The following is a 121,896-nucleotide window of genomic DNA, read 5'->3' as shown; positions in this document are numbered from 1 at the left end:
TAGAGTTATTGAAAATTATATTGAGTTTAAAGCTGTGAGAAATAATTAGACTGGACACGTGTGATTTTAAGTGTAAAATAATCTTTATTATCTCACAAAGCAAAAACAAAAAAAGATTGCGTCGTTGTCTAACATACTTAGACATTTGTCTTCACTGGATCAGTAAATAGAGCTTTGGCTTTTCTTCTGTCAAGTTGGATTTTTACAGAACCAATCATGATGAAAACCAAGTAGAACTGAAGAAAAACAAAAGGCTCTAATTTTGCAAGAAATCTCATATTCTTTCTCTTACGATAGCTTAACTCGTAACTGGTTATTCTCTCATGCATTCGTAGGTCTTAACATACAGACATCATCCACTCGGCCAGTAAAGTTGACTTGTTTTTAAGACGGATCTGAGAAGTCACTAACTTATCACCCCACACAAAGTATATATTATTAGGTTGCCCATAAATAAATGTCGTTTTTGAACTGCTAAGTTTGCAAAAGTATAAAACAGTGTTGTAAGACATGCTTTTATCAAAGTCAGCCTTTGCTTCGACACACACACTTTCACCAATGTGTAACGATGCTGTTTACAGCCCTGTCCTAGAAAGCAGAGTTTCTATGGTCAGTGAGCTCCCTGAAAGCTTCTTCTGCAGCTGCCTGGTTTTGAAAGCATTTATTGTTCAAAAAGTTGTCAAAGTGCTCAGAAAATAAAAATCTCTAGGGGAAAGGTCTGGGGAATAAGGTGGATGAAGCAGAAAATCGATTCCCAATTCGTTTAATTTTTGGAGCGTCATCCTTGACAGGTCTTATAACGCTAATTTTGTTGATCTTCAGCCAGCTCATGCGGAACCCACTTATCCAACTTTTTCATCTTTCCAATCGCACATAGGTGGTTGGCAATGCTTACTATGTTTGTGCCTAGCTTTCTTGGAAGCTCATGTAATGTTGTGCAAGTGTCTGTTTTAACTATTTATCTTAATGTGTTTTCATCTAAAGATGGCTTCCAAAGGAAGTTCGTTTTGCTGTACCTAATCCAGCAGTGAAAGACTAGAGAGAAGGAAAATTGTCATAATCATCTACCGCCAACTCTTGAGTTAGACTTTACCAACTAATAGTGGGAGTTACCTCAACATAATAACGCCTTCATGGTTGTAAAAGGGGAACACATTTAGTGGGATACGGTGTTGAACTCATGACCCTCAGATTGCGAGTCAAGTTCCTTAACAACCTGGTCATGCCAGAAAAGATAGAAAAATATGTCTAGAGAAAACAACAACCATTGGTTTTACTAAGCCACTCATTTTTTACCAACAATGCGTAGAAATTAATTAAGCAAAAGAAATGTTAAATATTCCTACACTAATAGGATAATGTGGAAGACATGCCTGCATATCACATATCTAAGTTAACACTTTTGCAAGTCGATTTGATTTAGATTTTTGCCTATTTAACTAAATACTAATAATATTAAATAAATAACTAAACTTATATTTAAGAATATCGATAACTTCACTGAATAATAACTATTTCCTCCATTATACAAAAAATAGTTCGAGGTATTAATACTTCATTAGTGTTTCATTTTTTCTTCTACGACAACGAAAAGAATAGATCCTTAAAATTAGTTTGCGAAACACCATTGGAAAGGATTCTAAGAGACGTAAAATTCTGAAACATGTTTTTAATAACAGTGGTTCTTATAACTTGAAGTTTGTACACCGAACCAAAATGTAAGAGACTCTTGTAGAACATATTCATTCAATTAAATTCTAATGAACTGATTTCAATGCCAAGCGATAGTGGGTGTAGTTGGAGTGATAGGTTATCTATTTATTCAATCAAAGTAATAGTTTATTATACAGTAAATAAACATGTGACCCAGAACCCGATCCAACCAAAGTTATAGTAAACAAACGCTATCACCCCGAACCTGATCAAGCCACACTACGTGAAGAAATTTCGAAAAATACCGAGTTTTGTTTCGGAAACGAACTTAATTATAAATATTATTTAAACAAATAACACAATCTTACGATGTATTTTAAAAAAGTTCTTTTTCTATAGTTGTACAAGAAGAAAATTGTCAAATGGAGCAATATTGGATGTAAGCACGTGTGAGTACCTCCATGTCAATGCTGTAGCTACATTATAACTTTATGTAAACACCAGTAGCCTTAACAAAGAACTCATTTAAATATGTAATTGTGTCCATTCTACTCCTCGGTGAGTGATTTATTTTTTTACAATCGTAAACTTCTCTTTCAGTCCTTTTCCAAATGTTTAAGAAACTCTATCTTTCAGCTACTGATCCACTCTTTGAACAGAAAGCTCACAACACTGTTTATTTTTACACATAATTCTGTTGCTACGATACGATCTCGAATCCCACTTCTGTGGTATCGTATTTTGACAAGAGATCCGCATAGTCCAGTCTTTTCCTTATATAAAGTAGTGGGCCAACACGTCGTGACGCATACTGACGAAATAGTTTTTCTCTCTACCTTTGACTTTTACTGATTCATCTAGAGACGCCACCTAAACAATGACATCGTAAAAAAAAAGAAGAAAAAAAGATAGTATTACAATGTAAACTTATCTTTATTAAAACAACTATATGTTTTATACTAAGCACATTGATACTTTTAGTATTGGCCTGGCATGACCAGGTGGGTTAAGGTCGCGGGTTTGAATTCCCTTCGCACCAAACATGCTCACCCTTTCAGCCATGGGGACGTTATAACGTGTCGGTCAATTCCACTATTCGTTTATATAAGAGTAGTCCACTAGTTTGCAGTTAGTGGTGATGACTAGCTGCCTTCCCTTTAGTCTTACAGTGCTCAATTAGGGACGACTAGCACAGATAGCCCTCGTGTAGCTTTGTGCGAAATTAAAACAAAACGAACGAACTTTAAGTGTTAAATAACTCTGAAAATAATATTCTAGTGCCGAATAGAACGGAAGAGTGGAACCGACGCTATTTACGAGACGATGTCTGTTGTTTAACACTAGTTTATATCAACTTTAGGTTTACTCTAGTCTTTAGGGTTATTATTTTAGTACAAAACCTCCAAGAACATTGATTGTAGAAACTGAGAAAACACTTCCAGAACTGAATGAATGTCCCTCGAACGAATCTTTCTGTTGGTTATGGTGTAGCTTGGTGATTGGAGCACATTTCTCCTGGTTTCGAATCAAGGTCATCGAACATCCTCGCCTTGTAATGCGTGGATCCGTTATAAAGTATAGTCAATCACACTGTTCGTTGGTAAGGAATAATTCAAGAAATGGCTACTGGTGGTGTTTACCAGCTGGCTTCCTTCTTGTCTATCATTACTAAAAATAGACACAGCTAGCGCATGTAGTTTTACGCGAAAAACAAAACAAGTCAGCCTATGAATTGTATCTTACGACATTTCGTTTTTTGAGGGAATACTTCAACGAAACGAACCTTAAAATTCGGAAATTAATTAACAGTCGTGATTAATTTTAGCTTATAAATTGCAAATTACGTCTTTGGCTACCAGATATGTTGTGAAATAAGAAAAAAAACTTATTTGTTACATTTTTTCGATCACAGAGAGACGAAATCTGAAATCTTTAACCAAAGCTATATTTCTATTATCCAGTTTAAAAAATGCTGGTATTAACTGTTAATTTCATTTTCTTAGAATTATTTCCAGAGAAAGTTTCTAGATTTTTCAGTTTCTAATACATTTTCAGAAAATAACTTTATACATAGTGACACGTAGAGAAACGAAAAATAACTCGCGAAGTTTGAAACTGATAAAAGTAGTATTGAGTTCAGGTTGTTCTGTCTATGTTTGTTTTTTGAATTTCGCGCAAAGCTACACGAGGGCTATCTACACTAGCCGTCCCTAATTTAGCAGTGTAGGACTAGAGGGAAGGCAGCTGGTCATCACCACCCACCGCCAACTCTTTGACTACTCTTTTACCAACGAATAGTGGGAGTGACCGTCACGTTATACGCCCCACGGCTGAAAGGGCGAACATGTTTGGTGCGACAGGGATTCGAACCCGCGACCCTTGGATTACGAGTCGAATGCCTTACGCGCTTGGCCATGCAGGGCCGTTCTGTGTATGTGATGAATGTTTAAATAAAACTTGTTATAGCAAAAAGTCCCAATAACAAAGTCGTTTAATGGACAAGATGACGCACTATGTGACACAAACTTTGTTCCTGGATAGTATATGTTATTTCTTAATCACTTATGTTGTAAAGTTATAGAAAATGGCCAATATTCCCTTCAAACTTTACCTTTGTGATCTGGATAAAGAAATTTAGAAGTTAACCTATTTTCTATGTAAAAAACGGACAAATTTGCACATTTTCATTTACATAAGGTCTGAATAAAACAACATATGTATCAAGATTTACATGTATTTATACTAAAGTTATACAAAAATGTTTAGAAGTGAGTATTTTTTCAAGATTTGTGACTGTAATGTAAATCACTTTCACGTATCAGATCCAAAATATAGTCTCCCATCATGTTTTTGTTGTACACTCCCAGGTCACAAAAGCAAAATTTAAAGAAAAACAGGTCTTTTCTGTTCACTTTAGGCGTAAGCAGTTGGGAAATGACACTTTCTGTCCAGGAACAAGAAAAATTAAACATTGTGTTACGTATTGTAATCATGTGGAAGATTAATGGGGCTGATTGTGCTCGTGCTCTCTGTTGTTTGTATTTTTTGTTTGTTTGGCACAGAGGAATGTCTGCGGGCTTACATCGCTAAAAACGGGTTTTCGATGCACGTGGTTGGCAGAGCACAGCGATCTCATTGTGTAAGTTTGTGCTTAAAAACAAACAAGTTTGTATATTTAAAAGTAAACCCAACACTATTTAAGGGACAACCCATGCTAGGCCTAACAAGGGTGTCGAAACGTTTTCTTTTTAATGTTGTAGTTCTACAGGCTTACCGCTGAGCCGCTAGATGGCGTGCTCGTTCTGATTATCATTATTATATACTGTTGAGCTCAATACCGAAATTTGCACTGTAGCAATAATATACAAAACACAGCAAGGTCAAATTTTGACCAATCGTCTTGTCTACCGCTCCCCTGACTTTTCACTGTACATGAATGTTGACCAAATAGAGGCGTGAAATCACGTTACAGATTTTCAAAAGCAATTAAAACATGAACACCTTATCTGTACATAAACAAAGCCATTCTGTTGGTATACAAGAAACCGAACTTGTTAATATTTAAGCACATTAAAACATTAATACTAACACACATACACTGTCTGCAGAACTGCGATTTTATATATCTAACAAACGGCCCGGCATGGCCAAGCGTGTTAAGGCGTGCGACTCGTAATCTGAGGGTCGCGAGTTCGCATCCCGGTTGTGCCAAACATGCTCGCCCTTTCAGCCGTGGGGGCGTTATAATGTGACGGTCAATCCCACTATTCGTTGGTAAAAGAGTAGCCCAAAAGTTGGCGGTGGGTGGTGATGACTAGCTGTCTTCCCTCTAGTCTTACACTGCTAAATTAGGGACAGCTAGCACAGATAGCCTTCGAGTAGCTTTGTGCGAAATTCCAAAACAAACAAACAAACAAATATCTAACAGAAGATAAGTTCATAATATCTTCGGACAATGAAGACTACATCGCATGAACAACAATGCCACGAACAAAAGGGTTCCAAGATCCATTTTCGTAAGTTCACAAAGTTGGATGGAAGATCAGCGAATTGCCGATTTTATCGTTATACTGTTGTCAATGACCTGCAACTCACGGGATCGAATCCCTGTCTCACCAAACATGGGTATATCTCCGGATTTACAACGCTAAAATCAGGAATTAGATTCCCCTCGGTGGGCTGAGCAGATAGCCCTTTGTGGCTTTGCAAAACAAAAAACAACTCACCAAACATGCTGGCCCTTTCAGCTGTGGGGGCGTTACTATATTCCACTATTCGTTGGTAAAAGAGTAGCCCAACAGTTGGTTGTGGGTGGTGATGACTAGCTGCCTTTCTTCTAGTCTTACACTGCTAAATTAGGGACGGCTAGCACAGATAGCCCTCAAGTAGCTTCGTGCGAAATTTAAAAAACAAGAAATAAACGAACCCTAAAGAGCGCTTATGGGCCCACCCTAGTTTGTCCTCTGTGAAAACGTCCCAAACAATCAACTTCTGAGGAGAACCGTACCTCTATCTCAGATTGTCCCTTGTGAAAATGTCCCAAGCAACCATCTTTTAATATTATGTCTAATTATATACAAATTCATCGTCCATCGTCTCATAGCAACACACTGAATGCACTGAAACTCATGCGCTGTATTGCCTGTTCCTGTGTAATGCCATTCTATCTTGAGCTTTGACGAAGATTAGACAACCACGTTGATTTCAAGTTACAACAGATCATCAGGGATTTTACTTGATAAACAGATTTTTCATAAACAGATTATTTCTAATTTGTAATAATGAATTATTAATCAGAGTATGTGTTTCCAATGAAAACTGCATTGAAAACGCAGTTCAAAATAGCACACCTTTCTGAAATGTACCTTGGTATTTACATTATTATAATTTACCATCTATACTTCATATTGATGGCATTTTAAGAAGCCCCTCCACAGTTTACCTCAGCCCCCCACCCAACGAAAATATCCTGGCGCCGCCACTGTCGGCAAAGTTTTAAAACTGTTTAATTGTACGTCTGTTTTAAAAATTCCAAAGGGTAGACTCACTAAATGATTTGTCTATTCTGCAACCTTTAAATTACGTTAATTTACTTGGACAATATGTTTTTTGGCGTGAGTAACTGTTGGCTTATTCATTGGCTGTGTGATTCAAATACGATATTTTTGTCATTATAAAGAACCGGGTTAAGCCTATTGAGAGGGTGCTTAGAAGCTAATGTAACTTTGAGGTCCATCGATGAAACTGGATTTTACAAAATTTCTAGGTCAGTAGGATCGTCGTAGCCTTCGGGGCAGTAACCAACAGACCTTGTGTTGATCTGGTAGTGTATGTAGAGACCTAATCTAATCTGTTGATAATACTTCTGGAATAGGTTTATTCGAGTACGTACAGTCCTCGTATGAATTTTTAGCTGTACATATAAAGTTCCGTAATACTGTTAAGACTGAGAAACATTTTCCCCAAGTTCACGCAAATTTTGCATTAAAATGTTCTAAAAAAAAAAGGAAAAAGGAATAAATAATTGTTCCATTATTGTTATACACAGTTATATGTTGTGACCACCAGGGGCGTAGATTTTTTACACCCGATGGGGTGGATGATTTTTGCAACCACTTATATGGACTGTTCCATTTGCAAATTGGTAATATCTGAGCCTGAAAGCTGCAAACATGCAGTCACAGAGTAATCTTGTTGCCATGATACTTGCGTGTATACTTAGGCCTACTGACTGATACTTACGAACTATCGCTTAGATCGAAAAGCTTAGAAGCACGCCTATATTAAAGATGTACATTTTGACTACTGAAAAAGCCTACATCTAGGCCTAATTATGTAATTCAATTGATAAGAACACGAGAATCACAAGAACAAACACACAATTTGTAGGCCTGTGATGCAATAAAACAATTCAAGACACCAAACTGTTGGGGGGTTTGATTGTATGCACCATACCCCCCACCCAAAATGAAGGGGGCTGTATACCACCTCCCCCGGATCTACGCCACTGTTAGACACATAATACGAATAAAGTCGGCAAAAATGACGTACAATTACGTTTTACGCTTCGATCTCCGAGAAGTTTGTTTGTTTGTTTTTTAATTTCGCGCGTGCTGGGCCAAACGCTCTATGTATACATGAAATCATCTCCTATAATACTGGTGGCAAAATAACAAATAATATCTAATAAACGGTGTAAGTAAACAAAGAGCAATGTTTTTAAATAAAATTATTATTGTTTCCATTTAGACTCAACAACTAACTATTCTGAGTATTTTATATTAACGTTTTTTGGACAAGGGTCTAGGCTCGAAACATCAACAACATTTATTTATTTATTCCATGTTTTGTTTACCTTAAAATCTTTATTAGTATAAAATTAACTTATTTTTCGGTGTTCTAACCCACTGTTTTCAATTTCTTGTTTATTTTGTTTGTTTTGGAATTTCGCACAAAGCTACTCGAGGGCTATCTGTGCTAGCCGTCCCTAATTTAGCAGTGTAAGACTAGAGGGAAGGCAGCTAGTCATCACCACCCACCGCCAACTCTTGGACTACTCTTTTACCAACGAATAGTGGGATTGACCGTCACATTATAATGCCCCCACGGCTGAAAGGGCGAGCATGTTTGGCGCGACCGGGATGCGAACCAGCGACCCTCAGATTACGAGTCGCACGCCTTAACACGCTTGGCCATGCCGAGCCGTTTCAATTTCTGGTAATCAATAATGAGAGATAACCTCTGATGACATGTAGTTCGTGTCTAATCTCCAGAGGGACGACTTCCGAAGACTACAGAAGGTAGAAATTCCTGTGGTGTTTTGAAGAATAAATATCTACTTTATAAGCTCGCGATAACGAATCTACCTACGTCAGAGAGGATTTAATCTGAAAATTAAGCACATTTGCTTTAAATAAACTCCTATAGATGTAGCCTCTTACGTCATTAATTGTGTTTTTTTCTATGCTTTCGAATTTGAATCCGGTTACGTTTGAGTAAAGTTCACTGTTCAGCATCGCCGATTGGCGTTAAAAGTACTGAAGCTCTTTCAACTGGGTTATAAATCAAGGCATTATTATAAGTGAAAAGGCTTAGGTCATAATAATCTGCAAATTAACTCCGCGTAAATGAAGTGCTTGAAATATTGAGAAAACGTTTATTATTTATTACTTATTTATAACTTAGTGAAAATAATCACGTTCCCAGGTTTGAAATAATAAAATATAGTAATAATAACAATAACCATTGGGTCCATCCAAAAGACCGAATAATAATTGAGTAATAAAATCCATTACGTGGGAGTTCTAATTTATTTTGTCCGTTTCTTCGGTCAACTTCTCGGAAAGACTCGGGTCGGCAAGATGGTTAGGGCGCTCGACTCGTAATCCGAATTATAATGTGACGGTCAATCTCGCTATGTGTTGGTAAAAGAGTAGCCCAAGAGTTGGCGATGGGTGGTGATGACTAGCTGCCTTCTCTCTAGTCTTACACTGTTAAATTAGGGACGGCTAGCGCAATAGCCCTTGAGTAGCTTTGCGAGAAATTAAAAAAAAAACACCATAAACATGGAGCGTTGTGCAACTGTTCTGTAGTTTGATTGTTTTTTTCTCAGGAGAAGAAACAGTTCAGGCCTGAAACATCAACAACATTACCATTGTTTGTTGTGCCATGTATTTAATTTTCCCATCTTCTCTACATTTTGAAGAATATTTACGCGATCACTCATTTATCCATTGGTTGATGCTACGGTTCCACAATGAAGGCATTTTGTCTTTTCGCAAAAGGTTTTCAGTGTTTTTACACTTAGCCGTTTTCCAATATTTTTATTTAACAAATTTTATCTCTTTCAAATATTTCAATGGTTACGTTTTCTAAAGCAGTAAATTTCGAAAGAAAAATGATGAACATTTTTATTCATTACGGAAAACTTATTTTTGCACAAAAGTAATAATTACAGTATTTACTGAGATATTTTCTTAATTTTCCGTTTGATTTTTGTACTAGTATTTCACGTTTTAATATCAGTGAACCATGGGCTACGTTTTTCAATGAAAGTTAATACAAAACGGTGAGTATGCATTTTAAAACAATACAAACATTAACGTGTTTTCTAAAATTGAAAAATACAAACGGACTGGCGGCTCAGCGGAAGGCCTAAAAGCTTATAACGCCCACTGTGTAGCTTTGTGCAACAAACAAAACAAAATCGTTTATATTTCCTGCTTTAGTTTACAAGTTTGGAGTGTAAGACGAAGTGCACTCATATTTCTGAATTTGTCTGTATCAGAAATAATATGCACATTTTTTTTGTGTGCAAGAATGTTATAGATCCTGTACGTAACCCAGTGAAATAGCCTGCCACGTAGCGCTAATGAACAGTTAGACGTGGTCTGTTGGTTAATATGCCAGAACGATTAATAGGAGGATCTACTTGTTCACGTCTGGTTTCTACAGAAACATTTTGCACTTCAACTATCACATATTTAGGTAAAACAAGACTAGACCAAGAGTTGGAGGCAGACCCTTTTGACTAGCTGCCACCTCTGATTTTTCAATTGAAAATTAGGGCTTACTCAGAAATGTCTTAAGTAAACATAGAGTGAATTAAGATAATTAGCATCGTCAATTTAAGTTCGTAGTTTTAATACAAACCAAATAACTTTTGCATTAAAATCTAATTTTTGTGCCCTTATAAAACTACCATTCAAGGCTGTAAATGAGGTAATTTTGGTATAGCTATATAATGTTCTTGTTCGTAGTTTTATGTAACATGATTCACGGTTCAGTTCAGTGTCAGTTCATGAAGAAAAAACAAAAAACATCATTATAAACAAAATCAACCAATCACTAACGATAAAATTAGAGGCTATTTTGTTAGTTTTTCGGTGCGATAGAGTAAAACCAATACAGCTATTGCTTTACTGACTTTCAGTGTGCACACAGGCAAAGATAACACCGTTGCATTAAGAGCAGGAAAAACTGAGATGAAATTAGAACCGGCAGTTGACAACTGGATCATTTTGCCGTCAATCAGAGCACGCGTTCTCTCGCCACGTGAGTATATGGGGCAAATAAGCTTAGGTGAATTAGGTAATAATGTAAAGCGAAATTCTACCATGTTAACTTTTATTCCACAGTGCACATGTTTTCTTAGGGTATCCACACGTGCATGATTAACTACTCTATTTTTATCCCCTGTAGTGTCTCTTGTTGATTTCTTGTGGCTTTGGAAGCCCCATCAATCACAATTCTGCTAGGCCTGTTTCATGGAAACAGAAGTACGCTAGGTAAGGTTACACTTCGTTATCTGACTCTCAAACTAAGTTTCTTTTCAAAGTCTTATATTTACTTTCAACTAAAAGATAAAAAAACACCAAGCCGATAAGACAACATTCCTACTGAATGTTGAATACTTTTACAATCAACACAGTCATGCTTTCAAGTCATAAAGCATTGCTAATTCGCCAATTATTTTTAATGACACTAAAGTTATTTCAAATAAGAAAATAATAGTAAATAAATAAATAAAAAGTGTTAAAATAAACGAAAATATACAATGCTGTGTCGTAAATTTTTACGTAAAAACCTGATTTAAAAGTGAACTAAACAAATTCACTAATAATTATAATTCGCTTGCTCAATCTGATTCACACTCTAACAGTTGTTCATGAAAATGAATAACATATAAATATATATATGATGTTTTTATTAATGATTTCGCTGAGAAAAATATATTTCATTTCACTCGCGAGTTCTTAAATTATATCATTGTAAATTAAGATTTGCTCTAGATAGTTTCAGATACACTGAAAACCGAATGGCTATCTAGATAAAAGAAATAAAGAAGGTTTTTATTTCTCAAGCATCTGTTGGTGATAACTAATACTTATTTTAAATGAATTCATTGTATACAGCACTGTGAGAATAGGTGTTTAGAAAACAAAAAGGTTTTATTTTCAACAATAATATTATTAGTTTATTGAATGTTTTCTACAAAAGCGACGCTAGGCCTTACGAAATAAAAACAACTCTGGGGGACATAAAATATATGAGAGATAATAGAAAACCTAGAGTTTAATGGGTTGTACATATTTCCATATTTTGTTGTTGATTTATTACCATATAATAATTTGTTTTTCGCGTACACAATTAGTAATGCAAAGTGTCATGATTTACTTTGATGGTGATTTTGTTCAGTAATTTATTCGTGTCATACATTAATAAATTATTCATGGCTTTTATCTTATATTTATTACTCTCAGCAGAGAATGGGCCTGGGATCCTTTCGAAGTTGGAAAACACACGCAGTTCCCTGTGAGGATTGCTCATTCGTCTGAATGTTGCCCTTCGGTGTCGGAAATCATTCAGCCAATGGGAGGAGTTTCGAAATCTGGCCGAATTCTCGAGCTTTACCACGATAGAAATTCCACGCAAAAATTTTATCAAACTTCCTGTCTGGAAGGAGTGAGGGGGCGTCCTTGTCGCTTCCTTTCTCCTTCTCTGATACATCGTTCTCACTGTATTCAAAAGTATAGTTTTACATATGCATTGGTTAGAGAGTATGGTACAAACGTTACCTGGCGATTAGATTATATTAGAATTCGAAGCGGTTGTACGTGTGAAATCAATAACATTACAATGATAGTTTAGTTAGGCTAAAGCAAAAAAAAAAAAAAATTGTTACGATGTCACAATAAATGAAATTTCCTTAACTTGAAATAATAAAGTTTAAAAGATTATATTTCTTAGATGCTTGCTTTAATCCAAGAATTATTTTTCTTCAATTGATATATATATATAGAGAGAGATTGAAGGATGATAATATATGTGCTAGAGTAGAATAACTAAAAATAATGATAATCGGGTAGTGAAATGGTTTATAGTCCTCACTGCTAGAAATTAAGTGAACTAATTCAATTAAAGTAAGAGCTGTTCCGGTAATGAAAAACAAACACAATTTTACTGAAATACGGGAAATTTGTAACACATTTGTTTCTGCAATATTTACTTCAGTTCCCGATTGCCTTGTTTTGTGATGAATTAGAGTGAGATGAACATTGCTTATTCTGAATAAAATATATATTCTGTAAATTAACGAAAATAACAACTCGCAAATAAAGATATTTATTTCCGTGTGACTGTATTTGTGAATTTTATTTACAGCAAAATGAGGAATTTAAAATTTGGTATGGCGTTGTTTTACTTATAACATTGCCACGAAACAACCATACAATAAACCAAGAAATAATAACAGACGAAAAGCTTAAAACCTCGAAAATCTTAAAAATAATTTAAAAAATTAGAAGAGAGGAAAAACTTTAAACACCAAAAACCTTAAAATAAACTGAAAAATAAAAACAAAGAAAACAGTTTAGAAAAACAAAACCTGAAAATAAGTTAAAAAATAAAAATAGGAGAAACGATTAAAATTCTCAAAATGAACTAAGAAACAAGAACACAGGATAAGTTCAAAATATCAAATAGTTTAAAATAAACTAAAAAAATAGAAAAAAACTTAAATTACCAAAAAAAAACTTAAAATAAAAAAGAAGAAAAGGAGAAAAGTTTAAAACACCAAAAACCTTAAACTAGGAAATCAGAATATTATAATGGCTAAAAGAAACAAAACCTCAAACAAGTTTTCATAATGTGCAGTTAAGAATAACTTTTACACATGCAAAAATATTTATTCAATTGAAAATTCTGTTATATTAGTAGGTTCAAGTGGGTAAGTATATAAAAATCGTATTTAGAATTATAAAATTTCATTCGGGAGTTGATAAATCTATTTACTGCAGTATTTAACATTTTTTGTATCATTTGTTACTAGGCCTATGTTCATACGAAATGCGATAAAATGTTGTGCATTAAAAAAATGAGGCCCAGGCCTGGCCAGGTGGGTTAAGGCGTGCGACTCGTAATCTGAGGGTCGCGGGTTCGTGTCCCCGTCGCACCAAACATACTCGCCTTTGCAATAGTTTTAATTGTTATTATTGTGTATTAATTATTCAGACAAAAGAAAGATTGTCATATACAGTCCACTTAGTGATAACAAAAGCATTTTATTCCTAGAATTTCAAATTCTAGAACTCAAATAACTCCACAAACTAACAACAGAACAGAATTCACAAATTACACTAAGTAATCATTTGGTAGCCACTTAGCTAAAAAATAAATTACTTCTTACATCTCCGGCACTTCATTAAAACACAACCTCAATACTTACAAAACTGAATTAACAGACCTGCAGACTAACAAATTCACTAAAACAACATCTAATCCTTCAGCGTAAAAGACTCACTAATTATTCAACAATATTGTTTCATATCATTTTTCTAAACCTTCATGATAGGTCTTATATTCCAAACCAAATACATATAAACCAAACACACATTTGTTCATATATTCGAGATCTCCACTCAGCACACACGATCATGGAAGATGTAGTTTTTGAATTAGTAGAGATTTTGTATTGCCTATCCAGCTTTTTCACATATTTGCATGTGTGTGTGTGTATGTAGCAATTTATGTTTGCTTTGAGTTAATCATAAAGCTATACAATAGGATATCTGTGTTCTACCTACCACGGGTATTGAAACCTGGTTTCTAGTAGTATAGGTCTGCAGGCATACCACTGTGCTGCTGGAGACAATGTGTTTGAAGAATAGTGTGGTCCTGAACATTTAACTATATTTGTTCAAAATAAGGGAGATTTTATAGAAAAATTATCTTCTAAGATGGAAGTTAAATTTCTAAAATATATAAATTTGAGGTTTACTTTTGAAATTATGACATGATTTTTTTTTTTTTTCAAAATACCATATACCTATTTATGTAATTAAATGAACAATGTTTGTCGGTAAGATCGTGCGTATATACGTGCTGGGTCACAAGGAAACCCAATATTTCTATTGGACAATTGTACAGTAAAACTTCAAACAGTTTATTCGAACGAAAATGAACAACGTTTAACGCACGATATTTTATATGAGTGCAAATCTACAATGTTCATAAATTAATTTTAAAGACAATTACTTTGGTATGATATACGAACATGCAAGAAAACATATTTAGTTCATTCTTTGCCTTTTCGTGCCTGATAAATAACGCAACACCATTGCATCGCCATACGAATGCAAACAAATAAGGCCCTGCATGGACGGGTGGTTAAGGCACTCGACTTGTAACTTGAGGGTCGTGAGTTCGAATTCCCGTCACACCAAACATGCTCGTTCTTTCAGCCGTGGAGGCGTTATAATGTGATGGTCAATCCCAGTATTCGTTGGTAAAAGAGTAGCTCAAGAGTTGACGGTAAGTGGTGATGACTAGCTGCCTTCTCTCTAGTCTTACACTGCTAAATTAGGGACAGCTAGCGCAGATGGCTCTCGCGTAACTTTGCGCGAAATTCAAAACAAATCAAACTAAATCTGACAACTGCCTAAACCCCGACAATCAAGCCTTAAATTTAAATACAGTTCGCTCACAAAGCATACGTTTAATTACGGCAATTTAGTGATGCCACAATTTAATCAATTTTAGATGTTCTACAGCTAACGCATGAGCGATGGAAAATAATTACAATTGTCAGATGATATTCTAGTACAATTTAGACACAATAAGTTAACAAAAAACACTTGACAGTAGTTGGTTTTACATTTCTAATACCACAAAAATTTAATATTCTATAACTATATTATACATTCTCAATTATTTCAATACAGAAAACTAAAAATCCACAACTAGATCTAAAGTTGTGTGTGCATTTTCTTATAGCAAAGCCACAATTTATAACGCTAAAATAAAGGGGTTAGATTTCCAACCGTGGACTCAGCAGACAGCCCAATGTGGCTTTGCTCTCAGAAAAGACACCTACAAATACCGTGTTTCTCCGATAATAAGATCTACCCATAAAATAAAACCTAGTGTGAGTTTTGGGGATAGTTTTAATATAAGCCCTACCCTTAAAATAAGCCCTAGTTAAGAGTGGCAGGAAGAGGAAAGAAATAAAAAAAAATAATTTATTAATTAGTTTAATAGTTAGTTAATTAGTTTGTTTAAGTATTAATCAATTAGTTTAATAGTTTAATAATAGTTTATTTTAAATGGTTAGTTTAATAGTTTGCAACATTAAATAGAATATAATTTTTTTAGTCATTTTCACTCTAGCCCGGGTTACAAGAGATTGTAACTTGGGTGACAAACTCATGGAACAAAATTACAGACAACTGTATTGCCAACGCGTTACGAGCAGGCTACTTGGATAAGAAATTCTCATTCCATGAAACCTCTATTGCTCAACATGAGAGAGTAGGTGCGAAAATTCTACAAGAAATTGAGTTAAGTGAAAACTCAGCAGGAATTTTAAAAACAGATGATTTGCAAGACATTCCAGAAGATGATGATATGATTGTTTTTGAATAAATTCCTGTTAATGAGTTTCTTAATGTTTTTCGTAATTTCTATTTATTTAGAGGTCTTATAATTTTTACTTTGTAACTTCATTTTTTAATATATCAAAATAAGACATCCCCCGAAAATAAGCCCTAGTGTCATATTTTGGAGTGAAAATTAATATAAGCCCTGTCTTATTTTCGGAAAAACACGGTGTACTGTGTAAAATAATCAAATGTGTGTATGAAATAATTGTAAAAAAAAACAACTCTAGTATTCTAACATATTACCCCAATTATTTTTAGTAACTTTCTCTAGCAACGTAAATATTTTGTTTATCTTTTGGATATAACTGAAAGTGATTAACTTTAAATAAGAAAAAACAGTTCATTTGGAAATTTAAAATTTTGATAAAGAGAAATATATGTTTGCGTTAGAGGGCGAATTATCTTATTAATAGCATGGCAGGTGCGAATGGTGGAGTGAAGTTTTGAAAGGATATACATTCTGTAAAACTTGGTACAGTGTTAATGGTTTAATTAGGGTGGTTTTTATGAAAATAAAGAGAAATTATAGCTGAGAAAAGTAATTATTACGATTAAGGTAATCTAATTTACTAAGTATTTTTTGTTTACTTTCTGATTTTTGGTATCGATTTTAATTTCTACTATAAGCTAAGCCTAACATGCTTAAGCCTAATTCGGTTAAGGCTTTTAAAATTTGAATGAAAGGCTAACTTCATTGTTCTGCTGATCCACGTTTAAGTAATTTGTGTTGTTATTTGTATATTCTTTTAAATATTAAATAATAGTTTGGGTGGTACTGAAAAATAAGTCGAAGTTTAATTTCAATTTTAAGATGAAATTTACATGTTGGTCTACGTGGACTATCATTGTCACATTGACAAAACTAAATAATTCGTAAATTAAAATGCAAATCTTTTTCTTACTACATGTGTTTGTTAAACGTTACATTAATTAATGTTGCTGCTTTCACAACATTTGAAGGCAACTCTTTCTAGAGGCCAGCAATGTAATTAGTAAAATAAAATTATCTAAGATATGAATGACTGCTAGTCTTACTCTGCCAAAATTTATATTTGTGTAACCACAGTCCCATCATTCTGCACGTTAATTTATTAAGTACAAAAATAATGTAGCAACATTAGTAATTTCCTAAATCTTAAAGTAGACATTTCAGTTAAGTTTACTCTAATTTCTTTTGAGAGAAAATTCCAGAGTTCTTAATCTTAACTCATTATGATAATCTTTCCATTTCAACTCACATGCTAGTACTAGTAACACATCTCTTAACCTTTTTTAATAACTTAGCATACTTTCCAAGTGAAGAGCCTAAGACTGAACACAATATTCCATATGTAGCCTAACCAGTGACCTCTATAGTAAAATTATAACATTTTTAGACTTCTAAGTTGTATTCAGTATTTCTTTAGATTCAACCTTAAATCCTAATTGGCTTATTGTTAACAACAGCAAGATCCTTTTCTTCCATAACTGTTATTGTAAAGGTTATTCCCATCAAAACTGCCAAATTTCAGTAACTTATTGACCATTTCTTCCTTTATGTCTGATTGAAATAAAAAAAGAGCAAAGGTTTTAACACTGCAACATTAATATAGTTAGACTGAGCCCCTTTTATAACTAACCTCTACTTTTTTCCATCCAGCCAGTTTTCTATCTAATGAGTCAGTTTATCTTTTACACCTATAGAGGTTATTATTTTCATGTAAGAATAGTAGGCCTAAAATTACTGGTTTGTTCATCATCACATCTTCTCAGACTAGGAGTGGCATTTACCAATTTACAGTTCCATGGTATCTGCCTGCCATATAAGAACTTGGGAAAAATAGTAGGAAGTGGTTCACACATCAAGTTTATATCATTCTTTATAACCTTTGTGCTAGTATTGTAGTCCAGAAGCTTTATTGTTCTGTATACTTCACACTATGTTTTTAACAACTTCAAAATGAATTATTTTTTTCACACAAATGTTCAGGATGAGGTATATTGCTTAAATCCTCATGATTAAAAAAAAGTGGAATTTAATAAACAAGTCGTCCGTCGAAGAATGTATTCTAATTGTAATGTTTTGTTTACCTTTAATTTATTTAAATAAATCTGTATATTTTTTTTATATTTTCTGTATAATGTTTTCATGTGTCCGTTTTGATTTCTTAGTTTCTTATTTAATAAGTCCTCTCTTCATCTTTGAAGTCTCCTATTACAACAGTTAGTTTAACCTTAAATTTATAATACTTTATTTATTATACCTTTTTCAACAAAACTTGACTTTCTGCTTGCAGTCACACCCTTTTTCCTCACTTAAGGATCTTTCTTGAATATTTGAAATTTATTTGTAATATTTTTTTTTTCACATTTTATCAGTGTCTATAATTAAATCCATTGCTCATTTCACAACAGTTAATTATTGTCGTATTCTTCCAAAGTTTACGTTTTGAAAATTGTGACCAAAATCTCCATCTTCAGTAACACATGAAATGTAATCGAGCGATGGTCACTTAAACAAGATGTTCCCTGATATCACGTTTTAAAGTAATCAGTAAATATGAAATAGTTTTGTTCCTTTTGGATTCCCTGACATGGAGCTGGATTATTTATTATGCACAATAGGTACAGTGCCAAGGACCTTCAAAAACTACGTGTCCATAAGAATTTTCTTTAACATTTAATCTTAGATGGCCAAAAAATAATAAACATAAAAATATGAAACACATATTTTACTATAAGTTATATGATATGTTTTTGTATATATTTATTAGTTTGTGTAGTCACATTCACATAAATATATTTAACTAAGAAGGCATTTTTATTCCATAATTTATTTCATACTAAGTCATTTTTAATATAATTGAATATATTATAGGGTATTAGTATATTATTGATAAAGATGTTAATTTGTACAGCATTTGCAAAGCTACAGCAGTGTATACTTAAAAAATCTATAATTTATCTAACTTCTGGTTTAACTTTTTGACTGGTAGGGCCTACAAACAGAAGGTGCCTAGGCCTGGTAGTCATCTTGATCCAGCACTGTGCTGGCATATTAATGATGAAAATCATCCTGATCAGTTTCACCCCCCCACCCCAAAAAAAAAGTCTTACCCTTTGGTTAACTCTTGACATTTCACAATCTATATGTCTAAAATTAAAATTACCCATAATTATGACCTCATTAACAGCTGCATTCTCCTTATTAACATCTTAGATATCTTCAATTTTAACAGATTACCCCTCTCTCTTTAGCACTCTATCCTTATTAAATAATGTATAAACTGAAATTTCTATCATCACAATCACCTGTATTTAACCAGACTTTAGTTCCTTAAATCATTATCTTTGACTGGTTCTATAAGAAGGCATTTACTTTATTTTTCTAAGAGAAAAATAGTATTAGTTTGGCATATTAAAATTTCGAGAAAAAACAACAGTTGTACATTTCACAAATACATCATTTACTGTGACCAAGGTTTCATTAGTTATAGCATTATCGGTATTAGTATATGCTTAGAACTACTTCCGTGATCGGCCCGGTGTGGCCAAGTGTGTTAAGGCGTTCGACTCCCAGTTGCACCAAACATGCTCATCCTTTCAGCCGTGGGGGCATTATATTGTGACAGTCAATCCCACTATTCATTGGTAAAAGAGTAGCCCAAGAGGTGGCGGTGGGTGGTGATGACTAGCTGCCTTCCCTGTAGTCTTACACTGTTAAATTAGGAACGGCTAGTTCAGATAGCCCTCGAGTAGCTTTGTGTGAAATTCAAAACAGACTTCTGTGATTTATTACGTACAACTATTTTCTTTACATTTTGTTCCTTCTACATCAAGTTTACCCTGGTTCTCATCACTGTTTAGTTATAAAGCTGCCCTTTTACCTGAGTCAATAGCCTTAGCAAACAAGCTAACTCTTACCCCATTTAAATGTAAACCATTTATTCCACAAATATTCCTTTTTCCCTGTTGAACTGGTTTCACAAGTCTAGCAGAAGTACTTATCCTTATATGTCAACCATTCAGTCATGGTGATGTATGTATAATAATATTGCCACATCCTTGACACAATTTATGGTATTTTCCTTTAAATGCCTCTACCAATAAAGGTTTCTATTAATTAGCTTCTCTGACTCACCTTTCTATACACCATTAGCTCCTATGTCTATAATGAAGACTACAGTGTGGCCCGTAAGTCCCTACCCATCCATATATCTTGTGTATTTGTGTGCTGTCCCTCATTCTTGCTGCCTAATATTATGCGATGTCATGTTCTGCGAGACATTTTCCTCAACATCAGTTTACATTGGCCATATTTCTCTGAAAAAAAACAAAAAAAAACATGCGTAATTGAATATAACAATAACATGTGGATCGGCCACCGTGTATAGTATTGCTAGCACCCTTTAATACAATAACATATGGATCGGCCACCGTGTATAGTATTGCTAGCACCCTTTAATACAATAACATATGGATCGGCCACCGTATATAGTATTGCTAGCACCCTTTAATACAATAACATATGGGTCAGCCACCGTGTATAGTATTGCTAGCACCCTTTAATACAATAACATATGGATCGCCACCGTATATAGTATTGCTAGCACCCTTTAATACAATAACATATGGATCGACCACCGTGTATAGTATTGCTAGCACCCTTTAATACAATAACATATGGATCGACCACCGTATATGGTATTGCTAGCACCCTTTAATACAATAACATGTATCGCCACCGTGTATAGTATTGCTAGCACCCTTTAATACAATAACATATGTATCGACCACCGTGTATAGTATTGCTAGCACCCTTTAATACAATAACATATGGATCGACCACCGTATATAGTATTGCTAGCACCCTTTAATACAATAACATATGGATCGACCACCGTGTATAGTATTGCTAGCACCCTTTAATACAATAACATATGGATCGACCACCGTGTATAATATTGCTAGCACCCTTTAATACAATAACATATGGATCGACCACCATGTATAGTATTGCTAGCACCCTTTAATACAATAACATATGGATCGACCACCGTTATATAGTATTGCTAGCACCCTTTAATACAATAACATATGGATCGACCACCGTGTATAGTATTGCTAGCACCCTTTAATACAATAACATATGGATTCGGCCACCGTGTATAGTATTGCTAGCACCCTTTAATACAATAACATATGGATCGACCACCGTATGGTATTGCTAGCACCCTTTAATACAATAACATATGGATCGACCACCGTGTATAGTATTGCTAGCACCCTTTAATACAATAACATATGGATCGCCACCGTATATAGTATTGCTAGCACCCTTTAATACAATAACATATGGATCGCCACCGTGTATAGTATTGCTAGCACCCTTTAATACAATAACATATGGATCGACCACCGTGTATAGTATTGCTAGCACCCTTTAATACAATAACATATGGATCAGCCACCGTGTATAGTATTGCTAGCACCCTTTAATACAATAACATATGGATCGACCACCGTCTGTATAGTATTGCTAGCACCCTTTAATACAATAACATATGGATCGACCACCGTGTATAGTATTGCTAGCACCCTTTAATACAATAACATATGGATCGACCACCGTTATATAGTATTGCTAGCACCCTTTAATACAATAACATATGGATCGACCACCGTGTATAGTATTGCTAGCACCCTTTAATACAATAACATATGGATCGGCCACCGTGTATAGTATTGCTAGCACCCTTTAATACAATAACATATGGATCAGCCACCGTGTATAGTATTGCTAGCACCCTTTAATACAATAACATATGGATCGGCCACCGTGTATAGTATTGCTAGCACCCTTTAATACAATAACATATGGATCGGCCACTGTGTATAGTATTGCTAGCACCCTTTAATATGCTACTTGCTTTGCTAGTTATGTCCTCTACCCTGCCCATGGATAACACAGTCTGATCTTTTTCTTCAGACTGTCATACCTGCATTAACTTTTGATGTTAACCTAAATTTAAAAGTGACCAGGTTGTAAGATCAGATAATGTTTTAAAATTATAGCATTTATAAGTTGACAGAAGAACAGTAATCTGACAGTGTTTTGGTTATCAGTGTTAAAGTAATCATTTGGTGTTTCTGTCACTTCATATTAGAATGTGAGGTAAAAAACAACAACCTTAAAATGTTTGATTTGTGCCACAGGTTTTGGTCTGTGAAGCAAGTTTACTAATTATATCAAGTTGGTATAGAATCTTGAATAAACATGATTAACTTCAGTTTGAAATTTGAGTAAAGTTTTAAAAATGATAAGGCTCCAGGGCTAAGTAGTGATTTACTAAGGGTATGAAAGATTTAGGTTTACATAAGTAAACCTCTTAATAAATAGTTTAAGTGGTAGTAGTTAACAGTGTTCCTTCTAATTTTCTGAGTCCATGTGCAGAAAGAAATTTTTTTCATGTGTGTCAGTATCAAGACAATGTGTGCTACCAGTTTTCCTTTTAAGGGGAGGGGCTATTTTTAGACCATCAACATCATTGGATTATTGGGCAGTTTTGAAGTGTTACCAGTTTGTTATTTGGGCCTATCAATTGTCAGTATCATTAAGGTGTCAATGTTGTGACTTACTATCACTGATGATGTGTGCTGCTTAGAGGGAACAATCGTGGTAAGTGCCAGAAAAATGGAAGTTGGTAATGTACACTTATGTTTAAGGGAGGTGATAAACATAAGGGACTGTTTAAATAAGCTATATAAAGTCATCCATCAAAGTTCACATATTTTTAGATAGGTGGTAGGAGGACACCTTTTGTCACTCTAATGACTCCTACTCTTCCAGAATTTATATTTATGTCCTATAGACTTACCATTCACTGCATAAGGTACAAAAACAAAGTAGGAAAGCAAATATGAATTGAAATTGTATGTATAGAAACACAGTTTAAATAGGTTATAATACAGTTTTCTAGGTCACTGATTAGGCTTCCATTAGGATATTTATTTTAGTTTAGAGCTTCTTACCTTTGAAGAACTTTGCTGAAAAGTGTTTGGAGGAGTGGAACAGTACTGATCGTAAGTAGTGATCAGCGTGAGAAATAAACCCTGTAGCCTAAAACTTCTAATATATTCTTGTCTTCAAAATTGCAAACCCACACTCCCTGCAGGTTGGTGTTCTGTGTGGGTGCAACTTTCACATTACCCTTTGTTCAGCCCTGCATAGGAAGGTTACCAGGATGGTAATTGGGATGAAAAGGTTGTCGTATGAAGATGAATTAAAACTTCTGAAGTCACTTTCTGTTGAGGAAAAAATGAGTTAGGAAACATTTTCAGGCAGTTTTTTGTTAACAGGATGGTTGGCTTTTAGAAAAGATTCATCATTGTAATGAAAATCAATGGTGGTTAAATGGTATATACTAGGGTTGCATATGTCATCGTAGTAGTCAGTATGAGATGTGTCGATACTGATGTCTGGTTAAATGGTATATACTGGGGTTGCATATGTCATCATAGTAGTCTGTATGAGATGTGTAGGTATTGATGTCACAATATAATACAAAAGTTTTACCAATGGTTTGCTACAAAGTTTGAAAGTTCTGTCTTTAATTTATTATCTGTACTACTAATATTGTTTTATTTAAGTAATTCTTACTTTAATGTGCTTTTTTTAAATTCTTTTGTTTGATAAGTGAATCATATTTTATCAGATGATGTATTAACACAATTGTATTGCATCTTCACTATCCGATACGAGTGTCACCACACATTTAGTATATATTATTAGAATGATAAAGGTTTAACTTTATGATGGGAATTTGAGGTGAAGATTCAGTTTATTGGTATAGGTTTATTCTGTGATTATATTTATACATCATAGAGGTTCATTTAATCAGTTTTTGAAGTGGATTGATAGAATGCAATAAGCATGTGCTGTGAATCCTGAATTTATACCTGTATACATAGAGAAGGCTGGTAGGTTTTCTCCTTCTGTTTGAGGTAAATAGTCATTATGGTTGGACCAACAAAATTTGGAATTCGGTTAGCTAGTATAACGTATATTGGTGTTTTATTGGGGTGGAGTCTGATGTGATGAAAGGTAAAAATGTAAATGTTGTTTAGCAACTTTATGGAAGTGAAACTATTGTCATTTGTTCAGTGTTTTTGGTCATTTTTTCAACAGTTTAAATCTCTAATTATTTTCATCAAAATTGTTAACTTCATTTGAAATCTTTTATGATAAGTTATTTTGTTGAATGAAATCCAGGCCAAACTCAAGTGATTGTCTGGTTTACACAAGATCATGCAGACTGTATCTGAGAAAACAAAAGTTCATTCTATCAGTAATTAACCCATACAATTGGTGATTATCCTATTTTAGTTAGAACTGTTCAACGACTTAGTGTTGTTAAAATATAGCTTTTGGAAGTTACTAAAATTGAAATTAACTTATCTACTTGAGTAATGTCCACAGACAAATTTTTGTTTGCCATTTTTGTAAGGTACCCAATCACTTTTGATAGATGCAGTATATTGCACGAAGGTTAAACTGTAACAAATGTGATTTTGTCCAATCATTTTTATTCTAACAGAAGAAAAGAATCTCTTCATTGATCAGTGTCTTAAGCTGTCCAAACAATATGCTGCAGCTAGTGGTAGTGCAAATGGGACTAGGTTTTACCTTCAGAACTACTGAGTATGATTATGATAGGGTTATAATTTTATGGTATAGGTTAATGATTAGGGTTCATTTAGGGCATCATGTTTGATCTTCAGTTCCTTTGAAAAATATTCAAAAGAGCAAGGCCATTACAACTTGCCCTTATCATTGATGGTGCCCCTCATATAATTTGCCCCTCATAAGAAAATGAAATATATCCTTGCTTCAAAGGTGCAAACTCATGCCTCTACTGTTTTATTTTTCCAACAGGATGGTTTGCTTTTAAGATATGGTCAAAGCAATAAGTTTAAGGGAAAGCATAAATACTAGGTCTGGACCTGTTTTTGTGAAAGAGGATTTTTAAAACTTTGTTTCATGTCTAAGGTCAGATCTAAGAAGTTTGTTATTGAGATATTTGCTGAAACTGTCCACATGATCCGATACTTTGCTAAAAGTTAGTTTTTGTCATTAAAATCCTTACCTTGAAACACAGGTTATAGGGGCAAGTTTTAATGGATGTAAAATAAGTATGAGGTAACAGAACATTGTTGAAGTGACCAGTAATCCAAAGAGAAGAAGAAATTGAAAGATGGCCTTTCACACTCATTCATCTGTTTAGTATTTGCATTTGGACATTGTGGCATGATGGTGAATACAATGTGTGGGGTGGATCACTGCTAAATGAATATTTGCAGTAAAATTCTTATCAGTGCTATAAGTTTGAATATCAGTTATGATTTCATTCCTTTACTTTGCATGCCCAGTTGTTTTTTTGTTTTCCTTTCCACAGATGATTTTGATTAGATATCTTCACTTTGCATCGGTACACACCAACAAACCACAAAGTGTAAGAAAGTGACACTTGATAGTAACCAGTATCAACTGTAGTATTGCAACCCTACTATTTGGAACAGACCTATACTTTACAAAATTGACAAAATATATGGTAGTAGTGTTTGTAATGACCAGGTGGTTAGGGTGCTTGACTTGCAGTTTGTGGGTCATGGGTTCGAATCCCTATCCTATTATACATACTTACTCTTTCAGTTGGGAGGGCATTATGGTGTGACAGTTAATCCCACTACCCTATAAACGAGTATTCCAAGAGTTGGCAGTGGATGGTCATGACTAAATGGATAGTAGTTATTTTAAATGGACTTGTTATTGTAGTTTCCGTGGCATTACTATAAGGAAGTTATCAACATTTATATATGTAAAAACGGCTCGTTTGGGTTGAGAAAAATTTTTACATAGAGGAGCGAACAATGTTTCGACCTTCTTTGGTCATCGTCAGGTTCACAAAGGTTCGCTCCTCTATGTAAAAAATTTTCTCAACCCAAACGAGCCGTTTTTACATACATATTTTTCTCTACAAGTGGGTGTTCTCAACATCACTGATTATTAACATTGTTTCAGTTTGTTGTTATCACCTGCATGTTCTTGGTATAGCTGTATCAAACATCATTATTTACATTAAGCTAATATTGTAATGCTAAACACTGTTTAATTGGGAAAATTTCATAAGATTTAGCAAGTTTATGTGTAAACATTGGCAATGAATAATAATTGTACGATTCTTTTGAAAACGTGTTCCTGATACTAGTAGTCTAGTTTGCGTGGTCTAACTAATGCTTGTATTTTTGCATGTGCTTTCACCTTATTGGTTTGCCACTCCAAGTCAGTCATCTTTAATTCATCCAAGTGAAGTTTCCCTACTCTTTGTGCAACAAAGAAAATAGAAGTTTCATCAAAATTGGTTATTTTATATCTGGTGACTTTCTCACCTTCACATTTGGAATGTGAAGTAAAGTGTTAGTGGAGCACATTCATGGAAAATATGTGGTAACTTCAATTACCACAGTCAGAACTATAGAAGTTGGAACATTGTTAAAACTGTCACTCCTGTTTATAACACATGCATATTGTTTTGGCTGCACAACACTGTTGTGTGTTGATCATATAGTAAAAGGGACATAACTACATACAATACTCTTCCAAATGAAGCTTCATTCTTAAGATTGCTGTCTAGTAGAACCAAGAATTATATCTGATTTTTACACCACAGATGGCTTCAGGGTTTTTCCAGCATGATAGTGTTATCAGTAAACTTAGAAGTCTTAATATATCGAATAATATGCACAGAAAACAGTTACCTGGAACACTAGGCCCCTTTTAGTTATATGTTATTGTCAAACATGAAGCTAATTTCTTATCAAATTTCTAACTTTTCTCTAAGTTCTTTAAACATTCAAACCACTAATCAGTCTTGTAAGGGGCATTGTATCAAAGCTTTTTAGAAAGCTAAGTTAAACATCAACTGATTGTTCTTATCCAAAAGCTGTAGAATTTTTATTAGATAAAAGAAACTTTGGCAAAGCAAACAAGATTTTGTTTCTAAAATCATCTTGAGGACCATGAATTTAGTTCCAAAATCAACATTAAATAAAAAGGACAAACCAGTAAACTTGCACATTCTCTGATTATGCAGACTCTTTTAAGTATCATTCCAAGGGCTGAAGTTGGACAAATGGCATTTAGGATGTATCTCAGATCCTCTCCTAATACGTAATAATAGTTTGACATGAACTTAGACTAGTGCTGATGTATCTTGTGTTACACATCTGTGTCTAGTTTGTTAGAGTGTAGGTATGATTTATAATTTGTTGAAAGTTTATCAGGTGTGTAGAAATAAAGTGTGATAAGATAACTTAAATTCAATAAACTTACAAATAGTCTTTAATACAGATGTTATAATTACATATTCAGTGGCCATGTGATTGACAAGTTACAAAAAATATCTTGTTATATTGATTTATTCTGATTTGTATAATTTATTGATATTTATGTCTGGAGATGGGATATATATTTTCTAATATACAGAGAGAAAGATTTAATATCGTTTCCCTCAGGGAAACAAACATTATTTGTTTAGAAAGTTCTAAAAGTTATTGCTTTCTTGAGAGTGTTTCATAACTTGAAGGGCAGATGTGTTACTCTTTTTGTGTCATAGAAGTTAAGATATTTGAATCTTTAGTTTTTCAGTGTATAAGAATTAAAGTGTACACACATCACAGATATGTGTAACAAGAGAAGATCTGTGAGTAACGGTAATAAATGATGGAGCAACAATAGTGGGGAAAAACTTTTTAAGGTCTAAACAGTCTTGGCCCATGTACTTTTAAAAACCTATCTCCTAACAGCTGGTATGGGTATTAACACTTTTGTTGGTAAGCGGAGAACAATGTTTTGACCTTCCAAGGTCATCTTCAGGTTAACCAAATGAATACGGGTTTCTTGTCATCAGGAAAAATACTTCTCAGGTGGTTGCATCTTTTATTACTATTAAGTCACAGTTAAGTGAGTTTCTTTTATATATTTACAACAAAATGCTTGATGTTTTCATGGAATATCATTTTGCATGTTTGTTCTGCAGTTACGAAGGTTCGGTTCATTTTCACGTGATGTTACAATTTCAGATGAATAAGAGTAGCTTGGAAGCCGCTGCAGAAGCAGCTGCGAAAGTTAATGCAATGCTCATAGCGAAAGGAAAACTGAAGTTACCTCCTATTCAGACTAAACCTCTGGTAAGAACTGTGGTAAATTTTCTTTTTTTTCGGTTGTTTGAATGACTTAATTTATAAAGTGAATTATGTGAAACTCTTATTATGTGTACAATTAAACGGTGTATAACACTTTTAGTGTTATACGCTAGTCAGTTTTTTAATTTGAAAGTAAATATTAAATGAACACATCCAAATATCAATATTTGTGTATCGTGCGGTATGTTGAATGCAGCACTGGTTAAAATTAAATGTTTGTGATGTTAAAACACCAAGTCTGTGGTTTTGTAAGAATTAGGAACTCAAAGTACCAATATTAATAAGCTGTAATATAAAACAAGAACCTTGTATGTATCCATTTCTCTGAGATATGTATTGAATCAAACTCACTGACCACATTCACCAAATTTTGGAAATTGTATCTTATATATACACTTCAACAAATGGAGTGAATAGCTAGTCAGTAACTTAAAATACCCCCCAGTGTTTTTTCTGAGCCATTTGATCTATTAGAGGGTCTTCTCATACTGTTGAACAAAGATTTCAAGGAGGTAGGTTCTGTCCGTAGTCTGCTTGAAGTTTCATAGACCTTGGTACACCTTTGTTGTTATATTTGATGAGTTATAGTGGAATTCTATGGTATCAATTAGTAATTTAATATTTGTTGGTTATTCAACTGTGCATATAAAACATAAATAGTATTTTGTTTCCTTTTCTCCAAGTGTGAAATTTTAAAAGGCTTAACAACCTACATCAAGCAGAACATTGAACAGAGCAAGAAGAGATAATTTTGATTTTTTTTTGTTTACTGTTCTTTATTTATATAAAAATAAGTTCAATAGTTTTTTTAAATAGTAACAATCTGATTATAGGTATATTGTGAAATAATTGAAACATGATTATTTTACAAAATACTGATCCACTAAAACTTAGCTAAGGCAGGGTCACTTTGTAAAAGTCAGTTTTATATTATTGGATACACTAACATATGTGCAGCATGTCAGTGCAAACTATATAATGCTAATCAGCCATGACTGGAAGGCCAGTATAGTAAAAATGATAGGTGTATAACTTTATGAGACTTAAACTATTTAGACTAAGCATTTGTATTTTTGTGTTATAATTTGTAGTTATTCTAGAATGGAAAAAAGCATAATTTATATTTATTTTCTAATTTCTGTTATTGTGGTTACGAGGTTGGTCAAATTTACAGACTTCCACAGATCTATAGTAGCTAAAATATCAGACAAAATGCAAAATGTTTTCTTACTGAAAACAAACATATTTAGGAGGTTTCAGAGATTACAGAAGTAATATGAGATTTTTGTGATGAATAGTTTTTAATCATAACATGAAATCACTTTTCACTTAGACTAACAACAAAACAGACTTGATGTTTTCACAAACAAATCTTTAGTATAAAATACTTAATTAAAACTTGATTTTTTTTTGTATACAAAAACTTGCAATATATACTAAAAGTTTATCAAATTTTCTGAAGAATCATATATTGCATCAAAGTTATAGTATAAATACTTGAAATGTGCAAATGTGTATACAAACTTGTGTGTATTATACCTAGCCCAATTCGAGAGTGAAAGGTGTTTTAGGGGTAAACATAGGCAAAGGTACAAAACCCTATAATCTGAGAACTTTTTCAAGGTGGACATTTATTGATCAGGGGCAAACTTCATTAATTAGATGAGACATCAACATTTTTATTGTAAAGTTTAAAAAAACTACTTATTTGGGTAGAAATAATTCCACAGAACCATGTGGATTTTTTTAAAGTTTTCAACTTATATTTTTTCAACTCTACAAGTATTGTGCAATTAAAAAAAGATTTTATGTCCTATTTGATAAATTTTATTTAAAACTTCCAATTTCCAGTTTATCTCTGATGAAGACAGTTCTACCTTTCAAAAGATCTTGAGTTATAGGGATATGTATTTTTGTTCTAGTTTTGAACTGATGTGCTTTCCTAACACTGTAAAAAATAACATGACTGACTGATTCTGTAGAAATTTTACCAATATTAGCATCTCTTATATTTAAATAAAGTTGTTTATCATTTGCTTATGCTGTTAACTACTTAAGTTATTATAAATTAATAGTTCAAAGTATGCATTCTGTAGGTCACGTACTCAATGAAAGGTGTTTTTAACACAGTTAACATAATTCTGATGTTAAAACTTCACACTGATAATTTCATGATTATCTTTGTTGCGACTGTCATGTGTAACTAATATATTATTATCTAACGTTAAGAAAAATTTTAAGCTCGTGATATAATTCAAATCTTCCTAATTACACGTGCTTTCTTGATATGATGTTTTGTTATGAATTACAGACTTCTGCATAATGCTTGTATACTTTTGATTACTTAGCTAATGAAAGACTTTTTTAAAGACAGATATTGTCGTTATCAGTTTGTGATGTTGAGTTCATGCGTGGGACTGAGATTTGTCTGTCTGGGTTTATTACAAAATGAGTGTTTTTGGGCATGAGGAAAAGGTTGAAGTTTAGACCATGTGAATGTTTAGGGTAATTTAAAATTTGCTGTGAATATTTTCATTAGGTGGTTGTTAGAAAGATAAATATTTCTGTAGCTTGTTTCTTTCTTGACCATTTTGCAGTTTAATTGCACTTTGTTTTAGTAATAATTTTAGCATTTTTTTTCTAGATTTCTACAACTCCAACAGCAAGAGGACCTGGGGACCTCTTTACAGCTGAAGTCGAAATCAACGATGTTCCATTAAGTGTCAGAAACCTTTTGACCAGAGGACATAACCAGGATGAGGTATTTGTTGATTTTTATATCCTGATGTTTTGTGAATTTCTGTATTCGGAATGTATTTTGTATGTTAAGGGTGTGTTTATTGTTCTTTGCAAAAGTTGCATGTGGTCCATATTTGTAGATTCTGAAGGTTCTGTGCATATTAAGTGTTTATTGTTCTGTGGAAAAGTTACATATGGTTCACAGCTTTTAAATTCTGTATATGCTGTGTATTTACGTTAAGGGTGATACAATTGAAACTTTACTGTGAACAAGATTTATATTCACCCAGAAATATTCGGGTGACTTTCTGCATTGAATTTTATTTTTTCCCAAGTTTATCTAATGTGATAGTTATATAAATCAAGTTTAAAATTGTTATGGTTACTGTTAACATAGTAAATCTTACTAATTTGTCGTACACTTAATTATTACAGTGTTTAAACTCTTAGCAGGTTTTATTATGTGTATAACATTATTTATTACATCCATATTTTCTGTTAATTGGCAGATCTGTAAACACAGTGGGGCTGCTATATCCACTAGAGGGCGCTACATGACTCCAGATGAAAAATTAACTACAGCTGGGGGAAAGTAAGTAATATGGGATAATTACAAGAATATTAAGAAGTGATTAAGTCTTGACTGTTTTATTTTTTAATATTTTCCATGGTTCTATTTTTGTAATAATAAATTTTTATTGTGTTTATTTACTGGCTCTTTGTAAAACTAGTTGTAATAAAATTTATTAAATGTTTGACTATTTTTATGTCAACTAATTATAAAACACAATTTTTTATTACATACAAAGGTTGCAGTAGAACCAGCCAGTTAATCAATATAATCAATTGTGTATGTACATCATTAAGTATAACATTAAAATGGTTTCCATGAAAGTTAATATATTAATGAAAATTAGCACAAACTTGTGAAACTTTATAATCCAAGTGTTGTCGCAAGGTAGACTTTTTTTTTTCTTCAGGTGCCCAATCAGAAGTCAGTTTTAAGTTGATTTGCTGTGTCGTCTTTTCCTAATATTATGAACTAATCAAAATTATTCTTTCTTATCAGTAGTGATTTGAATTATTCCAACTGTAAAATAATCAAGTTTTTGAAAGTAATCAGTTAATGAATGTAATAATTAATTAGTTGTCGTATTCACAATTCACCTGGCCTTTCTCATACATAATATTAATTAGTTGTCATATTCACAATTCACCTGGCCTTTCTCATACATAATATTAATTAGTTGTCATATTCACAATTCACCTGGCCTTTCTCATACATAATATTAATTAGTTGTCATATTCACAATTCACCTGGCCTTTCTCATACATAATATTAATTAGTTGTCATATTCACAATTCACCTGGCCTCTCTCATACATAATATTAATTAGTTGTCATATTCACAATTCACCTGGCCTCTCTCATACATAATATTAATTAGTTGTCATATTTACAATTCACCTGGCCTTTCTCATACATAATATTAATTAGTTGTCATATTCACAATTCACCTGGCCTTTCTCATACATAATATTAATTGGTTGTCATATTCACAATTCACCTGGCCTTTCTCATACATAATATTAATTAGTTGTCATATTCACAATTCACCTGGCCTTTCTCATACATAATATTAATTAGTTGTCATATTCACAATTCACCTGGCCTTTCTCATACATAATATTAATTAGTTGTCATATTCACAATTCACCTGGCCTTTCTCATACATAATATTAATTAGTTGTCATATTCACAATTCACCTGGCCTTTCTCATACATAATATTAATTAGTTGTCATATTCACAATTCACCTGGCCTTTCTCATACATAATATTAATTGGTTGTCATATTCACAATTCACCTGGCCTTTCTCATACATAATATTAATTAGTTGTCATATTCACAATTCACCTGGCCTTTATCATACATAATATTAATTAGTTGTCAGTATTCACAATTCACCTGGCCTTTCTCATACATAATATTAATTGGTTGTCATATTCACAATTCACCTGGCCTTTCTCATACATAATAATAATTAGTTGTCATATTCACAATTCACCTGGCCTTTCTCATACATAATATTAATTAGTTGTCATATTCACAATTCACCTGGCCTTTCTCATACATAATATTAATTAGTTGTCATATTCACAATTCACCTGGCCTTTCTCATACATAATAATAATTAGTTGTCATATTCACAATTCACCTGGCCTTTCTCATACATAATATTAATTAGTTGTCATATTCACAATTCACCTGGCCTTTCTCATACATAATAATAATTAGTTGTCATATTCACAATTCACCTGGCCTTTCTCATACATAATATTAATTAGTTGTCATATTCACAATTCACCTGGCCTTTCTCATACATAATATTAATTAGTTGTTGTATTCACAATTCACCTGGCCTTTCTCATACATAATATTAATTAGTTGTTGTATTCACAATTCACCTGGCCTTTCTCATACATAATATTGTTAAGATAACTTCTCTTAAGCTGTGAAATACTACGTTTGATTAGAAACTTCACACCCTTACTATCTTTTATATTTAGGTTTTGAAATTACAAAGATGATCTGATTTCATGTAGAAGAAAAACATAGAGGTTTACCACTTAACAAAGATGAATTCACACTTACTAGAATATTACCAGTAGCTGAATCATATCTTTAATTTGGATACAGACAAACTGAAAAAGAGTTGGTAACATAATTGTAATCTATTAGACTGAAAATGACTCTGTGATAACACCAGAAACAAACTGTGGTGAAATAGACATAACCAGTTATTATGTGCAGCATAGTTTATACAACTATGATTCGGGTTAAGATAGTTTTGTTAAAAGAATTATTTGAATTTTGTTTCTTAGTTTTAGAAAATCGTTTTGCAATGTTTCAAATACTTGCTAGAAATAAAACAAAGTTTTGTTTTCCTCAAGTGACAGGCCGTTGTACCTCCACATTCAGGCATCCGATCAAAATGCTGTGAATTGTAAGTATCTGCTTATTTTTGGTTTAACATTTTGTGATTTTCATTTTCTTTAAATCTTCATGCCTCTTACACAAAAACAAGTCTGGACCAGATTTTGTTACAGTCAGAAACGATCAGTTTACAAGTTAACAATTTTGAACTTTTATCACATATTGATTAGTTAATGTAAAAGGATGATATAAATCGTTTTTGATAAATAGAACAAGAACTGTTTAGTTTAGGTTGCATTTTGATGATTTAAAAATTACAAAAGCTTATTATAATGTTGTTCAGAGGTACTGTATGTGACAGAGAGCCGATTGCACTCATTAAGTTGTCTTTGTTTATGCAATGAAACATTTTTCAAGACCTATAGGACAAAGTTGACTGTATTGCCCTTTACAGAAAAAAATGGACAGAAATTAGTTTAGCAGTGTTGGGAATTCTGCTCAGTTGTAGACATCGAATTAAAGGAAACTGCCCCCTAGTGACCCAGCAGTAAGTTTGTAGGTGAGTAACACTAAAAGTTGGTTTTGACACCAGTGTTGAGAATTGCACAGGTAATTCATTGTGTAGCTTTGAGCTTGCCTACAAGGAAACAGGGCTCGGCATGGCCAGGTGGGTTAAGGTGTTTGACTCGTAATCTGAGGGTTGCAGGTTCAAATCCCCATTGCACCAAACATGCACCTTTCAGCTGTGAGGGTGTTATGATGTGACGGTCAATTTCACTATTGGTTGGTAAAAGAGTAGCCCAAGAGTTGGCAGTGAGTGGTGATGACTAGCTGCTCTCCCTCTAGTCTTACACTGCTAAATTAGGGATGGCTAGTGCAGATGACCGTCGTGTAGCTTCGTGTGAAATTCTAAAACAAACAAACGATAAGGAAATGACAGATATTATGTACACATACAAAGAAGTTCTGAGGGCAACACAGGACACACATAATGTTACTAAAGTGCAGCAGCAGACCTAAGTTCTTTAAATATATCAGTTCAAAAAGATACAGTATATTATATTAGCATCAGAACTGTTTACACTGAATATTTTTACTTTCGCTGTGGAAAACTTGTGTATTATATTACTGTTAATATTTCTTGGTGTGTTGATCACTATCTTTTGCAGTGGCCGTTAGAAGAATCCTTGAGTTTATTGCTAGAAATACCAAAGGAATTGCTGGTATTAGTACCATCACCACTGTTCCAACAACATTTAATGGCTTGACTTCAACTGTCAGTATGTCACAGATTTCGTCAGGAGTAAGTTGTAATATATGTTCTGTTTGCACATTGTTATGAATCATTGTAAATGTTGTTTTATGCTGATTTGTTGTTATGCTTATGGAACGTGGTTGTTATCAAGAGAATGCTTATTGTTCAGTGACAGTTAAATGTCAAGAGAAATTGTTTTTCTGCATCAAATTATTTTTCTTCAGTATTTTATGAGAGGCAGTTGTCAGTTTACTCATGTTGTGTTTCAGTGTTTTCAGGTGTAAGTTTACTCATTTTATGTTTCAGTGTTTCCAATAGTCAGTTTACTCATTGTGTTGTGTTTCAGTGTTTCCAATGGTCAGTTTACTCATTGTTTGGTGGTTGAGTGTTTCCAATAGTCAGTTTACTCGTTGTCTGGTGTTTCAGTGTTTCCAATAGTCAGTTTACTCGTTGTCTGGTGTTTCAGTGTTTCCAATAGTCAGTTTACTCATTGTATTGTGTTTCAGTGTTTCCAATAGTCAATTTACTCATTGTGTTGTGTTTTCAGGTGTCAGTTTACTTACTGTATTGCATTTCAATGTTTCTAATAGTCAGTTTACTCATTGTTTGGTGGTTGAGTGTTTCCAATAGTCAGTTTACTCGTTGTCTGGTGTTTCAGTGTTTCCAATAGTCAGTTTACTCGTTGTCTGGTGTTTCAGTGTTTCCAATAGTCAGTTTACTCATTGTATTGTGTTTCAGTGTTTCCAATAGTCAATTTACTCATTGTGTTGTGTTTTCAGGTGTCAGTTTACTTACTGTATTGCATTTCAATGTTTCTAATAGTCAGTTTACTCATTGTTTGGTGGTTGAGTGTTTCCAACAGTCAGTTTACTCATTGTCTGGTGTTTCAGTGATTCCAAGAGTCAGTTTACTCATTGTCTGGTGTTTCAGTGTTTCAAATAGTCAGTTTACTCATTGTGTTGTGTTTCAGTGTTTCCAATGGTCAGTTTACTCATTGTTTTGTGTTTCAGTGTTTCCAATAGTCAGTTTACTCATTGTTTGGTGTTTCAGTGTTTCCAATAGTCAATTTACTCATTGTGTTGTGTTTTCAGGTGTCAGTTTACTTACTGTATTGCATTTCAATGTTTCTAATAGTCAGTTTACTCATTGTTTGGTGGTTGAGTGTTTCCAACAGTCAGTTTACTCATTGTCTGGTGTTTCAGTGTTTCCAATAGTCAGTTTACTCATTGTTTGGTGTTTCAGTGTTTCAAATAGTCAGTTTACTCATTGTTTGGTGTTTCAGTGTTTCAAATAGTCAGTTTACTCATTGTTTGGTGTTTCAGTGTTTCAAATAGTCAGTTTACTCATTGTTTGGTGTTTCAGTGTTTCCAATAGTCAGTTTACTCATTGTCTGGTGTTTTAGTGATTCCAATAGTCAGTTTACTTACTGTATTGCATTTCAGTGTTTCCAATAGTCAGTTTACTCATTGTTTGGTGTTTCAGGGTTTCCAATAGTCAGTTTACTCATTGTCTGGTGTTTCAGTGTTTCCAATAGTCAGTTTACTCATTGTCTGGTGTTTTAGTGATTCCAATAGTCAGTTTACTTACTGTATTGCATTTCAGTGTTTCCAATAGTCAGTTTACTCATTGTTTGGTGTTTCAGGGTTTCCAATAGTCAGTTTACTCATTGTCTGGTGTTTCAGTGTTTCCAATAGTCAGTTTACTCATTGTTTGGTGTTTCAGTGTTTCCAATAGTCAGTTTACTCATTGTTTGGTGTTTCAGTGTTTCCAATAGTCAGTTTACTCATTGTCTGGTGTTTCAGTGTTTCCAACAGTCAGTTTACTCATTGTCTGGTGTTTCAGTGTTTCCAATGGTCAGTTTACTCATTGTCTGGTGTTTCAGTGTTTCCAATGGTCAGTTTACTCATTGTCTGGTGTTTCAGTGTTTCCAATGGTCAGTTTACTCGTTGTGTGGTGTTTCAGTTTTTCCAATAGTCAGTTTACTCATTGTCTGGTGTTTCAGTGTTTCCAATGGTCAGTTTACTCATTGTCTGGTGTTTCAGTGTTTCCAATGGGCAGTTTACTCATTGTGTGGTGTTTCAGTTTTTCCAATAGTCAGTTTACTCATTGTCTGGTGTTTCAGTGTTTCCAATAGTCAGTTTACTCATTGTCTGGTATTTCAGTGTTTCCAGAAGTCAGTTTACTCGTCTGGTGTTTTAGTGTTTCCAATAATCAGTTTACTCGTTTTCTGGTGTTTCAGTGTTTCCAATAGCCAGTTTACTCGTCTGGTGTTTCAGTGTTTCCAATAGTCAGTTTACTCATCTGGTGTTTCAGTGTTTCCAATAGTTAGTTTACTCATTGTCTGGTGTTTCAGTGTTTCCAATAGTCAGTTTACTTGTTCTGTGGTGTTTCAGTATTGTAAAATATATTTAGGGGACTGTTAGTTAAGAAGAGCTCATTAGTACTGTGGTGAGTAATGCAAGAGCAATTAGGATTCATTTTATTGGCTCATTTTGTTTGAATAATTATTGTATGTGATTGTGTACAAGGAGACAAATAGTGTAAGACAACTTCCTAATTTTCATGTTAAAGTGTCGGCTTCAGGCTTTACTAGTCATAAAGATGACCCCATGATTGGACTTGATTAGTGGAATGAAATGAGCCTGTGAGGAACTGCTGTCCAGTAGTCCTTATTCATCAGTATTTTAAAGAAGATAAAATTTATATGCTTACTAAAGATGTTTAATACATTCAGTACAATACATTTGATGATTTTATACACATTATAGGTAATTAAAACATTTTAAGATTAATGGTTTATTGTAATTTCAACTAAAATGGTTATGTGTTATTGAAATCCTTCAAGATCCAAATCCTATTCATCACGTGACATTGGAAGTTCGTCTGTTATGTCTGTTTTGAACTAGATAGGATGTCTAAATGGTTAGCATGTGATTGGTGTGTGAAAAGAGAATAAGTGTTGTTATTAAAAGATAAGGTAGTGGTGTGCTTTTGGGGATTCTTGATCATAAGCAACACTTTCCTTAATTTAAAAAATCGTGTTTTGCATTAACAACCTTGGTCTCAAATATTTCCCAGGAAAGTACACTGTAACCAAACACATACCCAGGAAAGTACACTGTAACCAAACACATACCCAGGAAAGTACACTGTAACCAAACACAGTTTAGTTTATTGCTAAATGAACTGTGATGTTATAAAATTCACCGTAGATCATCATTCAGGGTCAGGTTGATCAAGCGTAATATTTGATGAATTCTTTAATGGAGATCTGGGTTGTCTTTTTATTTTATTCCATCACCAATACGTTGGAAATCAGTCTCATTATGTGACTGTATCAGATCCACTAATATAAATTTATACATCACAGGGTTAAAGGTTCACATTTCATACTTGTTGGCCCGGCATAGCCAGGCGGTTAAGGCACTCGACTCGTAATCCGAGGGTCACGGGTTCGAATCCCTGTAACACCACACATGCTTGCTCTTTCAACTGTGGAGGTGTTATTATGTTACAATAAGTCCCACTATTCATTGGTAAAAGAGTAGCCCAAGAGTTGGTGGTGGGTGGTGATGACTAGCTGCCTTTCCTCTAGTCTTACACTGCTAAATTAGGGACAGCTAGTGCAGATAGCCCTCGAGTAGCTTTGTGCAAAATTCAAAACAACCCAAACCATTCTTGGTATATAAGATGACCTCTAGTTTTGAGGGATTATATGCTAGCATATGGGGTATGTATTTATATGATATGTCAGGAAAGTAAATGGATATCAATGCATCTGATTGGCTGCTGGAACACCTGCAGAATTTATTTTCCATATCTGATGCAAAGTATGTCTAGAAAAAGGATAAAAATTGTTTTTTATTAAATTTGTTTAAAAAAAAAGGTCTCACAGGACGTAGAACTTTGAAAAAACTTAGAAATAGAACCAAATTATTAGCCTTTAAGAAAGAACATTTCACAGAACATCATATTATGTGTGCTGTGCTGGATAAGAGTTTTGACTTTTTTGTAATTTAATGGAACAAACTAATTCAGTGAAAGCAGTGATAATTTGGTATATAGTTTTTGTTGTGTTAGAATTTGTATACAGTTACAATTTTTTCTTCTCTCAATTGTAGCATCATTTTGTTCAAGAGAAAGTATATGTTGGATTAGAGCATGCTTCACTTTCTACTATACGAGAAAAGATTCTAGGGCCGGAAGTAAGCATATCATGTTATTTATTTCTGGTATAATAATAACAAAGTTTTTTGTGTTATTTTACTGAACGTAAAATAATAATAAAATTTAATTTCTCATAATACGATGTTTTTGATAGATGAGACAAAACTTTATTGGGTATCACTTTTGTATTTTTACCTTTCTGACAGTATTTCCATTTGTTTTGAATTGCCTTTGGTTTAAGATTGCCCGAAAAGTTGGTTATTTGACGATTTATAAAATGTTTTGTTTGTGCTGTGCTTCTAGGTACAATGCACTGATGATTTTGTTTTTATTTAGGGATCCTACCTTCAACACATCAGAACTGAGACGGGTGCTAGTGTTACTTTAAGGGGCAAGGGTTCAGGATTCATGGAACCTACATCTGGCAGAGAAGCCTTTGAACCTCTTCACATTCATATCACGTGAGAAAGGATATTTCTGTAACTGATCTGATATTAACATATTCTACTTGTAATGTTTATTTTTAACTACAAGCTTATGATGCACTATTTAACATCTTGAACTGAAGTTTAAAGTCACTACTCATAATTTTCATTATCACATTGTTGGGCTACACATGTTAACAAACAGCAGTATACTTTAGGTATTTGTATTAGATGGAGGATTTTGTCAGCTGGGCTTACCTCAGCTCTTCACAGATATGTTTCACAATAAATTGCTTTCCTGACGTTTTGGATCGTGGTGGAAACTTTTGTCTGTCGTTGAGAGAAGGGAGTTACATGTCTTGCCATCCACAGATTTTGGTTCATTTTGTCTCAGCTTAACATTAGGTGGATTGTTTTTTTTTGTTTTTTTTCATAAATCTTTTCATTTGGCATCTGTGTTGCCTGTAATGGGGGGGGGCTCCTTATATTTCTATCCTTTTATTTCTTGCCATGTTTTCCAGCCTTTTGTCTTCCTCTATTGGCTCTTTAGCAATAATTGTTTACAACAAACCTCATTTCCTAAGTGTTCTTCCCTCCTTACCTCCATGTTGGAGTGATTGCCATCTTCAGCTCTTTCTCTGCACATGTGGTTTCTTTGTTTTTGGTATTTTGTAGGGTGGAACACTGTCTTGTACCAAGCTCCTTTACCATCTGCTTCTATATTGAACTTACAGCCAGCCTGTTTCTTCTGCTACTCTCTTCTGGGGGACATTACTCCTTTGACTTTACCATTGTGTGATTTCTCTTTTTGGGTTGCTCATTTGTATCTTTCTGAGCTATTGTGCCTTTTATTCATGTTTCACATCTGCCACCACCCCATCATGTACCTGTTTTATCTGTAAGGGCTTTTCCATTAGTTATGTGTTCTTGATGCTTATTGGAGATCTGTAATGAAATCTGTCTTACCACAATCACTTTTTTGGTTCATTTGTGTTTCACTGTGTTGTTGTTTATCCCACACTGGTGGGCTGCTTCTGTTGGAATAAGGATGCCCAAGATGGATGTTTAGTGTTATATTTATGTTTGTATGTTCATTCCTTGTGACACTATCTTAGGTTTGTTCACCATGAGATCGAGTACTAGTTTCACACCTCACCCTTCAACCTTGATTTAGATCTGTCAATCTTTTATAGAATGGTCTGTTTTACCTGACTACAGCACGATGGGATATTGTATGTACACCACAGTTTTGTTGTCTGGCTTCTATTAGCTCATTCACTACTGCAGTTGTTGCAATATCTTCTTACACATGCAATTGGGGTAGTTGGATTTTTTACTTGGAGAAGCTTCACACAGTATATTCTTGTCTTCCGGGGACATCTTTTTCAATACCCAACTGTCAGGCTCATTTGTCATCTCTTCAACTGTTTTTAATGGAGCTTTCAGTAATCCATGCCATTACTGTCCACTATCGTACTTCTGGTGAGGTTATGCCATGTTAGGGGATGTAGCTTTTATCAAAGTACTTATTCCTTTGGGTTTGGTCCATATGCAATCTCTTCAATGGATGCTGTATGATCCATGATGTATTTGTAGGGTTCTTTGAATTCCCCATGTAACTTGCTTTCTTCTGTCTTCTAAGATATGTGTTGGTGGTTAAATAAAGCATCTACATTATGAAAACCACTTCATCCCCTCTTGTCCAGATTTATTTTTCTACTTTGATGCTTCCTTTCCAGGGTTAGGGGGCATTCGTTAATTGGCATGAGTCATCAGGACATATATTCCTTGGGACTCAGCACATGAAACAAAACAAAAACTCGACATACTAAGAAACCGAATAAACACGGCCATAAAACTATACTCACTAGATAAAATTAATGACGAATTAGACAAAATAAAACAATACTTCATCTACATCAATAAGTTTCCTCCACAAACTGTAGAAAACATTACACACACACACACACCTAGACAAAAAGCAAAATCAACTAACAATGGTAAATATATCCCACAATTTAAAAAAATCATGAAACCATATATGGCTGCATACCATATATTCCTGACATCAGCAGAAAAGTAACTAACATTTGGCAAAACTTGTAACAAAATATGACATTCCAGTTAATACCAAATGTATTCAAAATCAGGCACAAAACTAAGGTCTATACTATGTAAAACTACACTGACAAACACCACACCAACATTATTTATAAAATACAATGTGATAACTGCCACAACTTCTATATTGGAGAAACAAGTAGAAAAATGGAAACCAGATTCAAAGAACACAAAAAGTCACCACATGTTTTCGAACACTGCAAATCAAACACAACATAACCATAGAAAACATCCAAATACTAAATAAAGAAACAAACATAAATGAACGCAAAATTAAAGTAGCCTTACGTATACAACAATTCAAGCCCAAAATAAACCAACACAAAGTAACACCTTTATACCTATATTAATAAATATAATGGAACATGTAAGCACGCCCCCTACGTTCCTACACTCAATTACACAACCTCCTTCAAACATGTGGTCAGCTACCTGTCAGCAATCCTTTCTTTCTTTGTGAACCTTATGACGACCGAAGAAGGTCGAAACGTGTTTGCTCCTATATTAGTGCTTTCTCTATCCATACCAGCCACTTTTAAATATATAAGTGGTACACATTCGATTGGTTTTACCATTTGACATCTTGTTACTTCCTAAAGTCCAATGTGCTTTGGCTCATTTTATTCCTCTTGTCAGGATTTGATTAACCATGATCCATTCAGACACATATATGATAGTGGATTATATCACTCATCAGAGGGACAGTTCTAGTTCCTTTTGTGGTTGACCCTGGGTCTCTTTTCTTGGGGACCTTTACACTTGACTTAAGTCTCCTTGTGTGATACTTTTCGGGTGATTACACTTTGTTCTTTCTTGCTACTCCATGTCAGGTCTTTTTGATTGCCCCTTTCTTGCTAGTACAGACCTGGTTTTCTCAGCAGCTTGTTCTGGATCAAATTTCTCTATCCTCTTTCCCACTTCTCCACATGGATGCCAGTTCCCTGTGGCTTGGTTGAATGGTCAGTAACATCCCCCAGCTACCCTGCAACTTGGGGCATATTCTTTTTTCTCTCACTCACATTACTCGTGTCAAATGGATTGGGATTCTGATATGCTTCATATCCATATCCAACCATTGTTCTCTTCGTTTTTGGTTATGCTCCTCCCATTTTCTGCTCAGGTTTGGAAAATTTCTTTCACTCTGGGTGTATGGTATACCCACATTCTCGAACATGGGATCCTCTACTGCAAGGATCTCCACTTTTTTGGATGCTCATTGAATGCTTTCAAAAAATGCTTTTTTCTTTCAGAAACTACATTTCTGATCATTATTGGATTCTAACTGTATCTGTGAAGGGAGATGAGTTTATATATCCTAAACTGAAACTGCATTTCTGATCATTATTGGATTCTAGCTGTATCTGTGAGGGAGATGAGTTTATATATCCTAAACTGAAACTGCATTTCTGATCATTATTGGATTCTAGCTGTATCTGTGAGGGGAGATGAGTTTATATATCCTAAACTGAAACTGCATTTCTGATCATTATTGGATTCTAGCTGTATCTGTGAGGGGAGATGAGTTTATATATCCTAAACTGAAACTGCATTTCTGATCATTATTGGATTCTAGCTGTATCTGTGAGGGAGATGAGTTTATATATCCTAAACTGAAACTGCATTTCTGATCATTATTGGATTCTAGCTGTATCTGTGAGGGAGATGAGTTTATATATCCTAAACTGAAACTGCATTTCTGATCATTATTGGATTCTAGCTGTATCTGTGAGGGGAGATGAGTTTATATATCCTAAACTGAAACTGCATTTCTGATCATTATTGGATTCTAGCTGTATCTGTGAGGGGAGATGAGTTTATATATCCTAAACTGAAACTGCATTTCTGATCATTATTGGATTCTAGCTGTATCTGTGAGGGGAGATGAGTTTATATATCCTAAACTGAAACTGCATTTCTGATTCACACTTCCAGTGCTTCTGTTTCTGCCAAACTCAAGAGTGATTGTTCATTAGAGGTAGGTACAACTGTCAGGAAGGTGTGTTGAATTCACGTTAGTGGAGAGCTGTTGTGTGATGATTTACAGGCAAGATGCAGTTAAATCACATTGATCATGGGGGTATGTGGGAATTCAAGGCTTTGTGGCAAGTGGAAACATTTTTGCACATAGAGGGCAGTATGAAATGATAATAGCTATATCTGTGAGAGATAGTAAGTAATCATTGAACGTGAATTTTCAGTTTGGGAAAATTATAACATTTAATTAAAGTTTTTGCGAGTGTGTTATAAATGAAAGATTCATTGCTAGGATGTTTGTGGTTTTAATCATTTCTCAACATTATTTGTGGTATTTGTAAAAATACTTTTGACATAATTTTTCATAGTAAATATTTATTTTACAGTTCTGTTTAACCAGTAAACAGAAATTCAATTTAGTGAGTCATTATTTGAGGGAGATTACTTTTGAAGTGTGGTTAAGATTTAGAAAGCAAGGCTACTTACTGATAATCATAAAAAGTTTCTATTTTCCAATGCTGTATGATAGTACTGTTATATACCTATTTTTTACCATAGTTACACATTTTTATTCCTTATTTTTGTCCAGTAATATTTAATAACAGGCATGTATTTTTTAGTTTTTACCTTTGTTGGAAATGATGTCCATTGTATATTTGTTTACCTGAATGGTTTTCATTTTGTATTTTTTGTCATCAGTAATGAGAGACATTTGTTTATTTTTTGCAGTCATCCAAAGCCTGAAGGTCTACAAGCAGCCAAAGCATTAGCCTTAAATTTAGTGCAAACGGTAGGTGGACTTACCACAGATGTTTTATAGCAAAGTGAGAAATTTAATACCATTGTGTTAATTTTATGATGCTCACCGGAAAAATTTTTGATAAAATTTGTTTTTTTTTTATTTCATTGCAAAAAATGCTCATATGATACTTGTGTAAGTATCATATTTTTGTATTTGATATTTGCATGAATTTGCAACTTTAAATATTTCAAAATATTTCATTCTAATATTTTTTCAAGAAACAAAAATGCTTATTTTTGTCATTTGTTTGAAATACTAAATCGTATGTCTTTTGCATTGTTTGAATACTTTATGTAAAGTTTTCTTTTATGGAATTGTATGTAAATTTTATCTTTTCTTTTTTTTGTTAAACGTTATGTTTGGTTTCACTGCGTTCCTAATCACTGGTGTGTAATTACATGTATTTTGAAAAGTCCAAAATTATAAGCAGAATAACTTAAAATTCTTAATAAGAATAATTTCATTTAGTTACGTAACATGCTTTATATTAATTTATTTTAAACATTTGTTTCTGGTGATACTGTTTGCTCATTCAGGCAGTTACTTTGGCTGATTAGGCCTAGTGTTTGAACATGGCCTTGTTAGAGAAACAAAACTTTGGTTCTGACGAGTGTAAGGTGACTTAAAGTGACCTTGACTCATCTTGTTCAGTGACAAACTTTCCTGTCATCCTAAATATTTGTTTGAAATGAAATATAGAATGATAAATCAAAGTTTAAAGAATTAGGACCAATGGTGGCAGAAGTTATTCACAAACAGTTTGTTGTCACAATAACCTTTTGTCACTTTCTTTTGATCTCTTGATGAATCTTGTCTGAATTGGGAACCACGTTAGTTTATACAGTTAGAAATAATAGACAAAAAAGCTTTTAACAAATTCTTAGGTCACCAATTTTTGACATCTCAGAGCTAAGGTTTAGATATTTACGTTACCCTATGACAAACTGAAGTTGATGTTTGACTATAACTGATAGCAGTACATTTTAATTGAACTTATAGGGTCAAGTTAATAGTATTTGTCCTAAACTGTTTGAATATTTCTTTGAGAATTGTACATACTTTGTATTATATTTAGATAACATTCACAAACATAATTTTTGTTTGGAACATTTTTTATGTAATAAAATTCAACACTGAAAGTTTATACACATGTCAAAAAAATAATTTTAGTTTTTTTCTATAATTTGGTTTAGTGATGAAGTTTTCTCTATAAACAGGATGCATATACTCAACTGTGACAGATTTAATTTGGATAAAACAGCTAAAAATCATATACTCAACTGTGACTTGGATAAAACAGCTAAAAATCATATACTCAACTGTGACTTGGATAAAACAGCTAAAGATTATATACTCAACTGTGACTTGGATAAAACAGCTAAAGATCATATACTCAACTGAGACTTGGATAAAACAGCTAAAGATCATATACTCAACTGAGACTTGGATAAAACAGCTAAAAATCATATACTCAACTGTGACTTGGATAAAACAGCTAAAGATTACATACTCAACTGTGACTTGGATAAAACAGCTAAAGATTATATACTCAACTGTGACTTGGATAAAACAGCTAAAGATCATATACTCAACTGTGACTTGAATAAAACAGCTAAAAATCATATACTCAACTGTGACTTGGATAAAACAGCTAAAATCATATACTCAACTGTGACTTGGATAAAACAGCTAAATATTATGCTGTTTATTCTAATACAAAATGTTTTTTTAAAATCCTGTACGCTGGTCTTTAATTTGGTTCAGGGATTGGCTTTGTGGTTGGTAGTGAAGTTGTAGAACAGTATTGTTTAGTTGTCGATATGTTCTGTCGTTGACAAGGTTGGGCTGATGCACCATCTTTTGTGTTGTAGTTTTCTCGATTGTTTTGGTTTTTTTGCCGTGTACAGTCATCTTCTCCTGTGTGGTGTCTCAAACCAGAACAGTGTAACAGTACACAATAGATTATCAACCAAAGCAACACCATATTGAATCAAAAGAAGATAACTAACACCTCAGAAAACTAGAACAACCCGATCTTGCCATCAACAGATCAGATCGACAACTAAACACTAAACTACAAGTTCTAAACAAAGACCTCAACTTTGCTATCAGCCATAAGAGAGTTCCCTACCTAGAATCAAAGGCCAGCCTAGAAGGTTTATCCAGAAGACTAAAAGGCTTTTTATGCCTTATATAACAACCAGAAGAAATTCAAAACTCTGACCACCAGACTTTTATGATAGGTAACAACAACAAAAGGTGGTTCTTCTGATGTACACAAAAACTGTACCTCAAACAACATCTTAATGTAGTTAATCAGACCCAAATGCTGACGACCAGTTTCACAAGTAAGGAAATAAAATGTGTCAATGATCATAAAAGGAACCAACATTAAAATTCTGTGAGTTAACAAAGACATCATTAATGTAATCATGAACGTCACCAAAACGAACAACATTCCTTTCAGTCAGTAAGCAGTTCAAACTGATCTCAAATAACCCAACAAATGCACATGAAGAAAGATAATCAGATTACTGAACAGCTCTGTGTTTATCGAAGAAAAACTGACTTATGCACACCACAACGTTATTGCATTCCCAAACCACACAAAGAAAACTGCCTCACACAACCTATACTATCCACTTGTGACTCATTTAACTATTATCTTGGTAAATACAAAGCCTGGGCCCTCACACCTTGTATAATTACTGCAGGTTCCTTTTTCTAAAGATATCTTTAATTTCAGAAACAAATTAAACCAAGTAAACCTCAAACCTTAATGGCCAGCTTAGACATTGTGTCTCTTTTCACAGAAGTTCCCGTCAAAGAAGCCTATAATGTTACACTTGATCTCTGTAATAATAACACCAATCAATTAATTCGTATCCCCAATACACTTTTCATTTACCTTTTAGAATTCACCATAACAACAACCAAAACATTCTTCAAATAGGTTGGTTTTAGGATGGACAATTCTGGTTCATGTGTACATGACAAATATTTATGATCCAGTTTCTACATCCTCTTGAGTTTCACCCATGAATCACAACAAAATTATTAATATACTAAAAAAAACCTTGTACACACAGCTTCAAGACTTTGTTCACAGATGAAGAAATCAATACTTTGAAGCATTCAAACCAACAAATTTTCTCTAACCACTTTACCACACAATCACTAGAACAAAAACCTCAAAACTTAACTCCAAAACTGACACTAATTCACCAGACAGTAACACAAAATTAAACTGCATTTTACTATTTATCACTGACATCAGTTCAAAAAGAAATCAACACTTGGAGAACACTTTCCATCAAACAAAAAGAAATCAACACTTGGAGAACACTTTCCATCAAACATAAAATAAATCAACACTTCGAGAACACTTTTCATCAAACATAAAATAAATCAACACTTGGAGAACACTTTCCATCAAACATAAAATAAATCAACACTTGGAGAACACTTTCCATCAAACATAACATTTCTGTTAACGTCAAATTTGCCCCAGAACTCAGTAATAAAATGTAATCATTAAATAGAAAGAATCACACACTTCCAACATCACTTATAAAGTAACATCCAATAATGAAACTCTGTAGAATGGACAACAACTGCCTGTTGTGGAGACACAAGTGTAGAGGACGGCGTTTCAAAATGTCGTCCTTGTGTCTCCACAACAGGCACTTGTCGTCCATTCTACAAAGTTTCATCATGAACACTCTTCCAAAACAATCTGCCAAAGAACATCTAATAACTTCATAGAATTGTACATCTGGGAAATAGGTAGAAAAGTTGAAACAATACTCAGTGGACATAATAAATAAAAAAGACCTCCGATGTTTACCATCATTGCAACTAAAATAAAATAATCTATTTTAATTGCTGAAAATATCCCCTCTCTGAATCAACACCCTAGAGTATCAAGGGACCAGTATTACAATGTGAACAAATATCCAATCATGTGACCTCCATGTATCTCTGTAAATTTCTTGTACTCAAGGATAACAAATTCTCGTTGAAATGCTAGTTTTTTTTTGGTACCCAGTTAAGCTGTCTTACGACTTTTACTGTATATTATACTGAAAGTAAATTATAAAGATTTTTTTCCCGTGAGATATACTTTTCACTTGAGTAAAGAAACATTAAACAAGAAATTAATATATCAGTAATGCATGTCTTCCTTCAGTTGGTAAAGAAAACCACGATTTATTGCACGGTTTGTGGCCAGTATCCCATAGGGCTAAATTTTTTCAGCAGTTTTTGTGAACATGGTTGTGTATAATATGATTATTTATTACCATTACTTAAAAATGTTTCTCATACAGTTATAAACTTCTGTAGGTACATTCTGAATTGAGTCAATGGACATCACACACTGCTGTACCTGTAAGGCCAGTGATCAGCTATACAACACCTGGTAAGTTAAGACTATTGTGGTGTGATTAAACCATTTCATTTAAATATAACGTAACTGTTATTCACTTTAAAGTGACGTGATCAGCTATACAACACCTGGTAAGTTAAGACAATTGTGGTGTGATTAAACCGTTTCATTTAAATATAACGTAACTGTTATTCACTTTAAAGTGACGTGATCAGCTATACAACACCTGGTAAGTTAAGACTATTGTGGTTTGATTAAAACGTTTCATTTAAATATAACGTAACTGTTATTCACTTTAAAGTGACGTGATCAGCTATACAACACCTGGTAAGTTAAGACAATTGTGGTTTGATTAAAACGTTTCATTTAAATATAACGTAACTGTTATTCACTTTAAAGTGACGTGATCAGCTATACAACACCTGGTAAGTTAAGACAATTGTGGTTTGATTAAAACGTTTCATTTAAATATAACGTAACCGTTATTCACTTTAAAGTGACGTGATTAGCTACGTTCGTTTTTACCCGTAATGTGCCATTTTCTTTCTAGGAACATAGAGGTTCTTCTTAGGTGACCTTAAACTTGTTTTAAATAACAAGTGTATTATTAACATTGTATCAGCTTACGTGTGAATACGTAGATATGTTATTCGGTCACGGGTAAGATACAAGTGGTAGAGAGATTTATCGAGTTTCATGTAATTAAGATTTTTCAGCAAGATTTGGATAGACAGAAAAAGAAAAAAAATTATTTCTTGCTAAAGATTGAGCTAATTTTCCTGCTGGATATTAGATTTGGAAGGAACAGTTCAACAAAACTTTGTGTAGAAACTGTAGAAGTAGGTACGTGTTTTTCTGTTACATCATAACCTCTTTTTGGTCTTCCTTCAGTATTCTCTTCATTTAATGTATTCAGAATATATGATGTGTGTGTTGAAATCTGTGTGCTAGAAACCGTCTAAGCATACAATGTACAGAGTCAAACAAATGAACATATTTTGTCTTGGTGTATCTTTATTAGTGTGTAACTTTAGTTGTTCTTTTTGGAAGCACAGTTAATTCATTTACCATAAATGTCTGACCACTTAATATGTCACTAAAACTATTTTTAAATATTTTGATGTATGTCACACACTTTATGTTTAGGAAAACACGATATTATGTTATATATATAGGTTTATGCCTAATAACAAACAAACACAAAGTTAGTGAAAAAATAAACCTTTTTTGTGAAATAATTCTGTTTTGATAAGTAATAGAATTTTGTTACCGATTATACTATGTAACACAGATTTTGTTTGTGGATAGTATGTGTTATTTCTTAATTACTTATGTTGTAAAACTGCAGAAAATGGTCATTATTCCCTTCAAACTTTATTTTTGTGACCTGGATAATGAAATTTAGAAATTAACCTATTTTCTATGTAAAAATGGGCAAATTTGTACATTTTAATTTATATAAGGTCTGAATAAAACAACATATGAATCAAACTTTACATGTATTTATACTAAAGGTATACAAACATGTTTAGAAGTGAGTAGTTTTTCGAGATTTGTGACTGTAATGTAAATCACTTTCACGTATCAGCTCCCAAATATAGTCTCTCATGTTTTCGTTATATGCTCCTTGGTCACAAAAGCAAAGTTTAAAGAGAAAAACAGGTCTTTTCCGTTTACTTTAGGCATAAACAATTGGGAAATAACACTTTCTGTCCAGGAACAAGAAAAAGTAAACATTGTGTTACATAGTGTCATAGTAAACATTGTGTTACATAGTGTTATGTGACACTAGCTGTGTACGTAGGACAAAAATAATACAGATAAATCACCATGTAACCAAGAGGTTTGGTACATATAGTTATTTTACTTTCCACAGAATGTGTTGTCAGGGCTATGACTTGTTAGTTAGCAACACCTCTTATTTCTTATTGAAGAGGCTATGCTAAAAATTGGTATTTGTTTTTAAAATAAATCCCTGGTAATAATTTATTTATTAAAGCACCAGACTGATGAATGATTTTGAAAATTTTTCTGAGAGGTTTGATTTGTATGTGCATTATGAATCATGGACTTGAGATGAATGTTTGTGTTATTCAGTAACAGTTAAAACAATGTATTAACATAACTTCTTAAACCTGAATTTAACACCCCTTTGGTAATGTCATTGTCGGTGTCAGAAAATGCATGTTACTGTATCAAAACAAACATCCTATTTATGTTAACAGAAACAAGAACACCAACCTAGAGTTAGCCAAACACGTTATAAAAAATTTTTCGTTCAGTAGTTTTTCTCATTTTTTATATGTTTAAGAGATAATAAAGTACAGTCACATTCATGAGGTTTTAATATGTCATAAAACACAATATTACATTGTATAGGTTTATGATTAATAACAAACAAGTACAAAGTTAGTGAAAAAATAAACCTTTGTTTCTAAAATATTTCTGGCTTGAGAAGTAATAGAATTTTGTTACCGATTGTGTGACACTAGCTACATACGTGGGACCAAAGTAGTGTAGATAAATCACAAAGCAAATAGCAGAAACTTGTACATGTAGTCATCGGGCACAGGTGTGAATTTAAGAACTATATGAATATTAAGCACTTTTTGTTAATGATGTGTGGAAATTGATGTCAGAAGTAAAGCTGATAAAGAGATAGAAAAATCCTGCTAGATTGAAACTTTAAATACTGTTAATTAAATCTTTTGGAATAAATCTTGGTCCTGGTTTCAGCTGTTTCTGTTCATGTAATACAAGTTCTTGGCATTTATTCCTGACTTTTGTATATTACTTTGTTAGCACTTGAGCTGCTTTGTCTTGACAATTTTTCTATTTTTAAAACAATAACACCTCTGACTTCTTTTCACCCAGCGTTCTATTTTTTGGTAGCATTGCACTAGAAATGAGAAACACTTGTGTAATGACACCACTGGAAACACATAACCTCGCTCTTTGTCTTACACGTTCATTACTAGTTTGCTCCAGAAAAAAGAAAGCTTCACCTTTCAAAAGGTCACATGGTACTGTATTGTTTTCCTGAACCTACATGTTTTCTGAACATCACGAATAGCAATTATAATAACCTTAGGTTGTTTGTAGATATAAGTTAACATCAGAAATAAGAGAAAAAACAAAAAACGATAGATCAGTGAATTATTTAAGAAGAGTGATATTGAACTTTCTTAATATGGTCTTGGTCTTAAGAACCAACCTTTCAATAGTTTTCCCAACTATTAAGTTGATCAGTACACATTACTTGTTCACACACGCACATAATAGAAGATTTTTTTAAACTTTCTCCATGCTATTATTGAATGTAAAAGAAAAATGTAATTAAATCAGTCGATGTTCTAATAAAATTATTATTTACAAATACATTATATTTAATCTAATTTGGATTTGTCAGTGTTTCAACTAAGCTAATATAACAGGAAGGAAAAGTGAATGTTTGTACTTAAGGCTACGAAACTATAGAATTCACAAGTTGATGGTTGCCTTTATACCTTCAGTATTGCGAGTTGCATGCCTTAACACGCTTGGCCATGCTGGGCCTTTAAAAATCTGGATTTTAGCATCATAAACCTTCCGATTTACTGCTGAACCATTAAGAGGCTAATTTCACGTGTAAAAATCTCAAAATATTTATCAGACTTTTTTTTTTTTTTAAAGAAAAATTGTTCTGCAATAAGTTGTTGTTGTCATTGTAACTTTGTATTGGTTTGGTCGAATTTACCAACCTTGTAACCCCCGTAAAAGATAAGGAAATATAAATTATGCTTTCTCAATTTGAGTGTGATATCTAAATTATTACATGAAACCACAAATGTTTAATTTAATTAACATGAACCTTATAACACCATAATTCTGTATTAATAACACTATGTAACACAATGTTTACTACTACTTATTCCTGGACAGAAAGTGTTATTTCCCAATTACTTATGTCTAAAGTAAATGGAAAAGACCTATTTTTCTTTTCAAACTTTGCTTTTTATGACCTGGGAGTGTATAACAAAAACATAATGGGAGATTATATTTGTGGACTGATATGTAAAAGTGATTTACATTACAGTCTCAAAAATCTCAAAACTACTCACTTCTAAACATTTTTGAAAAACTTTAGTACAAATCCATGTAAATCTTGATTCATATGTTGTTTTATTCAGACCTTATATAAATGAAAATGTACAAATTTGTCCATAATAATCATAAACCTATACAATGTAATATTGTGTTTTATGACATATTATAACCTCATGAATGTGACTGTACTTTATTATCTCTTAAACACATAAAAAATGAGAAAAACTACTGAACGAAATTTTTTTATAACTTGTTTGGCTAACTCTAAGTTGGTGTTCTTGTTTCTGTTAACATAAATAGCATGTTTGTTTTGATACAGTAACATGCATTTTCTGACACCGACAATGACATTACCAAAGGGGTGTTAAATTCAAGTTTAAGAAGTTATGTTAATACATTGTTTTAACTGTTACTGAATAACACAAACATTCATCTCAAGTCCATGATTCATAATGCACATACAAATCAAACCTCTCAGAAAAATTTTCAAAATCATTCATCAGTCTGGTGCTTTAATAAATAAATTATTACCAGGGATTTATTTTAAAAATTAACACCAATTTTTAGCATAGCCTCTTCAATAAGAAATAACAGGTGTTGCTAACTAACAAGTCATAGCCCTGACAACACATTCTGTGGAAAGTAAAATAACTATATGTACCAAACCTCTTGGTTACATGGTGATTTATCTGTATTATTTTTGTCCTACGTACACAGCTAGTGTCACATCACACTATGTAACACAATGTTTACTTTTCTTGTTCCTGGACAAAAGTGTTATTTCCCAATTGTTTATGCCTAAAGTAAACGGAAAAGACCTGTTTTTCTCTTTAAACTTTGCTTTTGTGACCAAGGAGCATATAACGAAAACATGATGGGAGACTGTATTTGGGGGCTGATACGTGAAAGTGATTTACACTACAGTCGCAAATCTCGAAAAACTACTTACTTCTAAACATTTTCATTCATTTTTCATCAACTTTAGTATAAATACATGTAAATCTTGATTCATATGTTGTTTTATTCAGACCTTATGTGAATGAAAATGTGCAAATTTGTCCATTTTTACAGAGAAAATACCTTGATTTCTAAATTTCATTATCCAGGTCACAAAAGCAAAGTTTGAAGGGAACAATGGCCATTTTCTGTACTTTTACAGCATAAGCAATTAATAAATAACACATACTATCCAGGAACAAAATGTGTTACATAATGTTTTTTTTTTTTATCAACCTATCAGTTGTGTCTGACTAACAGTACAGATGTTACAATGATGAAGCACATATACATTCATGTTTCCATATAAAACTGGCTTCTGGAAAGTGAGTTGTCTCTACTGTATTTTAGTGGACTAGTATTTTGTAAAAGTTGCAAAAGACAGTCACATTTCAATTATTTGTAAATAGTAATAATGTATATACATATGTATTATAAGTGGTTAAATGTAGTTTTCATAAAACATGGAACAGGACATGATGTACAACAAACATCTCTTGTACTTACAAAATTATCTTCATTTACTGTTTGCCATACGTTGCTAAGCCTTATCAAAGTTTACACGTGGAAGATATGAAAAAAAGTTTTTTTTAGGTTTTGTATATACATTTGAAATAATCAAAAATCACAAAAAAATATTTCAGTGCCATAGAATTACACTATATTTTACCAAGATTCATATCTAAACCATATTTGGGTGTAAAAAAAATATGGAATTTTGAATTCAATAATTTCTGACTTTACTGCTTGGAATCTTGCACAAAAAGGATGAGTTTGTTGTGCAAATACTTTGCAGAGGCTGAGAAAACCACTAGGGGGACATTCTGAGCTTTTGATTGGTTATACACACGTCATTAGGTGAATTAGATGTAATATGCATGTATCTTCAAAAAATGAAAGAGGCCATCTAACTTGTCAATATTGTTAAATTGGATGTGTAATTTGTAAGAAGTTAGACTTTGTATGTGGACATTACAAACATCTAATTTGACCCAATGGTGCATTAATAAATCACGTGAAACACAAAAATCAGTATTTAGGTGCGTTCTTTCAATATTTACTTTTAAATTATGCAGTTAACTTACGTATAATACTAAAGTCTCAATTATAATTGCCAGTTTGAGATCAAACTTACTGACATACATTTATAAAACAGCAGTTCAATAAATTTTTGAATGTCGGTCAACAAACATGATGACATAGCCTTTGACCCTGACCCTTGTGGTAGGGTTAACAACTTAAAAAATAAGAACATATTTTTTAAAAATTGTTATTTTTAGCTCATTTAAAAATATTTCTCTCTGAGAAATACACAGTTTAGGTTGAAGCTTATTACTCTGCAGTCATTAATAAGGAAATCTTTGGTATTTGGATACAAACGTGTGTTTCTTCACACGTGTAAACCGAGGTACCTCAGTGGTACTTTGAAAATCAAGGGCCAGTTGTAAATATAAGCAGACATAAAATTGATTTCATGCTTTGGTTCAACGCAGAAGAGATTTTAATGATAAATATCTTTGAATATCCTCGTCAAAGATGCATTTTTTAATAAATTCCAGCAAAGGACAGTAGGAACAGGTAAATTAAAGAATAATTTTGTGTGAAATAGTTAATTTATTACTCTTTCTGAACATTTGTATTAGTGCTCTGAACATTTGTAATTTTAGTAGATAAAACTTGTTTTTCAGGTGATGAATATTACTTTATGTTCATATAAAAGATAGTAGGGGGTGTCTTACTATGTAACAAATGTCAGTAATAACAAAAAAGTACATTTTGCAAGAAGTATTATTTAATTAAATATTAGGCTATATTTGCTCCAAATTGAGTTTTTTTTTTTTTAATAATCAAAATATTTGGCTAAAATGCCATAACATTGGAAATATTGTTTTGAGATGATATTTGGGTCTTTTTTTGTAATGTAGATTTAGTTAATTCTAGCAGTTTTATATTTTTTTTTGTTTTAGAAATGTCATCACAGTCATCAGGTGTGTACTTATCTTCTTCTAACTCTGTGGTTCCGCTGATTGCCCAAGCAGCATCTACCAATAATATTGCAGATGGTTTCCCAGCATATGGTGCATTTTCACAAGTTGTCACCCATCCGTGGAGCGGAGAGTCTATGGTGACGTACGTGACAAATGGCTCTTCCAGTTTTCCAACACAAGTGATAACAGGTGGAGTTGGCAGCATCATACCGTCGACCCAGAATACCTTGGCTCCTAGTGGTTCTGCGACAACAAGACTGGTGCAAGATTCCGCTGTACTTCTTCCTCCAACTAGCATCATGACTCCCTCAGAAGTCCCAGAGCTCTGTATGACTGTTCCTTCGTCTATCACTGTGACCATGGGATCGCTCGCCCCTTCCTCGATTGAAGGAATCGTTTCTTCTGTTGTTAACCCTGTTTCTGTTACAAGCTTGGGATCTATTCTTACAACTCCACTGTACAGACCTATAACAATGACAGTGCCTTTTGTATCTGTACCTCCTCCATTGATTTCAGAGCCGTATCCCTTAGTTCCTCAGTCGTCAATATCAGGAAGCGTTACTGCCATACCTCACCCTCCGATATCTGGAACATTTACCGTACCACATTCGTCCGTGTCCGAGACGTTAGCCCACATGGCTGTTCTTCCTGTACCCCCTCCGTCGTTACCTAGATCAATTGCTCCTTTGTTATCTGATGCAACTGCACATATTCCCCCACCCTCAATTTCAGGGACAATGGTTTCTGTCCCTCCTCCATCAATATCAGTTGCCCCTGTTCCGCCACCACCTATATCGAACAACATTGTTCCTTCAACATTATCAGGAACAGTTTCTCAGATTAACTATTCATCTGGAACGGTTTTCCCAGTAATTCCACATACTGTACCGGGTACAGGGAGCCTATTGACATCCTCTTCTCCCTCGGGAACTGCTGGCTTTAGTAACTCAGCATCTGTAGCTGGTTCTGTGAACTCCATGCCCCAGATGTCGATTCCTACTGCATACAGTTCAGCAGTAATGAGACAGATGTCAGCTGGACCTTTAGACACCTTTTCCCACCCTCCAGTTAGTTCTGTTACTTTGATGTCACCCACTTGTCCTCCCCCACCTACTAGGACTTCTTTCCAAAGTGAAATAGATCAAGCAAGACTGTCATTGTACAAGGAATCTGGGAGAAGCATATACCCACCTATTAGCAGACCTCGAAAACATCAGAAACGGAGATTCACAGAAGCGCCTATTCAAACAACCGTACCTGAAGATTCACCTGCTAGCTCTATGTCTTTGAGGTAAGCCTATTTTGTTTATGTGTCTTACAAAAGTATTAAAACATTACGAATCAGATAATAAAAGGTTTTACTGTTTAATAAGACCCCATAGTTTTTTTGTTAAATTACGGATGATCACGTCAAAGTGAGGAACTTTGTTTCAGCAGTATCTACGTTATTTTCAGGTCTAAGTATTTTTTTGTGTGTGGCTTCAGTAAATTTTAAGATATTATTTTATTGGTAAAGATAACACATCTTAAAAATTAATATAAATAATTTTTTTATATGTAAATAATGATTAGTCAGTATTATGTTCTTCAACCCTGAATTGTTTTGTCTATCATTCAAGCTGTTTCATGTTGGTTCTTTACTAGTGAAACAGTTGCATATTAAGTTATTTATATAACAAATGTTTCCAGCAATATAAGTATCATTTTTCATTGAGCAGTCTAAACTATATTCACAAAACTTGAAAGTAGGAGTTTAGTTTTTATATTTTGGTACTAAATACAACTTAGTCAAATTGTAAGTTAAATTAGCTTGGGGTTTTTTATGTTATTTACAATTTATATTCACACATTTGTTCTTAAATATCTAAGCCAAAAAAAAATGTATTTTTCCCATTTTGTTTTTCCTGAAATTTAAAGACCTGGTTTTGGAAATCTGACTTGTGTAGTTTTGTTTTGTTTTTTAAGAGCTTAGGATTCATTATTTAACCCCTAAAGGTTTGAATTAATGCTAAATATAATCTACAAGTTAAAGTTTCCTTGTGGTGATTAGGCTTTATAACCACTCTTGGACGAATATCTTGAAAGATACATTTTAGTAATTCTGTTTCCAACATCTGATTACCTTTGAAAACAGAATGTTCAAATTGAAAATTCACTGGTAAAGTTGTGTTAAAGTTGTCTTCAGAGGCTGAGTATATTTAAATGATTTTAGAACCTTACAATGTCATTACTCTATAGCCTAATTTGTGTAACATTTAGTTGTGCTGTCTCGTGCATCTTGACAGCAACCTTGCATTGCAAAAATCCCTCACAAAATATATTCATATCTAACATTGATTATTCTCTTCCTATCACAGTCAAATCTTAAAATTTTCAAAGCTGCAAATGCTCACACAGATTATGTGATTTTTGCAAATATCTTGCAAAAGCTACCTAATCTGTGAACATTTCTTCTGAAGTTTCAAACTATTTCATCAATGGTAGTTTTTGTTTTTTTAATCTTTTGCAATGAGCTAAAATAATCCATAGAGAAGGTGCTTTCAGTTGAAGCACCTGGGACCAATTGACTTAAAGTTTAAACCAAAATGGCCAACTTTTTTGTCTGGTGTTGTAAAAATTAAGGTTGTATCGTTGTTTTGTTTGATCTGTACATTGAATTGTAGACTAAGATTAATTATTTAATTAACTTTACCAAATGTTAGAAGTTTTGGGAGTCATTTAGTATAACACCCTGAAAGATACTTAATAACATTATAATTAACAATGGTTTGTCGACAAAACCGTACTTTTTTGTAATCATTCACATCTTATACAAAAAGTTACAAACGAATCACCATGCTTGATTGCCCTTACAAATGCTTTTCAGATACTTGGAAAACTGTTTGTGTCGTGTCCATCTTTTAATGGTCACCGAGGGCTTGCCTGCTGCTGTTGTCATATTTGAAATAACTTTATGTGAATTGACAGATGTTTGCTTAATGATTAGCATAATAAAAACTTTTCAGTTTGGTGGTAACAACTGAGATTAATAAGTTAGAAATTTTGGATCGCGACTTTAACGTTGATTTTGTTTGGTATAGAAGTGAAACTGTAATTGCAACCCTATTAAATGTCAGCTACCTGCGCTTCGAGGAGGTTTTTCTTTCGATTTTTTTAACATTTGTATTTAGTTAGGCGAGTTAGATGTTGAATAATAAATACTTTTGGAAGTTTTTATGTAGAAATGATAGCTTAGTTATGTATAGTGCTACATTGGTGAATTTGGTTAGAGAAACAGGCATTTTCTTTGGGGGGGTAGGGGGGGTGAGACTTTGTGGCAAAGAATTGTTCTGAAAGTTTGGAAATTTTATACACATATACTTCCATCTAAGTGAGAGAAAAGTCATTCTCACAAATCGTAGAACTGCTCTTTCCGTAGATGAACAGTTTCACTGAGGCATATTTATTTCATACATGACAGAAAATTATCACATTTAAAAACAAATTACTCTTAACCTTTTGTTTTTGTTTGTTTGTGACTAACGTCTCCAGATTACAGGAGTTTGTTCCCTCAACTCAGAAAAACGAAACTGTTTCAACACAAGAAGGTGTTCAAGAAAAAGATCGAGAACTGATGCCTCCGCCGCCTCCGATACCCGGGAAAAAAGGTTGTCCAGGTGAAGCATTTCACTTCCAATGTAAATATTAAACATTGATTTATATGTTCTAAACTAAGATAATCTACACAATACGTCTGTGATGAATTGAGGCGTGTTTATTGCAGATTAGAATTATCCAATTCTGTTTGGGTTCTTTCAACTTCTTTCATTTGTCCATAGCATGTTAAAAACTGTTCACCTGTGGTTGATCTAAGAATACCTTTTCCAGAAGAATATTTGTAGAATCCTGTGATAGAAGTTAAAGCTTTGCTGATATCTATTTTTTTGTGTCTTTATAATTTCTTTTCCAAGTATTGGAACTGAATAAAGGAAAACAAAAGTGAATTAATACTTGATTAACTTTATTGTAAGTTATTGAAAAATTTTTAGCTGTGCTCTTTGAAAATATATCATGGATTTTTTTCACTGGTTAATCTTTTGTAAGCTGTTCTATTTCTTTTGTAAAATAGGTCTTTATGTTGTTGTACAACTTTGTGTTATATTGTGTGTAAAATAGCCACATTTTTATGTTTTACAGTTTTGTGTTTGTGGAAAGTAGCTATACTTTTATGTTTTACTACTTTTTTGCATGAGAATATAATATTTTCATGTAGTCTTTGTGGTGTTTTAGATCAAGGTTTTCCAAACTGGGGAACTTGCCTCCACTCCAGGGTACTACAGGATTGTTTTGGGGGATGGGTGGAATGTAGCAAATAAATAGTTACTGCTGAGGTACTATCTAAAGAAGGGGTGTGGACCTTGAGAGATGGAAGTTCTTGGGGTGGGGGGTTCCTTGTGCTGAGAAAGTTTGAAAATCCCTGGTATGGGTTAATTTATTGTATCATTAACCAGAGTAATCACTGCCCAAGGTTTTGAAAACACTTAAGGAAAAATGAGGAATACATACAAACCTTCTTTATTGAAATGTTTTTTTATTTTCAAAATAAAATTTTTCAAACTTTATAGTAGTGAGACATACAATGACCAAATTTTCAGCATGTTCTCTTGTTGATTAGTTTTCGAGTGAAAATATTTATTGCTTTTATAGCTGAAAGAAATACCATAGTTTGGAAAATTAGAGTGTTAAATTATTTGCCAAATGCTTGTTAATATTAACAATTACATGTACCAATAGCTAATTTAATAATAAATCTAATATATTTATTTCCAGGTTTTTAAAGTTGTGTTACTAGATCAAATTTCATGTAATCATTTTACATAAAGTACAGTGATTTGCACTTGGTTTGTTTGATTAACATTGCTTATATCTTACTGTTTTTATTTATTTTAGATACAAAAAATTTCAACAAGGTTATTTATAGTTTTTATTATGACTTTCTAGTATTTTCATTTTATCCACAAAATCTTTCATTAACACGGTTTATAATATTTATCATTCCTTTTATTTGTATTCACAAAATACTTCAAAAAGGACACCTGTAATTTATCCATTAAATATTTTAAAGGACAATTTCTTTGATATTTCAATAATTGATGTGGTGTTCTATTTTTTTTAATATATTAGCTTGTTTATAAAAAAAAAAAATTAAAACTGACAAAATTTGTGTTCCTTCACTTGCATAAAGGATTAAAAAGTTGAATTATGATTAATTTACTGGTGAGATACTAAATAAATAACGATATTTTGTGAGGAAAAATACTTGTTCATGTGGAAATTTGATTGAAGGCTGTGATGTTTTGGAAGAGAAGTAACTTGTAATTCTGTAAAAGTTTTGTTACATGTGATTAGGTTACAGTGAGTATCTCATTCTACACAGTTTGACAAAAATGAAGAAAAACTTTTAAAAGTAAATCTGTTAAATAACTTACACTCTTCAATGTAACTTCCCATGACAATGTGTTTACATATGTAAAAAATGTTTAGTGACTTGTACTCTTCGATGTAACTTCCCATGACAATGTTTACATATGTAAAAACTGTTTAGTGACTTGCACTCTTCGATGTAACTTCCCATGACAATGTTTACATATGTAAAAACTGTTTAGTGACTTGTACTCTTTGATGTAACTTCCCATGACAATGAGTTTACATATGTAAAAACTGTTTAGTGACTTGTACTCTTCGATGTAATTTCTCATGACAATGTGTTTACATATGTAAAATAAGCTTTTTAGTAACTTTTCTCGTTAAGTACTTGTGACATTCTATTTTTACGTGTTTAAACCTATTTGTTTTGTAACTTATACTGTTAAATGTAAGTTCCAATGACATTGTCTTTACGTATGTAAAGGGAAAAGATTTTTCTTATATATGTATTTTGTGAGTTTTTTTTTATCTTACTTAGTTTACAACCAAGTAATATATACTTGACATGTGGTCCAGTTTATTAAATGCTTTGATGGACGTTAAATAAGTAAATGGACATCTGAAAATTAATAGAGATCTTTTGTCCAGAAGACTTGATTTCCTTTAGAGATTTAAATTTGAAGCTTATATTGAACATTTTTTGTTTAATATCTTAATTAACATGATTTGCCTTCTGGTCTCTTTTTTTCTTTTTCTTTTCTTTCATGTTCATCTGGACTTTGGTGGTTCCTCTTTACAACTTGTCTCCATCTACTGCTGCTGTTTATATCTTGTACCATTAACATTGTTTTCCTTCCCCTGAATACGCTGTGCGTACCTTGGTGGACGCTCCAAACTAAAACGGTATGATTTTTATTTACACTGCTATATTTTACCACTTATCAGTAGAGGACAAAACTCGTCCAAGAGGAGGACTTGAAGAACCAGAAAAGAAACGTTTGAAGGGTGCTCTGAAAGGTATTGCTGGTAAGTCCCTTAGTGTATTGGATTTTAGAAACAAAACAAATTAAGATGTAGCTGTAATTTAATAATGAGAAATGAACTTATCTCATGCAAGGTTTCATTTTTCATAAACTGATCTGTTCCAATTTTTTGACATTTAACTGTATGAAGTAATCTGTAATGTAGAGAATTTTGTTTTTTATGGGGAGTGTTACAAAAATTCTTTCAAAACACCAAATTATTTTCATTTCACACAAAAGCCACATTTCTTATAAGGTAAACTTTCAAAGTAAAAGTGATAGTTGTGATGTTAGGACTAAACACCTTGTATAGTTTTTCACTAAAGTCACTTGATGCTTGTTTATTTATTATTAATTTAGAATAAAATCAAAGAACCTTTCTTATAATAATAGGCTGTGAGAATGAATTTTCATTGTCTTGTGTGACGGCATTATTAACAGTGACAGTAGACTAGTAATATGTTTATGAACAAGTAATGTACATGTAATGTAAACTATATGATGAGTTACATTGTTTTTTAAAAGTAGAAAACATTTTGTTACCCTTTATGTTTTTGTTTGATTACATTTAACTAGAATTGAGATGAATGAAACTTTGTTATTATAATGTTTTTCTTTTAGTTTGGACAGGAAATCTTATACCTAGTACCTCTGAGTGATACTAGTTGAGTACAGCATGTGATGGGGTTGTTTGTTTATGTGACAGTGAACATTTGTGTGTGTATGTGAAGATGTCACTTCAAATGGCAGTGAACATGTATATATTAGTGTCACTGTGTGACAGTGAGCATGTGTGTGTGTGTGAAAATGTCACTGAGTGGCAGTAAACATACATATTTTAGTGTCAGTTTATGTTGCAGTAAACACGTTTGTGAAAGTATCAGTTTATGTTGCAGTGAACACATTTTTTAAGGTGTCAGTTTACGTTGCAGTAAACACGTTTGTGAAAGTATCAGTTTATGCTACAGTGAACACATTTGTGAAAGTGTCAGTTTATGTTGCAGTAAACATGTATGTGAAAGTGTCAATTTATGTTGCAGTGAACACATTTGTGAAAGTGTCAGTTTATGTTGCAGTAAACACATGTTTGTGAAAGTGTCAGTTTCTGCCACAGTAAACATGTATGTGAAAGTGTCAGTTTATGTTGGAGTGAATAGATGTTTGTGAAAGTATCAGTTTATGTTGCAGTGAACACAGTTGTGAAGGTGTCAGTTTATGTTGCAGTAAACACGTTTGTGAAAGTATCAGTTTATGTTGCAGTGAACACATTTGTGAAAGTGTCAGTTTATGTTGCAGTAAACACATTTGTGAAAGTGTCAGTTTATGTTGGAGTGAACAGATGTTTGTGAAAGTGTCAGTTTATGTTGCAGTGAACACATTTGTGAAAGTGTCAGTTTCTCCCACAGTGAACATGTTTGTGAATGTATCCCTTCAAGTGACAGCAGACGTGTTAAGATGTTACTTCATATGAAACGGTGTGTCCTCGTCACGGAGTTGTAGCGTTTGGTTCAACTTGAAACCAACGTTTATACCTTCTGAATGTGTGATTACTTCCTGTTGTACTTTTTAGGTAGAATTATGTAGGTTACTTGTACACAATTGATTGTATATTTTTTACTGTTTTGAATGATAAATCGTGGTTTTGCTGTGTAAATCATGTTTTTTTAGCAGTTTATGGATCTGATGAATCAGATGAAGACAGCAGTCCTGCTGGTAGTCCTACTAACTGGCCACCTTCCCCAGAAAGTGGTTCCACAAGATCGAAAGGAAAAGTCTTGTGTAAAAGATAAAATGTTAGTACGTGTGTGATTATTTTTTTGTTGTTATTGAAATAGTGGCATTGTAAATAGCCATTAAAAATTGTTTTGCTTATTTTTGTATGTATGGTTGGAATATTTTAAAAGCTATGCTTGAACATTCATTTAACTTTCTTGGATTGAAATGATGTTGGGAATGGTTCTGAAATTCATTGAGAAGTACATTCACTGATATGAAGTACATATTGGATGATCAAAATGTAATGAATCTTCTGTTAAGAACATTAATGCTCGGCATATTATTTGTTACCTGTATACCGACAACAGTAATTACAATTACGTTTGTTACCAAGCTGTATGAGGCGTCAAAGTTTTCAGTTGATCGTTCACTTTGGTTATACATTTTGTTACCTCGTAGACCTTGTTTCAGTGTTACTGTTGATTTTCGTGGAAGACTGAGTTTCCTGATGACGCAAATCTGATGCAGTGGGTCAAACCAACTTCACTTGATGTAAAAAATGGTTAGTATGTTCCTCACTTGGTTTTCATGCACGTCAAAGTTTTCAGTTGATATCATGGATGGTTCAGTTTGTTTTAAGCAAAGACCGCATTAAATAAAAGCTGTTGATACCGTACTGATGGTTAGTCTGGGATTACACTGATGCAGGTTGTCGGTGTTTTTTTTTTTCAGTTTCAATTAGTTAAGTGTTTCTATACTTTTCATCAGATTTTAAGAAAACAGTAATAAAAATAAGTAAACATAAACCTTTGGGATTGGTTCAGTTATTTAGAAAGTTCTGATAAAGATATCGATTCATAATCCAATTAAAAACAAACTCCATTGGTAGCTGTATGAGTCTTAAACTGCTAGAAGGCTAATATTTAACAAACTGGCAATTTCTTGTAAGTTAATGAAATCTTAACAGTTTTCCTTCCTAGAGTTTCTTCCTGTATGTAGTGGGTATTAAGACATTTTTAGAAATGTCAGACTTATAAGTATCTGTAGTCAATATTTACTAGTTGATACCGTGGACAGGCTAGTTTATTTTCTGTAGACCACGTACGATAAATTATTTCAGTTGATATCGTGGATGGTTGGTTTGTTACTGTAGACCACGTCAAAGTTTTCAGTTGATATCGGATGGTTAGTTTGTTACACTGTAGAGCACGTCAAAGTTTTCAGGTGATTCCGTGGATGGCTAGTTTGTTACACTGTAGACCACGTCAAAGTTTTCAGTTGATATCATGCGGATGGTTAGTTTGTTACACTGTAGACCTTGTCAGTGTTTTCTGTTGATACCGTAGATGGTTGGTTTTTACACTGTGACCTTGTCAGTGTTTTCAGTTGATACCGTGGATGATTAGTTTGTTACACTGTAGAGCACGTTAAAGTTTTCAATTGATACCGTGGATGGTTAGTTTGTTACTGTAGACCTTGTCAGTGTTTTCAGTTGATATCGTGGATGGTTAGTTTATTTACACTGTAGAGCACGTCAAAGTTTTCAGTTGATACCGTGGATGGCTAGTTTGTTTTTCTTAGACCACGTCAAGTTTTCAGTTGATACCGTGGATGGCTAGTTTGTTACACTGTAGACTACGTCAAAGTTTTCAGTTGATATCGTGGATGGTTAGTTTGTTACACTGTAAAGACCTTGTCAGTGTTTTCAGTTGATACCGTGGATGGTGGTAGTTTGTTACACTGTAGGAGGCACGTCAAAGTTTTCAGTTGATATCATGGATGGTTGGTTTGCAATACTCTAGCAGAGCTTGTCAAGTGTTTTCTGTTGATATCGTGGATGGTTAGTTTGCAATACTCTAGACCACGTCAAGGTTTTCAGTTGATATCGTGGCTGCATAGTTTGCAATACTCTAAACCACGTCAAAGTTTTCAGTTGATATCGTGGATGGCTAGTTTGTTACACTGTAGCCACGTCAAAGTTTTCTGTTGACATCATGGATGGCTAGTTTGTTATACTGTAGAGCTTGTCAGTGCTTTCTGTTGATATCGTGGATGGTTAGTTTGTTACACTGTAGACCTTGTCAGTGTTTTTTGTTGATATACCGTGGATGGTTAGTTTGTTACACTGTAGACCACGTCAGTGTTTTCAGTTTTGTGGATCGATGGATGGCTGGTTTGTTACACTGTAGAGCACGTCAAAGTTTTCAGTTGATATCGTGGATGGTTAGTTTGTTACACTGTAGACCACGTCAATGTTTTCAGTTGATATCGTGGATGGTTGGTTTGTTACACTGTAGACCACGTCAAAGTTTTCAGTTGATATCGTGGATGGTTAGTTTGTTACACTGTAGACCACGTCAAAGAGTTTTCAGTTGATATCGTGGATGGTTAGTTTGTTACACTGTAGACCACGTCAAAGTTTTCAGTTGATATCGTGGATGGTTAGTTTGTTACACTGTAGACCACGTGGTTAGTTTGTTACAGTTGACCACGTCGTTTTCAGTTGATACCGTGTTTAGTTTGTTACACTGTAGACCACGTCAAAGTTTTCAGTTGATATCGTGGATGGTTAGTTTGTTACACTGTAGAGCACGTCAAAGTTTTCAGTTGATATCGTGGATGGTTAGTTTGTTACACTGTAGACCACGTCAAAGTTTTCAGTTGATACCGTGGATGGTTAGTTTGTTACACTGTAGACCACGTCAAAGTTTTCAGTTGATATCGTGGATGGTTAGTTTGTTACACTGTAGACCACGTCAAAGTTTTCAGTTGATATCGTGGATGGTTAGTTTGTTACACTGTAGACCACGTCAAAGTTTTCAGTTGATACCGTGGATGGCTAGTTTGTTACACTGTAGACCACGTCAAAGTTTTCAGTTGATATCGTGGATGGTTAGTTTGTTACACTGTAGACCTTGTCAGTGTTTCTGTTGATATCGTGGATGGTTAGTTTGTTACACTGTAGACCACGTCAAAGTTTTCAGTTGATATCGTGGATGGTTAGTTTGTTACACTGTAGACCTTGTCAAAGTTTTCAGTTGATATCGTGGATGGTTAGTTTGTTACACTGTAGACCACGTCAAAGTTTTCAGTTGATATCGTGGATGGTTAGTTTGTTACACTGTAGACCTTGTCAGTGTTTTCAGTTGATATCGTGGATGGTTAGTTTGTTTATGTAGACCACGTCAGTGTTTTCAGTTGATATCGTGGATGGTTAGTTTGTTACACTGTAGAGCACGTCAAAGTTTTCAGTTGATATCGTGGATGGTTAGTTTGTTACACTGTAGACCACGTCAAAGTTTTCAGTTGATATCACCGTGGATTTTCAGTTGATATCGTGGATGGTTAGTTTGTTACACTGTAGACCACGTCAAAGTTTTCAGTTGATATCGTGGATGGTTAGTTTGTTACACTGTAGACCACGTCAAAGTTTTCAGTTGATATCGTGGATGGTTAGTTTGTTACACTGTAGACCACGTCAAAGTTTTCAGTTGATATCGTGGATGGTTAGTTTGTTACACTGTAGACCACGTCAAAGTTTTCAGTTGATATCGTGGATGGTTAGTTTGTTACACTGTAGACCACGTCAAAGTTTTCAGTTGATATCGTGGATGGTTAGTTTGTTACACTGTAGACCACGTCAAAGTTTTCAGTTGATATCGTGGATGGTTAGTTTGTTACACTGTAGACCACGTCAAAGTTTTCAGTTGATATCGTGGATGGTTTGTTTGTTATACTGTAGACCACGTCAATGTTTTCAGTTGATACCGTGGATGGTTAGTTTGTTACACTGTAGACCACGTCAACGTTTTCAGTTGATATCGTGGATGGTTAGTTTGTTACACTGTAGACCACGTCAAAGTTTTCAGTTGATATCGTGGATGGTTAGTTTGTTACACTGTAGACCACGTCAAAGTTTTCAGTTGATATCGTGGATGGTTAGTTTGTTACACTGTAGACCACGTCAAAGTTTTCAGTTGATATCGTGGATGGTTAGTTTGTTACACTGTAGACCACGTCAAAGTTTTCAGTTGATATCGTGGATGGTTAGTTTGTTACACTGTAGACCACGTCAAAGTTTTCAGTTGATATCCGTGGATGGTTAGTTTGTTACACTGTAGACCACGTCAAAGTTTTCAGTTGATACCGTGGATGGCTAGTTTGTTACACTGTAGACCACGTCAAAGTTTTCAGTTGATATCGTGGATGGTTAGTTTGTTACACTGTAGACCACGTCAAAGTTTTCAGTTGATATCGTGGATGGTTAGTTTGTTACACTGTAGACCACGTCAAAGTTTTCAGTTGATATCGTGGATGGTTAGTTTGTTACACTGTAGACCACGTCAAAGTTTTCAGTTGATATCGTGGATGGTTAGTTTGTTACACTGTAGACCACGTCAAAGTTTTCAGTTGATACCGTGGATGGTTAGTTTGTTACACTGTAGACCACGTCAAAGTTTTCAGTTGATATCGTGGATGGTTAGTTTGTTACACTGTAGACCTTGTCAGTGTTTTCAGTTGATATCGTGGATGGTTAGTTTGTTACACTGTAGACCACGTCAAAGTTTTCAGTTGATATCGTGGATGGTTAGTTTGTTACACTGTAGACCACGTCAAAGTTTTCAGTTGATATCGTGGATGGTTAGTTTGTTACACTGTAGACCACGTCAAAGTTTTCAGTTGATATCGTGGATGGTTAGTTTGTTACACTGTAGACCACGTCAAAGTTTTCAGTTGATATCGTGGATGGTTAGTTTGTTACACTGTAGACCACGTCAAAGTTTTCAGTTGATATCGTGGATGGTTAGTTTGTTACACTGTAGATGTTTTCTGTTGATATCGTGGCTGCTTTGTTCGCAATACTCTAGACCTGTAAAGGTTTTCAGTTGATATCGTGGATGGTTAGTTTGCAATACTCTAGACCTGTCAAGGTTTTCAGTTGATATCGTGGCTGCTTAGTTTGCAATACTCTAGACCTGTCAAGGTTTTCAGTTGATATCGTGGATGGTTAGTTTGCAATACTCTAGACCTGTCAAGGTTTTCAGTTGATATCGTGGATGGTTAGTTTGCAATACTCTAGACCTGTCAAGGTTTTCAGTTGATATCGTGGCTGCATAGTTTGCAATACTCTAAACCTGTCAAGGTTTTCAGTTGATATCGTGGATGGCTAGTTTGTTACACTGTAGACCACGTCAAAGTTTTCTGTTGACACCATGGATGGCTAGTTTGTTATACTGTAGAGCATGTCAGTGCTTTCTGTTGATATCGTGGATGGTTAGTTTGTTACACTGTAGACCTTGTCAGTGTTTTCAGTTGATACCGTGGATGGTTAGTTTGTTACACTGTAGACCACGTCAAAGTTTTCAGTTGATATCGTGGATGGTTAGTTTGTTACACTGTAGACCACGTCAAAGTTTTCAGTTGATATCGTGGATGGTTAGTTTGTTACACTGTAGAGCACGTCAAAGTTTTCAGTTGATATCGTGGATGGTTAGTTTGTTACACTGTAGACCACGTCAACGTTTTCAGTTGATATCGTGGATGGTTAGTTTGTTACACTGTAGACCACGTCAAAGTTTTCAGTTGATATCGTGGATGGTTAGTTTGTTACACTGTAGACCACGTCAAAGTTTTCAGTTGATATCGTGGATGGTTAGTTTGTTACACTGTAGACAACGTCAACGTTTTCAGTTGATATCGTGGATGGTTAGTTTGTTACACTGTAGAGCACGTCAAAGTTTTCAGTTGATATCGTGGATGGTTAGTTTGTTACACTGTAGACCACGTCAAAGTTTTCAGTTGATATCGTGGATGGTTAGTTTGTTACACTGTAGAGCACGTCAAAGTTTTCAGTTGATATCGTGGATGGTTAGTTTGTTACACTGTAGACCACGTCAATGTTTTCAGTTGATATCGTGGATGGTTAGTTTGTTACACTGTAGACCACGTCAAAGTTTTCAGTTGATACCGTGGATGGCTAGTTTGTTACACTGTAGACCACGTCAAAGTTTTCAGTTGATATCGTGGATGGTTAGTTTGTTACACTGTAGACCTTGTCAGTGTTTCTGTTGATACCGTGGATGGTTAGTTTGTTACACTGTAGACCACGTCAACGTTTTCAGTTGATATCGTGGATGGTTTGTTACACTGTAGACCTTGTCAGTGTTTTCAGTTGATATCGTGGATGGTTAGTTTGTTACACTGTAGAGCACGTCAAAGTTTTCAGTTGATATCGTGGATTGTTAGTTTGTTACACTGTAGACCACGTCAAAGTTTTCAGTTGATATCGTGGATGGTTAGTTTGTTAAACTGCAGAGCACGTCAAAGTTTTCAGTTGATACCGTGGATGGCTAGTTTGTTACACTGTAGACCACGTCAAAGTTTTCAGTTGATATCGTGGATGGTTAGTTTGTTACACTGTAGACCACGTCAATGTTTTCAGTTGATATCGTGGATGGTTAGTTTGTTACACTGTAGACCACGTCAAAGTTTTCAGTTGATATCGTGGATGGCTAGTTTGTTACACTGTAGACCACGTCAAAGTTTTCAGTTGATATCGTGGATGGTTAGTTTGTTACACTGTAGACCTTGTCAGTGTTTTCTGTTGATACCGTGGATGGTTAGTTTGTTACACTGTAGACCACGTCAACGTTTTCAGTTGATATCGTGGATGGTTAGTTTGTTACACTGTAGACCTTGTCAGTGTTTTCAGTTGATATCGTGGATGGTTAGTTTGTTACACTGTAGACCACGTCAAAGTTTTCAGTTGATATCGTGGATGGTTAGTTTGTTACACTGTAGAGCACGTCAAAGTTTTCAGTTGATATCGTGGATGGTTAGTTTGTTACACTGTAGACCACGTCAAAGTTTTCAGTTGATATCGTGGATGGTTAGTTTGTTACACTGTAGACCACGTCAAAGTTTTCAGTTGATATCGTGGATGGTTAGTTTGTTACACTGTAGACCACGTCAAAGTTTTCAGTTGATATCGTGGATGGTTAGTTTGTTACACTGTAGAGCACGTCAAAGTTTTCAGTTGATATCGTGGATGGTTAGTTTGTTACACTGTAGACCACGTCAAAGTTTTCAGTTGATATCGTGGATGGTTAGTTTGTTACACTGTAGACCACGTCAAAGTTTTCAGTTGATATCGTGGATGGTTAGTTTGTTACACTGTAGACCACGTCAAAGTTTTCAGTTGATACCGTGGATGGTTAGTTTGTTACACTGTAGACCACGTCAAAGTTTTCAGTTGATATCGTGGATGGTTAGTTTGTTACACTGTAGACCACGTCAACGTTTTCAGTTGATATCGTGGATGGTTAGTTTGTTACACTGTAGACCACGTCAAAGTTTTCAGTTGATATCGTGGATGGTTAGTTTGTTACACTGTAGACCACGTCAAAGTTTTCAGTTGATATCGTGGATGGTTAGTTTGTTACACTGTAGACCACGTCAAAGTTTTCAGTTGATATCGTGGATGGTTAGTTTGTTACACTGTAGACCACGTCAAAGTTTTCAGTTGATATCGTGGATGGTTAGTTTGTTACACTGTAGACCACGTCAAAGTTTTCAGTTGATATCGTGGATGGTTAGTTTGTTACACTGTAGACCACGTCAAAGTTTTCAGTTGATATCGTGGATGGTTAGTTTGTTACACTGTAGACCACGTCAAAGTTTTCAGTTGATATCGTGGATGGTTAGTTTGTTACACTGTAGACCACGTCAAAGTTTTCAGTTGATATCGTGGATGGTTAGTTTGTTACACTGTAGACCACGTCAAAGTTTTCAGTTGATATCGTGGATGGTTAGTTTGTTACACTGTAGACCACGTCAAAGTTTTCAGTTGATATCGTGGATGGTTAGTTTGTTACACTGTAGACCACGTCAAAGTTTTCAGTTGATATCGTGGATGGTTAGTTTGTTACACTGTAGACCACGTCAAAGTTTTCAGTTGATATCGTGGATGGTTAGTTTGTTACACTGTAGACCACGTCAAAGTTTTCAGTTGATATCGTGGATGGTTAGTTTGTTACACTGTAGACCACGTCAAAGTTTTCAGTTGATATCGTGGATGGTTAGTTTGTTACACTGTAGACCACGTCAAAGTTTTCAGTTGATATCGTGGATGGTTAGTTTGTTACACTGTAGACCACGTCAAAGTTTTCAGTTGATATCGTGGATGGTTAGTTTGTTACACTGTAGACCACGTCAAAGTTTTCAGTTGATACCGTGGATGGTTAGTTTGTTACACTGTAGACCACGTCAAAGTTTTCAGTTGATATCGTGGATGGTTAGTTTGTTACACTGTAGACCTTGTCAGTGTTTTCAGTTGATATCGTGGATGGTTAGTTTGTTACACTGTAGAGCACGTCAAAGTTTTCAGTTGATATCGTGGATGGTTAGTTTGTTACACTGTAGACCACGTCAAAGTTTTCAGTTGATATCGTGGATGGTTAGTTTGTTACACTGTAGACCACGTCAAAGTTTTCAGTTGATATCGTGGATGGTTAGTTTGTTACACTGTAGACCACGTCAAAGTTTTCAGTTGATATCGTGGATGGTTAGTTTGTTACACTGTAGACCACGTCAAAGTTTTCAGTTGATATCGTGGATGGTTAGTTTGTTACACTGTAGACCACGTCAAAGTTTTCAGTTGATATCGTGGATGGTTAGTTTGTTACACTGTAGACCACGTCAAAGTTTTCAGTTGATATCGTGGATGGTTAGTTTGTTACACTGTAGACCACGTCAAAGTTTTCAGTTGATATCGTGGATGGTTAGTTTGTTACACTGTAGACCACGTCAAAGTTTTCAGTTGATATCGTGGATGGTTAGTTTGTTACACTGTAGACCACGTCAAAGTTTTCAGTTGATATCGTGGATGGTTAGTTTGTTACACTGTAGACCACGTCAAAGTTTTCAGTTGATATCGTGGATGGTTAGTTTGTTACACTGTAGACCACGTCAAAGTTTTCAGTTGATATCGTGGATGGTTAGTTTGTTACACTGTAGACCACGTCAAAGTTTTCAGTTGATATCGTGGATGGTTAGTTTGTTACACTGTAGACCACGTCAAAGTTTTCAGTTGATATCGTGGATGGTTAGTTTGTTACACTGTAGACCACGTCAAAGTTTTCAGTTGATATCGTGGATGGTTAGTTTGTTACACTGTAGACCACGTCAAAGTTTTCAGTTGATATCGTGGATGGTTAGTTTGTTACACTGTAGACCACGTCAAAGTTTTCAGTTGATATCGTGGATGGTTAGTTTGTTACACTGTAGACCACGTCAAAGTTTTCAGTTGATATCGTGGATGGTTAGTTTGTTACACTGTAGACCACGTCAAAGTTTTCAGTTGATATCGTGGATGGTTAGTTTGTTACACTGTAGACCACGTCAAAGTTTTCAGTTGATATCGTGGATGGTTAGTTTGTTACACTGTAGACCACGTCAAAGTTTTCAGTTGATATCGTGGATGGTTAGTTTGTTACACTGTAGACCACGTCAAAGTTTTCAGTTGATATCGTGGATGGTTAGTTTGTTACACTGTAGACCTTGTCAGTGTTTTCAGTTGATACCGTGGATGGTTAGTTTGTTACACTGTAGACCACGTCAAAGTTTTCAGTTGATATCGTGGATGGTTAGTTTGTTACACTGTAGACCTTGTCAGTGTTTTCAGTTGATATCGTGGATGGTTAGTTTGTTACACTGTAGACCACGTCAAAGTTTTCAGTTGATATCGTGGATGGTTAGTTTGTTACACTGTAGACCACGTCAAAGTTTTCAGTTGATATCGTGGATGGTTAGTTTGTTACACTGTAGACCACGTCAAAGTTTTCAGTTGATATCGTGGATGGTTAGTTTGTTACACTGTAGACCACGTCAAAGTTTTCAGTTGATATCGTGGATGGTTAGTTTGTTACACTGTAGACCACGTCAAAGTTTTCAGTTGATATCGTGGATGGTTAGTTTGTTACACTGTAGACCACGTCAAAGTTTTCAGTTGATATCGTGGATGGTTAGTTTGTTACACTGTAGACCACGTCAAAGTTTTCAGTTGATATCGTGGATGGTTAGTTTGTTACACTGTAGACCACGTCAAAGTTTTCAGTTGATATCGTGGATGGTTAGTTTGTTACACTGTAGACCACGTCAAAGTTTTCAGTTGATATCGTGGATGGTTAGTTTGTTACACTGTAGACCACGTCAAAGTTTTCAGTTGATATCGTGGATGGTTAGTTTGTTACACTGTAGACCACGTCAAAGTTTTCAGTTGATATCGTGGATGGTTAGTTTGTTACACTGTAGACCACGTCAAAGTTTTCAGTTGATATCGTGGATGGTTAGTTTGTTACACTGTAGACCACGTCAAAGTTTTCAGTTGATATCGTGGATGGTTAGTTTGTTACACTGTAGACCACGTCAAAGTTTTCAGTTGATATCGTGGATGGTTAGTTTGTTACACTGTAGACCACGTCAGTGTTTTCAGTTGATATCGTGGATGGTTAGTTTGTTACACTGTAGACCACGTCAACGTTTTCAGTTGATATCGTGGATGGTTAGTTTGTTACACTGTAGACCACGTCAAAGTTTTCAGTTGATATCGTGGATGGTTAGTTTGTTACACTGTAGACCACGTCAAAGTTTTCAGTTGATATCGTGGATGGTTAGTTTGTTACACTGTAGAGCACGTCAAAGTTTTCAGTTGATATCGTGGATGGTTAGTTTGTTACACTGTAGACCACGTCAACGTTTTCAGTTGATATCGTGGATGGTTAGTTTGTTACACTGTAGACCACGTCAAAGTTTTCAGTTGATATCGTGGATGGTTAGTTTGTTACACTGTAGACCACGTCAAAGTTTTCAGTTGATATCGTGGATGGTTAGTTTGTTACACTGTAGACCACGTCAAAGTTTTCAGTTGATATCGTGGATGGTTAGTTTGTTACACTGTAGACCACGTCAAAGTTTTCAGTTGATATCGTGGATGGTTAGTTTGTTACACTGTAGACCACGTCAAAGTTTTCAGTTGATATCGTGGATGGTTAGTTTGTTACACTGTAGACCACGTCAAAGTTTTCAGTTGATATCGTGGATGGTTAGTTTGTTACACTGTAGACCACGTCAAAGTTTTCAGTTGATATCGTGGATGGTTAGTTTGTTACACTGTAGACCACGTCAAAGTTTTCAGTTGATATCGTGGATGGTTAGTTTGTTACACTGTAGACCACGTCAAAGTTTTCAGTTGATATCGTGGATGGTTAGTTTGTTACACTGTAGACCACGTCAAAGTTTTCAGTTGATATCGTGGATGGTTAGTTTGTTACACTGTAGACCACGTCAAAGTTTTCAGTTGATATCGTGGATGGTTAGTTTGTTACACTGTAGACCACGTCAAAGTTTTCAGTTGATATCGTGGATGGTTAGTTTGTTACACTGTAGACCACGTCAAAGTTTTCAGTTGATATCGTGGATGGTTAGTTTGTTACACTGTAGACCACGTCAAAGTTTTCAGTTGATATCGTGGATGGTTAGTTTGTTACACTGTAGACCACGTCAAAGTTTTCAGTTGATATCGTGGATGGTTAGTTTGTTACACTGTAGACCACGTCAAAGTTTTCAGTTGATATCGTGGATGGTTAGTTTGTTACACTGTAGACCACGTCAAAGTTTTCAGTTGATATCGTGGATGGTTAGTTTGTTACACTGTAGACCTTGTCAGTGTTTTCAGTTGATACCGTGGATGGTTAGTTTGTTACACTGTAGACCACGTCAAAGTTTTCAGTTGATATCGTGGATGGTTAGTTTGTTACACTGTAGACCACGTCAAAGTTTTCAGTTGATATCGTGGATGGTTAGTTTGTTACACTGTAGACCACGTCAAAGTTTTCAGTTGATATCGTGGATGGTTAGTTTGTTACACTGTAGACCACGTCAAAGTTTTCAGTTGATATCGTGGATGGTTAGTTTGTTACACTGTAGACCACGTCAAAGTTTTCAGTTGATATCGTGGATGGTTAGTTTGTTACACTGTAGACCACGTCAAAGTTTTCAGTTGATATCGTGGATGGTTAGTTTGTTACACTGTAGACCACGTCAAAGTTTTCAGTTGATATCGTGGATGGTTAGTTTGTTACACTGTAGACCACGTCAAAGTTTTCAGTTGATATCGTGGATGGTTAGTTTGTTACACTGTAGAGCACGTCAAAGTTTTCAGTTGATATCGTGGATGGTTAGTTTGTTACACTGTAGACCACGTCAAAGTTTTCAGTTGATATCGTGGATGGTTAGTTTGTTACACTGTAGACCACGTCAAAGTTTTCAGTTGATATCGTGGATGGTTAGTTTGTTACACTGTAGACCACGTCAAAGTTTTCAGTTGATATCGTGGATGGTTAGTTTGTTACACTGTAGACCACGTCAAAGTTTTCAGTTGATATCGTGGATGGTTAGTTTGTTACACTGTAGACCACGTCAAAGTTTTCAGTTGATATCGTGGATGGTTAGTTTGTTACACTGTAGACCACGTCAAAGTTTTCAGTTGATATCGTGGATGGTTAGTTTGTTACACTGTAGACCACGTCAAAGTTTTCAGTTGATATCGTGGATGGTTAGTTTGTTACACTGTAGACCACGTCAAAGTTTTCAGTTGATATCGTGGATGGTTAGTTTGTTACACTGTAGACCACGTCAAAGTTTTCAGTTGATATCGTGGATGGTTAGTTTGTTACACTGTAGACCACGTCAAAGTTTTCAGTTGATATCGTGGATGGTTAGTTTGTTACACTGTAGACCACGTCAAAGTTTTCAGTTGATATCGTGGATGGTTAGTTTGTTACACTGTAGACCACGTCAAAGTTTTCAGTTGATATCGTGGATGGTTAGTTTGTTACACTGTAGACCACGTCAAAGTTTTCAGTTGATATCGTGGATGGTTAGTTTGTTACACTGTAGACCACGTCAAAGTTTTCAGTTGATATCGTGGATGGTTAGTTTGTTACACTGTAGACCACGTCAAAGTTTTCAGTTGATATCGTGGATGGTTAGTTTGTTACACTGTAGACCACGTCAAAGTTTTCAGTTGATATCGTGGATGGTTAGTTTGTTACACTGTAGACCACGTCAAAGTTTTCAGTTGATATCGTGGATGGTTAGTTTGTTACACTGTAGACCACGTCAAAGTTTTCAGTTGATATCGTGGATGGTTAGTTTGTTACACTGTAGACCACGTCAAAGTTTTCAGTTGATATCGTGGATGGTTAGTTTGTTACACTGTAGACCACGTCAAAGTTTTCAGTTGATATCGTGGATGGTTAGTTTGTTACACTGTAGACCACGTCAAAGTTTTCAGTTGATATCGTGGATGGTTAGTTTGTTACACTGTAGACCACGTCAAAGTTTTCAGTTGATATCGTGGATGGTTAGTTTGTTACACTGTAGAGCACGTCAAAGTTTTCAGTTGATATCGTGGATGGTTAGTTTGTTACACTGTAGACCACGTCAAAGTTTTCAGTTGATATCGTGGATGGTTAGTTTGTTACACTGTAGACCACGTCAAAGTTTTCAGTTGATATCGTGGATGGTTAGTTTGTTACACTGTAGACCACGTCAAAGTTTTCAGTTGATATCGTGGATGGTTAGTTTGTTACACTGTAGACCACGTCAAAGTTTTCAGTTGATATCGTGGATGGTTAGTTTGTTACACTGTAGACCTTGTCAAAGTTTTCAGTTGATACCGTGGATGGTTAGTTTGTTACACTGTAGACCACGTCAAAGTTTTCAGTTGATATCGTGGATGGTTAGTTTGTTACACTGTAGACCACGTCAAAGTTTTCAGTTGATATCGTGGATGGTTAGTTTGTTACACTGTAGACCACGTCAAAGTTTTCAGTTGATATCGTGGATGGTTAGTTTGTTACACTGTAGACCACGTCAAAGTTTTCAGTTGATATCGTGGATGGTTAGTTTGTTACACTGTAGACCACGTCAAAGTTTTCAGTTGATATCGTGGATGGTTAGTTTGTTACACTGTAGACCACGTCAAAGTTTTCAGTTGATATCGTGGATGGTTAGTTTGTTACACTGTAGACCACGTCAAAGTTTTTCAGTTGATATCGTGGATGGTTAGTTTGTTACACTGTAGACCACGTCAAAGTTTTCAGTTGATATCGTGGATGGTTAGTTTGTTACACTGTAGACCACGTCAAAGTTTTCAGTTGATATCGTGGATGGTTAGTTTGTTACACTGTAGACCACGTCAAAGTTTTCAGTTGATATCGTGGATGGTTAGTTTGTTACACTGTAGACCACGTCAAAGTTTTCAGTTGATATCGTGGATGGTTAGTTTGTTACACTGTAGACCACGTCAAAGTTTTCAGTTGATATCGTGGATGGTTAGTTTGTTACACTGTAGACCACGTCAAAGTTTTCAGTTGATATCGTGGATGGTTAGTTTGTTACACTGTAGACCACGTCAAAGTTTTCAGTTGATATCGTGGATGGTTAGTTTGTTACACTGTAGACCACGTCAAAGTTTTCAGTTGATATCGTGGATGGTTAGTTTGTTACACTGTAGACCACGTCAAAGTTTTCAGTTGATATCGTGGATGGTTAGTTTGTTACACTGTAGACCACGTCAAAGTTTTCAGTTGATATCGTGGATGGTTAGTTTGTTACACTGTAGACCACGTCAAAGTTTTCAGTTGATATCGTGGATGGTTAGTTTGTTACACTGTAGACCACGTCAAAGTTTTCAGTTGATATCGTGGATGGTTAGTTTGTTACACTGTAGACCACGTCAAAGTTTTCAGTTGATATCGTGGATGGTTAGTTTGTTACACTGTAGACCACGTCAAAGTTTTCAGTTGATATCGTGGATGGTTAGTTTGTTACACTGTAGACCACGTCAAAGTTTTCAGTTGATATCGTGGATGGTTAGTTTGTTACACTGTAGACCACGTCAAAGTTTTCAGTTGATATCGTGGATGGTTAGTTTGTTACACTGTAGACCACGTCAAAGTTTTCAGTTGATATCGTGGATGGTTAGTTTGTTACACTGTAGACCACGTCAAAGTTTTCAGTTGATATCGTGGATGGTTAGTTTGTTACACTGTAGACCACGTCAAAGTTTTCAGTTGATATCGTGGATGGTTAGTTTGTTACACTGTAGACCACGTCAAAGTTTTCAGTTGATATCGTGGATGGTTAGTTTGTTACACTGTAGACCACGTCAAAGTTTTCAGTTGATATCGTGGATGGTTAGTTTGTTACACTGTAGACCACGTCAAAGTTTTCAGTTGATATCGTGGATGGTTAGTTTGTTACACTGTAGACCACGTCAAAGTTTTCAGTTGATATCGTGGATGGTTAGTTTGTTACACTGTAGACCACGTCAAAGTTTTCAGTTGATATCGTGGATGGTTAGTTTGTTACACTGTAGACCACGTCAAAGTTTTCAGTTGATATCGTGGATGGTTAGTTTGTTACACTGTAGACCACGTCAAAGTTTTCAGTTGATATCGTGGATGGTTAGTTTGTTACACTGTAGACCACGTCAAAGTTTTCAGTTGATATCGTGGATGGTTAGTTTGTTACACTGTAGACCACGTCAAAGTTTTCAGTTGATATCGTGGATGGTTAGTTTGTTACACTGTAGACCACGTCAAAGTTTTCAGTTGATATCGTGGATGGTTAGTTTGTTACACTGTAGACCACGTCAAAGTTTTCAGTTGATATCGTGGATGGTTAGTTTGTTACACTGTAGACCACGTCAAAGTTTTCAGTTGATATCGTGGATGGTTAGTTTGTTACACTGTAGACCACGTCAAAGTTTTCAGTTGATATCGTGGATGGTTAGTTTGTTACACTGTAGACCACGTCAAAGTTTTCAGTTGATATCGTGGATGGTTAGTTTGTTACACTGTAGACCACGTCAAAGTTTTCAGTTGATATCGTGGATGGTTAGTTTGTTACACTGTAGACCACGTCAAAGTTTTCAGTTGATATCGTGGATGGTTAGTTTGTTACACTGTAGACCACGTCAAAGTTTTCAGTTGATATCGTGGATGGTTAGTTTGTTACACTGTAGACCACGTCAAAGTTTTCAGTTGATATCGTGGATGGTTAGTTTGTTACACTGTAGACCACGTCAAAGTTTTCAGTTGATATCGTGGATGGTTAGTTTGTTACACTGTAGACCACGTCAAAGTTTTCAGTTGATATCGTGGATGGTTAGTTTGTTACACTGTAGACCACGTCAAAGTTTTCAGTTGATATCGTGGATGGTTAGTTTGTTACACTGTAGACCACGTCAAAGTTTTCAGTTGATATCGTGGATGGTTAGTTTGTTACACTGTAGACCACGTCAAAGTTTTCAGTTGATATCGTGGATGGTTAGTTTGTTACACTGTAGACCACGTCAAAGTTTTCAGTTGATATCGTGGATGGTTAGTTTGTTACACTGTAGACCACGTCAAAGTTTTCAGTTGATATCGTGGATGGTTAGTTTGTTACACTGTAGACCACGTCAAAGTTTTCAGTTGATATCGTGGATGGTTAGTTTGTTACACTGTAGACCACGTCAAAGTTTTCAGTTGATATCGTGGATGGTTAGTTTGTTACACTGTAGACCACGTCAAAGTTTTCAGTTGATATCGTGGATGGTTAGTTTGTTACACTGTAGACCACGTCAAAGTTTTCAGTTGATATCGTGGATGGTTAGTTTGTTACACTGTAGACCACGTCAAAGTTTTCAGTTGATATCGTGGATGGTTAGTTTGTTACACTGTAGACCACGTCAAAGTTTTCAGTTGATATCGTGGATGGTTAGTTTGTTACACTGTAGACCACGTCAAAGTTTTCAGTTGATATCGTGGATGGTTAGTTTGTTACACTGTAGACCACGTCAAAGTTTTCAGTTGATATCGTGGATGGTTAGTTTGTTACACTGTAGAGCACGTCAAAGTTTTCAGTTGATATCGTGGATGGTTAGTTTGTTACACTGTAGACCACGTCAAAGTTTTCAGTTGATATCGTGGATGGTTAGTTTGTTACACTGTAGACCACGTCAAAGTTTTCAGTTGATATCGTGGATGGTTAGTTTGTTACACTGTAGACCACGTCAAAGTTTTCAGTTGATATCGTGGATGGTTAGTTTGTTACACTGTAGACCACGTCAAAGTTTTCAGTTGATATCGTGGATGGTTAGTTTGTTACACTGTAGACCACGTCAAAGTTTTCAGTTGATATCGTGGATGGTTAGTTTGTTACACTGTAGACCACGTCAAAGTTTTCAGTTGATATCGTGGATGGTTAGTTTGTTACACTGTAGACCACGTCAAAGTTTTCAGTTGATATCGTGGATGGTTAGTTTGTTACACTGTAGACCACGTCAAAGTTTTCAGTTGATATCGTGGATGGTTAGTTTGTTACACTGTAGACCACGTCAAAGTTTTCAGTTGATATCGTGGATGGTTAGTTTGTTACACTGTAGACCACGTCAAAGTTTTCAGTTGATATCGTGGATGGTTAGTTTGTTACACTGTAGACCACGTCAAAGTTTTCAGTTGATATCGTGGATGGTTAGTTTGTTACACTGTAGACCACGTCAAAGTTTTCAGTTGATATCGTGGATGGTTAGTTTGTTACACTGTAGACCACGTCAAAGTTTTCAGTTGATATCGTGGATGGTTAGTTTGTTACACTGTAGACCACGTCAAAGTTTTCAGTTGATATCGTGGATGGTTAGTTTGTTACACTGTAGACCACGTCAAAGTTTTCAGTTGATATCGTGGATGGTTAGTTTGTTACACTGTAGACCACGTCAAAGTTTTCAGTTGATATCGTGGATGGTTAGTTTGTTACACTGTAGACCACGTCAAAGTTTTCAGTTGATATCGTGGATGGTTAGTTTGTTACACTGTAGACCACGTCAAAGTTTTCAGTTGATATCGTGGATGGTTAGTTTGTTACACTGTAGACCACGTCAAAGTTTTCAGTTGATATCGTGGATGGTTAGTTTGTTACACTGTAGACCACGTCAAAGTTTTCAGTTGATATCGTGGATGGTTAGTTTGTTACACTGTAGACCACGTCAAAGTTTTCAGTTGATATCGTGGATGGTTAGTTTGTTACACTGTAGACCACGTCAAAGTTTTCAGTTGATATCGTGGATGGTTAGTTTGTTACACTGTAGACCACGTCAAAGTTTTCAGTTGATATCGTGGATGGTTAGTTTGTTACACTGTAGACCACGTCAAAGTTTTCAGTTGATATCGTGGATGGTTAGTTTGTTACACTGTAGACCACGTCAAAGTTTTCAGTTGATATCGTGGATGGTTAGTTTGTTACACTGTAGACCACGTCAAAGTTTTCAGTTGATATCGTGGATGGTTAGTTTGTTACACTGTAGACCACGTCAAAGTTTTCAGTTGATATCGTGGATGGTTAGTTTGTTACACTGTAGACCACGTCAAAGTTTTCAGTTGATATCGTGGATGGTTAGTTTGTTACACTGTAGACCACGTCAAAGTTTTCAGTTGATATCGTGGATGGTTAGTTTGTTACACTGTAGACCACGTCAAAGTTTTCAGTTGATATCGTGGATGGTTAGTTTGTTACACTGTAGACCACGTCAAAGTTTTCAGTTGATATCGTGGATGGTTAGTTTGTTACACTGTAGACCACGTCAAAGTTTTCAGTTGATATCGTGGATGGTTAGTTTGTTACACTGTAGACCACGTCAAAGTTTTCAGTTGATATCGTGGATGGTTAGTTTGTTACACTGTAGACCACGTCAAAGTTTTCAGTTGATATCGTGGATGGTTAGTTTGTTACACTGTAGACCACGTCAAAGTTTTCAGTTGATATCGTGGATGGTTAGTTTGTTACACTGTAGACCACGTCAAAGTTTTCAGTTGATATCGTGGATGGTTAGTTTGTTACACTGTAGACCACGTCAAAGTTTTCAGTTGATATCGTGGATGGTTAGTTTGTTACACTGTAGACCACGTCAAAGTTTTCAGTTGATATCGTGGATGGTTAGTTTGTTACACTGTAGACCACGTCAAAGTTTTCAGTTGATATCGTGGATGGTTAGTTTGTTACACTGTAGACCACGTCAAAGTTTTCAGTTGATATCGTGGATGGTTAGTTTGTTACACTGTAGACCACGTCAAAGTTTTCAGTTGATATCGTGGATGGTTAGTTTGTTACACTGTAGACCACGTCAAAGTTTTCAGTTGATATCGTGGATGGTTAGTTTGTTACACTGTAGACCACGTCAAAGTTTTCAGTTGATATCGTGGATGGTTAGTTTGTTACACTGTAGACCACGTCAAAGTTTTCAGTTGATATCGTGGATGGTTAGTTTGTTACACTGTAGACCACGTCAAAGTTTTCAGTTGATATCGTGGATGGTTAGTTTGTTACACTGTAGACCACGTCAAAGTTTTCAGTTGATATCGTGGATGGTTAGTTTGTTACACTGTAGACCACGTCAAAGTTTTCAGTTGATATCGTGGATGGTTAGTTTGTTACACTGTAGACCACGTCAAAGTTTTCAGTTGATATCGTGGATGGTTAGTTTGTTACACTGTAGACCACGTCAAAGTTTTCAGTTGATATCGTGGATGGTTAGTTTGTTACACTGTAGACCACGTCAAAGTTTTCAGTTGATATCGTGGATGGTTAGTTTGTTACACTGTAGACCACGTCAAAGTTTTCAGTTGATATCGTGGATGGTTAGTTTGTTACACTGTAGACCACGTCAAAGTTTTCAGTTGATATCGTGGATGGTTAGTTTGTTACACTGTAGACCACGTCAAAGTTTTCAGTTGATATCGTGGATGGTTAGTTTGTTACACTGTAGACCACGTCAAAGTTTTCAGTTGATATCGTGGATGGTTAGTTTGTTACACTGTAGACCACGTCAAAGTTTTCAGTTGATATCGTGGATGGTTAGTTTGTTACACTGTAGACCACGTCAAAGTTTTCAGTTGATATCGTGGATGGTTAGTTTGTTACACTGTAGACCACGTCAAAGTTTTCAGTTGATATCGTGGATGGTTAGTTTGTTACACTGTAGACCACGTCAAAGTTTTCAGTTGATATCGTGGATGGTTAGTTTGTTACACTGTAGACCACGTCAAAGTTTTCAGTTGATATCGTGGATGGTTAGTTTGTTACACTGTAGACCACGTCAAAGTTTTCAGTTGATATCGTGGATGGTTAGTTTGTTACACTGTAGACCACGTCAAAGTTTTCAGTTGATATCGTGGATGGTTAGTTTGTTACACTGTAGACCACGTCAAAGTTTTCAGTTGATATCGTGGATGGTTAGTTTGTTACACTGTAGACCACGTCAAAGTTTTCAGTTGATATCGTGGATGGTTAGTTTGTTACACTGTAGACCACGTCAAAGTTTTCAGTTGATATCGTGGATGGTTAGTTTGTTACACTGTAGACCACGTCAAAGTTTTCAGTTGATATCGTGGATGGTTAGTTTGTTACACTGTAGACCACGTCAAAGTTTTCAGTTGATATCGTGGATGGTTAGTTTGTTACACTGTAGACCACGTCAAAGTTTTCAGTTGATATCGTGGATGGTTAGTTTGTTACACTGTAGACCACGTCAAAGTTTTCAGTTGATATCGTGGATGGTTAGTTTGTTACACTGTAGACCACGTCAAAGTTTTCAGTTGATATCGTGGATGGTTAGTTTGTTACACTGTAGACCACGTCAAAGTTTTCAGTTGATATCGTGGATGGTTAGTTTGTTACACTGTAGACCACGTCAAAGTTTTCAGTTGATATCGTGGATGGTTAGTTTGTTACACTGTAGACCACGTCAAAGTTTTCAGTTGATATCGTGGATGGTTAGTTTGTTACACTGTAGACCACGTCAAAGTTTTCAGTTGATATCGTGGATGGTTAGTTTGTTACACTGTAGACCACGTCAAAGTTTTCAGTTGATATCGTGGATGGTTAGTTTGTTACACTGTAGACCACGTCAAAGTTTTCAGTTGATATCGTGGATGGTTAGTTTGTTACACTGTAGACCACGTCAAAGTTTTCAGTTGATATCGTGGATGGTTAGTTTGTTACACTGTAGACCACGTCAAAGTTTTCAGTTGATATCGTGGATGGTTAGTTTGTTACACTGTAGACCACGTCAAAGTTTTCAGTTGATATCGTGGATGGTTAGTTTGTTACACTGTAGACCACGTCAAAGTTTTCAGTTGATATCGTGGATGGTTAGTTTGTTACACTGTAGACCACGTCAAAGTTTTCAGTTGATATCGTGGATGGTTAGTTTGTTACACTGTAGACCACGTCAAAGTTTTCAGTTGATATCGTGGATGGTTAGTTTGTTACACTGTAGACCACGTCAAAGTTTTCAGTTGATATCGTGGATGGTTAGTTTGTTACACTGTAGACCACGTCAAAGTTTTCAGTTGATATCGTGGATGGTTAGTTTGTTACACTGTAGACCACGTCAAAGTTTTCAGTTGATATCGTGGATGGTTAGTTTGTTACACTGTAGACCACGTCAAAGTTTTCAGTTGATATCGTGGATGGTTAGTTTGTTACACTGTAGACCACGTCAAAGTTTTCAGTTGATATCGTGGATGGTTAGTTTGTTACACTGTAGACCACGTCAAAGTTTTCAGTTGATATCGTGGATGGTTAGTTTGTTACACTGTAGACCACGTCAAAGTTTTCAGTTGATATCGTGGATGGTTAGTTTGTTACACTGTAGACCACGTCAAAGTTTTCAGTTGATATCGTGGATGGTTAGTTTGTTACACTGTAGACCACGTCAAAGTTTTCAGTTGATATCGTGGATGGTTAGTTTGTTACACTGTAGACCACGTCAAAGTTTTCAGTTGATATCGTGGATGGTTAGTTTGTTACACTGTAGACCACGTCAAAGTTTTCAGTTGATATCGTGGATGGTTAGTTTGTTACACTGTAGACCACGTCAAAGTTTTCAGTTGATATCGTGGATGGTTAGTTTGTTACACTGTAGACCACGTCAAAGTTTTCAGTTGATATCGTGGATGGTTAGTTTGTTACACTGTAGACCACGTCAAAGTTTTCAGTTGATATCGTGGATGGTTAGTTTGTTACACTGTAGACCACGTCAAAGTTTTCAGTTGATATCGTGGATGGTTAGTTTGTTACACTGTAGACCACGTCAAAGTTTTCAGTTGATATCGTGGATGGTTAGTTTGTTACACTGTAGACCACGTCAAAGTTTTCAGTTGATATCGTGGATGGTTAGTTTGTTACACTGTAGACCACGTCAAAGTTTTCAGTTGATATCGTGGATGGTTAGTTTGTTACACTGTAGACCACGTCAAAGTTTTCAGTTGATATCGTGGATGGTTAGTTTGTTACACTGTAGACCACGTCAAAGTTTTCAGTTGATATCGTGGATGGTTAGTTTGTTACACTGTAGACCACGTCAAAGTTTTCAGTTGATATCGTGGATGGTTAGTTTGTTACACTGTAGACCACGTCAAAGTTTTCAGTTGATATCGTGGATGGTTAGTTTGTTACACTGTAGACCACGTCAAAGTTTTCAGTTGATATCGTGGATGGTTAGTTTGTTACACTGTAGACCACGTCAAAGTTTTCAGTTGATATCGTGGATGGTTAGTTTGTTACACTGTAGACCACGTCAAAGTTTTCAGTTGATATCGTGGATGGTTAGTTTGTTACACTGTAGACCACGTCAAAGTTTTCAGTTGATATCGTGGATGGTTAGTTTGTTACACTGTAGACCACGTCAAAGTTTTCAGTTGATATCGTGGATGGTTAGTTTGTTACACTGTAGACCACGTCAAAGTTTTCAGTTGATATCGTGGATGGTTAGTTTGTTACACTGTAGACCACGTCAAAGTTTTCAGTTGATATCGTGGATGGTTAGTTTGTTACACTGTAGACCACGTCAAAGTTTTCAGTTGATATCGTGGATGGTTAGTTTGTTACACTGTAGACCACGTCAAAGTTTTCAGTTGATATCGTGGATGGTTAGTTTGTTACACTGTAGACCACGTCAAAGTTTTCAGTTGATATCGTGGATGGTTAGTTTGTTACACTGTAGACCACGTCAAAGTTTTCAGTTGATATCGTGGATGGTTAGTTTGTTACACTGTAGACCACGTCAAAGTTTTCAGTTGATATCGTGGATGGTTAGTTTGTTACACTGTAGACCACGTCAAAGTTTTCAGTTGATATCGTGGATGGTTAGTTTGTTACACTGTAGACCACGTCAAAGTTTTCAGTTGATATCGTGGATGGTTAGTTTGTTACACTGTAGACCACGTCAAAGTTTTCAGTTGATATCGTGGATGGTTAGTTTGTTACACTGTAGACCACGTCAAAGTTTTCAGTTGATATCGTGGATGGTTAGTTTGTTACACTGTAGACCACGTCAAAGTTTTCAGTTGATATCGTGGATGGTTAGTTTGTTACACTGTAGACCACGTCAAAGTTTTCAGTTGATATCGTGGATGGTTAGTTTGTTACACTGTAGACCACGTCAAAGTTTTCAGTTGATATCGTGGATGGTTAGTTTGTTACACTGTAGACCACGTCAAAGTTTTCAGTTGATATCGTGGATGGTTAGTTTGTTACACTGTAGACCACGTCAAAGTTTTCAGTTGATATCGTGGATGGTTAGTTTGTTACACTGTAGACCACGTCAAAGTTTTCAGTTGATATCGTGGATGGTTAGTTTGTTACACTGTAGACCACGTCAAAGTTTTCAGTTGATATCGTGGATGGTTAGTTTGTTACACTGTAGACCACGTCAAAGTTTTCAGTTGATATCGTGGATGGTTAGTTTGTTACACTGTAGACCACGTCAAAGTTTTCAGTTGATATCGTGGATGGTTAGTTTGTTACACTGTAGACCACGTCAAAGTTTTCAGTTGATATCGTGGATGGTTAGTTTGTTACACTGTAGACCACGTCAAAGTTTTCAGTTGATATCGTGGATGGTTAGTTTGTTACACTGTAGACCACGTCAAAGTTTTCAGTTGATATCGTGGATGGTTAGTTTGTTACACTGTAGACCACGTCAAAGTTTTCAGTTGATATCGTGGATGGTTAGTTTGTTACACTGTAGACCACGTCAAAGTTTTCAGTTGATATCGTGGATGGTTAGTTTGTTACACTGTAGACCACGTCAAAGTTTTCAGTTGATATCGTGGATGGTTAGTTTGTTACACTGTAGACCACGTCAAAGTTTTCAGTTGATATCGTGGATGGTTAGTTTGTTACACTGTAGACCACGTCAAAGTTTTCAGTTGATATCGTGGATGGTTAGTTTGTTACACTGTAGACCACGTCAAAGTTTTCAGTTGATATCGTGGATGGTTAGTTTGTTACACTGTAGACCACGTCAAAGTTTTCAGTTGATATCGTGGATGGTTAGTTTGTTACACTGTAGACCACGTCAAAGTTTTCAGTTGATATCGTGGATGGTTAGTTTGTTACACTGTAGACCACGTCAAAGTTTTCAGTTGATATCGTGGATGGTTAGTTTGTTACACTGTAGACCACGTCAAAGTTTTCAGTTGATATCGTGGATGGTTAGTTTGTTACACTGTAGACCACGTCAAAGTTTTCAGTTGATACCGTGGATGGTTAGTTTGTTACACTGTAGACCACGTCAAAGTTTTCAGTTGATATCGTGGATGGTTAGTTTGTTACACTGTAGACCACGTCAAAGTTTTCAGTTGATATCGTGGATGGTTAGTTTGTTACACTGTAGACCACGTCAAAGTTTTCAGTTGATATCGTGGATGGTTAGTTTGTTACACTGTAGACCACGTCAAAGTTTTCAGTTGATATCGTGGATGGTTAGTTTGTTACACTGTAGACCACGTCAAAGTTTTCAGTTGATATCGTGGATGGTTAGTTTGTTACACTGTAGACCACGTCAAAGTTTTCAGTTGATATCGTGGATGGTTAGTTTGTTACACTGTAGACCACGTCAAAGTTTTCAGTTGATATCGTGGATGGTTAGTTTGTTACACTGTAGACCACGTCAAAGTTTTCAGTTGATATCGTGGATGGTTAGTTTGTTACACTGTAGACCACGTCAAAGTTTTCAGTTGATATCGTGGATGGTTAGTTTGTTACACTGTAGACCACGTCAAAGTTTTCAGTTGATATCGTGGATGGTTAGTTTGTTACACTGTAGACCACGTCAAAGTTTTCAGTTGATATCGTGGATGGTTAGTTTGTTACACTGTAGACCACGTCAAAGTTTTCAGTTGATATCGTGGATGGTTAGTTTGTTACACTGTAGACCACGTCAAAGTTTTCAGTTGATATCGTGGATGGTTAGTTTGTTACACTGTAGACCACGTCAAAGTTTTCAGTTGATATCGTGGATGGTTAGTTTGTTACACTGTAGACCACGTCAAAGTTTTCAGTTGATATCGTGGATGGTTAGTTTGTTACACTGTAGACCACGTCAAAGTTTTCAGTTGATATCGTGGATGGTTAGTTTGTTACACTGTAGACCACGTCAAAGTTTTCAGTTGATATCGTGGATGGTTAGTTTGTTACACTGTAGACCACGTCAAAGTTTTCAGTTGATATCGTGGATGGTTAGTTTGTTACACTGTAGACCACGTCAAAGTTTTCAGTTGATATCGTGGATGGTTAGTTTGTTACACTGTAGACCACGTCAAAGTTTTCAGTTGATATCGTGGATGGTTAGTTTGTTACACTGTAGACCACGTCAAAGTTTTCAGTTGATATCGTGGATGGTTAGTTTGTTACACTGTAGACCACGTCAAAGTTTTCAGTTGATATCGTGGATGGTTAGTTTGTTACACTGTAGACCACGTCAAAGTTTTCAGTTGATACCGTGGATGGTTAGTTTGTTACACTGTAGACCACGTCAAAGTTTTCAGTTGATATCGTGGATGGTTAGTTTGTTACACTGTAGACCACGTCAAAGTTTTCAGTTGATATCGTGGATGGTTAGTTTGTTACACTGTAGACCACGTCAAAGTTTTCAGTTGATATCGTGGATGGTTAGTTTGTTACACTGTAGAGCACGTCAAAGTTTTCAGTTGATATCGTGGATGGTTAGTTTGTTACACTGTAGACCACGTCAAAGTTTTCAGTTGATATCGTGGATGGTTAGTTTGTTACACTGTAGACCACGTCAAAGTTTTCAGTTGATATCGTGGATGGTTAGTTTGTTACACTGTAGACCACGTCAAAGTTTTCAGTTGATATCGTGGATGGTTAGTTTGTTACACTGTAGACCACGTCAAAGTTTTCAGTTGATATCGTGGATGGTTAGTTTGTTACACTGTAGACCACGTCAAAGTTTTCAGTTGATATCGTGGATGGTTAGTTTGTTACACTGTAGACCACGTCAAAGTTTTCAGTTGATATCGTGGATGGTTAGTTTGTTACACTGTAGACCACGTCAAAGTTTTCAGTTGATATCGTGGATGGTTAGTTTGTTACACTGTAGACCACGTCAAAGTTTTCAGTTGATATCGTGGATGGTTAGTTTGTTACACTGTAGACCACGTCAAAGTTTTCAGTTGATATCGTGGATGGTTAGTTTGTTACACTGTAGACCACGTCAAAGTTTTCAGTTGATATCGTGGATGGTTAGTTTGTTACACTGTAGACCACGTCAAAGTTTTCAGTTGATATCGTGGATGGTTAGTTTGTTACACTGTAGACCACGTCAAAGTTTTCAGTTGATATCGTGGATGGTTAGTTTGTTACACTGTAGACCACGTCAAAGTTTTCAGTTGATATCGTGGATGGTTAGTTTGTTACACTGTAGACCACGTCAAAGTTTTCAGTTGATATCGTGGATGGTTAGTTTGTTACACTGTAGACCACGTCAAAGTTTTCAGTTGATATCGTGGATGGTTAGTTTGTTACACTGTAGACCACGTCAAAGTTTTCAGTTGATATCGTGGATGGTTAGTTTGTTACACTGTAGACCACGTCAAAGTTTTCAGTTGATATCGTGGATGGTTAGTTTGTTACACTGTAGACCACGTCAAAGTTTTCAGTTGATATCGTGGATGGTTAGTTTGTTACACTGTAGACCACGTCAAAGTTTTCAGTTGATATCGTGGATGGTTAGTTTGTTACACTGTAGACCACGTCAAAGTTTTCAGTTGATATCGTGGATGCTTAGTTTGTTACACTGTAGACAACGTCAACGTTTTCAGTTGATATCGTGGATGGTTAGTTTGTTACACTGTAGACCTTGTCAGTGTTTTCAGTTGATATCGTGGATGGTTAGTTTGTTACACTGTAGACCACGTCAAAGTTTTCAGTTGATATCGTGGATGGTTAGTTTGTTACACTGTAGACCACGTCAAAGTTTTCAGTTGATATCGTGGATGGTTAGTTTGTTACACTGTAGACCACGTCAAAGTTTTCAGTTGATATCGTGGATGGTTAGTTTGTTACACTGTAGACCACGTCAAAGTTTTCAGTTGATATCGTGGATGGTTAGTTTGTTACACTGTAGACCACGTCAAAGTTTTCAGTTGATATCGTGGATGGTTAGTTTGTTACACTGTAGACCACGTCAAAGTTTTCAGTTGATATCGTGGATGGTTAGTTTGTTACACTGTAGACCACGTCAAAGTTTTCAGTTGATATCGTGGATGGTTAGTTTGTTACACTGTAGACCACGTCAAAGTTTTCAGTTGATATCGTGGATGGTTAGTTTGTTACACTGTAGACCACGTCAAAGTTTTCAGTTGATATCGTGGATGGTTAGTTTGTTACACTGTAGACCACGTCAAAGTTTTCAGTTGATATCGTGGATGGTTAGTTTGTTACACTGTAGACCACGTCAAAGTTTTCAGTTGATATCGTGGATGGTTAGTTTGTTACACTGTAGACCACGTCAAAGTTTTCAGTTGATATCGTGGATGGTTAGTTTGTTACACTGTAGACCACGTCAAAGTTTTCAGTTGATATCGTGGATGGTTAGTTTGTTACACTGTAGACCACGTCAAAGTTTTCAGTTGATATCGTGGATGGTTAGTTTGTTACACTGTAGACCACGTCAAAGTTTTCAGTTGATATCGTGGATGGTTAGTTTGTTACACTGTAGACCACGTCAAAGTTTTCAGTTGATATCGTGGATGGTTAGTTTGTTACACTGTAGACCACGTCAAAGTTTTCAGTTGATATCGTGGATGGTTAGTTTGTTACACTGTAGACCACGTCAAAGTTTTCAGTTGATATCGTGGATGGTTAGTTTGTTACACTGTAGACCACGTCAAAGTTTTCAGTTGATATCGTGGATGGTTAGTTTGTTACACTGTAGACCACGTCAAAGTTTTCAGTTGATATCGTGGATGGTTAGTTTGTTACACTGTAGACCACGTCAAAGTTTTCAGTTGATATCGTGGATGGTTAGTTTGTTACACTGTAGACCACGTCAAAGTTTTCAGTTGATATCGTGGATGGTTAGTTTGTTACACTGTAGACCACGTCAAAGTTTTCAGTTGATATCGTGGATGGTTAGTTTGTTACACTGTAGACCACGTCAAAGTTTTCAGTTGATATCGTGGATGGTTAGTTTGTTACACTGTAGACCACGTCAAAGTTTTCAGTTGATATCGTGGATGGTTAGTTTGTTACACTGTAGACCACGTCAAAGTTTTCAGTTGATATCGTGGATGGTTAGTTTGTTACACTGTAGACCACGTCAAAGTTTTCAGTTGATATCGTGGATGGTTAGTTTGTTACACTGTAGACCACGTCAAAGTTTTCAGTTGATATCGTGGATGGTTAGTTTGTTACACTGTAGACCACGTCAAAGTTTTCAGTTGATATCGTGGATGGTTAGTTTGTTACACTGTAGACCACGTCAAAGTTTTCAGTTGATATCGTGGATGGTTAGTTTGTTACACTGTAGACCACGTCAAAGTTTTCAGTTGATATCGTGGATGGTTAGTTTGTTACACTGTAGACCACGTCAAAGTTTTCAGTTGATATCGTGGATGGTTAGTTTGTTACACTGTAGACCACGTCAAAGTTTTCAGTTGATATCGTGGATGGTTAGTTTGTTACACTGTAGACCACGTCAAAGTTTTCAGTTGATATCGTGGATGGTTAGTTTGTTACACTGTAGACCACGTCAAAGTTTTCAGTTGATATCGTGGATGGTTAGTTTGTTACACTGTAGACCACGTCAAAGTTTTCAGTTGATATCGTGGATGGTTAGTTTGTTACACTGTAGACCACGTCAAAGTTTTCAGTTGATATCGTGGATGGTTAGTTTGTTACACTGTAGACCACGTCAAAGTTTTCAGTTGATATCGTGGATGGTTAGTTTGTTACACTGTAGACCACGTCAAAGTTTTCAGTTGATATCGTGGATGGTTAGTTTGTTACACTGTAGACCACGTCAAAGTTTTCAGTTGATATCGTGGATGGTTAGTTTGTTACACTGTAGACCACGTCAAAGTTTTCAGTTGATATCGTGGATGGTTAGTTTGTTACACTGTAGACCACGTCAAAGTTTTCAGTTGATATCGTGGATGGTTAGTTTGTTACACTGTAGACCACGTCAAAGTTTTCAGTTGATATCGTGGATGGTTAGTTTGTTACACTGTAGACCACGTCAAAGTTTTCAGTTGATATCGTGGATGGTTAGTTTGTTACACTGTAGACCACGTCAAAGTTTTCAGTTGATATCGTGGATGGTTAGTTTGTTACACTGTAGACCACGTCAAAGTTTTCAGTTGATATCGTGGATGGTTAGTTTGTTACACTGTAGACCACGTCAAAGTTTTCAGTTGATATCGTGGATGGTTAGTTTGTTACACTGTAGACCACGTCAAAGTTTTCAGTTGATATCGTGGATGGTTAGTTTGTTACACTGTAGACCACGTCAAAGTTTTCAGTTGATATCGTGGATGGTTAGTTTGTTACACTGTAGACCACGTCAAAGTTTTCAGTTGATATCGTGGATGGTTAGTTTGTTACACTGTAGACCACGTCAAAGTTTTCAGTTGATATCGTGGATGGTTAGTTTGTTACACTGTAGACCACGTCAAAGTTTTCAGTTGATATCGTGGATGGTTAGTTTGTTACACTGTAGACCACGTCAAAGTTTTCAGTTGATATCGTGGATGGTTAGTTTGTTACACTGTAGACCACGTCAAAGTTTTCAGTTGATATCGTGGATGGTTAGTTTGTTACACTGTAGACCACGTCAAAGTTTTCAGTTGATATCGTGGATGGTTAGTTTGTTACACTGTAGACCACGTCAAAGTTTTCAGTTGATATCGTGGATGGTTAGTTTGTTACACTGTAGACCACGTCAAAGTTTTCAGTTGATATCGTGGATGGTTAGTTTGTTACACTGTAGACCACGTCAAAGTTTTCAGTTGATATCGTGGATGGTTAGTTTGTTACACTGTAGACCACGTCAAAGTTTTCAGTTGATATCGTGGATGGTTAGTTTGTTACACTGTAGACCACGTCAAAGTTTTCAGTTGATATCGTGGATGGTTAGTTTGTTACACTGTAGACCACGTCAAAGTTTTCAGTTGATATCGTGGATGGTTAGTTTGTTACACTGTAGACCACGTCAAAGTTTTCAGTTGATATCGTGGATGGTTAGTTTGTTACACTGTAGACCACGTCAAAGTTTTCAGTTGATATCGTGGATGGTTAGTTTGTTACACTGTAGACCACGTCAAAGTTTTCAGTTGATATCGTGGATGGTTAGTTTGTTACACTGTAGACCACGTCAAAGTTTTCAGTTGATATCGTGGATGGTTAGTTTGTTACACTGTAGACCACGTCAAAGTTTTCAGTTGATATCGTGGATGGTTAGTTTGTTACACTGTAGACCACGTCAAAGTTTTCAGTTGATATCGTGGATGGTTAGTTTGTTACACTGTAGACCACGTCAAAGTTTTCAGTTGATATCGTGGATGGTTAGTTTGTTACACTGTAGACCACGTCAAAGTTTTCAGTTGATATCGTGGATGGTTAGTTTGTTACACTGTAGACCACGTCAAAGTTTTCAGTTGATATCGTGGATGGTTAGTTTGTTACACTGTAGACCACGTCAGTGTTTTCAGTTGATATCGTGGATGGTTAGTTTGTTACACTGTAGACCACGTCAAAGTTTTCAGTTGATATCGTGGATGGTTAGTTTGTTACACTGTAGACCACGTCAAAGTTTTCAGTTGATATCGTGGATGGTTAGTTTGTTACACTGTAGACCACGTCAAAGTTTTCAGTTGATATCGTGGATGGTTAGTTTGTTACACTGTAGACCACGTCAAAGTTTTCAGTTGATATCGTGGATGGTTAGTTTGTTACACTGTAGACCACGTCAAAGTTTTCAGTTGATATCGTGGATGGTTAGTTTGTTACACTGTAGACCACGTCAAAGTTTTCAGTTGATATCGTGGATGGTTAGTTTGTTACACTGTAGACCACGTCAAAGTTTTCAGTTGATATCGTGGATGGTTAGTTTGTTACACTGTAGACCTTGTCAGTGTTTTCAGTTGATACCGTGGATGGTTAGTTTGTTACACTGTAGAGCACGTCAAAGTTTTCAGTTGATATCGTGGATGGTTAGTTTGTTACACTGTAGAGCACGTCAAAGTTTTCAGTTGATATCGTGGATGGTTAGTTTGTTACACTGTAGACCACGTCAAAGTTTTCAGTTGATATCGTGGATGGTTAGTTTGTTACACTGTAGACCACGTCAAAGTTTTCAGTTGATATCGTGGATGGTTAGTTTGTTACACTGTAGACCACGTCAAAGTTTTCAGTTGATATCGTGGATGGTTAGTTTGTTACACTGTAGACCACGTCAAAGTTTTCAGTTGATATCGTGGATGGTTAGTTTGTTACACTGTAGACCACGTCAAAGTTTTCAGTTGATATCGTGGATGGTTAGTTTGTTACACTGTAGACCACGTCAAAGTTTTCAGTTGATATCGTGGATGGTTAGTTTGTTACACTGTAGACCACGTCAAAGTTTTCAGTTGATATCGTGGATGGTTAGTTTGTTACACTGTAGACCACGTCAAAGTTTTCAGTTGATATCGTGGATGGTTAGTTTGTTACACTGTAGACCACGTCAAAGTTTTCAGTTGATATCGTGGATGGTTAGTTTGTTACACTGTAGACCACGTCAAAGTTTTCAGTTGATATCGTGGATGGTTAGTTTGTTACACTGTAGACCACGTCAAAGTTTTCAGTTGATATCGTGGATGGTTAGTTTGTTACACTGTAGACCACGTCAAAGTTTTCAGTTGATATCGTGGATGGTTAGTTTGTTACACTGTAGACCACGTCAAAGTTTTCAGTTGATATCGTGGATGGTTAGTTTGTTACACTGTAGACCACGTCAAAGTTTTCAGTTGATATCGTGGATGGTTAGTTTGTTACACTGTAGACCACGTCAAAGTTTTCAGTTGATATCGTGGATGGTTAGTTTGTTACACTGTAGACCACGTCAAAGTTTTCAGTTGATATCGTGGATGGTTAGTTTGTTACACTGTAGACCACGTCAAAGTTTTCAGTTGATATCGTGGATGGTTAGTTTGTTACACTGTAGACCACGTCAAAGTTTTCAGTTGATATCGTGGATGGTTAGTTTGTTACACTGTAGACCACGTCAAAGTTTTCAGTTGATATCGTGGATGGTTAGTTTGTTACACTGTAGACCACGTCAAAGTTTTCAGTTGATATCGTGGATGGTTAGTTTGTTACACTGTAGACCACGTCAAAGTTTTCAGTTGATATCGTGGATGGTTAGTTTGTTACACTGTAGACCACGTCAAAGTTTTCAGTTGATATCGTGGATGGTTAGTTTGTTACACTGTAGACCACGTCAAAGTTTTCAGTTGATATCGTGGATGGTTAGTTTGTTACACTGTAGACCACGTCAAAGTTTTCAGTTGATATCGTGGATGGTTAGTTTGTTACACTGTAGACCACGTCAAAGTTTTCAGTTGATATCGTGGATGGTTAGTTTGTTACACTGTAGACCACGTCAAAGTTTTCAGTTGATATCGTGGATGGTTAGTTTGTTACACTGTAGACCACGTCAAAGTTTTCAGTTGATATCGTGGATGGTTAGTTTGTTACACTGTAGACCACGTCAAAGTTTTCAGTTGATATCGTGGATGGTTAGTTTGTTACACTGTAGACCACGTCAAAGTTTTCAGTTGATATCGTGGATGGTTAGTTTGTTACACTGTAGACCACGTCAAAGTTTTCAGTTGATATCGTGGATGGTTAGTTTGTTACACTGTAGACCACGTCAAAGTTTTCAGTTGATATCGTGGATGGTTAGTTTGTTACACTGTAGACCACGTCAAAGTTTTCAGTTGATATCGTGGATGGTTAGTTTGTTACACTGTAGACCACGTCAAAGTTTTCAGTTGATATCGTGGATGGTTAGTTTGTTACACTGTAGACCACGTCAAAGTTTTCAGTTGATATCGTGGATGGTTAGTTTGTTACACTGTAGACCACGTCAAAGTTTTCAGTTGATATCGTGGATGGTTAGTTTGTTACACTGTAGACCACGTCAAAGTTTTCAGTTGATATCGTGGATGGTTAGTTTGTTACACTGTAGACCACGTCAAAGTTTTCAGTTGATATCGTGGATGGTTAGTTTGTTACACTGTAGACCACGTCAAAGTTTTCAGTTGATATCGTGGATGGTTAGTTTGTTACACTGTAGACCACGTCAAAGTTTTCAGTTGATATCGTGGATGGTTAGTTTGTTACACTGTAGACCACGTCAAAGTTTTCAGTTGATATCGTGGATGGTTAGTTTGTTACACTGTAGACCACGTCAAAGTTTTCAGTTGATATCGTGGATGGTTAGTTTGTTACACTGTAGACCACGTCAAAGTTTTCAGTTGATATCGTGGATGGTTAGTTTGTTACACTGTAGACCACGTCAAAGTTTTCAGTTGATATCGTGGATGGTTAGTTTGTTACACTGTAGACCACGTCAAAGTTTTCAGTTGATATCGTGGATGGTTAGTTTGTTACACTGTAGACCACGTCAAAGTTTTCAGTTGATATCGTGGATGGTTAGTTTGTTACACTGTAGACCACGTCAAAGTTTTCAGTTGATATCGTGGATGGTTAGTTTGTTACACTGTAGACCACGTCAAAGTTTTCAGTTGATATCGTGGATGGTTAGTTTGTTACACTGTAGACCACGTCAAAGTTTTCAGTTGATATCGTGGATGGTTAGTTTGTTACACTGTAGACCACGTCAAAGTTTTCAGTTGATATCGTGGATGGTTAGTTTGTTACACTGTAGACCACGTCAAAGTTTTCAGTTGATATCGTGGATGGTTAGTTTGTTACACTGTAGACCACGTCAAAGTTTTCAGTTGATATCGTGGATGGTTAGTTTGTTACACTGTAGACCTTGTCAGTGTTTTCAGTTGATACCGTGGATGGTTAGTTTGTTACACTGTAGACCTTGTCAGTGTTTTCAGTTGATATCGTGGATGGTTAGTTTGTTACACTGTAGACCACGTCAAAGTTTTCAGTTGATATCGTGGATGGTTAGTTTGTTACACTGTAGACCACGTCAAAGTTTTCAGTTGATATCGTGGATGGTTAGTTTGTTACACTGTAGACCACGTCAAAGTTTTCAGTTGATATCGTGGATGGTTAGTTTGTTACACTGTAGACCACGTCAAAGTTTTCAGTTGATATCGTGGATGGTTAGTTTGTTACACTGTAGACCACGTCAAAGTTTTCAGTTGATATCGTGGATGGTTAGTTTGTTACACTGTAGACCACGTCAAAGTTTTCAGTTGATATCGTGGATGGTTAGTTTGTTACACTGTAGACCACGTCAAAGTTTTCAGTTGATATCGTGGATGGTTAGTTTGTTACACTGTAGACCACGTCAAAGTTTTCAGTTGATATCGTGGATGGTTAGTTTGTTACACTGTAGACCACGTCAAAGTTTTCAGTTGATATCGTGGATGGTTAGTTTGTTACACTGTAGACCACGTCAAAGTTTTCAGTTGATATCGTGGATGGTTAGTTTGTTACACTGTAGACCACGTCAAAGTTTTCAGTTGATATCGTGGATGGTTAGTTTGTTACACTGTAGACCACGTCAAAGTTTTCAGTTGATATCGTGGATGGTTAGTTTGTTACACTGTAGACCACGTCAAAGTTTTCAGTTGATATCGTGGATGGTTAGTTTGTTACACTGTAGACCACGTCAAAGTTTTCAGTTGATATCGTGGATGGTTAGTTTGTTACACTGTAGACCTTGTCAGTGTTTTCAGTTGATACCGTGGATGGTTAGTTTGTTACACTGTAGACCTTGTCAAAGTTTTCAGTTGATATCGTGGATGGTTAGTTTGTTACACTGTAGAGCACGTCAAAGTTTTCAGTTGATATCGTGGATGGTTAGTTTGTTACACTGTAGACCACGTCAAAGTTTTCAGTTGATATCGTGGATGGTTAGTTTGTTACACTGTAGACCACGTCAAAGTTTTCAGTTGATATCGTGGATGGTTAGTTTGTTACACTGTAGACCACGTCAAAGTTTTCAGTTGATATCGTGGATGGTTAGTTTGTTACACTGTAGACCACGTCAAAGTTTTCAGTTGATATCGTGGATGGTTAGTTTGTTACACTGTAGACCACGTCAAAGTTTTCAGTTGATATCGTGGATGGTTAGTTTGTTACACTGTAGACCACGTCAAAGTTTTCAGTTGATATCGTGGATGGTTAGTTTGTTACACTGTAGACCACGTCAAAGTTTTCAGTTGATATCGTGGATGGTTAGTTTGTTACACTGTAGACCACGTCAAAGTTTTCAGTTGATATCGTGGATGGTTAGTTTGTTACACTGTAGACCACGTCAAAGTTTTCAGTTGATATCGTGGATGGTTAGTTTGTTACACTGTAGACCACGTCAAAGTTTTCAGTTGATATCGTGGATGGTTAGTTTGTTACACTGTAGACCACGTCAAAGTTTTCAGTTGATATCGTGGATGGTTAGTTTGTTACACTGTAGACCACGTCAAAGTTTTCAGTTGATATCGTGGATGGTTAGTTTGTTACACTGTAGACCACGTCAAAGTTTTCAGTTGATATCGTGGATGGTTAGTTTGTTACACTGTAGACCACGTCAAAGTTTTCAGTTGATATCGTGGATGGTTAGTTTGTTACACTGTAGACCACGTCAAAGTTTTCAGTTGATATCGTGGATGGTTAGTTTGTTACACTGTAGACCACGTCAAAGTTTTCAGTTGATATCGTGGATGGTTAGTTTGTTACACTGTAGACCACGTCAAAGTTTTCAGTTGATATCGTGGATGGTTAGTTTGTTACACTGTAGACCACGTCAAAGTTTTCAGTTGATATCGTGGATGGTTAGTTTGTTACACTGTAGACCACGTCAAAGTTTTCAGTTGATATCGTGGATGGTTAGTTTGTTACACTGTAGACCACGTCAAAGTTTTCAGTTGATATCGTGGATGGTTAGTTTGTTACACTGTAGACCACGTCAAAGTTTTCAGTTGATATCGTGGATGGTTAGTTTGTTACACTGTAGACCACGTCAAAGTTTTCAGTTGATATCGTGGATGGTTAGTTTGTTACACTGTAGACCACGTCAAAGTTTTCAGTTGATATCGTGGATGGTTAGTTTGTTACACTGTAGACCACGTCAAAGTTTTCAGTTGATATCGTGGATGGTTAGTTTGTTACACTGTAGACCACGTCAAAGTTTTCAGTTGATATCGTGGATGGTTAGTTTGTTACACTGTAGACCACGTCAAAGTTTTCAGTTGATATCGTGGATGGTTAGTTTGTTACACTGTAGACCACGTCAAAGTTTTCAGTTGATATCGTGGATGGTTAGTTTGTTACACTGTAGACCACGTCAAAGTTTTCAGTTGATATCGTGGATGGTTAGTTTGTTACACTGTAGACCACGTCAAAGTTTTCAGTTGATATCGTGGATGGTTAGTTTGTTACACTGTAGACCACGTCAAAGTTTTCAGTTGATATCGTGGATGGTTAGTTTGTTACACTGTAGACCACGTCAAAGTTTTCAGTTGATATCGTGGATGGTTAGTTTGTTACACTGTAGACCACGTCAAAGTTTTCAGTTGATATCGTGGATGGTTAGTTTGTTACACTGTAGACCACGTCAAAGTTTTCAGTTGATATCGTGGATGGTTAGTTTGTTACACTGTAGACCACGTCAAAGTTTTCAGTTGATATCGTGGATGGTTAGTTTGTTACACTGTAGACCACGTCAAAGTTTTCAGTTGATATCGTGGATGGTTAGTTTGTTACACTGTAGACCACGTCAAAGTTTTCAGTTGATATCGTGGATGGTTAGTTTGTTACACTGTAGACCACGTCAAAGTTTTCAGTTGATATCGTGGATGGTTAGTTTGTTACACTGTAGACCACGTCAAAGTTTTCAGTTGATATCGTGGATGGTTAGTTTGTTACACTGTAGACCACGTCAAAGTTTTCAGTTGATATCGTGGATGGTTAGTTTGTTACACTGTAGACCACGTCAAAGTTTTCAGTTGATATCGTGGATGGTTAGTTTGTTACACTGTAGACCACGTCAAAGTTTTCAGTTGATATCGTGGATGGTTAGTTTGTTACACTGTAGACCACGTCAAAGTTTTCAGTTGATACCGTGGATGGTTAGTTTGTTACACTGTAGACCACGTCAAAGTTTTCAGTTGATATCGTGGATGGTTAGTTTGTTACACTGTAGACCACGTCAAAGTTTTCAGTTGATATCGTGGATGGTTAGTTTGTTACACTGTAGACCACGTCAAAGTTTTCAGTTGATATCGTGGATGGTTAGTTTGTTACACTGTAGACCACGTCAAAGTTTTCAGTTGATATCGTGGATGGTTAGTTTGTTACACTGTAGACCACGTCAAAGTTTTCAGTTGATATCGTGGATGGTTAGTTTGTTACACTGTAGACCACGTCAAAGTTTTCAGTTGATATCGTGGATGGTTAGTTTGTTACACTGTAGACCACGTCAAAGTTTTCAGTTGATATCGTGGATGGTTAGTTTGTTACACTGTAGACCACGTCAAAGTTTTCAGTTGATATCGTGGATGGTTAGTTTGTTACACTGTAGACCACGTCAAAGTTTTCAGTTGATATCGTGGATGGTTAGTTTGTTACACTGTAGACCACGTCAACGTTTTCAGTTGATATCGTGGATGGTTAGTTTGTTACACTGTAGACCTTGTCAGTGTTTTCAGTTGATATCGTGGATGGTTAGTTTGTTACACTGTAGACCACGTCAAAGTTTTCAGTTGATATCGTGGATGGTTAGTTTGTTACACTGTAGACCACGTCAAAGTTTTCAGTTGATATCGTGGATGGTTAGTTTGTTACACTGTAGAGCACGTCAAAGTTTTCAGTTGATATCGTGGATGGTTAGTTTGTTACACTGTAGACCACGTCAAAGTTTTCAGTTGATATCGTGGATGGTTAGTTTGTTACACTGTAGACCACGTCAAAGTTTTCAGTTGATATCGTGGATGGTTAGTTTGTTACACTGTAGACCACGTCAAAGTTTTCAGTTGATATCGTGGATGGTTAGTTTGTTACACTGTAGACCACGTCAAAGTTTTCAGTTGATATCGTGGATGGTTAGTTTGTTACACTGTAGACCACGTCAAAGTTTTCAGTTGATATCGTGGATGGTTAGTTTGTTACACTGTAGACCACGTCAAAGTTTTCAGTTGATATCGTGGATGGTTAGTTTGTTACACTGTAGACCACGTCAAAGTTTTCAGTTGATATCGTGGATGGTTAGTTTGTTACACTGTAGACCACGTCAAAGTTTTCAGTTGATATCGTGGATGGTTAGTTTGTTACACTGTAGACCACGTCAAAGTTTTCAGTTGATATCGTGGATGGTTAGTTTGTTACACTGTAGACCACGTCAAAGTTTTCAGTTGATATCGTGGATGGTTAGTTTGTTACACTGTAGACCACGTCAAAGTTTTCAGTTGATATCGTGGATGGTTAGTTTGTTACACTGTAGACCACGTCAAAGTTTTCAGTTGATATCGTGGATGGTTAGTTTGTTACACTGTAGACCACGTCAAAGTTTTCAGTTGATATCGTGGATGGTTAGTTTGTTACACTGTAGACCACGTCAAAGTTTTCAGTTGATATCGTGGATGGTTAGTTTGTTACACTGTAGACCACGTCAAAGTTTTCAGTTGATATCGTGGATGGTTAGTTTGTTACACTGTAGACCACGTCAAAGTTTTCAGTTGATATCGTGGATGGTTAGTTTGTTACACTGTAGACCACGTCAAAGTTTTCAGTTGATATCGTGGATGGTTAGTTTGTTACACTGTAGACCACGTCAAAGTTTTCAGTTGATATCGTGGATGGTTAGTTTGTTACACTGTAGACCACGTCAAAGTTTTCAGTTGATATCGTGGATGGTTAGTTTGTTACACTGTAGACCACGTCAAAGTTTTCAGTTGATATCGTGGATGGTTAGTTTGTTACACTGTAGACCACGTCAAAGTTTTCAGTTGATATCGTGGATGGTTAGTTTGTTACACTGTAGACCACGTCAAAGTTTTCAGTTGATATCGTGGATGGTTAGTTTGTTACACTGTAGACCACGTCAAAGTTTTCAGTTGATATCGTGGATGGTTAGTTTGTTACACTGTAGACCACGTCAAAGTTTTCAGTTGATATCGTGGATGGTTAGTTTGTTACACTGTAGACCACGTCAAAGTTTTCAGTTGATATCGTGGATGGTTAGTTTGTTACACTGTAGACCACGTCAAAGTTTTCAGTTGATATCGTGGATGGTTAGTTTGTTACACTGTAGACCACGTCAAAGTTTTCAGTTGATATCGTGGATGGTTAGTTTGTTACACTGTAGACCACGTCAAAGTTTTCAGTTGATATCGTGGATGGTTAGTTTGTTACACTGTAGACCACGTCAAAGTTTTCAGTTGATATCGTGGATGGTTAGTTTGTTACACTGTAGACCACGTCAAAGTTTTCAGTTGATATCGTGGATGGTTAGTTTGTTACACTGTAGACCACGTCAAAGTTTTCAGTTGATATCGTGGATGGTTAGTTTGTTACACTGTAGACCACGTCAAAGTTTTCAGTTGATATCGTGGATGGTTAGTTTGTTACACTGTAGACCACGTCAAAGTTTTCAGTTGATATCGTGGATGGTTAGTTTGTTACACTGTAGACCACGTCAAAGTTTTCAGTTGATATCGTGGATGGTTAGTTTGTTACACTGTAGACCACGTCAAAGTTTTCAGTTGATATCGTGGATGGTTAGTTTGTTACACTGTAGACCACGTCAAAGTTTTCAGTTGATATCGTGGATGGTTAGTTTGTTACACTGTAGACCACGTCAAAGTTTTCAGTTGATATCGTGGATGGTTAGTTTGTTACACTGTAGACCACGTCAAAGTTTTCAGTTGATATCGTGGATGGTTAGTTTGTTACACTGTAGACCACGTCAAAGTTTTCAGTTGATATCGTGGATGGTTAGTTTGTTACACTGTAGACCACGTCAAAGTTTTCAGTTGATATCGTGGATGGTTAGTTTGTTACACTGTAGACCACGTCAAAGTTTTCAGTTGATATCGTGGATGGTTAGTTTGTTACACTGTAGACCACGTCAAAGTTTTCAGTTGATATCGTGGATGGTTAGTTTGTTACACTGTAGACCACGTCAAAGTTTTCAGTTGATATCGTGGATGGTTAGTTTGTTACACTGTAGACCACGTCAAAGTTTTCAGTTGATATCGTGGATGGTTAGTTTGTTACACTGTAGACCACGTCAAAGTTTTCAGTTGATATCGTGGATGGTTAGTTTGTTACACTGTAGACCACGTCAAAGTTTTCAGTTGATATCGTGGATGGTTAGTTTGTTACACTGTAGACCACGTCAAAGTTTTCAGTTGATATCGTGGATGGTTAGTTTGTTACACTGTAGACCACGTCAAAGTTTTCAGTTGATATCGTGGATGGTTAGTTTGTTACACTGTAGACCACGTCAAAGTTTTCAGTTGATATCGTGGATGGTTAGTTTGTTACACTGTAGACCACGTCAAAGTTTTCAGTTGATATCGTGGATGGTTAGTTTGTTACACTGTAGACCACGTCAAAGTTTTCAGTTGATATCGTGGATGGTTAGTTTGTTACACTGTAGACCACGTCAAAGTTTTCAGTTGATATCGTGGATGGTTAGTTTGTTACACTGTAGACCACGTCAAAGTTTTCAGTTGATATCGTGGATGGTTAGTTTGTTACACTGTAGACCACGTCAAAGTTTTCAGTTGATATCGTGGATGGTTAGTTTGTTACACTGTAGACCACGTCAAAGTTTTCAGTTGATATCGTGGATGGTTAGTTTGTTACACTGTAGACCACGTCAAAGTTTTCAGTTGATATCGTGGATGGTTAGTTTGTTACACTGTAGACCACGTCAAAGTTTTCAGTTGATATCGTGGATGGTTAGTTTGTTACACTGTAGACCACGTCAAAGTTTTCAGTTGATATCGTGGATGGTTAGTTTGTTACACTGTAGACCACGTCAAAGTTTTCAGTTGATATCGTGGATGGTTAGTTTGTTACACTGTAGACCACGTCAAAGTTTTCAGTTGATATCGTGGATGGTTAGTTTGTTACACTGTAGACCACGTCAAAGTTTTCAGTTGATATCGTGGATGGTTAGTTTGTTACACTGTAGACCACGTCAAAGTTTTCAGTTGATATCGTGGATGGTTAGTTTGTTACACTGTAGACCACGTCAAAGTTTTCAGTTGATATCGTGGATGGTTAGTTTGTTACACTGTAGACCACGTCAAAGTTTTCAGTTGATATCGTGGATGGTTAGTTTGTTACACTGTAGACCACGTCAAAGTTTTCAGTTGATATCGTGGATGGTTAGTTTGTTACACTGTAGACCACGTCAAAGTTTTCAGTTGATATCGTGGATGGTTAGTTTGTTACACTGTAGACCACGTCAAAGTTTTCAGTTGATATCGTGGATGGTTAGTTTGTTACACTGTAGACCACGTCAAAGTTTTCAGTTGATATCGTGGATGGTTAGTTTGTTACACTGTAGACCACGTCAAAGTTTTCAGTTGATATCGTGGATGGTTAGTTTGTTACACTGTAGACCACGTCAAAGTTTTCAGTTGATATCGTGGATGGTTAGTTTGTTACACTGTAGACCACGTCAAAGTTTTCAGTTGATATCGTGGATGGTTAGTTTGTTACACTGTAGACCACGTCAAAGTTTTCAGTTGATATCGTGGATGGTTAGTTTGTTACACTGTAGACCACGTCAAAGTTTTCAGTTGATATCGTGGATGGTTAGTTTGTTACACTGTAGACCACGTCAAAGTTTTCAGTTGATATCGTGGATGGTTAGTTTGTTACACTGTAGACCACGTCAAAGTTTTCAGTTGATATCGTGGATGGTTAGTTTGTTACACTGTAGACCACGTCAAAGTTTTCAGTTGATATCGTGGATGGTTAGTTTGTTACACTGTAGACCACGTCAAAGTTTTCAGTTGATATCGTGGATGGTTAGTTTGTTACACTGTAGACCACGTCAAAGTTTTCAGTTGATATCGTGGATGGTTAGTTTGTTACACTGAGACCACGTCAAAGTTTTCAGTTGATATCGTGGATGGTTAGTTTGTTACACTGTAGACCACGTCAAAGTTTTCAGTTGATATCGTGGATGGTTAGTTTGTTACACTGTAGACCACGTCAAAGTTTTCAGTTGATATCGTGGATGGTTAGTTTGTTACACTGTAGACCACGTCAAAGTTTTCAGTTGATATCGTGGATGGTTAGTTTGTTACACTGTAGACCACGTCAAAGTTTTCAGTTGATATCGTGGATGGTTAGTTTGTTACACTGTAGACCACGTCAAAGTTTTCAGTTGATATCGTGGATGGTTAGTTTGTTACACTGTAGACCACGTCAAAGTTTTCAGTTGATATCGTGGATGGTTAGTTTGTTACACTGTAGACCACGTCAAAGTTTTCAGTTGATATCGTGGATGGTTAGTTTGTTACACTGTAGACCACGTCAAAGTTTTCAGTTGATATCGTGGATGGTTAGTTTGTTACACTGTAGACCACGTCAAAGTTTTCAGTTGATATCGTGGATGGTTAGTTTGTTACACTGTAGACCACGTCAAAGTTTTCAGTTGATATCGTGGATGGTTAGTTTGTTACACTGTAGACCACGTCAAAGTTTTCAGTTGATATCGTGGATGGTTAGTTTGTTACACTGTAGACCACGTCAAAGTTTTCAGTTGATATCGTGGATGGTTAGTTTGTTACACTGTAGACCACGTCAAAGTTTTCAGTTGATATCGTGGATGGTTAGTTTGTTACACTGTAGACCACGTCAAAGTTTTCAGTTGATATCGTGGATGGTTAGTTTGTTACACTGTAGACCACGTCAAAGTTTTCAGTTGATATCGTGGATGGTTAGTTTGTTACACTGTAGACCACGTCAAAGTTTTCAGTTGATATCGTGGATGGTTAGTTTGTTACACTGTAGACCACGTCAAAGTTTTCAGTTGATATCGTGGATGGTTAGTTTGTTACACTGTAGACCACGTCAAAGTTTTCAGTTGATATCGTGGATGGTTAGTTTGTTACACTGTAGACCACGTCAAAGTTTTCAGTTGATATCGTGGATGGTTAGTTTGTTACACTGTAGACCACGTCAAAGTTTTCAGTTGATATCGTGGATGGTTAGTTTGTTACACTGTAGACCACGTCAAAGTTTTCAGTTGATATCGTGGATGGTTAGTTTGTTACACTGTAGACCACGTCAAAGTTTTCAGTTGATATCGTGGATGGTTAGTTTGTTACACTGTAGACCACGTCAAAGTTTTCAGTTGATATCGTGGATGGTTAGTTTGTTACACTGTAGACCACGTCAAAGTTTTCAGTTGATATCGTGGATGGTTAGTTTGTTACACTGTAGACCACGTCAAAGTTTTCAGTTGATATCGTGGATGGTTAGTTTGTTACACTGTAGACCACGTCAAAGTTTTCAGTTGATATCGTGGATGGTTAGTTTGTTACACTGTAGACCACGTCAAAGTTTTCAGTTGATATCGTGGATGGTTAGTTTGTTACACTGTAGACCACGTCAAAGTTTTCAGTTGATATCGTGGATGGTTAGTTTGTTACACTGTAGACCACGTCAAAGTTTTCAGTTGATATCGTGGATGGTTAGTTTGTTACACTGTAGACCACGTCAAAGTTTTCAGTTGATATCGTGGATGGTTAGTTTGTTACACTGTAGACCACGTCAAAGTTTTCAGTTGATATCGTGGATGGTTAGTTTGTTACACTGTAGACCACGTCAAAGTTTTCAGTTGATATCGTGGATGGTTAGTTTGTTACACTGTAGACCACGTCAAAGTTTTCAGTTGATATCGTGGATGGTTAGTTTGTTACACTGTAGACCACGTCAAAGTTTTCAGTTGATATCGTGGATGGTTAGTTTGTTACACTGTAGACCACGTCAAAGTTTTCAGTTGATATCGTGGATGGTTAGTTTGTTACACTGTAGACCACGTCAAAGTTTTCAGTTGATATCGTGGATGGTTAGTTTGTTACACTGTAGACCACGTCAAAGTTTTCAGTTGATATCGTGGATGGTTAGTTTGTTACACTGTAGACCACGTCAAAGTTTTCAGTTGATATCGTGGATGGTTAGTTTGTTACACTGTAGACCACGTCAAAGTTTTCAGTTGATATCGTGGATGGTTAGTTTGTTACACTGTAGACCACGTCAAAGTTTTCAGTTGATATCGTGGATGGTTAGTTTGTTACACTGTAGACCACGTCAAAGTTTTCAGTTGATATCGTGGATGGTTAGTTTGTTACACTGTAGACCACGTCAAAGTTTTCAGTTGATATCGTGGATGGTTAGTTTGTTACACTGTAGACCACGTCAAAGTTTTCAGTTGATATCGTGGATGGTTAGTTTGTTACACTGTAGACCACGTCAAAGTTTTCAGTTGATATCGTGGATGGTTAGTTTGTTACACTGTAGACCACGTCAAAGTTTTCAGTTGATATCGTGGATGGTTAGTTTGTTACACTGTAGACCACGTCAAAGTTTTCAGTTGATATCGTGGATGGTTAGTTTGTTACACTGTAGACCACGTCAAAGTTTTCAGTTGATATCGTGGATGGTTAGTTTGTTACACTGTAGACCACGTCAAAGTTTTCAGTTGATATCGTGGATGGTTAGTTTGTTACACTGTAGACCACGTCAAAGTTTTCAGTTGATATCGTGGATGGTTAGTTTGTTACACTGTAGACCACGTCAAAGTTTTCAGTTGATATCGTGGATGGTTAGTTTGTTACACTGTAGACCACGTCAAAGTTTTCAGTTGATATCGTGGATGGTTAGTTTGTTACACTGTAGACCACGTCAAAGTTTTCAGTTGATATCGTGGATGGTTAGTTTGTTACACTGTAGACCACGTCAAAGTTTTCAGTTGATATCGTGGATGGTTAGTTTGTTACACTGTAGACCACGTCAACGTTTTCAGTTGATATCGTGGATGGTTAGTTTGTTACACTGTAGACCTTGTCAGTGTTTTCAGTTGATATCGTGGATGGTTAGTTTGTTACACTGTAGACCACGTCAAAGTTTTCAGTTGATATCGTGGATGGTTAGTTTGTTACACTGTAGACCACGTCAAAGTTTTCAGTTGATATCGTGGATGGTTAGTTTGTTACACTGTAGAGCACGTCAAAGTTTTCAGTTGATATCGTGGATGGTTAGTTTGTTACACTGTAGACCACGTCAAAGTTTTCAGTTGATATCGTGGATGGTTAGTTTGTTACACTGTAGACCACGTCAAAGTTTTCAGTTGATATCGTGGATGGTTAGTTTGTTACACTGTAGACCACGTCAAAGTTTTCAGTTGATATCGTGGATGGTTAGTTTGTTACACTGTAGACCACGTCAAAGTTTTCAGTTGATATCGTGGATGGTTAGTTTGTTACACTGTAGACCACGTCAAAGTTTTCAGTTGATATCGTGGATGGTTAGTTTGTTACACTGTAGACCACGTCAAAGTTTTCAGTTGATATCGTGGATGGTTAGTTTGTTACACTGTAGACCACGTCAAAGTTTTCAGTTGATATCGTGGATGGTTAGTTTGTTACACTGTAGACCACGTCAAAGTTTTCAGTTGATATCGTGGATGGTTAGTTTGTTACACTGTAGACCACGTCAAAGTTTTCAGTTGATATCGTGGATGGTTAGTTTGTTACACTGTAGACCACGTCAAAGTTTTCAGTTGATATCGTGGATGGTTAGTTTGTTACACTGTAGACCACGTCAAAGTTTTCAGTTGATATCGTGGATGGTTAGTTTGTTACACTGTAGACCACGTCAAAGTTTTCAGTTGATATCGTGGATGGTTAGTTTGTTACACTGTAGACCACGTCAAAGTTTTCAGTTGATATCGTGGATGGTTAGTTTGTTACACTGTAGAGCACGTCAAAGTTTTCAGTTGATATCGTGGATGGTTAGTTTGTTACACTGTAGACCACGTCAAAGTTTTCAGTTGATATCGTGGATGGTTAGTTTGTTACACTGTAGACCACGTCAAAGTTTTCAGTTGATATCGTGGATGGTTAGTTTGTTACACTGTAGACCACGTCAAAGTTTTCAGTTGATATCGTGGATGGTTAGTTTGTTACACTGTAGACCACGTCAAAGTTTTCAGTTGATATCGTGGATGGTTAGTTTGTTACACTGTAGACCACGTCAAAGTTTTCAGTTGATATCGTGGATGGTTAGTTTGTTACACTGTAGACCACGTCAAAGTTTTCAGTTGATATCGTGGATGGTTAGTTTGTTACACTGTAGACCACGTCAAAGTTTTCAGTTGATATCGTGGATGGTTAGTTTGTTACACTGTAGACCACGTCAAAGTTTTCAGTTGATATCGTGGATGGTTAGTTTGTTACACTGTAGACCACGTCAAAGTTTTCAGTTGATATCGTGGATGGTTAGTTTGTTACACTGTAGACCACGTCAAAGTTTTCAGTTGATATCGTGGATGGTTAGTTTGTTACACTGTAGACCACGTCAAAGTTTTCAGTTGATATCGTGGATGGTTAGTTTGTTACACTGTAGACCACGTCAAAGTTTTCAGTTGATATCGTGGATGGTTAGTTTGTTACACTGTAGACCACGTCAAAGTTTTCAGTTGATATCGTGGATGGTTAGTTTGTTACACTGTAGACCACGTCAAAGTTTTCAGTTGATATCGTGGATGGTTAGTTTGTTACACTGTAGACCACGTCAAAGTTTTCAGTTGATATCGTGGATGGTTAGTTTGTTACACTGTAGACCACGTCAAAGTTTTCAGTTGATATCGTGGATGGTTAGTTTGTTTACACTGTAGACCACGTCAAAGTTTTCAGTTGATATCGTGGATGGTTAGTTTGTTACACTGTAGACCACGTCAAAGTTTTCAGTTGATATCGTGGATGGTTAGTTTGTTACACTGTAGACCACGTCAAAGTTTTCAGTTGATATCGTGGATGGTTAGTTTGTTACACTGTAGACCACGTCAAAGTTTTCAGTTGATATCGTGGATGGTTAGTTTGTTACACTGTAGACCACGTCAAAGTTTTCAGTTGATATCGTGGATGGTTAGTTTGTTACACTGTAGACCACGTCAAAGTTTTCAGTTGATATCGTGGATGGTTAGTTTGTTACACTGTAGACCACGTCAAAGTTTTCAGTTGATATCGTGGATGGTTAGTTTGTTACACTGTAGACCACGTCAAAGTTTTCAGTTGATATCGTGGATGGTTAGTTTGTTACACTGTAGACCACGTCAAAGTTTTCAGTTGATATCGTGGATGGTTAGTTTGTTACACTGTAGACCACGTCAAAGTTTTCAGTTGATATCGTGGATGGTTAGTTTGTTACACTGTAGACCACGTCAAAGTTTTCAGTTGATATCGTGGATGGTTAGTTTGTTACACTGTAGACCACGTCAAAGTTTTCAGTTGATATCGTGGATGGTTAGTTTGTTACACTGTAGACCACGTCAAAGTTTTCAGTTGATATCGTGGATGGTTAGTTTGTTACACTGTAGACCACGTCAAAGTTTTCAGTTGATATCGTGGATGGTTAGTTTGTTACACTGTAGACCACGTCAAAGTTTTCAGTTGATATCGTGGATGGTTAGTTTGTTACACTGTAGACCACGTCAAAGTTTTCAGTTGATATCGTGGATGGTTAGTTTGTTACACTGTAGACCACGTCAAAGTTTTCAGTTGATATCGTGGATGGTTAGTTTGTTACACTGTAGACCACGTCAAAGTTTTCAGTTGATATCGTGGATGGTTAGTTTGTTACACTGTAGACCACGTCAAAGTTTTCAGTTGATATCGTGGATGGTTAGTTTGTTACACTGTAGACCACGTCAAAGTTTTCAGTTGATATCGTGGATGGTTAGTTTGTTACACTGTAGACCACGTCAAAGTTTTCAGTTGATATCGTGGATGGTTAGTTTGTTACACTGTAGACCACGTCAAAGTTTTCAGTTGATATCGTGGATGGTTAGTTTGTTACACTGTAGACCACGTCAAAGTTTTCAGTTGATATCGTGGATGGTTAGTTTGTTACACTGTAGACCACGTCAAAGTTTTCAGTTGATATCGTGGATGGTTAGTTTGTTACACTGTAGACCACGTCAAAGTTTTCAGTTGATATCGTGGATGGTTAGTTTGTTACACTGTAGACCACGTCAGTGTTTTCAGTTGATATCGTGGATGGTTAGTTTGTTACACTGTAGACCACGTCAAAGTTTTCAGTTGATATCGTGGATGGTTAGTTTGTTACACTGTAGACCACGTCAAAGTTTTCAGTTGATATCGTGGATGGTTAGTTTGTTACACTGTAGACCACGTCAAAGTTTTCAGTTGATATCGTGGATGGTTAGTTTGTTACACTGTAGACCACGTCAAAGTTTTCAGTTGATATCGTGGATGGTTAGTTTGTTACACTGTAGACCACGTCAAAGTTTTCAGTTGATATCGTGGATGGTTAGTTTGTTACACTGTAGACCACGTCAAAGTTTTCAGTTGATATCGTGGATGGTTAGTTTGTTACACTGTAGACCACGTCAAAGTTTTCAGTTGATATCGTGGATGGTTAGTTTGTTACACTGTAGACCACGTCAAAGTTTTCAGTTGATATCGTGGATGGTTAGTTTGTTACACTGTAGACCACGTCAAAGTTTTCAGTTGATATCGTGGATGGTTAGTTTGTTACACTGTAGACCACGTCAAAGTTTTCAGTTGATATCGTGGATGGTTAGTTTGTTACACTGTAGACCACGTCAAAGTTTTCAGTTGATATCGTGGATGGTTAGTTTGTTACACTGTAGACCACGTCAAAGTTTTCAGTTGATATCGTGGATGGTTAGTTTGTTACACTGTAGACCACGTCAAAGTTTTCAGTTGATATCGTGGATGGTTAGTTTGTTACACTGTAGACCACGTCAAAGTTTTCAGTTGATATCGTGGATGGTTAGTTTGTTACACTGTAGACCACGTCAAAGTTTTCAGTTGATATCGTGGATGGTTAGTTTGTTACACTGTAGACCACGTCAAAGTTTTCAGTTGATATCGTGGATGGTTAGTTTGTTACACTGTAGACCACGTCAAAGTTTTCAGTTGATATCGTGGATGGTTAGTTTGTTACACTGTAGACCACGTCAAAGTTTTCAGTTGATATCGTGGATGGTTAGTTTGTTACACTGTAGACCACGTCAAAGTTTTCAGTTGATATCGTGGATGGTTAGTTTGTTACACTGTAGACCACGTCAAAGTTTTCAGTTGATATCGTGGATGGTTAGTTTGTTACACTGTAGACCACGTCAAAGTTTTCAGTTGATATCGTGGATGGTTAGTTTGTTACACTGTAGACCACGTCAAAGTTTTCAGTTGATATCGTGGATGGTTAGTTTGTTACACTGTAGACCACGTCAAAGTTTTCAGTTGATATCGTGGATGGTTAGTTTGTTACACTGTAGACCACGTCAAAGTTTTCAGTTGATATCGTGGATGGTTAGTTTGTTACACTGTAGACCACGTCAAAGTTTTCAGTTGATATCGTGGATGGTTAGTTTGTTACACTGTAGACCACGTCAAAGTTTTCAGTTGATATCGTGGATGGTTAGTTTGTTACACTGTAGACCACGTCAAAGTTTTCAGTTGATATCGTGGATGGTTAGTTTGTTACACTGTAGAGCACGTCAAAGTTTTCAGTTGATATCGTGGATGGTTAGTTTGTTACACTGTAGACCACGTCAAAGTTTTCAGTTGATACCGTGGATGGTTAGTTTGTTACACTGTAGACCACGTCAAAGTTTTCAGTTGATATCGTGGATGGTTAGTTTGTTACACTGTAGACCTTGTCAGTGTTTTCAGTTGATACCGTGGATGGTTAGTTTGTTACACTGTAGACCACGTCAAAGTTTTCAGTTGATATCGTGGATGGTTAGTTTGTTACACTGTAGACCTTGTCAGTGTTTTCAGTTGATATCGTGGATGGTTAGTTTGTTACACTGTAGACCACGTCAAAGTTTTCAGTTGATATCGTGGATGGTTAGTTTGTTACACTGTAGACCACGTCAAAGTTTTCAGTTGATATCGTGGATGGTTAGTTTGTTACACTGTAGACCACGTCAAAGTTTTCAGTTGATATCGTGGATGGTTAGTTTGTTACACTGTAGACCACGTCAAAGTTTTCAGTTGATATCGTGGATGGTTAGTTTGTTACACTGTAGACCACGTCAAAGTTTTCAGTTGATATCGTGGATGGTTAGTTTGTTACACTGTAGAGCACGTCAAAGTTTTCAGTTGATATCGTGGATGGTTAGTTTGTTACACTGTAGACCACGTCAAAGTTTTCAGTTGATATCGTGGATGGTTAGTTTGTTACACTGTAGACCACGTCAAAGTTTTCAGTTGATATCGTGGATGGTTAGTTTGTTACACTGTAGACCACGTCAAAGTTTTCAGTTGATATCGTGGATGGTTAGTTTGTTACACTGTAGACCACGTCAAAGTTTTCAGTTGATATCGTGGATGGTTAGTTTGTTACACTGTAGACCACGTCAAAGTTTTCAGTTGATATCGTGGATGGTTAGTTTGTTACACTGTAGACCACGTCAAAGTTTTCAGTTGATATCGTGGATGGTTAGTTTGTTACACTGTAGACCACGTCAAAGTTTTCAGTTGATATCGTGGATGGTTAGTTTGTTACACTGTAGACCACGTCAAAGTTTTCAGTTGATATCGTGGATGGTTAGTTTGTTACACTGTAGACCTTGTCATTGTTTTCTGTTGATACCGTGGATGGTTAGTTTGTTACACTGTAGAGCACGTCAAAGTTTTCAGTTGATATCGTGGATGGTTAGTTTGTTACACTGCAGAGCACGTCAAAGTTTTCAGTTGATATCGTGGATGGTTAGTTTGTTACACTGTAGACCACGTCAATGTTTTCAGTTGATATCGTGGATGGTTAGTTTGTTACACTGTAGACCACGTCAAAGTTTTCAGTTGATACCGTGGATGGCTAGTTTGTTACACTGTAGACCACGTCAAAGTTTTCAGTTGATATCGTGGATGGTTAGTTTGTTACACTGTAGACCTTGTCAGTGTTTTCTGTTGATACCGTCGATGGTTAGTTTGTTACACTGTAGACCTTGTCAGTGTTTTTTGTTGATACCGTGGATGGTTAGTTTGTTACACTGTAGACCTTGTCAGTGTTTTCAGTTGATACCGTGGATGGTTAGTTTGTTACACTGTAGAGCACGTCAAAGTTTTCAGTTGATATCGTGGATGGTTAGTTTGTTACACTGTAGAGCACGTCAAAGTTTTCAGTTGATATCGTGGATGGTTAGTTTGTTACACTGTAGACCACGTCAATGTTTTCAGTTGATATCGTGGATGGTTAGTTTGTTACACTGTAGACCACGTCAAAGTTTTCAGTTGATACCGTGGATGGTTAGTTTGTTACACTGTAGACCACGTCAAAGTTTTCAGTTGATATCGTGGATGGTTAGTTTGTTACACTGTAGAGCACGTCAAAGTTTTCAGTTGATATCGTGGATGGTTAGTTTGTTACACTGTAGACCACGTCAATGTTTTCAGTTGATATCGTGGATGGTTAGTTTGTTACACTGTAGACCACGTCAAAGTTTTCAGTTGATACCGTGGATGGCTAGTTTGTTACACTGTAGACCACGTCAAAGTTTTCAGTTGATATCGTGGATGGTTAGTTTGTTACACTGTAGACCTTGTCAGTGTTTTCTGTTGATACCGTGGATGGTTAGTTTGTTACACTGTAGACCACGTCAACGTTTTCAGTTGATATCGTGGATGGTTAGTTTGTTACACTGTAGACCTTGTCAGTGTTTTCAGTTGATATCGTGGATGGTTAGTTTGTTACACTGTAGAGCACGTCAAAGTTTTCAGTTGATATCGTGGATGGTTAGTTTGTTACACTGTAGACCACGTCAAAGTTTTCAGTTGATATCGTGGATGGTTAGTTTGTTACACTGTAGACAACGTCAACGTTTTCAGTTGATATCGTGGATGGTTAGTTTGTTACACTGTAGAGCACGTCAAAGTTTTCAGTTGATATCGTGGATGGTTAGTTTGTTACACTGTAGACCACGTCAAAGTTTTCAGTTGATATCGTGGATGGTTAGTTTGTTACACTGTAGAGCACGTCAAAGTTTTCAGTTGATATCGTGGATGGTTAGTTTGTTACACTGTAGACCACGTCAATGTTTTCAGTTGATATCGTGGATGGTTAGTTTGTTACACTGTAGACCACGTCAAAGTTTTCAGTTGATACCGTGGATGGTTAGTTTGTTACACTGTAGACCACGTCAAAGTTTTCAGTTGATATCGTGGATGGTTAGTTTGTTACACTGTAGACCTTGTCAGTGTTTTCAGTTGATATCGTGGATGGTTAGTTTGTTACACTGTAGACCACGTCAAAGTTTTCAGTTGATATCGTGGATGGTTAGTTTGTTACACTGTAGACCACGTCAAAGTTTTCAGTTGATATCGTGGATGGTTAGTTTGTTACACTGTAGAGCACGTCAAAGTTTTCAGTTGATATCGTGGATGGTTAGTTTGTTACACTGTAGACCACGTCAAAGTTTTCAGTTGATATCGTGGATGGTTAGTTTGTTACACTGTAGACCACGTCAAAGTTTTCAGTTGATATCGTGGATGGTTAGTTTGTTACACTGTAGACCACGTCAAAGTTTTCAGTTGATATCGTGGATGGTTAGTTTGTTACACTGTAGACCTTGTCAGTGTTTTCAGTTGATACCGTGGATGGTTAGTTTGTTACACTGTAGACCACGTCAAAGTTTTCAGTTGATATCGTGGATGGTTAGTTTGTTACACTGTAGACCACGTCAAAGTTTTCAGTTGATATCGTGGATGGTTAGTTTGTTACACTGTAGACCACGTCAAAGTTTTCAGTTGATATCGTGGATGGTTAGTTTGTTACACTGTAGACCACGTCAAAGTTTTCAGTTGATATCGTGGATGGTTAGTTTGTTACACTGTAGACCTTGTCAGTGTTTTCTGTTGATACCGTGGATGGTTAGTTTGTTACACTGTAGACCTGTCATGTTTTCAGTTGATACCGTGGATGGTTAGTTTGTTACACTGTAGACCACGTCAAAGTTTTCAGTTGATATCGTGGATGGTTAGTTTGTTACACTGTAGACCTTGTCAGTGTTTTCAGTTGATATCGTGGATGGTTAGTTTGTTACACTGTAGAGCACGTCAAAGTTTTCAGTTGATATCGTGGATGGTTAGTTTGTTACACTGTAGACCACGTCAAAGTTTTCAGTTGATATCGTGGATGGTTAGTTTGTTACACTGTAGACCACGTCAAAGTTTTCAGTTGATATCGTGGATGGTTAGTTTGTTACACTGTAGACCACGTCAAAGTTTTCAGTTGATATCGTGGATGGTTAGTTTGTTACACTGTAGACCACGTCAAAGTTTTCAGTTGATATCGTGGATGGTTAGTTTGTTACACTGTAGAGCACGTCAAAGTTTTCAGTTGATATCGTGGATGGTTAGTTTGTTACACTGTAGACCACGTCAAAGTTTTCAGTTGATATCGTGGATGGTTAGTTTGTTACACTGTAGACCACGTCAAAGTTTTCAGTTGATACCGTGGATGGTTAGTTTGTTACACTGTAGACCACGTCAAAGTTTTCAGTTGATATCGTGGATGGTTAGTTTGTTACACTGTAGACCACGTCAATGTTTTCAGTTGATATCGTGGATGGTTAGTTTGTTACACTGTAGACCACGTCAAAGTTTTCAGTTGATACCGTGGATGGCTAGTTTGTTACACTGTAGACCACGTCAAAGTTTTCAGTTGATATCGTGGATGGTTAGTTTGTTACACTGTAGACCTTGTCAGTGTTTTCAGTTGATACCGTGGATGGTTAGTTTGTTACACTGTAGACCACGTTAACGTTTTCAGTTGATATCGTGGATGGTTAGTTTGTTACACTGTAGACCTTGTCAGTGTTTTCAGTTGATATCGTGGATGGTTAGTTTGTTACACTGTAGACCATGTCAAAGTTTTCAGTTGATATCGTGGATGGTTAGTTTGTTACACTGTAGAGCACGTCAAAGTTTTCAGTTGATATCGTGGATGGTTAGTTTGTTACACTGTAGACCTTGTCAGTGTTTTCTGTTGATACCGTAGATGGTTAGTTTGTTACACTGTAGACCTTGTCAGTGTTTTCAGTTGATACCGTGGATGATTAGTTTGTTACACTGTAGAGCACGTTAAAGTTTTCAATTGATACCGTGGATGGTTAGTTTGTTACACTGTAGACCTTGTCAGTGTTTTCAGTTGATATCGTGGATGGTTAGTTTGTTACACTGTAGAGCACGTCAAAGTTTTCAGTTGATACCGTGGATGGCTAGTTTGTTACACTGTAGACCACGTCAAAGTTTTCAGTTGATACCGTGGATGGCTAGTTTGTTACACTGTAGACCACGTCAAAGTTTTCAGTTGATATCGTGGATGGTTAGTTTGTTACACTGTAGACCTTGTCAGTGTTTTCTGTTGATACCGTAGATGGTTAGTTTGTTACACTGTAGACCTTGTCAGTGTTTTCAGTTGATACCGTGGATGATTAGTTTGTTACACTGTAGAGCACGTTAAAGTTTTCAATTGATACCGTGGATGGTTAGTTTGTTACACTGTAGACCTTGTCAGTGTTTTCAGTTGATATCGTGGATGGTTAGTTTGTTACACTGTAGAGCACGTCAAAGTTTTCAGTTGATACCGTGGATGGCTAGTTTGTTACACTCTAGACCTGTCAAGGTTTTCAATTGATACCGTGGATGGCTAGTTTGTTACACTGTAGACCATGTGAAAGTTTTCTGTTGATACCGTGGATGGCTAGTTTGTTACACTGTAGACCATGTCAAAGTTTTCAATTGATACCGTGGATGGCTAGTTTGTTACACTGTAGACCATGTGAAAGTTTTCTGTTGATACCGTGGATGGTTAGTTTGTTATACTGTAGAGCATGTCAGTGCTTTCTGTTGATATTATGGTTGGTCAGTTTACTACACTCGAGGAACGTGAAATACTGGTGTGAGAGTTGTATGTTAAAATCAGATAAGAAAGAACATTCGTGACGCATGTTGTTATTGTTTCTTGTACATTTCTCAGGTTGGTTTCAACTTTAATGTAAGCTTTACGTAAACTGCTCTTGATCCTTTGTTAGAGAATGTTAAAATTAACAGTGCAATGAAACGAAAGTACTTGTGCATAGATTTTTGTACGTGTCGAAACTAGAAGTAATGATGAAAGGTAGCCGTGAACCTGGGCACGTGAGGACATTTTTCTACGCCTCGAAACTACAAGTAATGAAGAAATAGAGCCGTGAACCTTCACACGTGTAGGTATTTCACGTTGAGAGCCAGTCACCTGTTAGACAGTAGATACGAAAACATCTCAAGTGACTTGTAGCTTAACATATTTATACATACGTAAAGATAGCGTTTATTAGAAAGCTGAGGGTCGCGGGTTCGAATCCCGGTCACACCAAGCATGCTCCCCCTTTCAGCACTTGGGGCGTTATAATGGTACGGTCAATCCCACTATTCGTTGGTAAAAGAGTAGCCCAAGAGTTGGCGGTGGGTGGTGATGACTAACTGCCTTCCCTCTCGTTTTACACTGCTAAATTAGGGAACGGCTAACGCAGATAGCCCTTAAGTGGCTTTGCGCGAAATTCAAAAAACAGACAGACACTTGCTACCCAGTGGCGCAGCAGTTATTTTGCGAACTTACAAACTGAGTTTCCATCCGTGTGGTGGGCATAGTACAGCTAGCCCATCGTGCTTAATTACAAACAAATGTCAGCAATTCACTCGTCACGGTGGAGCAGCGGTAAGATAACAGATGCTAAAATTTGTGGTTCGATTCCCCGTGGAGGATGCAGTGTGGTTGTCCCGTTGTGTAACCTTGTGCTAAATAAAAACACAAATAGAAGAACAGTTGGTGGCGAAACAATGAATTTGTAGTCCGAAAAATTTTCTCTCAAGTTATGTTAATAATTTATTTTAATTTTTTTGTACAAAATTTATGTTAGAAGTCAACAAAAGCACTTTAAGCGTAGAAAATAACCACGTGTTTGGCTTTTAAAGTATAAATGCATCAAATTTATTTTTTAATTTCAAAGTTAATTCGTGTTATTATTCTATTTAGTGTATTATGTGACCGTTAGGTGTCTCTTGTGTATTGTGATGGGAGATATTTCACAAATATTGACAAAATCACATTTGTGGTTTACACATGAAAAGTAAAACAAGATGCAGGAGTGTCGCTCGCTGTAAAACAAGGCTCGAGAAATATTTAATTGAAAATAAATGTCGTTTTCTTATAATTAACGCGTATCGAATTTTGGATAAAGCCGTTAATAAATAATAATTTATTTCCGTATGCTGCTGTTACTTATAAAGTGACGTTTCTTGTCAACTTTCAAATACCCGTGGTGGTCACATCACAGAGAAACCATATGCATAGCACTCTCTTATCATAATTATTTTTGGTTTATTTTGCTGGAGCACAGAACTTCAGAATCACTCTACTCACCGCAGGTATAGAAACCAGGATTTAGCGTTATAATTCTTCAAGATAACTGCTCAGCCACTTGAGCAGGGGAGGGGTGGGCGAGGTGTTAGTTTATTTGTTTTAAGGAAAAAGCTACACAGTTGGCTATCTACGCTGTTTTCACCGCACGGATAGAGCCCAGAATTTTGGTGTTCTAATTCATCGAACTTACCGCTGAACAACTGGAGGTTAGTTTGTTTATTATAAACGCGAAGCTGCATAATTG

At 35.9% G+C, this 121,896-nt stretch overlaps 2 protein-coding genes across 15 annotated transcripts; both read left to right on the top strand.

The window, feature by feature from the left end:
• Positions 1–510: 510 nt before the first annotated feature.
• Positions 511–12,791, top strand: LOC143223901 (uncharacterized). The gene is made up of 4 exons (XM_076452376.1): positions 511–609; positions 10,648–10,707; positions 10,855–10,940; positions 11,916–12,791. Exons 1-4 carry the CDS (start codon positions 511–513, stop codon positions 12,301–12,303), a joined length of 633 nt encoding a protein of 210 aa, XP_076308491.1. The 3' UTR covers positions 12,304–12,791.
• A 3,655-nt stretch (positions 12,792–16,446) lies between these two features.
• LOC143222344 (uncharacterized) lies at positions 16,447–64,511 on the top strand. Of its 14 annotated transcripts, none has more exons than XM_076448763.1 (14): positions 16,447–16,563; positions 28,212–28,319; positions 30,979–31,095; positions 31,583–31,665; positions 34,028–34,080; positions 35,180–35,313; positions 39,387–39,470; positions 39,769–39,893; positions 44,682–44,742; positions 49,099–49,174; positions 56,191–57,502; positions 59,743–59,888; positions 62,563–62,643; positions 64,308–64,511. In XM_076448763.1, exons 2-14 carry the CDS (start codon positions 28,212–28,214, stop codon positions 64,427–64,429), a joined length of 2,502 nt encoding a protein of 833 aa, XP_076304878.1. In that variant the 5' UTR covers positions 16,447–16,563; the 3' UTR covers positions 64,430–64,511. The 14 variants fall into 14 exon arrangements, 10 of the variants coding, with proteins under 10 accessions (XP_076304878.1, XP_076304884.1, XP_076304883.1 ...); XR_013012185.1 differs by having other exon boundaries at positions 16,497–16,647; positions 59,771–59,867; positions 64,311–64,511; XR_013012186.1 differs by having other exon boundaries at positions 16,497–16,647; positions 59,771–59,867; positions 64,308–64,363.
• Positions 64,512–121,896: the final 57,385 nt, after the last annotated feature.

Source organism: Tachypleus tridentatus, chromosome 8 (assembly GCF_004210375.1).
Source record: "Tachypleus tridentatus isolate NWPU-2018 chromosome 8, ASM421037v1, whole genome shotgun sequence".
Taxonomy (NCBI): Eukaryota; Metazoa; Arthropoda; class Merostomata; order Xiphosura; family Limulidae; genus Tachypleus; species Tachypleus tridentatus.
The sequence above is the reverse complement of the archived record's forward strand: the minus strand, read 5'-3'. Positions and strand labels throughout refer to the sequence as shown.

Excerpts from the sequence above, each read along its gene's own strand:
- LOC143223901 (XM_076452376.1), top strand. The coding sequence starts at position 511 with ATGCTTTTATCAAAGTCAGCCTTTGCTTCGACACACACACTTTCACCA. Across the intron at positions 610-10,647 it reads TAGAAAGCAGAGTTTCTATG|AACCGGCAGTTGACAACTGG; the intron begins GTCAGTGAGCTC and ends AGATGAAATTAG. Across the intron at positions 10,708-10,854 it reads AGCACGCGTTCTCTCGCCAC|TGTCTCTTGTTGATTTCTTG; the intron begins GTGAGTATATGG and ends TATCCCCTGTAG.
- LOC143222344 (XM_076448763.1), top strand. The coding sequence starts at position 28,212 with ATGAATAAGAGTAGCTTGGAAGCCGCTGCAGAAGCAGCTGCGAAAGTT. Across the intron at positions 28,320-30,978 it reads CTATTCAGACTAAACCTCTG|ATTTCTACAACTCCAACAGC; the intron begins GTAAGAACTGTG and ends TTTTTTTTCTAG. Across the intron at positions 62,644-64,307 it reads TGCTCTGAAAGGTATTGCTG|CAGTTTATGGATCTGATGAA; the intron begins GTAAGTCCCTTA and ends ATGTTTTTTTAG.